This window comes from Aethalodelphis obliquidens, unplaced genomic scaffold (assembly GCF_003676395.1).
Source record: "Aethalodelphis obliquidens isolate GAN/ISIS:26980383/991018 unplaced genomic scaffold, ASM367639v1 scaffold125, whole genome shotgun sequence".
In the NCBI taxonomy this organism is placed as follows: Eukaryota; Metazoa; Chordata; class Mammalia; order Artiodactyla; family Delphinidae; genus Aethalodelphis; species Aethalodelphis obliquidens.
This window is the reverse complement of record NW_020838069.1, coordinates 886,836-1,029,086: the sequence shown is the minus strand read 5'-3', so window position 1 is coordinate 1,029,086 and position 142,251 is coordinate 886,836. Positions and strand designations below refer to the sequence as shown.

Sequence of the window (142,251 nt, the reverse complement as noted above, 5' to 3'; positions counted from 1 at the left end):
TTCACAAGGATGTGGAAAAAAAAGGAACCATCATTAACTGCTGTTTGGAATGTAAAATGGTACAGTCACTTTAGAAAAAAGTCCAATAGTTCTCCAAATGTTAAATGTAGAGTTACCAAATGACGCAGCAATTTTACTCCTAGGAATACATCCAAAAGAATTTAAAACATATGTCTACAGAAAAACTTGTACTCAAATGTTCATAACAGAATTACTCATAATAGTCAAAGCCAAAAAGTGGAAACAACCCAAATGTTCATGAGCCTATGAGGGAATAAAATTTGGTATATCCATACAATGGAATATTATTGGGCAATAAAAAGGATGAAGTACTGACACATGCTACATCATGGATGAGCCTTGAACACATGCTAAGTGAAAGAAGTCAGACACAAAAAACCACATACTGCATGATTCTATTTAATCATGAAATGTCCAGAATAGGCAAATCTAAGAGACAGATAGATTAGTGGCTGCCTAAGCCTGGGGGTGGGGAAGAATAAGAAGTGACTGTTAATGGATATAAGGTTTCTTTTGGGGGTGATAAAAATGTTTTAAATTTAGATTGTAGTTTTTGTTGTACAATTCTGTTCTAAAAAACATTGAATGGTACACTTAAAATTGGGTGAATTTTATGTTATGTGAATTATATCTCAAAAAAGAATTTCAAAATACTACCTGAGGGACTTCCCTGGTGGTCCAGTGGGTAAGACTCCACGCTTCTAATGCAGGCAGCCCGCATTCGATCCCTGGTCAGGGAGCCCTCCCACATGCATGCTGCAATTAAGAGCTCGCATGCCGCAAATAAGACCAGGCACAGCCAAAATAAATAATTTTTTAAAAAAATGCTACCTGAGCCTATACCCCCAAATATGCAATATTCATTTCTAAACTGTAAGCATGTGCTATGGTGCTAATGTATTAAGCATTCACAAAGTTATAAAATAAAAAGTGATATTTAAAAAAAAATCTTGACTGATGAAATACATAATGGTTTCAATGTCTTTCGTTCGTGGGAGTCAGACCACTAACACCATCACCCCTAGCACCATCAGGCTCTCAGCTCACTCCATGTGCCAGACTCACTCTTTACATAATCAACCTCCTAACAACCACGCAGGGTGTGTACTCTTATCATTTCCATTTTTTTCCAATGAGAAGACTAAAGATTAAAGAAACTAAGCAGCGTAAGGGCAGCAGAAAAACAGGCAGTGTGAGGCTGGGACCTGGCCTGGGAACTTAGGTCCCCCCGACCCTACTCTAACACTCCCAACTCCTTAAAACTAAGTGCCTCATCAGAAACACACCAAGGCCAGTTTCAGGGAAACACACCTCCTGTTCCTTCGGCATTTCATAGGAGAATAAAATGCTCCTGGTAGGATAGAATTTGAGTAAAAACTCAGGGAAAAATTCTTGTGATTTATTTGGTTGGAAATTTGAAATTCATGTTCCTGAGGCAAAAGCTTCCCACAAGCAGCGAGGAAACCAGCAAAACAAAGAAATCTGGGAGGAGGACATGATTAATAGGCAACAGTAAGGACTGCCTAGAACAGTGCTTAGCATGTAGTATGTGCTCAATAAATATTTATTAAATGAATAAATGATCCCAAGCACTATTCTGCCCTGGAGTAGAGGTCTGGTCCAACATGGAGCTGGGCTGCACTAAAAAAAATCTTCAGGGCTTCCCTGGTGGCGCAGTGGTTGAGAGTCCGCCTGCCGATGCGGGGGACGAGGGTTCGTGCCCCGGTCCGGGAGGGTCCCACATGCCGCGCCATGGCCGCTGAGCCTGCGCGTCCGGGGCCTGTGCTCCGCAGCGGGAGAGGCCGCAGCAGTGAGAGGCCCGCGTACCGCAAAAAAAAAAAAAAAAAAAAAAAATCTTCAAATTTCAAACACCAGAACCTTTAGCGGGAAGAGGTTAGAAAGTTGGGGTCCACCCTCCTTCAGATTCAGGGTTGGGTCTCTGAAGGGGCATAGACAGTGTGTACTAATACAGGTCACCATGGGGACCAAAAAGAAAGGCAAGATGCCAGCACAGATGATTCCTTATGCTGTAAGTGGCCCTGCCCTGCGAGCAGTCTTCTACTCAGATGATTGTGAATCTGAGCAATGCAACCTGCAGAAGGTATGAATAGAGAAAGGGAATTCACACCACATGTCAGGGAAGAAAAAGGAATTTTGCAGGGAACCCTGCATCCAGGAGACAACCCTAGCTGGAAAAACAGATTAGAACCTGGAAACCCTCTGAAGTTCACAGGCAGAACTCAGGAACAAGTCCTCAGGAACAAGGGCACTGTCTTACCCCTGCACAGAGCTGCTCAAGCTCATGTTACCCTCAAAGCCTGAGCAAGTAGGTGTCCAGCTACACAAAGGTCTGGTAGCTTGCTTGGAGATATGCCTGGGACACAGGACTGGCCAAGAGACTCCAAAAGGCACAAGGATTGCTCCAATTCAGGAAGGGACAAGGTGACAAAAAGTTATCTAGGGCCCAAACTGCTGATTCTTTGAGAAGTGAGGGGGATAGGGAGAAATGTCTCCCCATACTTTTCTGTGAAAAAAAGCTGGCTGCAAAGCAACATATTCAGTGTGATCCCATTTCTTTAAGAAAGTATGTGTTGATCTTTTAGCGGCCAGTGGAGAGGGTGGGCGGATTCAAGATGTCAGATGGTGAAGGAGCCACAAGCACAGTGGAGGAAGGTGCAGAAGCCATGGCCAGTGCAGTGGGTGCAGCAGGTAGCACTGACAGCCAAGGCAGGCCAGGTAGTCCTGGAAGTCCTGGTGGCTCAGGTGGCCGTGGGGAGCCGAGGCAATCCTAAGGCCCTGGCATCACAGGAGAGGAAGATGCCATAGCCGGTGGCATTCCCCATACACAGTGGGCACCCCATACACCAGGGCCTGGTGGCTAGAGGTCCAGGTAACCCACTGCTCCAGTTCACCTTCCCTTGCCTTTGCTGTTACCTATGGAGGTGGAGATCGCGCACCAATTCCTGATCCCAAATGCTGAACTCTCAGGGACAGTTCAGAAGTAGCTCAATGTGAATGGCTGAAGACCCTGGCCAACTCCAAATTTCCATCCCCTCCTGTCTCGACCAGCTTTCTCTGGTGGTGCAGACCTTGCAGAGCTTTGTGCCCCATTTTTTGTTAACCCTTAGCAGGGAAAAGGGGGCTAAGTCTAACTCTGTGCCCCTCCTAGGCAGTGCATCCTTCCCTAGGGCATTGATTTCTGGATTAGGTGCTACTTTATTATTGCAGCCTAACATTTTGCCTGTGATGGCCCTTGGGTGCTCAAGGTCCACAAGTTTTGTTTGGTGATTAAATGTTTGCTACTACAGAAAACGAAACTGATCTATTTTTAAAAAGTGTGTGTATATGTACACAAAAGAGTCATGAATATAAATGCTTGGAGAAAGATCTTAGAAATATACACAGAAAAGTAATAATGCTAGAAAAGGAAAGGAAAATAGAAGTTTTACTCAATATATGATTGAATTGTTTGAATATTTACATCAAGAATATATTCATGTCTTACTTATATAATTTTTATTAATTCCAGAACAGTCTCATCAGCAAAGTTAAAACTCAAAATTACCTGGATATATCAGGAGTCGGGAGAGTAACATAAAAAAAAAAGGAAGCCAAGAAAAGAGCATGGGAACAAATACAAAGAACAAGCCTCACTGGCAACAAGACTGCTGCTCAGGCAAGATCTCTGAGAAGCATGGGGGTAGCAGGACCCAAAGAGGGCTGAGAGCTACCTCTCAGCAAGATCCCTTCCTGAAATCCCTACTGAGTGTCCATCCTATTCTTGGAGCCCCCACTATGCCCCACCCTACTGAGTACTCACAAGCCCAGGGCCCACCTGTGCACTAGTCAGGGATGAAAATATAGTAAACTTGCTCCCCCTGTCCCAGTCATGCTAAGCAACCACACAGTTAGCACCTTGATCAGTGGTATCACGGTCACCGGAGGGAAGCCACCCCATGCAGGCTTTCCTGCCCCCGCCCACTCCTCTCCATGTCTCTCCTCCCTTAGGGAACATAGCCAGATCAGCGGGACAATGGGGTCAGTCCTGGGGAGGGGTGGGGGGCAAGGGGGAAGCAGAGTCTCTGTTACATCTGTCTGGAGGCCTGACCTTGGCTTCCAAAGGTGTGGCTTGTGCTGCTAGGGTTTTAAGAGGCTCACCTTGAAGCCAAAGTTGCAAGGAAGAACTCCCTACGAGCCCTGTCACAAGCTGATACGCTGATGAGAGCTAATGGTCTTGCTCCAGGGTGCCCTTGCTGTATACCTGCTTAGAAAAGGGAAATTGGCTGCATCCTTACAGGAGATCCCAATAGGATAGACCAAACTTCCAACTCCAGGAGAAACACCTGGGCCCACCGACCTGGGCCCACCCAGAAGCAAGGCTTCTCCACAGGGAGGCCGCAATTCACCATGGCTGACCCTGAGCCCCATCCGTCCCTAATGTTTCTCATAGGGTTACACAGAGTTCCTGCCCTTGGGAAGCCTGGTGGGTGAGCCCCAGTAGCTGTTCACAGCTGCTCAGCACTGTTATACCATGAGAAAAGGAGGGAGCAAGCCACTTTCTGCTCCTACCCCCAGTACCAAGCCTTTAGACTAAGGCAACAGTCACAGGAAAGGCTCCAATGCCACGGTGATGGTACGCTCATGGAAGAGAGAATGGGACTAGAGGCCAGGACCTGGCTGGAGAGCAGAAGCAGTTGGGTAGAAAAGAAGAAAAGCACTTATGGTCCCAAAGCAAAAAATGGGACCCCAGAAGCAGGCTTCTGGGAGGAAAGCCTGCTGCTGTGAAAGGCAGCTGCCCATTGGAGTCTGAGGGGATGGGGTGGAGTCAGCCCAAGGTTGCTGGAATATGTTCTCCTCTTCCTGGACAAGCAAAGAATCAGGTCCAGGAGCCAACCACCACTCTCTGGGGAACATGCCCTGGCAATCACTCTGGTCCACCTGGCCTTCTGTCTCACCTGGATACCAGGTTCTCCAGGGTGTAAGATAGAGTCAAAAGGGCTGCACATGGAAGAGGTTTTAAATGGGCACTCTGACACGCTGGCCAGCAGCAGGGATCCTACAGATTATCCTTGTGGGTGGACCATAAGCTTTCCACTTAGTGGGGGAATCTGGTGGAATGACCCTACAGAAGAGGGCGACCCTACAGAAGAGTGACCCTACAGAAGAGTCCTGTGCAGACTGTACAATGTGGCTGCACCTGCAACTGTACAATGTGATCCACCTGCACTGTGGATCAGAGCTGATGCTGGCCCCTGGCCCACACTGAGCCTCTCAGAGTCTCTCCCCGGAGAACTGAAATGGGGGAGGGAAAGGAAAACAGGGAGAGGGATGGGTGAGCTGTGAGTTGCCAAGATTCCCACCAGCCCGTCTGGTGAGAAGCCAGACTCACCAGGCTGCAGAAAGAAGCAGCAGGGAGGAGAAGAAGAGAAGCAGATTTGGGAGGAGAAGATGATCTCCCAGGTCCTCATCCCTATCTGAGAGCTGACTATAAACTACTTTTGAGTTCTGAAAGACATAACTCTGATCTTATAATATGGCCCCCTCATTTTGACTTAAGGCTGTCCAAGTTGGATTATGATATTTCCCACCAGAAGTGTTCTTTGACCATCCGCACTCTGCTCACCTGCTCCTACTGACCTGGGGAGCCCAGGCCTGGGCCTGAGAAGAGGTTCCATTCCCAAACAAAAGACTGTTTAAGGGATTTCCCTGGTGGTCCAGTGGCTAAGACTCCACGCTCACAATGCAGGGGGCCCGGGTTTGATCCCTGGTCAGGGAACTAGATCTCACAAGCCACAACTAAGAGTTCGCATGCTGCAACTAAAAAAAGATCCCACATGCCACAACTAAAGTTCCCGCATGCCACATCTAAGACCGGTGCAGCCAAATAAATAAATATTAAAAAAAAAAGACTGTTTAAGATCTCTTATGGATACCAAACAAAATCATCAACATTCCTGTCCTCAAAAAAGTCTTATGTCAGATTAAGTTCATTGTGGTACAGACTCAAGTTTTCCAAGAAAAGGGGTCCTGCTAACCCAACATTAAACACTATTTCAGCCAAAGGGGAGAGGTGAGAGGGCAAGTGATGGCATAGTGATGGTCCATATGGAGCTGTCCACTGGGAGTGGGAGGACCAGAGCTGGAGAGTTTGGGGAGCCGTCAGCATGCAGCACCTTTTGCGTAGAAGCCTTGGGCAGGCCTAGTGAGAAGAAGAGATTTGGCTGAGGGCTGAGTCCTGGGAACCTCATCAGACAGGGCAAGCAGTGCCACAAAGGAGACCAACAAGTAAACAAGGACATGCTACAAAACCAAGAAGGAAGCATGGTCAGGAGGGTCTGAGCCCACAGGGAGGTCTAAGCAGATAAGGACAGGAACCTGGCCATTAGGCTGTCCCTGGAGCACCGGGAGGTAACAGGGTCAGGGTGTGTGTGTGTGTGTGTGTGTGTGTGTGTGTGTGTGTGTGTGTGTGTGTGTGTGTGTGTGTGAAGAAGTTTTGCTGCTCCTTTCTCTGAACTGTGTGGCTTTGGCTGAGTCCCTCATGCTGACCCAGACTGTGGGATCCAAGTAGGCTGACTATTGCATTTCCTCTGTGAACTCAGAGCCTGCACAGACCCAGATACACAGCAGGATTAATAAATGCTTGTTGAATGAACAAACACTGAACACAAATAAATAATGAACAAAAATGTTGGACAAAGAAACAGCATTCTCAGAATGAGAACCGTTTGGGAGCAAAGCCTTTCCTGGGGATAAAGCAGGGCCTCTGGAGAAATTAATTTTTCGGGGGAGGGTGTCAGTGGTGCTGTATAGATCCTAGGTATCTAAACCCACCCCCCAAGGCAGGTCATGGAATAACAACCAGCACCCTTTATCAGAATCGCTTATACCGATTCTGATAAAGTGGCCATGGGTCTTATTCCTGAAGGCTGTACACTCCACAAGGTCCTGGAGCTTGCGTGCTTGTTCAGAAGGTACTCCCTGCATCCATGCCAGCACATAAAAAAAGACTGAATGATTTCTGTCCTCATTCCCAACTGAACCCTGAGGCCTCTGGGGCCTGACACAGAGTGAGTGCTCTACAAGAGTGAGTTGTTTGGAAGAGACTGCAGCAGAGGCCTTGCTCCTAAACTCCATCTAGTGGGGACTGGGCTCTTCTCTTCTGGCCCTGGAGCCTTATATCCCCAAGGCCACCCTGAGATTGTCACCTGCTCCCCACCCCTAGCCCACTCTACCCAGGGGCAGAGAGTATACCAAGCAGGCCAGTCCTGCACACCGATGTCTGATCCCTTTACTGGACACATGGAAGTTTCCTCATCCCAAAGTAGCGAGGGAGATTCACTGAACAGAGGCCAGGGTGGGCAGTCCAGGCTCCTCCTCCTGGTCCTGCCCCACCTTGCTATGGGTTCTTCGAAACGCCCATTACCTCTCTGGCTTCAGTCTTTCCATCCTTCAACAGTGATTCTGACCCTCTATTGGCCAGAGCTACACAGAGGAAAAAATACTGTATAAGCAAAATCACTCAATTATTACTAAGTATTGTTACTATCTTTTCAAAAGCTATGTACATCTTTATCTGAATGTCTTGTTTCTCCTGAGCCACCAGCAGGGACTAAGGAAAAGGAAGCTGAGGGAGCCTGACCAAGGCCCATGTTCCCTGAAAACCTTGCCAGGAGACTCAGCCTTTACTCCTGGGGTCACTGCCCCTGCATCACACCAGCCTGAGAATCCCAGAATAAGGGCTCATATGGGAGTACAGGGAACACAGGATGGTTTCCAAAAAGGCAAAGCTTCTCGTTTCCTCTTTTTTCATGCCACTTAAAACAGGTTTTCAGTACCGCCAGGAGTGGTACTCCTCGAGCAGGAGTCAAGGTCTTGGCAACTGAAAGGGGCAGTGTTGCCCCCAGGGGTCCCCACCAGGCTCTATGAATTGAGGACAGGGAGGACATTTTTCTTTCTCACACCACACTCAGGGGTGTGGAGGTTCTTACCATTTAGAAAAGGACCTGGTCAAGGGGGAGGGAGGGTAAGGGAGGGAAGGATTGGGAGTTTGGGATTAGCAGAGGCAAATTATTATATATAGGATGGATAAACAACAAGGTCCTACTGTATAGCCCAGGGAACTATATTCAATATTCTGTGACAAACCATAATGGAAAAGAATATGAAAAAGAATATATTTTAAAAATATTTTTTAAAAATAAAAGGAGCTGGTAGTGTGACAACTGTCTCTGGAGCCCTGGATGTGTTCCCCAGGGTTCCTCATACCTGACTGGATACCTGGGTAGGGACAGCACAGAGGCCATGTACCTGCTGCCCCTCAGTCTGTGTTTCAGCTCAGGCAATCTAAGGGGTACACCATGCTGGCCAGGGAGGTGCCAAGTACCAGTGAGAGCAGGGATCCTTGGAGGGGCTCCACCATACACCCTGACAAAGCTGGGGAGTAAAGGGTAGGGTGGGGGCAGACCTGGTCTGTTGGGAGAATCTAGAGCAAGCTTCCCTGTTCTGTCTCTTCCCTTCCTTCCTTTCTTCCACAGGTTCAGCCTCCATCACAGCTCCCTGAAAGCACCCTGGCAGGAAGCCTCTCTCACCCTGGCAGTTAGCACTAAGCACTATCATTTGCAAAAGTGCTTCAGTACAGGAGGGGAGCAGAGAAGAATGCTTGGCCACTGGGAAAGACCTACTCCAGTCCACCGGCTTTGGAGCCAGCTCCATGTGCCACAGCCTGCACCCAGGCCCCAGGGCCCAGAGAAATGTACATCACAGAGTCAAATTATGTTATCTCTACCCCAGATGCCCATGAGCAGATCACTACCCCAGAGCAGCAACCACAGACTTGGAGCTCCCTCCCTCCTGCCCTCTTCCTAATCCCCAAAATCTGCCAAGGGAACCCTCTCCCACACCACAGTCCAGCCTTCCTGGAGTTTCATGAATATAAGTGAGGGTTAAGAAGAAACAGTGATACTCTTCCTACAGTGAGAGGGTGTTCTCTGTGGCTCTGGTGGTCTGGGCTTCAGATCCAACCAGCAATGAATTCTGAGAGCCTGTGGGATGGGCCGGAACTTTCAAGTAAACTCTCTGGTCTGAGGCTCAAATTCTGTATCTATTTTAGCAGCTGTGTGTGAAGATGAGAAGGATGGACCACAGTGGGCTTTCTGAGCATCTCCCAATGAGTGAGTCAGAGTTCCCAGAGGGCAGAGTCCATACCTTCAATCAAGTTTAACTCAAAGTTTCTCTGTAGTAGGAAACAGGGATGCTAATCTACCTGTTCACCTTTATATCCTCAGCCCTGGGCAGGAACCAGGCACCAGTTGGCATTTAATGCCAGGCCTCTTGTGAATGCTTTCATTTCTAGCACTTCATTTGATAAAATAAATGCTTGTTGAGTTGAGCATACTTGACTTGCCCTCTTGGAACTCCAGTATGGCCTCAATTTATTCCTCTTCCTTATTTCTTTCTCAGAGTGCTTGTAGGAACCAGGTGGCATCAATATTAAAGCATTTGCAGGTGAAGTGCTACTTTATGTTTTTAGCCGGGACTAGAATACCCAGCCGCCTACCTAACATCTCACTTGGATGCCTCTAAAACACAAGTTGTCCAGGAAAAAACTCCTGATCTTAGACCCCATCCTTGTTGCCCTCGGTGTGCACCAGATGTTCAGGTCAAAACTCAGGAGTCCTAGGGCTTCCCTGGTGGCGCAGTGGTTGAGAGTCCGCCTGCCGATGCAGGGGACGCGGGTTCGTGCCCCCGTCCGGGAGGATCCCACATGCCGCGGAGCGGCTGGGCCCGTGAGCCATGGCCGCTGAGCCTGCGCGTCCGGAGCCTGTGCTCCGCAACAGGAGAGGCCACAACAGTGAGAGGCCCGCGTACCGCAAAAAAAAAAAAAAAAAAAAAAAAAAAAACTCAGGAGTCCTCCTGACTCCTTTCTTTTTCTAACCCTTCACAGCCAACCCTTTAGCCATCCTGCTGACTCTACATCCACAATATATTCAGAAGTTGAGCACTTTTCAGCACTCTCACCCTCTCCCCACTCCCCATCACCCCCTCCTCATTCTCGTCCAGTGACCATCCTCTCACACCTGAATACCTTTCAAGCCCCTCACTAGCTCCCAGCTTCTGCCCTTGCCCCTCAGGCTTGGCAACACATAGCAAAATGTGCATTCACCATTTTGTTTCCGCATCCAACAGGAAACTATCCTACAGATACAGTGGAAAAAACACAAAATATCCCATAGATACACTGGTAAAAATACAAAATGACACAGATACCAGGTTCCTCACTGTGGTGCTATTTGTAAGAGCAAAAGACTGGACACAGGTTGATGCCAAGGGAAAACCATAGCATGTGCATATGATAGAGCAGTGCCCAGACGCAAAAAGAAATCAGGAGAATTTCTATATTCTGCTATGAGGAGATCTTCAGGATATATTAAGTGAAAAAAAGGCAAAGTATAGAATAGTGTTTAGAATCTGTTACCTTTTATATACAAAAGAAAGGTAAATAAATGTATATTTTTCCTCATATTTTCAAAAAGAAACAATGGAAAAATCTGATAAAAATGGTTTCTTATCAGGGAAGGCAGAGAACAAAGTGGAAGGCAACAAGATGGAACTAGACTTCTCTCAATACACCTTGTTTTATTTGGAATCACATGAAAGTTTTAAATAATTTTAAGAAAATTAAATGGTAAAGAAAAAATATGGTAGATGGCATTGTTCTCCATTCTTTACCTTCTGTGGATTTCTGCCCTTTACCATGTGACTTTGCAATTCCTCCCACTAGAGGTGCAGTATATTTTCCCAGCTGCAGCAGACTCTATTTTTGAAAATAACCTCAGCGAAATTTCCAATCTCATATGCTCTTTTTTTTTTTTTGGCCAAGCTACACGGAATGCAGGATCTTAGTTCCCCAACCAGGGATTGAATCCGCGCCTCCTGCAGTTCTAACCACTGGACCACCAGCAAATTCCCTCGTATGAACTTTTTTTAAAAATTTATTTACTTTTATTTTTTGGCTGTGTTGGGTTTTCATTGCTGTGCACGGGTTTCCTCTAGTTGCAGCAAGGGGGAGCTACTCTTCGTTGCAGTGCACAGACTTCTCATTGCAGTGGTTTCTCTTGTTGTGGAGCACGGGCTCTAGGCACGTGGGCTTCAGTAGTTGCGGCATGTGGGCTCAGTAGTTGTGGCTTGTGGGCTATAGAGTGCAGGCTCAGTAGTTGTGGCACACAGGTTTAGTTGCTCCGCAGCATGTGGAATCTTCCCAGACCAGGGCTCAAACCCACGTCCCCTGCATTGGCAGGCGGATTCTTAACTACTGCGCCACCAGGGAAGCCCTCATATGCTCTTATAGAACCTGGACACTCGCAATCAAGAGATGGAGTCTGCCTCCTCCTCTCAAACCTGGGCAGGACTTTGTGACTGCCCCAATGAATGGAGTGTGGCAGAAGTAACAATGCACATCTTTTGAGATTAGGTAATAAAGGCAGCACAGTCTCCACCTGACTTCCTTTCTCAGGACACCCTTGGAACCCAGTAGCCATGTTGTGAGGAAGCTCAATCTAGTCCACATGGAGAAGCACTGAGGCCCTCCCAGCTAACAGCCAGCATCAGCTCTAAGACATGTAAATGATGAAGACATGTCAAATGATTCCAGTCCCCAGCTTTCAACTCTTCCAGCTGAAGCTCCAGACATTGTGAAGCAGAAATAAGCCATCCCACTGTGCCCTGCCTGAATTCCTGACCTACAGAATCTAATAAGCAAAGTAATGGATGTTTTATACCACTGAGTTTTGGGGTAATTTGTTAGGTAGCCATAATAACTACAGTACCACACCTTGATTTTGGGCTTAACTAAAAATTGCTTTGACTAAAGAAATGTTAGCAGATGTGTCATTTCAAGCAGAGGCTTGAAATTGTGTGTGGTTAGGTATGCCCTCTTGTGCATCTGTCATCACCATCGGAAGAACATGCCCTGGCTAGCCTGCTGTCTGAGGAGGATGAGAGACACGTGGAGCAGACCTGGACTCACCTACAGCCTGGAGCCCAGCCTAGATCAATGAATTCTAGCCAGCATGCAGATGCATGAGTGAGAATTAAAAATTGCTATTTGAAGCCACTGAGTTTTGGTTGACTTACTGTGCAGTATGACAGTGGCAACAGGTAAGAGATCAAAAGGCAATCCTTACAAACTGAACACAAACTGGAAAAAAAAAAACCAAACCTTAATTGTATAGCCTCTTAGTAGCATAACCACACAGAGAAGAATCATTTCTAATAGCTCTAAAACACAGAACTTTGGGACTTCCCTGGTGGTCCAGTGATTGAGACTCCACGCTCCCAATGCAGGGAGTCCGGGTTCAATCCCTGGTCAGGGAACTAGATCCCGCATGCTGCAACTAAAAGATCCCGCACTCAGAAACAAAGATCCTGCGTGCTGCAACTAAGACCTGGTGCAGCCAAATAAATAAATAAATAAATATTTTAAAATAAATAAATAAAACACAGAACTTTGACTACATATTCCTGAAAATATATAAACTAAGGACAAAAGAAACTACAAGCGAATTTTAAACTACATTCAGTAGTATTGTTAGTAAAAATATCTATCATTATTTTGAAATAAGCACACATATATACATTACATATATATAATAGTCTATATATATGCAAGGTTTGTTTGGATTCTGATTTGAACAAACTCTCAAAAGTCATTTTTGGAAATCACATTTTTCTCTGAACTCCCCCATACATACATAAATAAAAATCTCAAAATCTTTTAAATAAAAAGTCATTTTTGAGATAATCAAGGAAAATTGAACATGGACTAGGTATTAGGTTATATTAAGAAATTAGAGGGAAGATCCCACATGCTGTGGAGCAACTAAGCCCGTGCACCACAGCTACTGAGCCTGCGCTCTAGAGCCCGCGAGTCACAACTACTGAAGCCCGCACACCCAGAGCCTGTGCTCCACAACAAGAGAAGCCACTGCAATGAGAAGCCCACGCACCGCAACAAGTAGCCCCCAATCGCCGCAACTAGAGAAAGCCCGCGCGCAGCAACAAAGACCCAACGCAGCCATAAATAAATACGTAAATAAATAAAGTTGAAAAAAAATTACAGTTAACTTTTGTTGGCTGTGATAATGTCATTGGATTAAAATTAAAATATCTTTTAACTATGAGAGGTACATCCTAAAGTATTTATGAGTGAAATGATATGTTAGGATTTTGACTGAAAATAATCCAGCCAAAAAAAAAAAAAATTGGAGGAATATAGATGAAACAAGTTGGCAAAACACTGATCGTTGTTGAAGCTGGGTAATGGGGTCACAGGAGGGAGTTCACCATACCATCTTCTCTCCTTTTATGTGTGTTTGAAACTTTCATCTGCAGAGTACGTGCTGCCCCTGGGGACATCTAACCTACAGAGCCAAAGGCCAACGCACCCCAAAGAGAGGCCAGCATGACCTGGCCAACCCGGGAAGGACAAGCCTGTACCGGGGCTGCCATAGCTAAGATGCAAGCAGTGGCTGCCTCTCCAATCCAGCCCTGTCTCTGCCACTGTCCTCAGCTGGCACCACTCCAAACCCAAGCTAGCAAGGCTGTGGCCTCTACAACCCAACACTGGCCACTCAAGATCAGATAAAGGGGTTTGGAAAGTGGGCTCACAAGGCCATAGGAAAGGGAGAAGTTCACATAGCATGATTACTGAAACAATCACACTGCCTTAGTTATTACCCCAGTTCAGAGGACAGAGTCAGGATCCAAAAGGGTCTCACTAGGTTGGAAGGGATCTCTAAGTACAACCAGAGATGTCATGGCAGGGACCCATGTAGAACCCCCAAAGATTCACACTCAGGTCGCACGAGCCCAGGATGGAGGGAATCCAGCCTTCATGCTGAGATGCCCAGCATGAGGCTGGACAACTGTGTGGTGCAGTGACAGAGAGTGCTCAGAAAGGTGTAGGATGGTGTTCTCAGGCTACATAAGCCAAGGCCCCTCATCCTTCAGACTGTCACTCACAGTCCATGTGACATGCTGAGCCCTGAGCCCTGTTCTTTGAGCCTTCCTGTCCTCAGGATCTGACAGTCTTGGGCAGGACAGCCCAGATCAGCAAGGGTCCCAGAGTCACATTCCAGCCACAGGAGTTGGAGAAGCCTAGAGAGAAGACCAGGGTTGAGGAGGTGAGAGCACAGTGAGCTCCTGCCAAACCTGTGAGCGGATAAGTCAGCTGGCCCAGAGGGCAGAGCCAGCACCCAGAGACAGGAGGTATAAGGAGACACACAAAGGGAAAGAAGAACTTTCCAACAGTGGAATCATCTGCCTGGGAGGGACCAGAGGCCACGGACCACTGGGGTATTCGCACCAAGGCAGAGCTCCTGCCTTCAGGGAATATGGAAGCAGCCATTCCGGTATCCATTAGGTGTTGGATTAGATGCTCAAAATAAAAGGAGGACAGAGCAAACATATCACGTGCTGAAGCTAAACCATGCTCCTGAAGGATGTGGCCTCACATGCCAGACCTTGACATTGGAGGAGACCTGGCCTGAGCCCACAAAACCCACGGAGCTACAGGAGAAACTGCAGTGAGTACCACATCCATCTCCTCACTCTACAAGGGAAGGAAGCTGTACAACTGCCAACTGGAGGGGGCAGAACTAAAGTCTCTTTCAGGCCAGCCCTATCCATGCCCCACCTCCCCCACCACAAAGTGTTTGCTAACTCTGGCTCCCCTGGAAAACGTGAGCACACTGGCTGCTGCCAGAGCACCTGTGGGATATGGATGGGACAACACTCAGGAGATAAGCAGTCGAGCACGGCTGGGAAAAGGGATCCTGCAGCAGGCTCTGCAGGTCCAGGTGGGAGCCTTGCTGGCTGGCCAGCCAAGCCAGTAGAAGGATGCCAAGAGCTTTTCAAAAGCCCGTGTTTACCAGGAGCAACCAATTGGCAAGGCAGCAGCCAGTCCCTCTCCTGGCTCCAGGCTTGATTGTGAGGTCATTTTGTCCACTCCGGAAGATCTCTGGGGCACAATGGAAGAGCAATCCTCTTCATTTAAAGCTCTTCTAATTAACCTAAAGGCTGCACATTGTACTTGTTTTCTCTCCTCTGTGAAGCTGAACAGTGGGAAGCATCCCCCTTCCTTTTCAATCATCTCACAGAAATAAGCTGTCAGAGGTGGAGGAGACTTTGGGGATTATTTAGTTAAATTTCTCATTTTACAGATGGAAAAAAACTGAGGACCTACCCAACACGTACAGCCAGTTTCAGGCAACATCAGGACTGATTAAAACCTGAGTTTCTGACCCCCACCCAGGATGCTTCCACCATTCTTCATCCCCCACCCCACCCTACCCCATCCTTTGCTCAAATGTCCTACTTCCAGATCCTTTTCCTGTCCTCAAGGCCCTCCCATCCTCTTGCTAAATTTTCCATCTTCTGAGAACACGAGGCAGGGAAGTGACGTGGTTCTCCAGCTGTGCTCAGTGTATGGCATTTGGGTTTGCTAAAGTCAGCTAGCTGGCTGTTCTTCTGAATCTCTCATGTTAGACCTTTGGAGCTCCCAACAGAGTAAGTTAGTGCTGTGAATGTGTTTTGTAAGCTGTTGAACACCATACAAATATGTGCTCTACTATTTTAGAAGATGAAATAATACAAACCCTTTTAATCGTGTGCTCATTTCTCTTACCTCTGTGAGACAAAGAGAAGGCAGGAGCAAACTCTAATTTAAGGAAGTTGAGGGTAAAGATTTGAACTTGTCTCTCTTTCTCTCCCATCACGCTGTGAGCCCTTTTGAGGGCAGAGCCCATATCCTGCGCCTTCCTTTGTTCCTCACATTTCACCCAGGGATAGGCATCCAGTAGGTGCTCAGCAAAGGGTTTCCTGAATACGTGGCTGAACATCACTTTAAAGTCCTCCTACTTCTAAGCAGAATTTAACTGTAGAAATCCCTCATAACTGCTCCCGTATACAAAAAGTGCAGACGATCCTTATTACCTACCAGCACACGTGAACGTATCCAATGTATGGATGTGACTACCAGGAAATTTCCTTACCTCTCCTTTCCTCCTAAGCACCCAAGTGTCTTACTGGTTCTTCCAGCATCCCTGGCGGGGGGGCAGGCACATCCCCCTCCCTGAGCCTGGGGCACTGGAGAGCTTGGGCTCCTCTGGGTATAGGGGCAGTCCCAGATAGGACCAGGTTGGGTGATCCTTGTGTGAGCTCCTAGACAAGCTGCTGAGGCTCTTTGATCTCCTCAGTGGTTGGGACCAAGTCCTTCCACTACTCCTTAGGGAAAATCTCTTCCTCACCTTTGGCCCTGACAGCAGTCCCACCACTTCAGAAGCAGCCAGGCCTCTCCAAAGAAATCTGGATTTGATCTCAAGGGTGACCTAAAGTTCTCTGGATCCTCCCAATATGCCTCCGTGTGACCCTCCTGTTAGAAAGAAGTGGAGATACCACGTAAGAGGGCTCTGCTAGAGCAAGGCTCTCTTAACCCTAGATGCCCCTAAGAGCAAAGTACGGGAAGGAGAGATCAAAGCAGCCCTGAGACCAGCCTGGGCACCCAAGGTTTAGCACAGATCAATCAGGGAGCATGCTCCTCTTCTCCATCCTACAGGCACAGCTGGCCAGAACCTAAAGTATAAGACACATGCACTGAGAGAATCCCAGAAAGGGACAGGTCCCCACCAGAGGCCCAATCCACGGTGGGGGTGGGACACCAGAATTCATCTCCCTTACCATAGGCCAGGGTCCTAATTCATTCCCCAGCTACAATCAGCTTCCACCACTACAATGGTGAAAGGAGATGGCAGAAGGCCCTACAGGAAAGGAACCTGCGCAAGTCCTACGAATGCAGTACCAACACCAGCATGACATGCCCCTGGCACCAACTGAGATAGGAGTCCCCAGAGCTGGATTGTCCACCAAGTCCCAGCTTAGTAGGAGGGCCTCAAGTTCTAAAGTGACACTTGGCCCTTGCTGCTGGCAGGTAGGTCTCAGCCACCATTTCACCATTTTAAAAAGTGAGTCCCTGGGAAGGAAGGACGAATAAGGCCAGGACAGATGGAGCCTGCAGGAGCTGTATGGCCAGGCAGGTGGAGTGAGGAATAAGTGTGTGTAAAACACCTAGAGGAATGACTATGGTGGAACAGGCACCCAGCAATGGTAGTTATAACTATTACGACAGCTTTGCCAACCTGTCTCCACAGTCAGCACCTACTGATTGCGTATGGGCCACAGGCTCCAGGTACAGATTCTCCCCAAGTAGCCCACACATAGCAAGGTCTGCCCCTCCCCACATCCATCACAGATTAGGGGAAAGGGCCCCATTCAAATGTGCAGGACCTATGAAAACGGGGAGGATTTACTGAAGCCCCAAATCCTCTCTCCTAGCAGCCTGCTACTTACATATACAGGGAAGGCTCCCCCTGTTATGCTGGAGTGAAAAGGTGTGATCCAGGGGCTCTGAAAGCTTTGACTTCTTAAACTCAGAACCAAACCTACTCAGTGGAAGGAGAAATTTAGAAAAAGAACAGAAAAGTGGCCCACTGTATTGTTCTTTGGTTCCCAAACTAGTCCAAAGTCTAGATCTACTTTCAACAAACTCTCAGTCCCTTCACATCTGAAGCCCTCAACGAACTCTTTCTTAAAAAGCTAGAATTTATTGGCCAAAAAGAGAAATGTGATTCTGAGTGGCTTCTAGATGTAATTCCCAGTTTTCAGGAAAAATACGGGACAGAAGAACATCTTAAATAACACCACAAGGATACAATCAGCATAATCCAGAATATGAGAAACCACAGGACAAATAACACAGCCAATCATAAATCGCAACGGGGAAAAAAGGAGAAGGAACATACAGATTTAAAGAAACTGAAGAGATGTATCAGACAAATGCAATGTGTAGATCCTGTTTAGTTCACAGTTCCAACAAACCAATTGTAAAAATAAATTAATAAGATAATCAAAAAAACTGAACCCTGACAGGATATTTGCTGAGATTAAGAAGAGAATGTTAGCTGTTTAGATGTGATCATGGTGCTATGGTAATGTTTTTACAAATCCCTTATTTCTTAGAAATAGACACTAAAATATTGATGATGAAATGTTGGGATATCTTGAAGATGGGGGTGGAAGTGAGGGAGATCGATAAACTTAATCAGCCATGAGCTGATGATGGTGGTGGCTGGGCAATGGGAACATGGGAGCTTATTAACTTATTCTCTCTACTTTTATGTATGTATGTTTGAAATTTTCCATAATAAAAAGTTTTTTAAAAATAAAATAGACTTCCTCCCCTTAATGCATCCATAACTTTTTTTTTTTGTATCTGCAGCATCTTATCAGTCTTACTAATGCTAGGAACAGCTATATTATCAAAACTGTCCCTCTCTCCCTGGCAAGAAATGCAAAAATGGTTGCCCCCTTTGGGTGAGCTTTTGACATCATCACCATTCAGATGTTAGGTCACTTAAGCGCAAACTCCATGACATGCCCTCCATGAGAATCCAATGGCCTCACAGGATCTCTAAATAATAAAGGATCATTATTTCCAAACCTAACAATTGTATCCTTTCATTTTAGCCTTACAAATTAATCCCAGATTTTTCTAGAGCCTGACTGATAGCTGACATAGTATAACAAGTCTGGCTAATCCCAAACCAGAGATACTATGCCTGACAAATCCATTCATTCATTCATTCATTCATTCATTTTTGAGATATAATTATGGCAAACCCATCTTGAGAAAGGAACTCTGGGTATGGTTCTCAGAGCAGCTTCAACCACCTTCCAGCAAATGCCCAGGCTCTCTGTGCCCAGCTGCCTTTGGCTCAAGATGTCTCCCTGGACTGGAAGTGAGTGAGAGCTCAGCACTGATCACCAATTTCAATGGGGTAACGAGCGGGAGGCGCCTTACCTGGTTTGCCCCAGCTTTCCACACCCCTGCACTCAGCCCCAATCTCTGCTCACTGTCCCTGCCTGTGTAAACCACGCTCCTCATGTCATTTCTATCTCTCTCCACCTCTTAGATCCCCATCACTCTCCCAAGAGTCTTGGGATTCTCCTTCTTTTGAAGCCTGGCTCTGCCTCTCCACTCTTCTCACTTGACAACCCTTCTATAAGCACTACCTATTTGACACTTCTCAGACACTGAGCTGCCTACAGCGTCACTCCTAGGAACCTTCCATGACTTTGTTCTCTGAGAGCTCTTCAAGAGCTATCTGACCAACCAGACTGTGAGGTGCTATAGGACAGGGGAGCATCATATATTCTTCCAGACCCTCCACAAAGCCCAGCACAGTGCTTGCTCTTGATACCAGTAAATATACCTTGGTTGATTGACTAAAGATCAATTTGCAAATGTCAAAGTTCTGCAAGTCCGCAGAGCTGGTGTAGATTAAACAGGCCACCACTGGTCTACGTGGCTTCTTTGTGCAATTTTTTTAAAAGGTGCTTTCTGGAGTACTCATAAAATTTCTCTTGAACTGGTGATGTGTGTACAAGTAAAATCCCATCAACTTGGGACCTTCACTGTACATCAGGCATTCCACCATAAAAATAAGTGAATGAATGAATAAGTGAAAGGTGCCCCTTCCTGTAGGAAGATGCAGCCCATACCAAGGCATATAGCTTGGAGCCTGAGATAGAGTTCAGCCTTCCCTGACCTGGCAGTCCTTGGGAAAGGCACAACGTATATAACTGCACATGTGACCCTGAGACCAGAAGCAGAGAGCCCTGCCTTGAGAGACTCTCTGATGCCCAAAGTGCCATATCATCCAAACAGGTTAAGAGGCGGCACTATGGGTGTGGTGGCACTGCTACTCACAGGATTCTAGTCAAGCTCTTCAGCCACAGATGCTGGAGCTGCCCCCTCACAGAACCCAAGTCAGCTCAGTATGAGGATGAAAAGACTAATTCAACCTGGGGTGACAAGGGGTAATACAGCAACAGGAAAGAGACAGGAATCAACTCCCCCAGGACTTCAGTTCCATTCCCCTTTGGGGTCAGTAAAATTACCTCCCCCTTACCTGGCCCTCCACCTACCTCTATTCACAATATAATTCCCCCAAATTCACAAGCTGGCTTGAAACTATGCCAATGCCTTTCCCGAATGCCCAGAAGCACATGCCACAGGGCTTTTTCTCCATCAATGGGCCAATCTGTTCAGCAGCATCTCGGAACAGAACATGCTAAATTTGGCATCAGGTACCTGAGACGCTCTGGTGAGAGGAAGTAGAAGCCATTCTGATGCTGAAGGAGAGACGTATCATGGAGATGCAGCTCAGCTGAGATGCTCTGACAAGCAAATATCAGCTGGAAGAGTAAATCCCATCTCCTAAGGGCCCCCAATTCAGAGCTTTGGTGACAAATAGCCAGCTCACCCCCTGAGCCTGACAGCTGTAGGACCTTAGCTCCACAGGTCCACTCCTGCCCACAGCCAGGAGTGAGATTATGTGACTGCTAAATCCAGCAGGAGCCCATGGTTCCCTAACCCACAGTAGTTCATGGGTCTGCCCTGTAGCAGAACGCATAGACACGGTAGAAATGAAATACTGAAAAGGAATATGAATAGACACTAGCCTCTTCCTGTGTCTTTGGGCTGCCCTAGTCTTTCCAAATTTTCATATGCTTGGCTCTGCAACATTAGATAAACTACAAGCAGACTAGCCTGTTTGGTTATCAGAAGAGAAATGACAAATTTCCCATATAGAGAACTCCTAACAACAATGTGTTTTTCCACTCAGCCGTAGATGCTTTCCTTTGGAAGGAGAGCTCTAAAGCCTGAGTGAGCCTCCCGCAAGCTAAAACTCAAACAGCAGCTCAACACGCAGCAAAATGGACAGTATTTGCAGTGCTAAGAACTGTGTGCTATCCAACTGCATTACCATAATAGCTAATGTAAAACGGGCAAATCCCTACTCTAAAAGGGATGGTCACAGGCTGGCCTGTCTGTGGCAGGTTTCAGGCTACTAAGAGCCTTTCATTACTGTTAATTGTCTAAGAAACAACTTCTGAGAAAATAACCACATGAGAGGCACAGTTGGGCAGCTAAAGAATCAAAAATTATGCTCCCTCACAGTTTATGCGCTCCCACACAGAGAAGCCAAGGCAACATTATCAGCAGACTCACATGGATCCAGAAGCACTCCCCAGTTTTGCTACTCCCCAGGTCTGTTTGGTGTAAAGATAATGCCTTCCATTTTATCTTGTTGTCTCTTGGTAGCTTTCCTGAGTTTTCAGTCTACTGGTTTATTATATATTGGCATTTCCTTCCACTGCATTTACTGCCACTTGATTGTTTATAGGACCTCGGGATGCATTTTAAACAAGCTGGTTTCACAGTATTTGATCAGATATGTTCTGTTTAAAACATTCCACTGATCTGAGGTGGTAATCTAAATCATAAGAGAACATATTTGGTTCTAGATGATTCAACTGCATTTTTGCTTCACCCCAAAGTGTTTTTCACTAAACCATTGTGAAAGCACATGACCCTGTTAGTATTTATGAGCCTAAATAAGTACCTTTTGGTGTCCAGTGGCATTTTCCCTTCCTCCAAAGATGATTTTAGCCACTAAATGCCTGAGGAAAGCACATGACCAAGTTCATGGTTCAACTATTTCCACATCTTTCTGTTCCTCGCAGTGACACTTATCTTCCCTGACAGCCACTCCCATTGTGCTCTTTCCTTGGCCCAACACAATGGACACATGCAGACTCCAGCAGACAGGGAGGACGCTTTCCGTCCCATTGCTCCCCAGTGCAGAGGGACCCAGCAGAGGTTACATAAGCCCCTCCTTAGCCCGGCATTGGGGAGGAAGCGAATTTGGGGTTCGTGACGGAGTCACGGTCTGCAGGCCCGGACTGACCCTGCGCTCACCATTCTGCTTTACTAAGGCAGGGCGGCTGTAAAGGGAGGGCCGCTTCCCGCGACCACCCGCTCATGCCAAACCAGCTGGGTTCTAAGTGTGGCCGGACGTCCGACCTCGCTGTCCAGACTAGACCGCAGGGTCGTGGGCCCCGGCCCCGGCCTCGGCCTCAAGCTACAGATCCCCGCCCCCCGGGCGCCGCCGTGTCCCGCACTTACGTGCCCGGGCCGGCACCGGGCCCGGGGCCTGGACCCGGTGGTCCGGCGGTTGCCCGCGCCCCGCCTGACGCCGGGAGCTGTCCTCCACCAGCCGGTGCTGAAGGCGGCTTCCCTGCGCCGGGGCCGGGGCCGGAGCCGCCGGGCGGCAGCGGCCCGTCGCCAGCGCCGCCCTCCAGGCTGGCCTCGTTGCCCATGGCGGGCGGGCGGGCGGGGTCGGGGTCGCACTGGGCCCGGGCCGGCGGTTCCCGGGCTGCTGCTCACACACTCCGTGCCGCCGCCGCCGCCGCCGCCGCCGCCGCCGCCGCCGCCATCATCTCCCAGCTCTGCTCGCGCCGCCGCCTGCCGCTGCGCATGCGCGGCTCGGGTGCCCCTTCCCTGCTCACGACGGCCCCCACGCGTGCGCGCGCTCCCGCCAGCCCGTGAGGACTCTAGTACACGAGCCAGAAGCGGGGTCGCAGGGAAACAGCCACCGGCGGCAGCGCATGCGCCGTCTGAGGCCGACGCGAACGGCGAGTGCTACCAGGAGCCCAGCGGCGGTTGGTGGGAGCTTCCCACCCAACCAGGATTGGAGGGACACGGATCACGAGAAGGGGCCGTGGGGGCGTCGCGCCGTGCCCTGCCCTGGAGTCAGTGGCGCTTTCTGACTCGGAGAACTTGGGAGTGGGAGCTCTCATTTGGGTAACTTCAGTGTCCCACCTGGCAGACTTTGTGGGAACAGGCCTCAGAGAGGGGACACCGAGTGTGGCATTAAAGGATGTTTAGGAGTTGGAAACGCAAATAAACAAGAGTGTTAAGAGGCACGATGTCATGGGAGGACGGAGATAAAGGATGCTGGGTGATGGGGCTGGTTATGAGGGTCTCAAAGGCTAGCTGGGGGGTGAAGATTTTATTCAGATGGTGCAATGGGAACGAACCATCTGGGATTCACTCTGAGGCCTGGTCCCGCAGGACAGGAGTCTCAGGAAGTGTCCCTGGGAAAGGTAAAGGGTGTGTCAGGGCTGGCCTGAAGCCAGATGGAAGGATGCCTCAGCAGGCCCTGGGACAGTGACCTTGGAGATTGGGAAGAGGAATTGATATTTCTTAGAGGCTTTGAGCTGCGGTTCCCAGGGACTGTTCCCAGATGAGGGGCTGCAGGCTGCCTCTGCATTAACCATTACCTCACTTTTACAGACTTCAGTGTTTGCATACTACTCTGCCTCCTGGCTTCTCACACAAACCTGTGCTTTCCTGAGGGAGAATATTTCTTAGAAGATCCAGACTATATTCCAAACTATTCCTGGCTTCATAAATCATGGCTGTGTAGAAGAACTTGAGTAAATTTGGACCCATTTTACAAACCCATTTAATTCTCCTGATGATGAATATATCAAAAGGGATGTCAGCAGTTCTAACCTGACCTGGACAATTCCAGGGATCCCAATGAACACTGATAACCAGGCTGATGGACAGACCTTGGCTGGGCCTTCCCATACACTCTGATCTGCTGCCCCCCAACCTCTGGGATGGAGTTTCCATGAAGCCTGGATCGCTGACTTGACTACCTGACTCTGACTGCCCGGGATGATGAGAGCCTCTCTGCCTATGTTATGATGGTCTTCACTGTGTTTCCTCCTGTGTTTCAATCATCTTTGTGTCTGGTGACTAGGTGTGCACATATAGGCTCCACAAGGATCCACACCTCAGTCTTGCCACTTTCCAAATGGGGCCTTGGCAACTGACTTAGGCTCACCAAGCCTCCATTTCCTAGCCTGCAAAGTTATAATAATACTAGCCCTTCTAACATGGGGGATTATGAGAGTGGAGTGGCTGATACAAATAAAACAACAAGTGCCCAGCATACACATAACTAACTTTATTATTAGTTGTCCCTCTGGTGGGTGGTCTGGGATTTGGGGGTTTTGTGCCACACCTTTTCTCCTGCGGAAGAACGTGTACAAAGGCACTATGGGCAGGCCAATGACCTGACCTTGGCCCGACCCAGGCCCTTCTGGCTTCACAGACACCAGTCAGTGTGGGCTGGGCCACTTGATAGTGGGGGAGAGAAGGATGTTTGTTTTCTGTTTTTGTAGAAGTCATAGGAGCTGTGGCTTTCCACAGATTTAAATCAACATGTCCCTGGTACCAATGGGGGTAATTAGCCCTACCCAGGCAGCAGGCCTGGGGAGTTGCCTGCCTCAGAGTGGATTGCTGGCTGTTAGCAGAACTCCAAGGTCTTTGCTGCCTTGGTGACAAAGGACACAGTACAGTAGAGACCTGGAAGTGTGGGTTAGCGGTTCCCCTACCTTCCTTTCAAACTCTCAGTCCCACTTCCTCTGAGAAACATTGCCAGGAACATGCCTGCCCTGTCCACATCCACCCCTGGCATTCAGCCTAGGGACTCCTGCCAACCATGGGATGGTGCTGGCCTCTGGTTGTCTGGGGCTCTGATTCAGTTTTTATTCATTGTTCCAGGGGTTGTTTCCTTCCTCTTGACCTACAGTGGGCATTCCTCAAGAGCAGGACATTGTCTGGCTTGTCCTATCCCCTGGGCTGCTTTCAGCAGGACCTCAGGGGCTAATGATTGGGCTGAGTTCTCTTTGCAGCTCTGAGCATTTCCCTTACTTGCACTTCCAAGGGCTTCACCAACCACCAGGCTAAAAGCACACCAGAGGGACCTTTGGCTGTAGCTCCTGCAACACTGCATTTGGGTTGTTGACTTAATGAGTAAAAGGAGGGTGCTGAGGTTGTGTCCAGAGTGTCTCCTGGTGGAGGGGTCATAGACAAGCTGCCTATACTGACCTAGGAGAATTCACTAGGCTTGACTTCATGACAAGTGAATGCACAAATCTCTCGGTTTGTGCAAACCAGCTGTGTGGTATGTCTGGTACCACTCCCTCCTTCGTCCAGCTGCTGCCTGGCCAGGGACGGGATGGACCTGGAGACCCTACAGAAGCTCCCCAGCCCCCTAAACTTCACTTGCCAAATGCATTTTCTTCCCACTTCAGTGTGACATATGACACATAGCAGTCATTTTGGAGAAAGACCAGATGGGAGGAGAATCAGTCCACATGCCAAAATAGAACTGATGGATGGACACATGTCCACTTACTTCTCCAGTCTGTGCTCTCAAACACTTATAGAAGACCAGAGGGAAAATGAAATCGGGGGAAAAAAATCTATCCAGGTAGGAAAAGGCCTAGTCAGAGCCAGCTTGCTGCTGGGATTTGTAGAAATTATTAGTCATTGGAAGGCAAATCTCGGAAGAATGAAGAGATGCAGGGCCTCAGGAGCGGCACTTGGATGCCAGCTGGGCCATGGGCAAGGCAACAGGCATGCAAGCCCATGCACAGGGGTCAGGGTGCAGACTCTGAGGCTGTCCTGCTTCCCCACACAATCCAGTTTACCCTGGGCTGCTACTTTCAGCATGGTGACCTCCACAGGGAGGCTCAGGAGCCAAAGATGAAGATGCCGACGGTGGTGAAGAGGAATGACAAATTTTGCAGGCAAGAAGAGGAGGTAGAGAGTGTGGAGATGGGAGAGAATGACGAAGGATGACTGAGGACAGTTCTGGATGACGTGTTGCTACGGGCTTTGGACTATTCCAGAGAGGCTGGGAGAGCTGGCTCCCATCTACAGGGCCCCCTGACTTCTGCACTCTTCTTTTTTTTGTAGTGATGCTGAGGCTTATCTCACCTCCCAGTGAGAAGCAACTCGGGAAATTGGATCCCTGTGTGCATTCCTCCTCTGGGATGGAAAAACAGGACTGAAGAGGAAGGAAGGAAGCCCAAAGAAACAGAAGGTTTCCCTCCTGGCTGAGGTTTGTCAGCACTACCCACTAACATGGGGAATAAGGCAGCTCTCAAGCAAGCCTAAGGCTGGTATGAGGCTACAAACAAGAAACCTGATTGATCTTTGTCCTGCTCAGCAGCTCATCTGGGCTGGCTAAGACAATTTTGCTTGTGTACTAGGATCTTCAGATGACCCATGCCCTTTGTAGAGTAGGAAAAGGGAGCAAAACTGAAAAGTATAGAATTTGCTTGATGCCTTGTCTGCATAGTTCCTTTACTGTTGCAATGTGCAAATCTTTACTTGAATTATGTGAAAAAAGCCAGTAAAAAAATTATCGGAAATGTTTATCACTAGCCTAGCCCCACCGCCCATGCATTGCTCCCAAGAAAGCTAATTAAGCCCCATTGCTATTAGAGTTATGTGCTTCCAAAGGCTTGTTGTGACATAATGAAGACATGGCTTCTCCAAGTTGTAATTGTCCAAGTCAAAACATGCTGCTTTCCTTGCCCCTCTGCCTTCCCCCAAACAGGCCTCCAGGCTGGCTTTGCAGATCTCATTCGTGCATGCACGCACACTCATCCTCCTTCAGCCAGTGCATACCTAACTCTTACTCGGCGCCAGGCCCAGTGAAGACTGTGGGAACTTCACTCAAGAAGTTCAGTTTGCAGAAGGGGAGAGACAAGCACACAAATGGTTTCCTGTAAACTATAGAAAATGCTACCTCGGGACTTCCCTGGTGGTCCAGTGGTAAAGAATCTGCCTTCCAGTGCAGGGGAAGCAGGTTGGATCCCTGGTCAGGGAACTAAGATCCCATATGCCGCGGGGCAACTAAGCCCGCACGCCACAACTACTAGGCACGCACGCCACAAATAGAGAGAGAAAACCTGCCTGCCGCAATGAAAAGCCTGCACACCAAAACAAAAATCCCACGTGTTGCAACGAAGACCCAACACAGCCAAAAATAAAATAAATAAATAATGAGAAAAAAAAAAAAAGAAAATGCTACCTCAGTTACTATTGCAGTCCTTCCCACTAGGATCCCAGTTTCCATGGAGTTGCTTCCACCTACCTCTGTTCCATGGATGGGGAGCGGGGGGAACAGGTCAGGTGGCAAGTCATGCCCCTATGCCCTCTCTTAACCAGCCCATGTATCCTACTCCAGGCAACAGAGGATCATACATGACTTGGACAGTTCACGGGAAGGGAAAGCTAGTTCAACCCCTTCATCAGACTCAGTTCCACATGTCTTCAGGGAAGTCTATTAAAGGGAACCCTACCTCCTGACCCTCTGTGGCTCCACTACTGCAAACCCAAGCCCATTATTGGGAATTAACCTTTACCACCAGGTATTTCAGGCCATGGGACATAGCTACTCTCTGCACTGAGCTTTATCTTTGTCCTGATCAGAGTGGATTATGATAAGGTTTTTTTTTGTCCAGGGAGCTTCCAGGAGCCACTGGAAGAATTCCTGCCTTCCAGGAAAGATGGACAGAATAGGGCAGGTCGGTGAAACAAAACCCTTATGGCAAGTAGAAAGGTCCACAGTCCCTTAGGCCTCTTCTAGGATGGATGATTTCAATTCAGTTAAATTCAATTTAGTTAAATAATTTCAGTTCAATTTGGCACTTTTGAGCCCTAGAATAAAGACAGCATCATGCTAGGGCCCAAGGATGCAGCAGAAATCAAGGCTGTTGAGCTTACTCCACCCTCACTGAACTTGCAATCTCCAAGTCTGGCCTTTGTCTGCCTGCTGCGCAAACCAGGCCCTGAATCTGTAGGGCTTGACTGCTGGCCCTCCATGCAGGACCACTACCATCCCCTGCATCCGTGGGTGTGGCCAAAGCACCACCAGGCCAGGCCAGGCTGTAAGGGCTGAAGTCACACTCAGGTTTCCCTGGGGTTCTGGGGTGGGTAGCAGCAGGTATCAGTTGCACAGCAGCAGCTGGGTTAGCACTGCTAGTTATGTATTAATAACTCCCCCAGCTGGCAGGCCTGGCATGGGCATCAGCTTTCTGAGAAGGTGGCCTTTCTGACCATAAGCTAACAGTACAGACTGAGGAATTCCTAGTAAGGCTGAACAAAGTACATCTTCCTCTTGCCTTCAGAGAACAGAAAGGTCATGTGTTCCCCTGAGCCCTCCCTCCCCCAGTCTGCTCATTTCAACCAAGCCCTCCCTCATCCCCGGATCTGCTCCAGGGATCTTCCTGGGGCTCAGAGGGTGGCTGTGTCCCTCTTCTTGCCCTGCCTGGCCTAGGGTGTCTCTGAGGAGAGGAGTAAGCTGATTGTACTGCCTGGGACACAGGGTGAGCCTTGGGAGGCACAGTGGCTGCTGAGTCAGAGCCATTGGGGTCACACTGGATGCCTCCTTAGCCTCTCATTTGCCCTCTAATCACGGTACTGGACACAGAAACGCTGGCCTCCCCCCTACACACATATGCACCATGTGCTCCTCAAACAAGAGGAGGACTCCATCCCCTTCAGCGGATCCCCCAGGCCCTGCTTCTTGTCCAGCCCAACTAGGCACATGTTCCCTGAGGGTGAGTTCACCCAGGACAAAGCTGGTCCTCTCCCACAGGCACACCCAGAGGAAAGCTGCTGCCACCTCCCATCAGGACCTCCCCATCCCCTACCATCGTGGGCTGGAGCCAGCCCCATTCTTCACCTTTCTCTCCCAAGACCTTTTGCAACAGAGATGCTGAGGGAAATGGGGCATGATCCCTGGAAAAGGAGCTGGCCTAACCTGAACTCCCAGCCATTTTAGCAAGTCCCAAACCTGGGCTTTGCCCTCTACAGCCTGAGGCTGCAACACCATGAGGACACAAGGCAAGAATACACTCAGCCCTGCCTTTGGGAGCTCTAGCCAGCTGCCAAATGGATGTTCCCTGCTGTCCTAGTGAGTGCCCAGGGCTGTGGAGAGAGCTTTGGGCAGGGTGTTCCCTGGGGCTTCAGGGTGCCCCCACTCCAGGGTCGACTCAGAGAAAGTGTCATCTGCTACCCCATCCCTGTCTGTTTCTACTGCCAAGTGTCTTCTCCTAGGGGCACAGCAACTGGAGCCGCCTGGCTTCCATCCAGGACCCTCCCAGATCCGCAGCACTTTAGGCCGTGTTCTCAGCTCTCAGGCTGGAGGAAGAGGAGACTCAGGGAGCATCTAACAAGCGCTGAGCCCTACTGTGTGCAGGCCCCATGCTGGCCTCCACCGCAGGAATCCTGGAGGTTTACAAAAGCTAAGGTGCAAAGGAAAGGTCCTTATTCCTTCCTGCCTAAGTACGTCCGAATTCAACGTTTGCCAGCAGGGCCCCAGTAACAGAAGGCATCTGGAAGCCTGGGCCCCAGACTCGCCCCTCCCATTTATTTTCTGCTAGCTTCCCTTTCTGAAGGAGAACGGCCGCGGCGAAAGGCAGGCTCCAAACCCCTGCAACTCGCACCCTAACGCCCTCAGGGTCTCTGCCTAGATGTCTGAGCGAGAAAAGACCCGCCCAGTTAAAGCGCCAGTCCGCGGCCTAACTCGGAGCGGCTCTCGGCAGCAGGCCCTACCGCCTTAGCCCTGCCTACAGCCCCGCTCGGCCCCGCCCCCCTCCAGGGTTGGTCCAGTGCCCGGCCATCTCTGCTCTGCTCTAGGCCGGGTTCCACCCTCCTACAGCCAGCCTCCGCTGTTACTTAACCCCGCCCACAGCCTGACTTGCCCATTGCTGTCAGGCTTACTCCAGCCTGAGGCGCCACCTCCTGGGAGTCCATGGACACTGTCCCCCCTCTGTGGCCCAGAGCCCCTGGCAATTGGCTCTCCGCCGGGCTGACATGGGGCGCCCCTGAACCACTACCAAGGCTGAGAGCTGCCCCTGCTACCGCCCGGAAACCACCCAGGGGCACCTCCTGGACACAAGGAGCCTTCACAGGGACACAAACAGACCAACTTAGCCCCACCCCAGCTGAGACTCTAGGGTCACCTCCATCAGTGGCTTCAGGTTAAACATTAAGCAGAACTTCCTGAGGCCAAGAGAGCAAAGGCAGGGTCATTTCCTGGGCTCCTGCTGCTAGGTCTTGGGGTGAGGTATGTGTCCCTGAACTCTGCACTGGGGACAGCTTTTCCTGGTATTTATCAGTGTGGTATCCTACAAGTAATTCACCCCCAACTCCCCACTCTGGGACTCCGTTCTATCTGCAATACAGGACCAGTCTCAGCTCTGGGTCTTGAAAGCTGTGAGCAGAGCAGCAGCCTGGGTGCTGTAGGTGGAGATGCTGAGGACCCTGTGGTGGTGGGAGTGAGCCCAAAAGAGGCACCAGTTGTTCTGTGACCAATGGCCCTGATCCTGCCTCTGAAGACACAGCTGCTGCATGCCCTGCCTCCCACGCCCTGGCAGTGTCCCAGGACAACCTGCCCCTTCCTGGGCACTAAGTCATGCTAAGGCTACCCAGCTGGCCTGTCCATCCCAGGCAGGGCACTTAGGGGCAGGCCCCCAGAAACTACAGGCCCAATGAAGGCAGAACATCCTGGCCAGAAACCATTCTCCCCTTCTCCCCACCCCAAGGCCAAGGCCAAGGCCAAACCTGCCTGAGACTACCTGGGAGACTGGCCAGCCTCAACCCCACAAGGTAGTAGGCAGGGGGCCCAGCCTGAGGGACCCCTGTCTGGAACCTGCAGAAGCTGACCCACTCTGGGGCAGACAGCTTTTAGCAAGACCTCTCCCACCATCCTCCTCTCCCGCCCAGTCTCACTGGGTTTTCTGCCCGTTCCTCTCCCCACCCCGCACTACAGATGAGGAAATTGAGGCTCAAGGAGATTTATCTCAGCTGGCTCAGGCAGAAGAGGTGCTAAGGAGGGCTCATTGGTTGACAGAGTTTCTGGTGCACACACCCACCCCTCCCAGAGGAACAGAAACGGTAAGGATGTGAAGGCTATTTGGTCAGCTGCTCAAAGGCCACCTCCGAGTGGGCCTAGCTGGGTCCCCTCTTCCCTCTGTTACATGGACTCTAGTTCCACCCTACACTCATGTTGTGTAGGGGCTAGGGAAAAAGATGCTTGGAGGCAATGGTATTGTAATAAAGACACTTTTATTTAGTTCGATATGTTTCTATACAGAATGCAGAAAACACATCTTAAAATCATATAGAAGGAAATAAAAACACGTCAGTGGTTGGTGAACACTTGAATGTGAGATTGGCTCTCTGTCTCACAGAGTCCAAAGACCACTGCCAGCCGGGCACTCAGGGGAGGAGGCGGCCCGCAAGGGCATTGTTGCTGTTGTTATTCTGTTCACTGCCCCATCGCCTCCTGTTGCTATGGTAACAGGCCATTCTGGGCCAGCCACGTCTCTGCGTGGCAATGCCCGATGGTGGGGTTGCTAGGGGCAACGGAGCTATTTGGAAGGCCTTTCAAAGCCCTCACCTGGAACACTGGAAATTGTTTATCTTTTGGCAAGGTCATCAAAAATAATCTCACCAGGTCAGACTCAGCTTGCGCTCCTGACTCCGGGGCACTGGGGAAACTCCGGCTTGGATCAGGGCTTGGAGGCACAAGGCCCAGTCATCACAGGTCCACTGAGCCCTCATCTACAGGCTTCCCCCACAGTGGCACTGCTCACCCCACCAGGGGACCAGGCAGGAGAGAGAGGCTAGGCCCTGGGGGAGAAGGCGCAAGCGGGAATACCCTCCAGAGAAGGGCAGGGTGGAGACCCCTCCACTCTGACCGTTCCTCCCCTCCTGAGGCAGCACACATGAATCCTCTGCAAAATGGTCAGTATGGCTTAGAAGTGGCTGCTTGGTGTGCAAAGGGAGCCTGGGTCCACCCACCCACCCGCCCTCGATCACGGAAGGGATACGTTATTGCAAAAGGCATTCCTCCCTAAAAGGTACCCAAAATAACTCTCAGACATCAAGAAGTCATGCTCAAAATGGTTTCTTCCAAAGGAGGAGAATCAAAGCTGAGTGGGTGCCCCTGAGTCACGGGACAGAGATGCAGATGGATGGACGGATGTTCTGCTAAAAAAGGCAAAAGAAGCCCCAGTGTAATTCCAGAATTTAAACCATTAGGAAAAGAAGGGGGGAAAAAAATCAAAATGAGCAAAGCCGTCAGTCCCATGGAATCAACACTAGGAGCTTGTACAAACTGCTGTAAGCATCACCATTTTTAATCGTTTTTTTTAATAAAACAATTTGAGGCTGTATAAAAACTTTAGTAAAAAATTAGCTTTGAGAGCCCCCCTATTTTTACTATGAACTATTGCTGGCACTCCTCCCCAGCCACCAGACCTTTCCCAGCTGTTCAAGCCCAAGGCCTGGGACTGGAGCGCCAGAGAAAAGGGGTGGGGTGGGTCAGGGTTGGGCTGTGGACTGTTGGGACAAAGTGGCCAAGGTCAAGTGAGGAAAGAGCATCACATGACATAAAAATATTGCATCTTCACCAAAATGTCCCCCACTGAGTGTTTCAAAACTCCGTGATATTCCTTTTAGGAGGGGGAAAAAAAAAACACACAGAAAAAGGGTAAAAGAAAACAGGCTGATGTGGTCGAGTCTCTCGACCTCCCCAGGCATCCCCACGAGCAGCTGGCCCACCTGGAGCACCTAGGTTGGGGGCCACGGCCACCACTGCCTCTTGGAGTCCCTTTTCTATGGAAATGAAGACCCCTTGGTTGTGGGCCGCTAGCGTGCATGGGGTGGGGGTGTGGATGTCCATGGCCTAAGAGGCCCCTCCAGCTTCCAGCCCCTGGCAACAGTGGGACAGCAAACCCAGCACCAGGGCCCTGGCCCCTGAGCCAGGGCCAGGAGGCCCCCAGTCAGGCTCTCTGGGGTATCAGAGCAACAAAGTTTACGTAGTGTGAAAAAATAGGATTCCTTTGATAAAAAATACTGTCCCTTGGTCTTCTCTAAGTTTGAAACACCCTGGGAGCTTATTTTTAGCAAAGCAATTTCCCATACCCACCCAAAAATTACACATACAAGTTTAGGTAAACAGCAGATTAAATGTAAAAACTTAACCTTAACTTCTGAAAGTCCTTTGAATTTAATCTTTAGCTACTGTTTTCCATGTTACATCCTGCAGCTAGACACACGTGAATAGAAAAAACAGTACAGTTAGTGTTAAAGGCAAAACGCAGAGAGCCGGGAGGCCGCCCAGCACTGCCTGCGAGTTCATTCACGGTTCCTCGCTCCCTCCATCTACCTCTACTCCAAACGGTGCTTTCAGAGCCAGCCTTCAAAAACGCAGCGAAGAATTTTCTATGAACAAACAAAAAGCTGTTAGGCAAAAATTAAAAGTAAAAATGTCCCCAAAGTCTCTCCAGCTGCTTTGGGGTTTAGGAGGACCAAGTGGGCGGGCTTGTCCAGGCCCCGTGTGTGTCAGCGTGTGCTAGGTCAGGTGTCGGCTCCCAGTGGGCGATGGTCTGCAGGCCACTGGTCTCCACAGACAACACCGTGTTGTCTCCAGGGCCCTGCCCTACCCCTGCCTCCACCCAGGCGCTTGTGGGTTAAGGGGGGACATAGGGAGGGGGCGACCGGTATGGGGTCATGTTCTTGGGACGGGAGCCCTTGCCCTCCATGGGGGCTGTGAAGGGCGGCGGGGGCTGGTAGGGAGGCGCATTGGGATCCTCATCCCGCAGGGGTGTGTACTCTCCCACGGTGTCCTGGTTCAGAGGAGTGGTCTCGGGCACATTCTGGTTGGGGTACTCAGGAGGGGGGAGGGGGGCTTTTTCCTCCTGCAGGATAAGCGGCATGCTGGAGGAGGGTGGGGGCTTGGAGTCGTCCAGTTCGTCTGCAAAGATGATAGGCACCCCCTTCTTGATGAAGGTGGCCTGGTCCTCGAGGGTGAGTTTGCCCTTCCTCTTCTTGCGATAGCAGATCATGGCAATGATGCCAGCGATAAGCAGGATGGCTGCAACCACCACGGCCGGAATGACTGTGTGCAGGTAGACATCATCCTCGCTGCTCTTCTCAGGGTCCCGATCTGGCACCTCCGTAGGTGGTGCCTCTGAGGGCACCCTCCTGGGTGGTGCCACTGGGACAAACTGTAGATGCCGACAGCTGCCAGAGCCTGTCACAGAAATGCTCATGGCCTTGAAGTCGGGCTCCAAGGCGTTGGTGAAGGCAGCTCGAGGTCTGCCATCATCCTCAGCGATCCTCCGGCTCAGCCCCGTGATCTGCTCCTTGGGGCAGGGCTCCAGGGGCAGTGTATTGTTGGTCCATTCCACCACAATGGAGCCCCGGGTGATATTCTGCAGAGTGATGGTGCTGCAGTTGCGGTCCCCAAAGGCGAAGGCCAGCTTCTTCACCAGGGCAATCTTCTTGTGAATGTCATTCACCACAGTTGCTGGGTCACCCACAAACTTGGCCTTGAACCTAGCAGGAGCCCTATCCCCTTGAGGGCGCCTGTGGACATGGATCTCGAAGGCATCCACAGCTGATAGGCCCCCTTTGTCTGTGGCGTGCATGAAATATTCGTGCTTGCCCACGTGGCTGCTGTCAGGCAGGCCATACATGAGCTGGCTGTTGCTGTTGAACTGCACCCAAGACTTCTCGCCTACCAACTGCTGCTCCCGAAGCTTCAGGGTCAGCTTCAGCTTATCAGTGGTGGTGTCCTCGTTGTCATAGAAGGTGTCTGACGGGATCTTCACCTCAAAATAGGTGCCAACCCAGGCATCCACCCTGTCGATATGGTTCTTGAGCTCTGGGCGCTGGTTGGGTTCTCCTCCGCGGGGCATCCCACTGGTGGTGATGCGGATGCGAGTAGGCGGGGAGGCGGTTTCCAATCTGGTGACGGGAGCTTTGGTGGTGACCCGGGGCACTGGTCGGGGTGTCCGTGGCTTCTTGGTCGGCCTTCTAGTTGTGGTGGTTGAGGAATCAGTAGAAGGTGTGGCTGGTTTTGGCGTGGATACTCGTGGCTTCTTGGTGGTAATTGTGGGAGGGGTAGCAACTGCCGTGGGCTCCACATAGCCAGGAATGGTCATTGTTGGGCGGATCTGGCCAGGAACTGTGGTGCCAGCTTCTGACACCCGAGTGGGCTGGATGGGGCCGAGGGTTGGGGTCTGAATAATGGCACCTCGAGTCCGAATGGTGACTGTGGGCTTCCCAGGAACAGGATCCCTGACTGGAGGAGTCATGGTCTCGGTTGGAGGAGCAATGGCTGGAGATGTGGGGGTGGGCACAATTCTGGATGGTGGCTCCTGGATGGCTGTGGTTGGGGGCCCAATGGCAGTGACAGGTGTGGGTGTGGCATGGATCTGCCTCCGGATACGTTTGGGGAGAGGGGGTTTCTTGTTGGCGATGTGCCAACCCACCACAGGGTAGCCAAGCTGGGCAGACATAGCACCTTCCCTGGCAGGGACCTCCACACCACGAATGTCAGGCACACTGTTCTGGTTCAGGGAGCAGCCCAGCTTCCAGGAGAGCAGGGCCCCATTCTCTACCACCTTTTTTGCATTTCCTGGGCCAGCCATGAAAGCCGACATGTCAAACAGTCTGTTATTCACCACTGGCACCAACTTCATGTTGTGAAGCTCCACTTCTGAGAAGCTCCGCATCCTGTGCAGAAGGTCAATCCTTTGCTTTGGGGTCATCTTGGTGAGGTCAGCATCCAGAATTACCGTCAGGACAGTCACAGGCTCATCGGCAGCACAGACAGATGATACCACCTCACCAGGGTCTGGTGACGCCGCCCGCACAGACTGTGGCTCACTGTGGTCTTCAGGGTAGACCTCAACAGAGAACACACTGGAAGTCTGCGGGACGTGGCTTCCATTGGCCCCCAGCCGTGCAGTGCTCACTGAAATGTAATGCACGCCCTTATCAGTGTCAAGGGGGAGACCCTCCAGGGTGTGGCTCTGTGGGTCCCACTGCAGCCAGGATGGTAAGGTCTCCTTCCCTGCTGCTGATACCTAGAAGAGATGTCAGCATGAGTTAATTGCCACCATCACTGCATAACCCGAAAATGATCACAACAGTGAACCAATGGCCTAGCCTGTGTGACAGGCCTGAGGTACAATTCAGAATTCCTGGTGGAGGAACCAACGCCTCTCTCCTGGAGCTCATTTACCTATCACGAAAGACTGGGGCTGCCAGATGGGCTAGCATGGAAGGCAAATGGTTCGCCCAAGGCCACACGGTGGGGAGACAGCAGTTCTGGCACTCAAAACACATGTCTCATCCCAGAGAACTGATGCCATGGAGCTCAAGAATGTTGCAGGTTTTTATACCAACGAAGTGCCCTGCCACCTACTCGTCCACTCTGCCTGCAGAATCAAGCCTGGGTGTCTCACGCCTCAGCACTACTTTCCAACCTTGCCTCAGACTTCTACCCTACCCTCCACAGACACCACAACTTTGCTCAAGGTATATGCCTGGCCTAGAGTGCCTCTCCTGCCCAGAAGTGGAAATGCACACAGGTCTGGGTGCAGGGACAACTCAATACCCCCAAATGCCTCATTTTACAACCACCATGTTACATTCAAGTGTAGTGGGGCACATTTGGTTAGCTGTATCTAATGTCTTAACAGTGCTTTTCAAATCTCAAGAAAAACTGCAATGTCCAGGGTAGGGGAATGTAAACAATTATCCTAAGAAGAGCGTTTATGAAAGGCATTCCAAGGACCTCCAGTCTCTCTAAAAGAGAATTCTATAGTCAACTAAGTTTGGGAAATGGACAGAGCTCACCTCTGTCCTTGGAAAGCCGAAGCACAGAGCAGGCCTCAGGAGCTCATCCCCTTTTCCACCCAACAGACCTCCCAGACTTACTTCAGGGTGGAAGTCCTTCTCCACAGCAACATGACTGGTAATACGTAAAGCCCCCAAGGGAATGCCACCATAAAAACTTCCACCATCAGCTGACAAGAGGGAAACAAGACTCGCCTCTTGCCCAGGCCCCATCTATGACTTCTCTCACCTTCGGGAAACACCTACTCCTGCCCCCAATGCAAGAAAGGTGGGACCCACTCTCTGGTCTGCCTAAAGGCACTCTCAGTCAGCTCCACTGCCCTGTCCGTCAAGTCCAGAAACACAATGGCCAACAGATGGCATGTCTTACTGCCAGCCTCAGCCCAGGGATTGCCCTTCATGGTCACTGCTTGTCAGGAGAGGGAAACTAAAACGCTTCCCTCCCTGTGGCAGGAAGGCCACAGCTATAGCTTCTGGGTTCCCCAGGGGCTCTGGTTCGTCAGGCTTCCTCCTTCCAAGAGCCGGGTGCCTGAGTGATTGGGGAAGAGACCCTGAACTCATACCTGCTCTTCCCAGCTAGGACCCGGGTGTCAATGAGCATGCCATTCCATCAACCTTATCAGAGACCAGATATTTACCCTGCCTGTAAAGAGATTTCTTACCTCCAGCAAAAAGCCATGAGAAGACATATGACATTATTAGGAGTTGTCCTTTATTGACTGCTCTCTGAACTACTGAGTTCACAGAGTTTCTTTTGTGACCACATTCCATCAACACTAGGGTGCACAGTCATCTAATTAATGAACCACTAAGAATCTCCCATCCCATCACTCACCATCCACTGCAAACAGAACCAACATCAGAAACGGTAAAATAACTGTAAACATGGGTGTCTTCAAATCCATGAAAAACACTAAATATATTCTTCCTTTACAATCTTTTTTAGCTACAAAAATACTTATCACAACTGCTTTGACTGAAAAACCTATGCTTTAAATTTTTTCAGTTCAATTATGTTAAATACAAAAACTGCCACATCCACATACAAACATATAAAGCAAAGGTTGAATGATCTAGTTTTGCAAAAAATGTGAAGCAAAGATGTTAAGGCCAAATGGAGTAGTCAAGGGAACCATGAGATCTTTTACAGGGGTGGGGTAAGAACTTCCTGAGAGGAAGAGAGTAGGTGAGCCAGGGCGCGGACCCAGGTTTCCGGCCACCCAAGGGTATTTCTCCTAAGCCCACTCCATCCCAATGACTACCACTGGAATGAGAGCACATCTGCAAGAGATCAGGCAGAGAAAGGAGAAAGGGAGGGCCAAGAATGGAGCTCTGGATGAAGTCAGCCAAGGAGAAGCCACTTGTAGAGAAGATTGAACAGGGCCAAGAGAGACCAGGAGAGGCTCCAGATGGGTGCCAAGTGGCTGGCCAGGCCCATGGGATATGCCTCAGTGGCCAGGCAGTTAGGCCTGTGCCCAGCGCCGTGTGTTCCATCAGCACAGATGAGTAAGCAGCGCCAGTGCTTTTTCAAGTCTGTCTCAATTACGTAAGGGCACTTTATAACAGAGAGAATAGAGAAGGGCCCTCATCTCCTCAAGCTCCCCTGGCTGGCTCAGCTTCCCATTCTGCTGACCCCCAACAGCCACAGTTCTGTTGTCAGACATGCCCTAAGGCATAAACCCAGGTTGGTCAAGGCTCCCACACAGCCAGACTTAGAAAATATACACTTATTTGAACTATGCCAAGTAACATTTTAACATGTTAATAACGTGTAATATAAATAACAAACATTAAAGAAAACCCCAGGTTTCACCAAAGTAAGTTATAATGCTCAATATCAAACTAGGCGATGGAAGAGCAGAACTGTGTACCTTCATTTTGGTTACAGAAACAAATTCTTTCACTATGGTCTACCCACAGCTTTAGAGACAACATTTGGGATAAGCCATGTCAGAAAAACAGAGCCAAGCCACTCCACCCTGCACCTGCCCTCCCTTCTGCAAATTCTGGCTCCTCAAGGTACTAGAGCCCTGGCCACAGGATAGGTGTTCAACCTGGATCTACACCCGGAAGCAAACAGTCCCCGGTGTCTTGGGTACTCCTCAGACAAGGAGAGATTCTAACCTGAACGTTCTAAAATCCATGCATCTCTGAACATCTTGGTACTGCAAACATCAGAAATAGGCAGCACTTTGGTTGGCAATGATTCATTTTAATATAAAGGCCACAGGAAGCAAAACAAATCTGAGTTCCACAAGGAACCTACCCAAGTCACAGGGAAGCTGACATCTCTGCATTTTCAAGGCCATTTAGGGAAAGCCCCTGAACTGGGAAGTTTGAACATGCCTGAAGGTCTGGCAGTGTCCACAGTCCCCAAAGGATTCCACTAGCAGCCCCCCTCCCTCTCAAGGGCACTCAGTTGAGGGAATGCTCTGGGATGCAACACCTGCTCTACTGTGACAAAGCAGGAGCCCCTCAGTCCATGGGAACTCTGGACATCCTCCCCAGCTTGCAAAACTTCCAGGATCTAGACCACTTTTCCTCTCAGGGCCTAAGCGTGAAGTGGGATATGAAAGTTCCTTCTCAGAGACACAGCCCCCATGACAAATCAGGACTCATCTCTATAAAAACACCGTATCCGAAGGGAAGCCCCATCTCCAGGCAGTCTGAGGCTTCATCTAACCTCAGCCTGTTTTCTCACATGTAAGAAGGGGGAAAAGATGCCAGCCTTGTATGATCACAGGGCCAGGCACACGCTTGACTCTGTCAGTGCTGGTTCCTCACCCGCCCCTATGGGCTGAGAGAGGACACAGTACACATTGTGAGGCTGCTGCAGGAATGGATCCAGGGCGTGTCCAGGCTCCACTCCCTCATCCTCTTTCCCAAATGGCCTTGGACCCAGCACACACTGAGGCTTTGTCTCCCTGTTCATACCCCAAAGCAGAAACTCAAAGCATCAAAGGGAAGTGGAGAGGCCACAGGAAGAGGAAGCCAGGACCCTAGAGGGGAACACGGCCAAGGCTGGGGACCCTCAGGGACTTGCTTACCTGTTAAGACCTGTTTGCTAAGAGTGGATGAAAACGTTGAGGGGCAGAGAGGGCAGGGAGGACTTGCTGCAGGTGACAGCCCAAAGCCAGCACTCACATCCTCTTAGTCTAAAAGAGATGTGCTTGATCCTGGCATATTTGCACATGAGATTCCGACTATCCTTGGAATCCTTAGTTTACTCATATAGAAATTTCTGTCCTAGCTGTACTGTAACCACCCACAACTGACCCTCTAAGGGCTGCCAGGCTAGGAATGGCATGCAAGAAGCAGGAATCAGAACTCTGTGTGAAGTGCTCATAACACCAGCACATGTATTTGGGGTGACAGGCTGTCCCCGGCCATGGAACTCCCCCAGGGTTTCAAGTCACCCCCAGGTTTTCAAGTCACCCTCCATCATTAAATACCAATACTCCCTTGCTGACCTTATAAAGCAGCCATCTTGGAAAGAAGACTTCAGGCAATGGGAACACCTGCAGGAGGCAGAAACTGCAGGAGGAAGCCTGATTTGAGATCATGGGCTCTAGATCACAGGCCACTCACAAAGAGCCAGAAATCTTTCCAGTTTCAGCAACCCTCAGAGAGAACATGCTTCTGAGATAGAAGGCAAGCCCAGCACTGAGGAAAATAAGATCTTGAACAGCCACATACCCAATTTTAGAAATCCTGATCCATAAAGTACATCCAAAAACATTAAGAATCAAAACCACAAAACCTGGGAAGACACATAAGGAGTTCTGAAGACTACCTGCCCAGCATTGCCCACAAAATATCACCATGACCAATGATTGGGGAACTGCCAAACGTGAAGGTTTTGGTCACTCCTCAGTCTATACTAGCAGATGACTAGTAACTGGCTATTCAGTTCTCAGACATTCTCTTCAACTTCTCCGCTGGAGCCTTCTCTGGCACAGTAGACTGTCAAACACTTGGTCTGATAAAGATACAGCACCTGTGCTAAACACCATGCAACGTAAGTAGAGTCTCTCACCCCAAATCAGCATAATATACCTGGAGAAAGAACAAATCGGCAGAGGAGCTTGTATTACTTAGTCCCTCATCAAAGAGCAGATTTCTGCCCATCAAAACTGAGGAGCTGGACTCTCACTAGGGCTTAATTAACTATATGACCACTGGTTTCTAAAACCAAGAAAACCTAAGCTTTATCATTCAGAACCCACAAGGTGGTATCTTACCCATGCAGGAGTTATGGGACTTAGAAATGGCAAGCAAAAGTTCCAGAAAGATGGATGAGCACTTTCATATCCTTGTCACTTGGGTGAGCTGATGCTGGCCAGCAAAGAGGGATCTTAGGAATAAAGTATAATCAAGAAACTGCATTTGGGGCTTCCCTGGTGGTGCAGTGGTTGGGAGTTCGCCTGCCGATGCAGGGGACATGGGTTCGTGCCCCGGTACAGGGGGATCCCACGTGCCGTGGAGCGGCTGGGCCCATGAGCCATGGCCGCTGAGCCTGCGCGTCCGGAGCCTGTGCTCCGCGGTGGGAGAGGCCACAGTGGTGAGAGGCCCGCGTACCACAAAGAAAAAAAAAAAAGAAACTGTATTTGGTGAGAATTCCCCCACACTACAAACCTTTTGGAGGGTCCTTTGAGCCTCAGTGGTGGCACCTTCCAACCAACACCTCAAGACAGGACAGCCCCAGGGGTTCAGGCTGGGCCCTTCCCTGAATCCCTAACAGATGTGTCAGAGGGTCTTCTCACTGGTCCATTTCACAGTGGCACAAACTGCTGCCCTGTGACACCCCACTGCTTAGGCCTCTTAGCAGCCTGCCCTGGCAAAGTCCCTGCCTTCCCTCAGACCTGGTCACTGGCTCCTGGACCCTTCAGCCCCTCACCCCTCACCCAAGCTGCAGAGCTGAGACAACCCACAGCCGTCTATGGCTGGATACCATAGGCAACACCCTGGAGGCACTCACACATGAGGTGATCAAAGCCTCCTTGGGGCAGGCCAACTGTGTGGTGGGCTCCTTTGCTCAGGGGGGCAGGAAATAGTCCCTCTGATGGAGTCAGCTTCCAGTCACGTTTCAGAGGCCCCCACGGTGCTGACTCACATTCAGGGTGATCCTGTGTCTGTGCCATGGACTATGACAATGAGACTAATCTGTGGCCAAGCTCAACTTCCACAAATGATGCACATGGGCAGTCACATGGCTGGGCTGTGGGGAGATGGCACATGTCAACACAAAGAGCCTCTGGCTTGAGGTCAAAGGCCAAGCCTTTGCCCCCACAGAAGGTGAGGAACCAGGGTAGAACCAGGGTAGACATACTTTGCTTTACCGAGTAGAGGAGAGCCACACCCATGAGAGACAATAATTGGTTCTGCTGCTTGACATTCAAACCTCAAGCCAGAATATGGCTGTTGCCACAAAGGCCAAGGCCACAGGATCACATGTTGTTGAATACAACTTGTCCAGCCCAATCAGTGCCCCTCTGGTCTGAATTATGAAGCATTTTATCTGCTGTTAACTGTTCTCATCTGAAAACAAAAATTAATCATTTTCCCCCCAAAGCAAGGGACAGCTTAGGATGGTTATAGCCACTAATAAAATTCTCAGAATCAGTCCCTCAATCCCAAGCCCTGACATCAACTATTTTTACTTCATCATGTTTTCAGTCCTTGTCAGTAATTTTTTTTCTAAAACATAGAAGCCTATATATTCAATAATAAGTATTTGAGCTAATATGTCTGGGCAAATGCCATTCTGACAACCCACCCCCAAGGATGCCTTCCTTCGCCAACCCACATTTCCCAGTGTGCTCTGTTCACAAGGGATCAATTCAGAGCCAGGGAACACCCACTTGAGGCAGGAAGAAACTGCAGTTCATCTCACGCAGGCGGGGTTGCCACAAAGCTCGCAAGCATCCAAAGAAATACTCCTTTCATGAGCTCCCCTTCCTGGCCAAAAAGAGTACCCATTGTTCTCATGGGAACAATTGGGGGCCTATGCCAGCAGATGAGAGCACAGTCCCAGGAAGGGCTGCTCCCAGTCTGCCAACATCTTGGGCTGAGAGAAATTCCACATTGTCTCCAGACAAGGAGGCTAAAGGGAAGCAGGGATGAAAAGCCATCCTCATGGGCACTACCAAAATGAGACATCTGAGGGGGATCTAGAGGGGTAGCCCAATCATTTCATGAGATGCAAAGACTTCTCTCCTGACCAACCCAGAGAGGAGGAGTTAGAACATCTCCAGCCATATCATCACCTTCCTCAGCCAGTCCTACACTCAACTGAAGTCAGAGGAGAGGCACCCTTAGGGAGCCAGCGCCAATCCTGAGGGAAGTCAGGGGGGTAACTTATACTATGGCCAACTTGGGACAGCTTAGGATCTGCCCAGCAAAGGCAAAGCTGGCTTCTGTGGGACCTATACCTACAGACCCTGATGAAGAGAGAGGGTGTTCTAAGACCTAAGACTGCTGTGAGAGCAAAGAACAGTCGAGACCTGGGATGAGCTTTGCATACAGGCATCTAGTCTGGTCCAAGGGAGCACACACCAGGACCATCTCCTTTAGGGTGCCCTGAGGCCACAGGAGAAAAGAAGAGAGACCCAAGGCACAGGTCTTTCAGGAAGGTCATGCTGGCCACAAAGGTCTGGAGGTAGCCCATAGACCTTACATCAGATCAATGGAGTCCATTTGGGAGTTAAAATGGGGTCAGTAATAGCAAACTGATTCTTGAGGTAGAGCTAGAGAACAGCAGGGAAGTAATAGGTGCTGGCTGGGATGAGACTGGATAAGGGCTGTTTGGACATGAAAGAGTCTCAGATGTGGGGCAGAGCAAAGGACCCAGGACCTCAGGGTTAATCCTCCAGGCAGGCATGTCCCCTTCTTCTTTCTCCTGACCTGTTTCCTTGAAGTCTGGTGTATAAAATATAGGGAAGTGCTTGTTTTAGGAGTTGATATTACCCGATGGGCATACCTGGCTGATGCCAAGCAGCACTTCCTCTGTCACTGTGATTCCCAAAGTTGCCACAATCTCCTGAAATACCACAACCATCAGCCCACACAGGTCCAACAAGGCTTGGCAGGTAGCCAGTGCAGCTCACTTAGCATAAGACTTGATTTTCTACCCCTTCTATAGATTGTTACATGGTCTGTTACAAACACTGAATTATTCTATCACCAACCCCCATGCACATCTCCTGACCAGTCAGCAAGTATGACAACCACACCATCTAATCTCATCAGGTCTCAGGACAGACCATGTTCTGCCTATGAGTCCTCATTAGGCAATTCGGCTAATTGACTGGAAGGCCAACCCTTACCTGGGAACCCCACATGAGGCTTAGGCAAGCTTAGTCTCTTACTGCCCTGACATAGGCTGGCATTTCTTCCTACAAACAGGCAGGTAGGCTTTTTTTCTTTTTTTAATAAGTTTATTTTATTTATCTATTTTTGGCTGTGTTGGGTCTTCGTTGCTGTGTGCGGGCTTTCTGTAGTGGTGGGGAGTGGGGGCTACTCTTCGTTGTGGTGCGCGGGCTTCTCATTGAGGTGGCTTCTCTTGTTGCAGAGCACAGGCTCTAGGCGCACAGGCTTCAGTAGTTGTGGCATGAGGGCTCAGTAGTTGTGGCTCGTGGGCTCTAGAGCACAGGCTCAGTAGTTGCAGCACATGGGCTTAGTTGCTCCACGGCATGTGGGACCTTCCCAGACCAGGGATCGAACCCGTGTCCCTGCATTGGCAGGTGGATTCTTAACCACTGCACCACCAGGGAAGTCCCTGGCAGGTAGGCTTTGACAATCCAAAGCAGGTTTGCAGGTACTGAGGGGGTTCTCCTTCCCTCTGCCAGCCCAAAAACATTTGAAGGCCTACTATGGGACTGGAATCAAACATGCAGACTAAAAAGAATTTCAAGTACAAAAATTTGCTAAGAAGATAACACAGGGTTTTGTGAGAAATCTGCCTTCATCAGGGTGGAGGGAAAGGGCTCCAATGCTGAAACTAAGCCTGAAAGAGGTGGCTGTACCCATGCTGACAGAAGAAAAAAAGAGCCAGCAGCCTGGGGTGGGCCCTAAGCTTGGCATATCTGTGGGGCAGAAAGAGGCTGGTGTGGCTGGGACAAGGTATGCAAAGGGAAAGGGGAGAGAGAAGAGGCCAGAGGCCAGATCAAACAGGGCTTAATCTTAAGGGCAGGGTGGTAGGGGAGGCCTGTTTTTAGCAGATGTAAGCTTTACAAAGATAAAGATGTCTCTTGACTCAGTATGGAGAACAGACTAAGGGGTTAAGAACAGAGGCAGGGCGCCTGGGAAGAGGTGAGCGAGTGGTAGTTTGGATGACAGTAATAGTGATAGATATGATTTGGAGGTCACCCCAACAAGGCTCCTTGGGACCAAGATCTGAAATATTCCTCACATACACAAGAATATTGGGCAGCCTTTAAAAGTTACATTCCCAAAGAATACTTAATAACCAAGGAAAAAAAACTCAAACTACAGTGAATGAAAAAAAGGTTAAAATATAGATTCAGCATGATTTCAGGTCTGTCTAAAATGTCTGTGTGTGTATGTGACACAGACACCTCTTGATGAACGCAGAAAATGATAGAGGAGTATGCTAGTGGTAGGAACCACAGGAGATTTTCTTTCTCCCTTTTTCTACAATGTACATTTATACATCATTATTATAATAGGGGGGAAAAAAAACAACTCCTTTAGTGTAAAGACTTTTCAATCCTGTTTTACACACAGGGAAAACAAAGCTCCAGGAAGGAAGTCAGGCTTTCTGATCTGATTCCCACCCCACACAACCCTGATGTCAAGACGGTTCAGGATGAAGAGTCACACATTTTCACCTGTTTTTCTACAGGCTAATCATCTACTAAATGGTGTGCTTTCCACAGATAGATATGCTCAGATAAAATCCTGTTTTCCTAGTAAAATCTCTTTGCTCCCCCAGTGAATAAGCCTGTTAAATGTCCCTCTGCCAGATACAGCAAATACTCAGCTCACAGTATCGACTCAAGGCACCTTTGGTCAAGACTAATCCATGTACAACATTCCAGTGGCCACTGGAACAAGGGTCATCGCTACAGGGTTTGGATATTCAGAAGATGAAATTTGATGCTGGGTAAGAAATGTACCTCCAAAAACGCCATTTTTCATCTAATAAACTAGAAACTGGCTTACTGGGGTGTTTTGAAGATTACATGGAAATCTTTCTCAAAGACTCTACAAACTAGAAAGAGCTCCATGGAACTGAGACAGGATCTTCGGAAGTATGACCACCTCTGAGAACACAAGGCCACCCTAAGAACAAGCCAAGAGCTAAAGAGAGGGGGTCAAAAAGGAAAAGGAAGAGAACACAAGGAGGGTCAGGTGAGGAGTGGGTCTGCCCAGATTCAAGGGAAAGGGGCATAGACACACCTCTCAATGAGAAGAGTGGCATGGAATGGAAGTGGCATGGAAGAGTGACCATTTCTAATCTAGATGCCTGGGGCTTGTGGGTCAGAGAGAGGCAAGTTGGTAAAGACTCACTGGAGCCTGGGTGTGCTTTGACCAATGGAGTACAAAGGAAGTGTCACTGTGCAAGTTTCCAAGCCCAGGCCTTAAGAGACTGGCAGCTTCCACTTCCTGTATCTTGGAATACTCAATCTTGGAACCCAGCTACTGTACTGTGAGGAAATCCAGGTATCTGTGGAAAGGTCTACATGGAGAGAAACCAAGGACCTTGATCAGCAGTCCCAGGTAAGCTCCCTGCCAACAGGCAGAACCAACTTGCCAGCCATGAATGAGCCACCTTGGAAGTAGATCCTCCAGGCCCAGGTGAGCCACTCTAACTAGTACCATGTGCAGCAGAGATGAGATTCCCAGATGAGCTCTAAATCCCTGAATTCTTGGCCACAAAATTGTGAGCAAAACCAACTGGCCGTTTCAAACCACTATGTTCTTATGCTTTAAACATACCAATAAACAGCCAGAACACTATGTGTATGTAGAAATCTAAGTGCAAAACAGATATTAAAAACTACCATAACAGGGCTTCCCTGGTGGCGCAGTGGTTGAGAGTCCGCCTGCCGATGCAGGGGACACAGGTTTGTGCCCCGGTCCGGGAAGATCCCACATGTCACAGAGCGGCTAGGCCCGTGAGCCATGGCCGTTGAGCCTGTGCTCAACGTTGAGCCTGTGCTCCGCAACGGGAGAGGCCACAGCAGTGAGAGGCCCACATACCACACACACACACACAAAAAATCTAGAAACAATAAATGCTGGAGAGGGTGTGGAGAAAAGGGAACCCTCTTGCACTGTTGGTGGGAATGTAAATTGATACAGCCACTGTGGAGAACAGTATGGAGGTTCCTTAAAAAACTACAAACAGAACTACCATATGACACAGCAATCCCACTACTGGGCATATACCCTGAGAAAACCATAATTCAAAAAGAGTCATGTACCAAAACGTTCATTGCAGCTCTATTTACAATAGCCCGGAGATGGAAACAACCTAAGTGTCCATCATCGGATGAATGGATAAAGAAGATGTGGCACATATATACAATGGAATATTACTTAGCCATAAAAAGAAACGAAATTGAGCTATTTGTAATGAGGTGGATGGACCTAGAGTCTGTCATACAGAGTGAAGTAAGTCAGAAAGAGAGAGACAAATACCGTATGCCATCACATATATATGGAATTTAAGAAAAAAAAAATGTCATGAAGAACCTAGGGGTAAGACAGGAATAAAGACACAGAGCTACTAGAGAATGGACTTGAGGATATGGGGAGGGGGAAGGGTAAGCTGTGACAAAGCGAGAGAGAGGCATGGACATATATACACTACCAAACGTAAGGTAGATAGCTAGTGGGAAGCAGCCGCATAGCACAGGGAGATCAGCTCAGTGCTTTGTGATCGCTGGGAGGGGTGGGATAGGGAGGGTGGGAGGGAGGGAGACGCAAGAGGGAAGAGATATGGGAACATATGTATATATATAACTGATTCATTTTGTTGTAAAGCAGAAACTAACACACCATTGTAAAGCAATTATACTCCAATAAAGATGTCAAAAAAAAGAAAAAAACTACCATAACAAAGTATAGACCTTGGAATATTTTTAATTCATATTCAAGCCACATCTCTGGGGAAAGAATGCTGTAGGCCAAGGGTTAGAAAACTATGGCCATGAGGACTTCCCTGGTGGCACAGTGGTTGAGAATCCGCCTGCCAATGCAGGGGACACGGGTTCGAGCCCTGGTCCGGGAAGATCCCACATGCTGTAGAGCAACTAAGCCTGTGCACCACAACTACTGAGCCTGTGCTCTACAGCCCACGCACCACAACTACTGAAGCCCGAGCGCCTAGAGCCCGTGCTCCGCAACAAGAAGCCCACGCACCACAACGACGAGTAGCCCCCGCTCACCGCAACTAGAGAAAGCCTGCGCTCAGCAACGAAGACCCAGCGCAGCCAAAAATAAATAAATAAAATAAAATAAATAAATTTACTAAAAAAAAAAAAAAAAGAAAACTGTGGCCATGGGACTTCCCCAGTGGTCCAGTGGTAAAGAATCTGTCTTCCAATGCAGGGGACGCGGGTTCGATCCGGGCTGCCACCTGTCTTTGTACAGCCCATGAGCTAAACATGTTTTTTGAGATTTTTAAATGAGGGGAAAAAAAATCAAAAGATATAGTATTTCTTGACACGTGAAAATCACATGAAATTAAAATTTCAGTTTCAGTAAAGTTTTTAAAAGTAAAGTTTTATTGGGGGCTTCCCTGGCGGCACAGTAGTTAAGAATCCGCCTGCCAATGCAGGAGACACAGGTTCCAGCCCTGGCCCGGGAAGATACCACATGCTATGGAACAACTAAGCCCGTGCTACTGCGCTCTAGAGCCCATAAGCCACAACTACTGAGCCCACGTGCCACAACTACTGAAGCCCATGCACCTAAACAAGAGAAGCCACAGCAATAAGCCCACGCACCACAATGACGAGTAGCCCTGCTCGCCGCAAATAGAGAAAAGCCCGTGTGCAGCAACAAAGACCCAATGCAGCCAAAAATAAATTAAATAAATAAATAAATTTATTAAAAGAAAAGTTTTATTGGAACAGAGCCATGTCCATTCGCTTGCATATTGTCTATGGCTTCTTTCATACTACACTGGCAAAGTTGAGGAGTTGCAACAGAAACCATATGGCCAGCAAAGCCAATATCTGGCTTTTTTAAGAAAAAGTGTGCTGACATCTGCTCTAGGAGATGTTCATAGCTTGAGGAGTACACCCCACCCACCCACATGTCTCCCATGCAAACTCAATCAGGAAGTAGGGGAAATTCCAAGGTCCCACAACCCCAGACAAATGGATGGTACTTCTTCACACAAAAGCTTCCTGTTTCAACTAATTTCCACCCTGGGTTGGACAAGACACTCTTCAGTTACAAAAATCTCAGATCTCCTTGTTTTCTGGGTTGCCTCCCCAAAAGGAGATGAGGCGAGGCTGAAATTTAAGTACTAATTTTGGTTCTTAAGTGACCAAATACATTAGTAAACATAGAACACCAAAGCAAAGCAAAACTCCAATATTTACTTATACCTTATTTTTTAAAAATAGGTTCAAAGCATTTAAAAGTTCCATATTTCTTGGGTTTAATCCCATGGTTAATGAAAGCAGACCATTTCCTATACACAGGCCCTTCCATCAAATCCCTAACTTGATGACCAAAAGATCTTCCAGAGTACATATGTAAAAGCTTTTTAATGGTGACACCCTCAAAATGGGATCAAGAATAAAGGTTTAGGATGCTATTCTGAGATATATGGGGACCCTCTAGTGAACGTCAGTGGCTGTCCCTCTCTTAAGGAACATTTAGCAGGTCCTGGAAGAACTGAGCTCAGAATTCCTGGAAAACTGACAAACTAAACCTAAACTAAAAAACTAAAAAAACCTAAAATTAACACTAAAATCAAAACTAAAATGGAAGATGAGAATTATTCCTCATTTACAGTTTATATCCAGTCTCACCTTGATGACTTCTCCATTGGAGGCAATTAAATCTGTTGGAATGGTCACTCGAAATGAGCGTCCGACGACAGCGGTGCCATCAGGAATGCCAACCACCGTGGGAACAGCCTCATGGAGGTCTGAGAGTACTGAGTGCATGGACGCCTCGAGCTGGTTCTCCCAGTCCCTGATGGCCTCCGAAGGCTCACTGGGCCAGCGGGACTGAGTCACAGCCACAGATAGCAGAAGGAGAAAGGTCCTCCCCCAGAGGGGGAGCAGCAGCGAGAGGGCCACAGACATCCTCATCCCGGGCTCAAGTCTGCTCAAGCAGATAGTCTAAGAAAGGAAGCAAGTGACGTGGTCCCAGAACTGGGTCCTCAGCCTCTCCACACCTGCTCCATCCCAGAGCACCCAAAGCCTGAAAAAGAAGAAGAGTAGACTCAGACTTCAGCAACTTCCATGGTTTCAAAGTTGAGCACAGGCAGTTACTACCCCCTAAGTGTTTCTGCCAAAAATATCTACTCTGAGTTGGATCAAGTCTCACGCTGCACTGTCCAGTACAGAGCCACCAGCTACATGTGGCTACTGAACACTGGAAATGTGGCTGGTCCATTAAGTATAAAGCACACCGTGGATTCTGAAAACTAAGTATAAAAAAGGAATGTTGGGGACTTCCCTAGTGGTCCAGTGGGTAAGACTCTGTGCTCCCAATGCAGGGGGCCAGGGTTCGATCCCTGGCCGGCGAACTAGATCCTGCATGCATGCCATAACTAAGAGTCCGCATGCCGCAACTAAGAAGTCTGTAGGCTGCAACTAAGACCTGGCACAGCCTAAATAAATAAATTTTTAAAAAAAGAATGTAAAATAGCTCATTAATACTTTAAAAATATTGATTACATATTGAAATAATATTTTGGATATGAAAATATTAAGTATAGTTAAGTAAATATTAATAGTACATAATAAAAATATTAAATATATTATTAAAATTAATTCCACCTGCTTATTTTTATTTCATGTGACTACTGGAAAATATTAAATGACATATGTGGATCACATTATATTTCTGTTGGGTAGTGCTGCTCTAGAACTAACTTCCAGTTCATAGGAAACACAGGGCCATGAAGACACGATCAGACAAATCTAGAATGTGGGACCTTCTACAAGATAACTGGTCTGGTCTTTCCAAATCTGACGCCTCTAAATACAAGGGGACTATTCTAGATTTAAAGACTGCAACCAGATGCAGTGTGTACATCTTGATTGGACCCTGGATTTACTTTTTTTTTTAATTTATTTTTTATTGAAGTATAGTTGAATTACAATGTTGTGCTAATTACTGTTGTACAGCAAAGTAACTCAGTTATACATATATGTACATTCTTTTTCATATTCTTTTCCATTATGGTTTATCACAGGATACTGAATATAGTTACCTGTGCTATACAGTAGGGCCTTGTTTATCCATTCAATATGTACCAGTTTGCATCTGCTAATTCCAAACTCCTAATCCAACCCTCTCTTACCCCCCACCCCCTTGGTAACCAGTCTATTCTCTATGTCCCTGATTCTATTTCTGTTTCATATATAGGTTCATTTGTGTCGGATTTACTTAAAAAAAAAAAAAACCAAAAAACACACAAGACCAGCTCTCAAAGGGATAGCTGAGGAATTGTGCATGTGGGCTGGAGATTATATTTATTGTTAATTTTCTTAGGTGAGATGATGGTGGTGTGGCTCGATAACAGATTGTCCTCAATTTTGAAGTATTTAGGGATGAAGTATCAAAAATCTCTGCAACTCACTTTGAAATGGTCCAAGGGGGGAAAAAAACCCATGTGCATGCATATATAGAGATAAAACAATGTGCCAAATATTACAATTAGTAAGTCTTAAAAAAATACTTTTGAAAAAAATTGAAAAGCCAAGTATTTGCACAGAGAAGTGTGGCAACCACCCACTTCTCACACCCCACATATTGCATATATTTGCAAACTCAGTGCTAGTGAACAAAACTTATTTGAACTCTCTTGCCCCCCAACCCCCAACAGTGACTAAAACCCTGCACATTGTCCCCTCTCCCCCACACCAGCTTCAAGCAGCTCATGACCCTGCTCTAAGGCTGGCAGCCACACAGATGCACTGTGGGACTTTCTGGGTGCCCACAAGTGGCCACAGCCATCACAAGCAATTTCCCATTCTGGAAAATGATGAAGCCCTGCCCTGAGCCAAGCTGTTGAGGAGCCACGTGATATTTTTTGACCTGGGTAATACAAAGTAAATAAAATTGCTGAAGAAAACAAGGCCACCGAAACAGACAGCGTACTCTGAAGTCAATGCAAATCCAAGCCAATGCCAAAAGGTTTTTTTTTGCTATTGACTTCGTTATTGCTGTTCTTATTTTGTTTTTGAACTAAAAGTCATGAGACAGAGACAAAACCCAAGAAAGTAACACAATTTTGAGGGCTGGAAGTCCTATCCTACCAAACCAAGACTTATCACAAAGCTACTGTATTTAAGGCAGTGTCACATGGGGCAGAGTAGACACTGGACTGTGGAACAAGAGGGAGAGCCCAAAACCTGCTTGCAAAGAAGCTGTTCAAAGATACCAGGACAAGTGGCTATCTATGTAGAAAAAAACAATTAGGTTCTTCTGTCACTTCTCCATCAAAAACAAGATAAGGGGCTTCCCTGGTGGCACAGTGGTTGAGAGTCCGCCTGCCGATGCAGGGGACACGGGTTCGTGCCCCGGTCCGGGAGGATCCCATGTGCCGCGGAGCAGCTGGGCCCGTGAGCCATGGCCGCTGAGCCTGCGCGTCCGGAGCCTGTGCTCCGCAACGGGAGAGGGCACAACAGTGAGAGGCCCGCGTACCGCAAAAAAACAAAAAACAAAAAACAAGATAAATCCCAAGTGGATTAGATACATAAATGTAAAAAGCAGAACTTTAAAATGTTTAGAATATAGCAGAATGTCAGAATAAGGAAGGATTTCATTTTTAAAAGATATCAAAAAACACAAAACATAAAAGAAAAAGACCATTGGACTTTCACTTCTAGGAAGATGAAACAGATGTACTTCTCCTTAGTTTCCCACTAAATACAAGGGAAAATCCTAGATATTATATATATATATAATAAACATGAGACTCTTAAACAGTCAAGAGAAGAAGGCAGAGCAGCTAGGGACCCCAGGAGTCAAGGAATGACACAGCAGTGAGTTCCCTGGGTTTTCTTTTGCCTCATGTATACCAGAAGTGGGAGCTGAAGAAGCTGGCAACCCAGTAATGCCAACAAATGAAACAAAAAACGTCCTAACAAAAGTCTGCTCTCTTTATCCAAAGGAGCAAGAAGGGGGTAACCTAGCAAGACATAAAACATTTAGACAGTAACAGCTCTATTCTAGCAAAACACCACAGAAAAAACTGTGGCCCCACTCCCACTCATGCCGACAAAGGCCAAGTGGGGAGCCAAGACTTCCACCCTCATGAGGCTGTAACAAGGCACCCTAATATCGCCACTGGGGAGGGAGCTGGGACTTTCATCCTCACTGGCCAGTAACAATGCACCACCCTCTACCTCCAGCCCCTTGGTGTCAGTGGAAACCACATGGGGAACCTGGATTTCTATATTCCCACCCAAGCAATAAGAAGGAGTCTCTCCCCATCCCTGCTGGGATGGTGTCAGAGGAAGACTGGTGGAGAGTCAGAACTTTAACCATTGCTCAGCAGTCGCGAGGCCTAGGGAACTAGAATTCCCACCCTCAACCAGCAGTAACAAGGACTTCACCTGCCTTCAGGTGTCAACAAAGGCTGAGTGGGGAACCTGGGCTTCTACCTAGACTTCCCAGTAATCAGGCAGTGCCTCCTCTACCCTTCCTCTGCCAGACAAGTGTCAAACAAAAGCCAGCTAAAACAGAATCTAGAGTTTCAGAACAAAATACAAAATTGTTCAAGTTTCAATCAAAAATCACTCATCATGGGAATTCCCTGGCAGTCCAGTGGTTAGGACTTGGTGCTTTCACTGCCATAGGCCCGGGTTCAATCCCTGGGTCAGGGAATTAAGATCCTGCAAGCCATGTGGTACAGCTCCCCCCGCCCCGAAAAAATGCTGAAAAATCACTCATCATGCCAAGAACCAAGAAGATCCCAAACTGAATGAAAAAAAGACAATCAACAGATGACAACTCCAAGATGAAAAAGACAGGTAGAAAGGAAAAGGATGGGAAAAGATATATCATGCAAACAATAATTAAAAGAAAGCAAGAGGAGCTGTATTTATATCAGATAAAGTAGACTGAAGAACAAAGAAAATTATCAAAGAGCGGTACATTATATAATGATAAAAGGGTCAATCCATCAAGAAGAATACTAATCCTAAATGTATATGCGCCAAACAACAGAGTTGCAGAACCATGAGAAGCAAAAACTGATAGAACTGAAAGGAAAAATAAACAAATCAACAATTCTAGTTGGAAATGTCAACATCACTCTCTCAACAAATGATAGAACAACTAGAAAGAAAATCACCAAGGGTACAAAAGAACTAAAACATGCTATCAATCAATATGATTTAATCAACATTTATGGAGCACTCCACCTAACAACAGAACATACATTCCTTTCAAATGTCCACAGAACATATACCCTGAGAGATCACATCTAGGGCCATGAAAAAAATCTCAACAAATTTAAAGGAACTGAAATAATACTGAAATGTTCTCCAACCCCAATGGAATCAAATTAGAAATCAGTAACACAAGCATAGTAAGAAAATCTCCAAAGGCTTGAAAACTATACAATGTACTTCTAAATAATTCCTGTGTCAGAGAGGAAGCCTCAAGGGAAATAAAATGTTACACTGAACTAAATATACATTTGTGGGGTTATAGTAAAATTTGTGGAACACAGCGAAGCAGCTCTTAGGAGTGAATTTACAGCACTGAAACCACTAGAAAAAGAAGGAAAAGTCTCAAACCAATAATCTATGCTTCCACATCAAGAATCTCAAAAAAAAAAAGAGCAAAATAAACCAAAAGCAAGCAGAAGGAAGGAAATAGTAAAGCACAGAAATCAATAAAACTGAAAACAACAGAAAAAACTCAATAAAACAAAAAACTGGTTCTTTGAAAAGATTAATAAAATTGACAAATCTCTATAAACAAATTACCAATATCAGGACTGAGACGGGATATCACTACAGATCCTGCAGACGTCAAAAAGGATAGTAAGGAAATACTACCAAATAACTCACAGATTTTGATAATTCAAATGAAACAGACCAATTCCTCAAAATTTGTAATTTAAAAAATTTATAATTTAAAAACTCCCACAAAAAGAAATCTCTAGGCCCAGACAGCTTCACTAATAAATTCTACCAAATATTTAAAGAATTAACACCAATTCTACACAGTCTTTTCCAGAAAGTAGAAGAAACACTTGCCTATTCATTTTATGAAGCTAACATTACCCTGACACCAACATCAAAGACAATACCAAAAAAAAAACAGAAAAGAAAATGCAGATGAACAGACACAAAAATTTTAACAAAACATTAAGAAACAGAATTTAGCAATATATAAAAAGAATTATATACCATAACTACGTAGCACTTATTTCAGGGTGCAAGGCCAGTTCAATATTTTAAAATCAATCAACGTAATCCACCATATTAACAGACTAAAGAACAAAAATCACATGATCATATTAATTAATGCAGAAAAAGTACCTAACAAAATTCAACACCCAGTCACGATAAACACTCTCAGAAACACAGGAACAGAGGACAACTTTCTCAATTTGATAAAGAGCATCTAATGGTGATAGACTGAATGCTTTCTCCTTAAGATCAGAAACAAGGCAAGGATGTCTGCTCTCACCACTGGTTGTTTCTGGTTTTTTTTTTTTTTGGCTGCGTTGGGTCTTTGTGGCTGTCCATGGGCTTTCTCTAGTTGCGGTGGCGGGGGGGGGGGGCTGCTCTTTGTTGCAGTGCACAGGCTTCTCATTGCGGTGGCTTCTCTTGCTGTGGAGCGCTGGCTATAGGCTTCAGTAATTGCAGCATGCAAGCTCAGTAACTGCAGCACAGTCGTGGCTTGCGGGCTCTAGAGAGCGGGCTCAGTAGTTGTGACACACAGGCTTAGCTGCTCTGCAGCATGTGGGATCTTCCTGGACCAGGGACCTAACCCGTGTCCCCTGCATTGGCTGGTGGATTCTCAACCAGTGCACCACCAGGGAAGTCCCCTACCACTCTTATTTGACATAGTGCTGGAAGTTCTAGCCAGTGTAATAAGGCAAGAAAAGGAAACAAAAGGCATGTAGATAGTAAAGGAAAAAATAAAACTGTAGGGACTTAAAAATAAAACCGTGTGTCACAACTACTAAGCCTACGCTCCAGAGCCCGCGAGCCGCAACTACTGGGCCCACATGCTGCAACTACTGAAGCCCATGTGCTCTGGGGCCCTCATGACACAACTATTGAGCCGGTGTGCTGCAACTACTAAAGCCCACGCACCTAAAGCCCATGCTCCGCGACAAGAGAAGCCACCGCAATAAGAAGCCCGTGTACCGCAACAAAGAGTAGCCCCTGCTCTCCACAACTAGAAAAAGCCCGCACACAGCAACAAAGACCCAACACAGCCAAAAATAAATAAAGTTAAAAAAATAAAACTCTCCCTACTTGCAGATAACATAATTGTCTATGTAGAAAATCCCAAGGAATCCACAAAACAAACTCCTAGGACTAATAAGTTTGGCAAGGCCACAGGATATAAAACAAACATACAAAAATCAGTTGTAGGGCTTCCCTGGTGGTGCAGTGGTTAAGAATCCGCCTGCCAGTGCAGGGGACACGGGTTCAAGCCCTGGTCCAGGAAGATGCCACATGCCGCGGAACAACTAAGCCCGTGCGCCACAACTACTGAGCCTGCGCTCTAGAGCCCACAAGCCACAACTGCTAAAGCCCGCACGCCTAGAGCCCGTGCTCAGCAACAAGAGAAGCCACCACAATGAGAAGCCCACGCACCGCAACAAAGAGTAGCCCCCACTCGCCACAACTAGAGAAAGCCCACGTGCAGCAAGAAGGACCAAACTCAGCCAATAAATAAATAATAAATAAATTTATTATTTTTTTTAAATCAACTGTCTTTCTTTTTTTTTTTTTTGCGGTACGCGGGCCTCTCACTGCTGTGGCCTCTCCCGTTGCAGAGCACAGGCTCCAGACGCGCAGGCTCAGCGGCCATGGCTCACAGGCCTAGCCGCTCCGCGGCATGTGGGATCTTCCCAGACTGGGACACGAACCCGTGTCCCCTGCATCAGCAGGCAGACTCTCAACCACTGCGCCACCAGGGAAGCCCCTCAACTGTATTTCTGTATGCTAGAAATGAACATGCAGACACCAAATTTAAAAGATAATACCATTTAAATTGCTTTAAAAATGGAATATCTAGGTGTAGATCTAACAAAACATGTACAGAATTTGTATGCTGAAAACCATACAACACTGGTGAAAGAAATCAAAGATCTAAACAAATGGAAAGACATACTGTGTTAATGGACTGGAAAGCTCAACACAGTAAAGATGTCAATTCTCCCCAAATTGATATACAGGTTTGTAATAGGCTAAATAATGGCCACCCAAAGATATCAGGTCATAATCCCTAAAATGTGCAAATGTACTTTACAAGGAAAGTCTTTGCAGGTGTGATTAAATTAAGAATCTTGACCTGGGGAGATGATTATAAATCCAATCACAATTCTCATTATAAGAGAGATGCAGAGAGAGATTATACACACACACAGATGGAGAAGGGGATGTGAAGCCTGAGGCACAGATTGGAGTGATGTGGCCATAAGCCAAGGAATGCCAAAGAATAGTGGCAGCCACCAGAGCTAGAGCAGACAAGGAATAGATTCTTCTCCAGAGTCCACAAAAGGAGCACAGCTCTTGCCAACACCTTAATTTTAGACTTCTGATCTCCAGAACTATGAGAGAATAATTGTGTGTGTTATTCTAAGCCACTAAAGTTGTAGTAATTTTTTACAGCAGCCCTAGAAAACTAATTCAAGGTTTAACGTAATTCCTATCAAAATCCCAGTAAGAATTTTTGTATATATAGACAAGATTATTCTAAAATTTATATTAGGACTTCCCTGGTGGCACAGTGGTTAAGAATCTGCCTGCCAGTGCAGGGGACACAGGTTTGATCCCTGTCCAGGAAGACCCCACATGCCGCGGAGCAGCTAAGCCTGTGAGCCACAACTACTGAGCCCGCATGCCACAACTACTGAAGCCCGCGCACCTAGAGCCCGTGCTCTGCAACAAGAGAAGCCACCACAATGAGAAGCCGGCACACCACAACGAAGAGTAGCCCCCACTTGCTGCAACTAAAGAAAGTCCACGTGTAGCAATGAAGACCCAATGTAACCAAAATAATTAACTAATTAATTTAGAAAAATTTATATGGAAAGGCAAAGGAACTAAAATAGTTGTAATGACTACCAAATGTAAAATAGCTAGTGGGAAGCAGCTGCATAGCACAGGGAGATCAGCTCAGTACTTTGTGACCACCTAGAGGGGTGGGATAGGGAGGGTGGGAGGGGATATGGGGATGTGTGTATGCATGTAGCTGATTCACTTTGTTGTGCTGCAGAGGCTAATGCAGCATTGTGAAGCAATTATGCTCCAATAAAGATGTTAAAAATAAAATAAAATAAAATAGCTGTGATGAGAAAACAACTATTTTAATTTGCTGCCTAGGCATTTCCCAGAGTCTGGACATTGCAATAAGGATCTGAGCTTAAGATTCCCACCATAAATTCCCACTTTGCTTTTCCTGGGGCATCTTTTAAAATATCCACTTAGAGTTGAGCCCCTGAAAAATAAGGGACCTCTGCCCCGACCACCATGTAAGTAATAGGTGCTCTCTATCTCCTGCTCGCTTGTGACCTGAGACAGATGACTGCCCTTCCCCTGGCTCACTGCCCACCCCCCTATTTCTGGGATCTGTAAGTAATAGACCTTGTGAATTTAGTTCCTTTGTGTGGGTGGATTGGAACTGCACCTTCAATCAAAAGGACCCTATGGTCTTCACTTCCCCAAACTGGGAACTCAGATGCTGAGGGAGCTACCTGCTGATCTCATGTGGATGGCTTGTGCCCCCTCATTCAGCAGGTCATAATCTGCATATTCTTAAATTTAATACACCAGCTCCAGCTTCTCAACACAATAACAATTTTGAACAAGAAGAATAAAGAGGAATTAGGGACTTCCCTGGTGGCACGGTGGTTAAGACTCCATGCTCCCAGTGCAGGGGGCCTGGGTTCAAGCCCTGGTCAGGGAACTAGATCCCACGCATGCCGCAACTAAGAGTTTGCATGCCACAACTAAGGAGCTGGCAAGCCGCAACTAAGGAGCCCATAAGCTGCAACTAAGGAGCCCGCCTGCCACAACTAAGACCTGGCACAACCAAATAAATAAATTTTAAAAAATAAAAGAAGAATAAAGAGGAATTATTCTACCTAATATCGACTTAGAGAGCTAAGTAATCAAGACTGTATTGGTGGGGACTTCCCTGGTGGTCCAGTGCTAAAGAATCCACCTTCCAATGTGGGGGATATTCGTTCAATCCCTGGTTTGGGAACTAAGATCCCACATGCCGTGGGGCAACTAAGCCCACGTGCCACAACTATTGAGCTCTTACACCTCAACGGGAGAGCCCACATGCCGCAAACTACAGATCCCACGCGCTCTGCAGCCCATGTGCCCTGGAGCCCCCATGCCACAACTAGAGAGAAGGCCAAGTGCCACAACTAGAGAAACCTGAGACCACGTGCTGTAACAAAAAGATCCTGCATGCCTCAACAAAGATCCTGTGTGCTGCAACTAAGACCCAACGCAGCCAAAAAAAAAAATAAGGAAAATAAATATTTTAAAAAAAGAGACTGTATTGGTGGAGGGACAAACACATAAATCAATGGCACAGAATACAGAATCCAGAAATAGACCTAAACAAGAATGCTCAACTGTTTTTGATAAAGGTACAAAGCAATTAAATGGGGGAGAAACAAATGGTACAACAAATGGTACAACCATTTTCAACAAATGGTACAAACCAGATGTCCCTTCAACAGATGAATGGTTAAACTATGGTACATCCATACCATGGAATACTAGTGAGCAATAAAAAGGAATGAACTTTTGAATTGACACACTCAACAATTTGGACGAACCTCAAGGGAATTATGTGGTGTAAAAAAGGTTAATCCCAAATGGTTACACAGTATATGATTTCATTTATATAACATTAATTTTTAAATTAATTAATTATTTTAAAATTTTCGCCACAGGGCTTCCCTGCTGGCACAGTGGTTAAGAATCCGCCTGCCGGGCTTCCCTGGTGGCACAGTGGTTGAGAGTCCGCCTGCCGATGCAGGGGACATGGGTTCGTGCCCCGGTCCGGGAAGATCCCACATACCGTGGAGCGGCTGGGCCCGTGAACCATGGCCGCTGAGGCTGCGTGTCCGGAGCCTGTGCTCCACAATGGGAGAGGCCACAACAGTGAGAGGCCCACGTACCGCAAAAAAAAAAAAAAAAAAGAATCCGCCTGCCTATGCAGGGGTCTCGGGTTCAAGCCCTGGTCCAGGAAGATCCCACATGCCGCAGAGCAACTAAGCCTGTGTGCCACAACTACTGAGCCTGCGCTCTAGAGCCTGCAAGCCAAAACTGCTGAGCCCATGCACTACAACTACTGAAGCCCACATGCCTAGAGCCCGCGCTCCGCAACGAGAAGCCCGCGCACCACAACGAAGAGTAGCCCCTGCTTGCCTCAACTAGAGAAAGCCCGCGCACAGCAACAAAGACCCAACGCGGCCAAAAATAAATAAATTTATTTAAAAAAATTTTTTTTGGCCACACTGCGCAGCAGGCAGGATCTTACTTCCCTGACCAGGGATTGAACTCGTGTCCCCTGCAGTGGAAGCTCGGATCCTTAACCACTGTAACACCAGGGAAGTCCCCATTTATATAACACTCTTGAAGTGACAAAATTATAGAAACAGAGAACAGATTAGTGGTTGCCAGGAATTAAAGAGGAAGTTAGGACATGAGGGGAAGATGTGGCTATGAAAGGGCAACGTGACAGATCCTTGTGGTGATGAAAATGTTCTGTATTTTGATAGTATCAATGTCAATATCCTGGTTGTGATATTGTACTATTATTTAAGATGTTATCACGGGGGGAAACTGGGTAAAGGGCATACAGGATCTCTCACTATTATTTTTAACAACTGCATGTGAATCCATAATTATTTCCAAAAAAATGTTTTAACCTAAAAAGAAAGATAAATTTGAATTAGAATTTTAAATTTCTGTACAATAAAGGATACCATAAAGAAAATAAAAAGGACCAACCACAGCCTGGGAGAGAGCTTTTTCAGTGCATATGATAGCTAAAGGATCCCTATCAAAATATATCAAGTGCCCTAAAACAGTAAAAATGGGTTGAAGAGATAACAAACAAGTAATTCACAGAAAAGAAAACCTGAAAGCAATAAACATACAAAAAGATGCTCAACCTCACTAGTAATCAAGGAAAGAAAATTAAAGCAACATGAAAAACACTTTTTCCCACCAGACTTGCCAGCAGTGTTAAGTGCCACACTTCTCAAGCGGGACACCAAATGATCACGGACTTAGAAGCTGAGGTCCTGCAGGCAACAGTTCCACTTAACTCCCAGTGACCTTTGTGAGGTCCTCTACCAGGAAAGGCAAGGAAGGAAACACCCAGCTCTTCAACACCTGGTGTTCTCTGTATCCTGGGTGGAGGTCTTCTCCTCAGATCCTTATAAACTGCCCCCAAATTTAAGTTTTTTCTTCAAGCCCTTTTCTGTTTTGTTTTTTTTTAATATCTCCCATTTTTTTAATTGTCTGTGCTTTTGTACCCCTTTTATAGTTTATCGCTTAATTTTTTAAATATTCTAGGTCTTTTGTTTTATACTATCTTAAATTATAACTTTATTGTTTTCTTTACTGTTGCAATAGTAATAGTACTTTCTATAACTTTTCCTTTCTTATACATATTGACTATTATTTAGTGAATGGCTCAGCTCAACCAACACTCCACAAGACTGTAAGTTGTAGAAGGGAAGGGCAGGAAAGCACCTGTTGCAATCACTGATGTATGCCAAGCACACACGTAATAAATGAATGGAGAGGATACAGGATTTTTTTTTTTTTTTTTTTTTTTTTTGCAGTATGCAGGCCTCTCATTGCTGTGGCCTCTCCCGCTGCAGAGCACAGGCTCCGGACACGCAGGCCCAGCGGCCATGGCTCACAGGCCCAGCCGCTCCGCGGCACGCAGGATCCTCCCGGACCGGGGCACGAACCCGTGTACCCTGCATCGGCAGGCGGACTCTCAACCACTGCGCCACCAGGGAAGCCCCATTTTTTTTTTTTTTTAATCTTCTTCTGATACCCTTACTCTTCTGTGTACTTACTTTTCTACTTATTAGATCCAGTTGATCTTTTGCTTTTCTAATCTGATTCTCCATTTAAAAATTCTCAGCTTATTTGAAAACAGCAACAGTATGAGACACACCCTGTCCTACCAGGAACATAAGCTCAGTGTGCTATCTGTGGACATATGACGACACGGGGTATCTGTTTCATGGGCATGACTAAGTGCTCTGCATTTAGCAAGCAGGCATTGTCCAGGGCACAACTCCAACTGCTGCTATGTGTTGGTTTTCCATGTTCTGGGAAGAAAAGATCTTTTTGCAAACTGGCAAAAAGCAGCCTTGTGTCTTTCTAATACTGGCTTCCTATAAACAATGGTCACATCTCCCTATGCTAGGAACTTGTCAGGCTGCATCCAAACACCACTATTAGGACGTCCCTTTGGAAGGCTTTCCACATAGTCTCATACTCACACACTTGGTCATCCAGAGATGGAGGCACTACAGAGATCCTCCTCCTCAGTTTTCAGAATCAAGGCCTAAAGAGAGGTAACACTCAACCATGGTCACACAGAGCCTGTGGCCAGAAGATGGTGGGAGGAGAAGGTGCTGAGGAACCAGAGAAAAGACTATGTCAAAAGTCTTCCTGACACAGCCATTCATTTCAACACTGCACATGCACACTCACATTATACCCTCTGGAATACCAGCAAGTGCTAAGGGTAGCCCAAGAATATGTCTCAGCTGAACTCACCACTGTTTGGCTGATTGACACTGCTGAAGCTCTCCTGCTGAGAAATGGGTAGTGGGAATGGGTAACTCATTCCTCTGTGCCAGTCCCCAGGGCAATGTCCGCCACTAAGTCTGAGCTCGGCACTGCTCCAGACCCCAGCAAAAGCCAACTCTGTGAAGAGGGACCTTCCCAGAGCCTTGGTGAAGCCCCTGGTGTTCTGAACACCTGCTCAACAAGCCATGGCATACAATGTGAAAAATGGGCATACTTCCTTTCTCCAACTGTGATACTGGGGACTCTTCAGTGATGGGCAGAAATAAAAAGCCAAGTTTTCAGCAGTGCCTAAAAGGTGGTGCTCTTTGTAAAACAAAATACATAAAATCTGCCCTGGAGGCAGGTGTATTTAAAGTTTACCAGATCAGGGCTTCCCTGGTGGCGCAGTGGTTGAGAAGCCGCCTGCCAATGCAAGGGACTTGGGTTTGAGCCCTGGTCCGGGAAGATCCCACATGCCGCAAAGCACCTAAGCCCATGCGCCACAACTACTGAGCCTGCGTTCCAGAGCCCCGAGCCACAACTACTGAAGCCCAAGCGCCTGCAGTCCACGCTCTGCAACAAAAGAAGCCACCACAATGAGAAGCCCGCACACTGCAACAAAGAGTAGCCCCCGCTTGAACGAAGACCCAACGCAGCCAAAAATAAACAAATAAATAAGTTTATAAAAAATAAATAAATAAAGTTTACCAGATCAATCGGCAGGGACACATCCAGAGACTCAAAAGCATTATACAGTGGTAGGTGAGGACCCCAGACATCTGAGGAAAGAATCCTTCCGGGCTCCTTCCTGTCACTAATCCCTATCTATATGCAAATGAAGCACGTTTGGGGTTGGGGCGGGGAGAGGAGAGGCATGCGAGCGCCTTGTGACTCTACCCTGTCCAGACAGACTTGGATCCCTGGGAACTAGAAGATTCCCTCTGGAATTCCAGCCCCAGGAGAGAAGTAGCTCTGTTCCAGCACTGGCTACCTCCCAGAGCTAATGAGTGCCGCATGCATGGAGGAGGCTCAGTCAATAAAACTTTCCACTCAAAAAACACGTGGAACAAATGCATACACGACACTAACTCAATTTATAGTAAACTTAACACTTCCTCAGGTGCAGAAAAACCTACAGAGACTGAAACTTTAAAGTATCTTAACTAAAAACTCTGAAAGAATGGCTCCCTACTAGTTTTTATTCTCTAAGAATGAAGGAAAAGTTGTGGGATTCAACCCATTATTAACCATACAAAACGAAGGAGAGGCAGCCCAGCCCACCACTCACAGGAACCCCTAAATCTCTAATAGCTATATTACCTAAAAATAGTATTTAAACTGTCAAACTGCTACAATTCACGATGTAATTAAAACACTTAAGGAAAATGGGATTTTCTTCTTAAAACAAAACTAATAAAATTCCATGACCTTGTTTTAAATGGTCAAAAGGAATAATCTTAACTGAAACAATCACTTTAGGTTCCATCTAGCAAAAAGGCTTTTATCCAGACACTCAGAAGTTAAAAGTAAATGTTAAATGTCAGTCTAATATTAATCTAAAAATTCTAGAGGGTTAACCGGTTTAAAACTGCTCAATCTGATGGCCAACAGGATGTACTCAACACAATGGAAAACAATAGTGTGAAGTCATTGTTTACTTGGGCTTCAAACACCAAAAAGACAGGCAGATTGCTCTGCTTTGAGTTTAAAACAGGACTTTTTCACACCTTGGGGTCAGATGAGGAAGGTGTTGAGCCAAGTCACTGGTGAAGATGCAAGGTGTCACCCTAAAATCGTTCACTGCTCAGGAGGCAGATGAGGTTTCCCTGACACAAAGCAAGTTCCTCTCTGGCCTGTGTTCTGTGGGAGTATCATCAGAGGTGTGGGGGCAGCCTGGCGAAGACACCATCAGGGAGCTTGGGAACCCACCAAGAGACCAGGGCCACATACACAGCAAGATATTTAAAAGTAAAAATATGTGGAAGAAAAAAATTACCACCTGTGAGAAACAAGTACTACTCAACAGTCTATCAAACACAAAAGCTATTTGAATGCTTTTCTCACTTGGAAAACTCTTGGAAACTCTCAGTTATCACAGATACGAAAAGCAGAGGTCCCAGAAGAGCAATGATTTCTGCTGACGGTGGTTTGGTTTTCTCAACAAAGGCAGGAAGGAAGTTAAGGCTTTACCTGGGTACAAACTCACTCAGGTGCAAACACATCCTAGAGGAAGGGAAGAAAGACAAGGTTCAGAAGCCAGGGCTGAAAGGCCATTTCTCCACTGGACCGTAGTTTTTAGCCTGAGTAGATTTTTAGCATCTTATGTGATAAAGCTCACTGAAAAACAGTTCCTTCTACACTCCACTGAACTCCATATGCTGCTGTTAAACATTACTCAGTACTCAACTGCACACTTAAAACAGTTAAGACGGTTATGTTTTATGTTGTTTTGTTTACCACAATTTTTTAAAAATGTAATGGTTAAGGAGGCATATTTTACGTTATGTATATTTTACTACAATTATAAATATTTTTTTAAAACCCACATTACTCAAGTGTCACACCAATTAGACTTCAGAAAAAACTTATAAGGCTTAAGTCCAGTCTTCTAATCATCGATGCCCAGGTAGGGCACTGAGGCTGGAAAAGGATAAACTGAGCCCAAAGACAAGGACCAGGCCTAACTGTCCATTTGGCTGCAGCAGCTGGACTTGGAGGTGGGGTGGAAGTAGGGGAGTAAGTGTGAGAGGTGGGTGGCCAGACTCAGCAGAATACAAGTGGGAATGAGTTACTACATTTGCATACCCTTGTGGCATCCAAGAACCCAATTAAAGTAAATCACAATTATCTCAAGAGAGCCCAACAACAGTTAACACTTCAGTGTATATTTACCGACTACCTACCCTGTACTAGGTGTGAAGCTTCATTTGCTATGCATGTAGTCTTCCCAAATTTCATGCAAAAATAGTCAATTAAGATTTACATACGTTACTAAATCATAAAACACAAGAGGTAATAAACTAAATACTTATATAAGTGTTTTCCAAGTACGTGCTTACTAGAAAATAAAAGTTGCGTTCTGACTCCCCAAACTTCCTCTGGCTATCCAACCTCTTCTTCATCTCAGTACGAAGGTAGAGTTGGGACTACACTGTGAGGGCAGAATGGTCAATTATCTGTCGGGTCAAGGCTGGACGCCAAGGGTTGCCCAGAGAGGAAAGGAGAGAGAAAAGGTCCACTGCAGGGGTCTGACGCCACATATGCTCTGCTGCCCTCTTCCCCAACTGATGCCTAGCACCAAGCAGGCACTCAGATATCAGGGAATAGCAACAGGGTTTCCCCTAAATCCCCAAAATGATTCACCAAGCACAAAGCAAATAATCATCTGATTTCACACTTTGAAGTTAAAAGCTGAGCTTTCTGATATTTTTTCCATTATACTACAAAAGACTAAAAATAAGTACCACAGCTCAAAACTAATATGCTAATCTGACTTGAATGAATTGAGGTTAGAAAAAGATTGTTGACTGCTGGCCTTCCTGACCTAACTGGCTAATCAGACTCCAGAAAAGAGGAATGAGATGAAATACTGGGGTGGCCACAGCCACTCCCAGCTCCCTACTCAGGCCCCCCATTACTGCAGCCCTTGATCCTGCCAGCAACCTCACAATACAGGCCTCAGGAGCCAGACAGGGGTATCCTGTCTCACGGTGACTGGGAGCTCTTGCACTTTCACTGTAAGGTGCCATTGTTCTGAGTGTTTATCTAGGCAAATACTAGCCTTAGGTGTTTAAAGCTGTGACCTGCTTTTGGCCACATTCTTTTTGGGGCCACATTCTTAAGGCCCGACCATCAAGAACATTTCAACCATGCCAGAAATTGCCAGATCAACAAACCTTGTTTATAGAAGGACAAGACACAACTAGCACCCACTCCCTTTGCTCAGACTTTCTTGCTAGCAGAATTCCTTCCCTCCCACATATGGCTCTGATTCGCCCTTCTACCTACCTCAGCCTTGCTACAGCTGCAAAATCTAAATAATCGTAAACTTCTCTGGTAGGTTTTAGGGCTGTGTTTCCAAAGGCTGGAGCAAAAGGGCCAAAAGATGGCCTTGCAGACTCTTGGAACCCCTGCTCTGCAAAGCCACAGCCACTCTATGACCAGGCAGTGAAGCAGTGAACAAGGCCAATGCTGAGCAGAAGAAGGTCATGCCATGCGTGACCTCGGAATCAGGCCTAGAGTGGCACCTGAAAGTACCAGCTCCCAGTGAACTGGTGAAGGCAAAGCTCCTGGGCCAATCCCAGCAACTTCTGCATTGCTGGCCTTCCCCAGTAGAGGATATGGGGCTGCTCTTCAAGGATCACAGCACTGATTCAGAGAAATACAATATATCCAGTTCAGGTACCTCTACACCAAGTAAGATGGAGGAAATGTATTACTCCCAAGTGCTTTCCCCCTCCTCAAAGCTCCAGGAGATCCAGTCACTGTCTGCCACAACAGATTTAAACCCAGGTATAACACAACTGAAGAAATCCTTGAAGATGCCCTTGTCCTCACCTCCCACTGCTTCTACCTTCTCTTCCTGCAGGCTTTGATCACTCCCTTAGCACAAAGGAAAAAGTGTGTTTCCACTCAGTAGTAATTATTTGGAAATTAGTTCCTGACTTTTAGAACCCAAGGATTAAAAATTAAAAGCAAATACAGATAAGGGAAGGACAAATGCAGAGGATCGTCTGTCTTATCAAATGGGTACAGCTACAATTTACATACTCCCAAGTACTGGGGAGAAAGTAGCAGCTACCAAGTACTTTTCAGTAGTGGCCAGCATCTCCTGATGCTCGAAGGTGTTGTTTTCTTCTTCCTAACAGAGCCAAGATCGTCTGAATTTCCAAGCTGGGCCCGTCAGGCACAAATAGACTCCCATAGCCCAAATGAACAAAGATTCCCACCAGCCCACAGCTTAATTCTTCAGATACTCTATCTTCTTTTCACAGGAATCTTCAACTGGCTTCTAATGAGAGCACAGAGGCACCCTGCCCTCCCCAGGCTCTACGTAAATCATTTGTGCTTGGAGCTAACTACTTAAAAGACCTCTTTTGCAAATGACAAGTTTATGTTATGTCTTCTCATTGTATACCAATCCAATGAATCTTGTTAAGTTCTGTAGTCTTAATAACAGATCTAATCAAGAGTCAGGAACCTCTGCATTTATCTCACACGGGGATAAAGATGACACTGTGAGGGATTCATGGCAACAGTCCTCCTAACAGGCTGGCCCCTCACAGAACCATAGGGATAGCCGCTGCTTACCCCTCAGCGCTTCCTTGGTCAGTAAAGGGACAGGAAGGCAGAAAGGTCAGACCAAGCTGCCCTGTAAAGCCTGACTGATAAAACAGGATTTGGTCTTTGTCCCTACATAGATTTCTGTATGGGGGAGTGGGAGATGCAGAGACAAGACAGGGCAACAACCAACAGGACTGGAGAGAGTGCCCTCCACACTCTTGTCAAGCTGTTCATCCTAAGGCAGCAAGACATGCTAGGCTGGAGATATTTCTTACTGGATTAAGGAAATGGCCACAAAAACAGCAGTCAGATCCTTTTTGGGATTTCGCTGACTATTACCACCCAAGTAGATGTCTCACCCATCAACCTGACTCAGAACTGGAGGGGGAGCAAATGGAGCCATGAGCTCCTCAGAGATGCTTCTCATCCCAAGGGAGAGAGCAGCCCTCCAGTCCTTTGCCAGCCTTAGATCATTACCTGCTATATTCAGCAAATGATTAGAAGAAAATCCAGAATTCTCTGTGACAAAGAACTAAAAATAAGTAAATTATCAGTAGCATTTATCTAGAGAGCTGGAGTTTTTTGTTTTGTTTTCAAGTCAAGCTCTCTTTATAAACTCATAATCTACAGACGCCTCAGAAAGTTACTCCAGCTCTCTACTTGCAGAAAGGCTAAGAAGCAGGAAGTCACCCAGCAGGCTCTTGACACCAGAGTTTCCACCTCTCGTACCCCAAGCATTAGTGCAGCTGCAAACTTGAGCAGCAGTTTCTGAAAGAGTCCACCCTGTAAACAACTGCAGTTAGTTCAAAGAAGACTAACTTAAAGCTTGCATATGTTTTTTGGATTACTTGCAATGCATCCAGGGATCTCAGCTATCTTTTGCTTTTACAGACTAACTATTAAGTACTTGAATTTGACACTGACCACAGAGCAAGAAAGTGACAAGGCCTCAACCTCAACAGGAATCTAAGCTTCAGTGAGCACCTCAAACAGGACTGGTGTGCACCTGTCTGGTACTGGTTACTTCTTTGTAGCTCATATCCTGCTGGATGACCCACAGCAACGAGTGTAGCACCTGGGCACCAAGGCCTGTACATGGTTAGTGCACAGCACTTATTATGGGCCGTGACACAAAAGGCTTTAAAGGAATCATGTCCAAAACATTCTCTCTCTTTTTTAAAAAATATTTATTTACTTATTTATTTGGCTGCGCCGGGTCTTAGTTGTGGCACACGGGATCTTCATTGCGGCATGCAGGACCTTTAGTTGTGGCACATGGGTTCTTTTAGTTGAGGCATGCAGGCTCTTAGTTGCACCATGCAGGAACTAGTTCCCTGACCAGGGATCGAACCGCAGGCCCCCCGCATTGGGAAAGCAGATTCTTAACCATTGGACCACCAGGAAAGTCCCACGTCCAAATCATTCTCAAGGAGAATGAACATATTCTAACTTCATCTACACCTCAACAGGAAAGCAGTGGTCCTGCCCAACAGAACTTCAGGTGTGGCTGTCCTCTGGGGATGGAACAGGAAAGAGGTCAGTGACTATCAGAGGTCGCAGCACTCGACAGAGCAGAGCAACACCAGGTGCAATGGACCAAAAGCAATTTTTTGGCCGACAGAATTTTTAAAAAATAATTTTATAAATCTATGTTCTTAGAAGCCTTGTTTTCTAGGCAAATACGGAATGAAATAACACCAGCTATAATTATAATCAACAGCATGAACAGAGATAATTTAGGCAAATGGCAAATTAAATAATACTTCTGCAATTATTCCTTTTCTTTTTCCATAAGCACCTTGCTCTAACAAAGAAACACACAATAGGAATTATATTTCCTTGATGATTTGTATTCAAAAAATTTTGACCATCCAGGGCTTCCCTGGTGGCGCAGTGATTAAAAATCTGCCTGCCATTGCAGGGGATGCGGGTTCGAGCCCTGGGCTGGGAAGATCCCATATGCAATGGAGCAACTAAGCCCATGCACCACAACTACTGAGCCTGCGCTCTACAGCCCAAGAGCCACAACTACTGAAGCCCATGTGCCTAGAGCCCGTGCTCCACAACAAGTGAAGCCACTGCAATGAGAAGCTTGCACACCACAACAAAGAGTAGCCCCCGCTCGCCGCAACTAGAGAAAGCCCGCGCGCGACAACGAAGACCCAATGCAGCCAAAAATAAATAAATAAAAATTAAAAAACAAATTTTTGGCCATCTACTCAATATCACATATCATCCTACCTTCCACCATCTGCTCTTTAACTCCAACTCCATTCCATTTGTGTTTCAATCTCTTCACAAATGAAGAACACCATAAAAATGAAAATGCTTCCTCTTATTTAGAGCACTAGTCTCAAGAAAAATGATATGTGGGAATTCCCTGGTAGTCCAGTGGTTAGGAATTAGGCACTTTCACTGCTGTGGCCCAGGTTCAATCCCTGGTCGGGGAACTAAGATCCCACATGCCTCGCAGCATAGCCAAAAATAATAATAATAGGAGCTTCTCTTGTTTCTCAGTAAAAACTTTCCCCACTAGACTGGGTGTCTCCTGAGAGCTGGAATAGGGTCTAATTCACCTAGGTCCTGAGCTCAGGCTGATGCAGTGGGGACTAGACAGCAGGGCCTGGCCAGGGTGGAGAAGCGTGAAACATCATCAGGGAAAGCTGAGTCCTCAGAGTGTGACCTCTACTTTCCAGACCGGTCTGTTCATCCAAGACCACTGGGATAGGAAGGGATAGGAGGGCTCTACTCCTCCATAAGTTAGGACATTGCATCACTGCCCAGAGCAGAGATGTCTACTGAACCCTCAGGTTCTCTGCTTATCTTCAGAACTAGGCTCCAAGTCCTCCCCTCCTCCTCTCCTGAGAGACTGCCCTTCCTTTACCACTCCAAGAGTGCTTTCCCTTCTATCCAAGCATGCCCAATCCCTGCCACTCATTTAACGGGTTATGCGCACAGCACGTTCTCCTCCACACAGAGCCACAGAGCCGCAGGTGTTGCTACAGCGCGATCATGCTCCAATTAACTTGGAATGCTTACTCCCACATCCGGCCCAGCCCCTCAATGGAACAGGTGCTCAACAAACATTTAGTTGGAGAGTTAAACACAAATCACTGTTTTTCCGCAATATGGCACTATACCAAAGTCCATTCCTTTCCACTTCAAAAACAGCTAGACATTTACAGCATCAGGCATGAGAATTCCCAGGAAGAGGGAAACAGAAGGCACCCCCTTTCTGATGCACTGGCCATCAAGGCCACCTAAAGCTTGTTTCCTGGTTGACCATCTTCCTCAGATAAGCTTTGATCTAATGGGCAGGTTCATCAGCACCTTTTGTTGTTTTTTTTTAACATCTTTATTGGAGTATAATAGCTTTACAATGGTGTGTTAGTTTCTGCTTTATAACAAAGTAAATCAGCTATACATATACATATATCCCCATATCTCTTCCCTCTTGCGTCTCCCTCCCACCCTCCCTACCCCAACCCTCTAGGTAGTCACAAAGCACCTAGCTGATTTCCCTGTGCTATGTGGCTACTTCCCACTAGCTGTCTATTTTACATTTGGTAGTGTATATATGTCCATGCCACTCTCTCACTTCGTCCCAGCTTACCCTTCCCTCTCCCCGTGTCCTCAAGTCCATTCTCTAGAAGGTCTGTGTCTTTATTCCTGTCCTGCCCCTAGGTTCTTCAGAACCATTTTTTTTTTAGATTCCATATATATGTGTTAGTATATGGTATTCTTCTCTTTCTGACTTACTTCACTCTGTATGACAGTCTCTAGGTCCATCCACCTCACTATAAATAACTCAATTTCGTTCCTTTTTATGGCTGAGTAATATTCCATTGTATATATGTGCCATTCATCTGTTGATGGACACTTAGGTTGCTTCTGAGTCCTGGCTATTGTAAATAGAGCTGCAATGAACATTGTGGTACATGACTCTTTTTGACATCAGCACCTTTTGAATACCCAGTTCTGCCTTCGTGAGCAGGCTAAGTTTCTTACTTCAACCAAGGATACAAGCTCTCCTAAGCTCTGGAGCGGTGGCTCTAGACCCTGGCTGCACATTAGAATCACCTGGGCAGGGAACGGAGCTGATGCCTGAGTCCCACCCCCAAAATTCTGATGTCACTGACTGGGGTGCAGATTTCAACCAATAGTAAACCCTGCTCTAAAGATACAACAGCTCTGAAACAGAACAGGAGGTAGACAGTATAGTTTGGGGCCCAGACCACACGGACAGCAGGTACTGAAGGAATTAAAAACTGGTGCACAGCTGAGAAAAAGGGCTTGGAAATGCAGAAACTTACCCTCAACCCAGTATATCTGATCAATCCTCACCAGGACAAGGACTCCTGTGTTGAAATTCTCATCAGAGCCCCAGACCCACAATTCTGGATCCTCTAGAAAGTTTCTCCCATATGTCCTGGCCCCCTCACAAAACACATCAATGCTACTCAGCAGCACTGGCACCACATGGAATACCCAGGAGTGTTACTGGAGTTGTTCTCCCTCCTGCCTTCCAAGCCCCAGTCCTTCTCAGAGTCGTAGTGGCTGTGGCAGTCGCTGGCTCCACTCTGATTCAGTGACATGAGCTCAAGTTGGCCTCCAGGTGCTGCCTAAGCTTGTTTTCTCATCAATGAAATGGGGACCATGTGTCACTGACCTCAAACAGACATTTCTCCAAAGAAGATATACAGAGTGCCAACAAACACATGAGAGAATGCTCAACATCACTAATCATGAGAGAAATGCAAATCAAAACTACAATGAGATATCATCTCACACCAGTCAGAATGGCCATCACCAAAAAATCTAGAAACAATAAATGCTGGAGAGGGTGTGGAGAAAAGGGAACCCTCTTACACTGTTGGTGGGAATGTAAATTGATACAGCCACTGTGGAGAACAGTATGGAGGTTCCTTAAAAAGCTACAAATAGAACTACCATATGACCCAGCAATCCCACTACTGGGCATATACCCTGAGAAAACCATAATTCAAAAAGAGTCATGTACCAAAATGTTCATTGCAGCTCTATTTACAATAGCCCAGAGATGGAAACAACCTAAGTGTCCATCATCGGATGAATGGATAAAGAAGATGTGGCACATATATACAATGGAATATTACTCAGCCATAAAAAGAGACGAAATTGAGCTATTTGTAACGAGGTGGATAGACCTAGAGTCTGTCATACAGAGTGAAGTAAGTCAGAAAGAGAGAGACAAATACCGTATGCTAACACATATATATGGAATTAAAAAAAAAAATGTCATGAAAAACCTAGGGGTGAAACAGGAATAAAGACACAGACTTACTAGAGAATGGACTTGAGGCTATGGGGAGGGGGAAGTGTAAACGGTGACAAAGCGATAAAGAGGCATGGACATATATACACTACCAAACGTAAGGTAGATAGCTAGTGGGAAGCAGCCGCATAGCACAGGGAGATCAGCTCGGTGCTTTGTGACCGCCTGGAGAGGTGGGATAGGGAGGGTGGGAGGGAGGGAGACGCAAGCGGGAAGAGATATGGGAATATATGTATATATATAACTGATTCATTTTGTTGTGAAGCTGAAACTAACATACCATTGTAAAGCAATTATACTCCAATAAAGATGTTAAAAAAAAAAAAAAAAAAAAGGGCTACTGTCAGGATGAACTGAAAGTGATGCATCAGCCACTCAGCCCAATGTATGCACAGACTAAGCATTCCACAAAGACTCCTTCAATTATTATGGTTTACCCTACACTAAACTGCCATAACAAGGAGTAATCAGGTTCTGGATGCTGCAACACGTTAAGGATGGTAAGTGACCCTACGTCACAGCAACCCTGCTGAATAGCTAATGTCCCCTTTACGACATGCAAAAACTTAAGTCCATACCAAGTAAGGGGCAGAGCCAGGACTTGAAGCCTGGTTCACTAGATTAACTTGCCTGAGCCACAACTGCCATCACATGGCTCTTGTGTTCTAGGCAGCTCATGACAGCTGCCCATGAATCAGGTCCACCCTCTCTGCCTGGCACACACAAAAAAATTACTCATGAGCATTTGTTAAGTAGAGTTTTTTCCAACTCCCTCTCGCCCTTCAGTTCCCAGCCCGCTAAATGCTGCTTCCTTGGGAAACCCACCCAACTCAGTCCTCCATTATCCAGTTAACCTCCCACTATACCTTTCCTTCTTCATTCAATTCTCAGAATAGTGACAGCAGGGGCCATATCTGATTTGCTCACATAGTATAACGATGGCACAGAGAGAACACAGGTCAGACCCAGGTCTTCCCATGACACTGGAACCCACCTAGGGAAGAACTATGTCAAAGACCACCTGAAACACCAGGGCAGCTCTGCTTCATTGCCTCGAAAGACACTGCCATTATTCCAAAGCTCTGACAACAGAGTCAAGGGCACTGCCTCATGGAGCTGGACTTCAGGCAGTCCACAGCCTGGAATAAGGGTCCCTGGCATCAATATTCAGGCATATCCTTCCTCTTCAGAACTTAGCTCAGTGGTTTTGGTAATTTCTGTAACAGTTAAGCAGAAATAAATTCTTTTTGAGCAGGCAAGACCTTCTTTTATTTTGTTGCTAAAGTCCATCTTAGTCTGCTTATATCGTGTTTACTTGTTCAACTTATAACAAAAGTCAAGAACTGGATCTCCTTTATTTAAGTCATGAAACTCTTTTATTCAACTGCAACATGATTAAGTAACTGAATACAAAATTAGATTTATTTTAAAAGACTTTAGTAAATAAAAATGTGTACCATGCATCCATATCCTGGTTACTAAATGCCACTTCAACTAAAAGAAATCAAGGCTCCTTGTGGAAAGGGCTGATGGCAGGCTGGGGAAAGGAACCTGGAACATCTTCTTGCACTAGAAAGTCAGGAAGTGCTCAAACAATGATGGAGACATGTCAAAAGAACAGGAGCCAGCCTAAAGGGGCTCCCACTGGCCAAACCTGGGACAATCTGGGCATCAAAATGAATAATGACAAGAATGGGCTATATCACATTGAATAAGTTATCAATGTGAACTAATATAAACAAAACTGAATAAACAAGTGAAGGAGGTGAGAAAGCTCTTCTTTGAGTAAGATGACAACTAATTCAGAAGGAATGATGGTCTTAGAAGCACCACTGCATGCTGAAAGTAGAGGGTCAAAGTTTGATAAGGAACAGGATATTTACATAGTGTCCTACCATAAATTAATTAATTGCAAAGGGAAAAATAGCAACTTTAAGGAGGAAAAAACTGTCAGGTACCTCCTCAACCAGAACTGATCATCAAGACAAACCAGCAACTTGTGCCTACTCACATGGGGCTATCAAAGGTGTTATTAGGACAACTGAGGAATCTGAGTATGGAATGTAGATTAGATATTAAACCAATATTAAATTTCCCTCATATTGACAGATGTATTGTCATTATGTAAGAGAATATTCTTATTCTTAGGAAATACACAATTAGGTATTTAGGAGTAAAGGGGCATGATGTTTGCCAATCACTCATAGATGGTTCAGGGAAAAAATGTACAGAGTGAAAAGAAACAGAATGACAAAGCGAAAACGAGGCAAAATGTAAACAAATGGTAACTCAAGGTAAAGCGTATTTAGGAGTTTCTTGTACTACTTTTGCAATTTTTCTGCAGTTTGAAGTTATAACAAAATTTTAAGTTACAAAAATATAAACTGTGTGAAATGAAAAGAAAATAAGTGTTAAGAAAAAGGAACGTGGGGCATGGTCGGCCTCTCGTCTCAGAACGTCAGTTCTTCCCTGACGAAGCAGCAATATTCATCAACAGCTGTGAGGCAAAGTCAGCAGATGAGTTCTGTAAACGGTGATGGCCTAAGTAACCCTAATCCTACCACTTACCTCACACCCTCACACTTTGTCCACTAGCGTTCCAGATTCCAGGCACCAAGGCCCCTGACTTCATGATTCAAAACATAGCCCACCAGGACCCCAAGCCCTCCTTTATAAGGAGGGGGTATCTTAAAAGCTTTTCCCTCTAGAAACACTACAAGCACAAAATGTACAAAAAAGGACTTTGCTTTAAAAGTGACTCGGATTATAATGGAAGAAAATGTCACACTGGGGCCTGAAATTACTACATTGGGCTATGTTTGCTCAAGATTAAAAATAGTTTCATCTTTCCTTCCCAGGAGCCTTCCCTCCTGGAGGAAAAAACCCCCAACCAGACCATCACCAAGTTCAGAGGTCCCAGAGCTAAACACAAAATATGGGCAGGCTGAAATCAGTGTTTCCCAGTATCAGATTCCCCATTAACAATCCCCGGGCATGATTCAGAAGATACACAGTAAGCCTCACAATGATGCCATCAGCTGTCTGGTCCTTTGAACTTAATGCAATAAAAATAATTCACATGGAGGTAAAACAAATTTCAATAATACACTAAGCCATAAGTGAAAAGGTGGTTTCCCTCCCAGGCCTTCAGGTAAGCAGGCTGGGTTTCTTCAGTCGTTCTCCACAAATGACACATTTAATGTATCTCTAAACACATAAACTAGTACATCTCTTTTTATTTCACTCAAAGTTCAAATGGTATCACATACTTCATAACTGTTACTTTTTAAAGTTTACTAGAACTGGAAGACCTCAGCCCCAGTGGGTGGATCCACTTCCTCACTACCCCCTGCTGCTTGTGGCACATACCTGTCTAAGTATCCTGCATATTTTGCTCTGAAGGGTGCTCTCTCCCTCTCAGACTTGCATTCTTCTGGTAAGAAATCTGAGGATAAAATCCTAGATGTGGAATTGCTGGGCCAAAGGTTATGTATATTAGAATTGCTAGATATTGGCAAAATACCCTTCAATTTACATTCCGACCTAAAGATATGAGTGACTTTTCTCTTACTTTCACTAAAATTGAGTTACTGTTATTGTTAAACTCCTTCATTAATAACATGAGGTGGAAGAGAAAGGAGTGTGGGACAGGTTGAAAGAGCATGAGACAGTTTGTCCCTCTCATATTGTTGGATTAATGGGCATAGTGGGCAGCAGATATCATAAATTCAAGCTGGGAGTAATGGTACTTCATAGTTAGCCAGCATGAAAATATGGGAGGGTGAGCATCCAGATGACTAATGAATCAAAACATGGCACTATATTTTTCTAGTCAAACTTGACTGCCTCAGAGGAAAATTGCTATGGAAAATTTATGGGTTAATTACTCCAAATAATAAGTTATCTGTGGTGCTCTTTGCTCCTATTGTGGACCAGCCCTGTGGACCAGGGTACCTTCCGGGCCCACCCTAAACAACTCTGGGCTCAGGGCAGTGGGAACACAAATACAAGTGCTGAGCCCAAGGAGAACAGGAGAGGGAAGCTAGAGAGTATTTTGGAGCTCCCAAGTCTAATTTTCATACTGTAGCTTCACTGTTCTGAAAAACATTAACCTTTTCTAAATCATATTGCCAAACCTAAGTTTGAGGCCTATTGTTTTTCAACTGAGGGGCAGAGTCTGAGAGGAACGCTGGAGCCCGGCTATCCTGGAGGTCACACCCTCCAGACTCTTGGGGCAGTGGGGGAAGAACCATCTGTCCCTGGCCAGTGCAGCCACCTGGGACAAGCAGTTGTGTGTCTGAGCACAAAAGTACTCACCAATCCACTCTCATCTTTCACTCAGATCAGCCTAACTTGTACACATGAATGATTAATCCAACAGAAAGTGGTGCCCACAACAGTGACTGACATTCCAAAGTCCTAAGATGACCCTCCAACTCTATACCATGCTGGTTCCTGGTTCAAAAACTTCCTGGAAAAACCAGGGACATAGGCAACTCCAGCAAGATGAGGAGTAACAGGAACTGGGAACCACATCCTACCATGAGGACCATGATACAAACCCCTAGTGAAGAACACCAGGACCAGATAGGAGCATGAAGCCCTTCAGCAGCTGCTGTGGTTACATTACCTTCTACAGATACACACTAAACGACTGATGGATGAAATGACAGGATGTCTGAGATTTGCTTCAAAATAACAGAGGGGTGGGGTAGGGACAATAGTTGGGAGTGTGAATGGGCAAGACTTGCCAGTAGGTGATGGATGTTGGGGCTGGTGATAAGTACATGGGATTCGTTGTATTATTCTGTCTTTGAGTGTACTTGAAATTCTCCACAACAAGAAGATCAAAAATAAAATACAACAGAGACATACAGACAAAATTCCCAGTAATTAAAACATCAAGTATATCCAGCAATTCACTCTTAGATATATACTCAGAAGCCATGGACAAGAATGATTCATATCAATATTATTCATGATAGTCAAAAATTAAAAACAACTCAAATGTCCACCAAGAGGAAAAGCAGTAAATTGTGGTATATTCATATGTGAAATACTATACAACAAAAGAGAACAAACTGCTGTACAGAACCACAAAGATGTCACAAACCTAACATTCAGCAAGAAAAGACAGGCACATGAAAGTACATATCATACTCTCTATCATTCCACTTACATAAAGGTCAAGAGTAGCAAAACTAAGCTCAAGAACAGAGGTCAGAAAAGTGGTTACCTTTAGGGAGATGCTGATTGGGTAAAGGCACAATAGAACCTACTGGAAATGTTCTGTATCTTCATCTGAGTGATATATACAATATCTAAAACTGTCAAGCTGTACATTTATGATTTATGCATTTTGCTACAAGTAAATCTTGCTTCAATTGTTTTTAATAGTGACCAAAAAAAATCAAATACTGCTAGTTATCAGGAGATTCAGTGAAACAACTTCATCTATAACAGAATAGATTTTCAAAGCCTAAAGAATGAGATAATTCAGCTCTGGCCTCGGACAATTTTGATTGGAGCCTGCTACTTGCCTGCCACCTGCCCACACCTGAGGTGAAAGCAAGGACTCCCTCTAAGGACCTTCACTCTTAGCTGATCACAAACACCATAGAATACCAGAGTAGCCAACATCAGAAAACATAGCTTTAACTCCTGCTTCACCACCTAAGCAACTAGCTCTGGTTGTGGTCTTGACCTCACCAAATTCCAAGTAATGCAATTTTTAAAGGTAGTGATACAGATCTCTCACACAGGAGATTCAGCGCTTTCCTCACCGCCATGCCCGCTGCTGACACCCACTCCTTCAGGCAACTCCTGAGCAGTGCCCAGCAGCCTCTCCAGCCCTTCCACTAGCACAATCCACACCTCGCTAACTCTGGAATTCCTTACATTCTCCTCCCTAAAGGACAACCCTCAGAAAACTTGGATTCAAAACAAGAAAACAAAACCTGGTCTACTTCCTTAGGCCTAAGCAACCTTGATGGACATACAGGATGCAAAAATCTGAATTTACATGGCTTCAAAATTATTTAAGTATAAAAATAAATGGAATTTTAAATGTGTGAAATAATAGCACAACAAAAACTCCACAGGCACATGGTAAGTGTCACAGCACTGGGAAAAGCCCAGAAAAATCCTGGTACATCACAGGACATCTCTTCTCAGGGGCAGCTCCCATCTGAAGGGCAACGAGCTTACTATATACAAAGGTATAGGCCAGCCATGAGCAGAGCCCTTTTCCTCCAGATCTTCACGGCAATAGTTGACCAGACAGCAGCTCTCTGATGTGAGCACATAGTTGCCCTCACACCAGATACCGGCTTACGCTGCCCAACAAATTCTGGGGTAAGCTGGGGTGGGGCCTCCAGACAAGAAAGCCAGAACTAGCTGATGAGTTCCTGGGCCTGGAGCCTGAGCCTACTCTCAACACTCACTCTTGGACCTCCGCATGCTCACATCTTCAGCTACCAGCCAGCAAGGCGACAACACTGGTAGCTGACATACCTCTCCATTCTGTAAGGCAAGTCTCTGTACCCAGAGACTGCTTGAGACCAGCAGGTGAGGCCATGACCACAGCCCACAAAGCTTTCTACTATCCACCCAACCTACCTGGTCTGATGGTGCAGATATGGGGAAAGACTAGATTCTGGCTGCTCTCTAAGCTCTATCCATTTCTCCATTTCCTTACCACTGGAGCTGTGTGGCCTACATGGAGAAGCAGGAAAATCCTCTAAAATAGCTTTCAAACACAAAGAAAATTTGTAAAACACAATGCTCATAAGACAGAGTTTGAGGAGACCATTTAAGTCATCAGGAGCTACACCTTCATTTTACAGATGGGTAAACCAAGGCTTCTACAGTCTCCCAGATGGTGAGCAATCACGCAGGATGAGCATTCCTCCCCTAAGTCTCAAACAACCTTTTCCCCATCACAATACCCTATCAACAAAAGAGGAAAGGAAGAGAGGAAAGCTGAAGAGGGGACAAGATGAGGGACAGACAATGAAAGGCAGAGGAGCTGAGAATGTGGGGAGAAGAGCAATGTGAAGGAAGAAGGGAGGGCCTGAGAGGGGGACAGCACTGTGAACCCATCTCAGTGAATTAGGCCAGAGAACACATCCAGGCTTTTCCTCTTCCAACACCTGTCACACTGTGCTGGGGAAACTGGTTTGACAAGGACCACAGAGCCACTTAGAGGCTGAGCTGGGCCTAGCCTCTCCTCAGGCCCCACTGTCCTGCCACAGAAGTGGTGCTCTGGGTACCTGCTATGAGCAAAATACGGAACAAAAGGAAAGCAGCACTCCGGAGGAAAGACCCAAACCACCTCAGCCTTGCCAAAGGGACCAAACCTGAGGCTGATCAAGCCTTTGGATCCAGCTGCTGATTCACAGGAAATACAGAGAAGAGCATGCTCAACTGCACCCTGGGACACAATCTGCTAAATCTGGACTGTGAGAGATTCCACAGGTCTAAGGGCCCAGGTTCTTCAGCAGATAATTGCAAGGAAAAGGGACAGAGGGGAGAAAATGCAGATAAAGAAACTTACAAGATATGACAACTTTAAAAAAAATGGACAAAATTAAACTGCAGTGCCTAAGGATACACATTTGGGAGATAAAACCATTAAAAAAAAAAGTAAGAAAATGGCTACAAAAAGACAGGATGGGGTCACCTTGGGAAGGAAAGGGAGAGGGGGCTGTGGCAGGGTTGGGGCTCACAGAGAAGCCTCTGGTGGAACCAATAAAGTTCTATTTCATGACCTTATAATTCACTAAGCTCTACTTTTTTTGGGGGGAGGGTGGTCTTGTTTTCTCCATTTTTGTTTAATTTTACACTAGTAAAGTTTTTTAAAAGTTAAAAAATAGGGCTTCCCTGGTGGCGCAGTGGTTGAGAGTCCGCCTGCCGATGCAGGGGACACGGGTTCGTGCCCCGGTCCGGGAAGATCCCACATGCCGCGGAGCGGCTGGGCCCGTGAGCCATGGCCGCTGAGCCTGCGTGTCCGGAGCCTGTTGCTCCGCAATGGGAGAGGCCACAACAGTGAGAGGCCCGCATACCGCAAAAAAAAAAAAAAAAAAAAATTAAAAAAATAGATTTAAAAAGACAAGATTAAGTTGGGACTTCCCTAGCAGTCTAGTGGTTAAAACTCCACGCTTCCACTGCAGGGGCATGGGTTCAATCGCTGGTTGGGGCACTAAAATCCTGCATGCTGTGCCATGCGGCATGCATGCATGCACACATGAATGAATATATAAATAAATAAATGGATGAAGTAAACAGAAAACCAGTCCTGGAAGAGCTTGAGGACTTTGCAAAGCAGCATATGCAGAAAGAGAACCCCACCAGGAAGCATGGAACAGAGAGGGTGGCCTCATAGGCAACTGGGTGGAGACCTCTCTCTAATTCAGAGGTTTGGCCTTAGGAACCACCACTGGCTGCTCACCCAGGTCCCACACTCTCCAATAGCTCTGCTGGTTATTAAGCTGATATTGTAGCTACCTGCATGACTCCTTTATCCTTCTCAACTGGTTCCCATGGCATCAGGGTTAGGAAATGGCTCAACAGGTCAGAGACATATCACTGTATACCCAAATGTCAGCTTGGCTTTGAAAATAATCTATTACTGCCCGCCAGCTCTCTAAGGTCCTCTCCCTGATCCCTCACATCACTCTCTAAGATGGGCCTGGCCCCCCAACTCCCCTTTATGATGAATCAGAGGCACAATGACTGCAGTCACTTGCCAGGGGCGTGACCCTCAGCCTCTCCAAATCACTTTTCCTGAAAAAAGGAAAAAAAGTTTTTCCTTCAACTGAAGGGAAATAACTTCATCACTTCTCCCTTTTTTTTCTGGTCAGGGCAACGATAGGGCCCATACCTCTCTCATCCATTGCCAGATCCATTCCCAGGGCCTAGCATGGTGCCCAGGACATGACAGTGACTCAAAAACCACCTGCCAGGGCTTCCCTGGTGGCGCAGTGGTTGAGAGTCCGCCTGCCGATGCAGGGCACACGGGTTCGTGCCCCGGTCCGGGAAGATCCCACATGCCATGGAGCGGCTGGGCCCGTGAGCCATGGCCGCTGAGCCTGTGTGTCCGGAGCCTGTGCTCCGCAATGGGAGAGGCCCACGTACCGAAAAAAAAAAAAAAGAAAAGAAAAAAGAAAAACCACCTACTGAATGAATGAACAAATAACTGAAACCCAGCGACAACAGGGCCTGCTGGGTGCCAAAAGACAGTCCCCTCCATAGTTCATGGGCTAGCCTGTCTTGCAAGGCTGCTTAACAGCCAATATTTCATCTTAAACACTTCCTAGATCAAATTCCTTTTTTCTTTAACTTTTTCCAATTATAAACATATATTCATTAGGTAAGCTAATGCATGTAAAGGACCTGACACAAAATACACTACTTAAAATATATATACAAAATACAAACAATCTTAACCCAGCCACCCATAATCTCTGACGGGTGTAATATTTCCGTGCTTCAGACAACCTACAAGAGCAGACTAGCTAAGGAACATGGACATCACTATGTATACCACTGGGCATCCTGCTTTCTCCACCCCAGATCCAAATTTGAAATAAAACTGCCAAGGTCAATAATCCCCCCACAATGACAAGGAGTCTGCAGTGACTGCAGTAGAAATGGAGTTACTTTCACAGCAGGGTTTCTTCTCTTGTACTGAGAATCAGCTCTGGCACAGTGGCCTCCTCTGCACTGCCCTGCACTGCCCCAGGACTACTCCCAGGCTGGGAGAAGGCCTGTGGGCTCTGCTTCCCCTCTATCCTATCAGAGGATTTAGAGTGAGCATTTAGAGATTTTCAGCTCCCCGCTGGTGGTATCATGTCATTTTCTTATCTGATAACAGCCAATAGCTTTACCCTCACCTGCCTCTAAAACAAAGATCAGAGACCAAATGCCTTCACTATCTGGAAATCACCTGGAGCCCTCTCCAGTGGGAACCCACAGGCAGCTCCCCCTGAACACAGATTCATAAAACCCGGCGTCTTCATCATCTGGAGGCTGAAACCCCATTTTTGTCTTTAGGATAATCATCCTCTGCTCAGAAGTTGGGCACCGGTGCCTGTACCCTCATCTTCCTCCCACCCCGGAGCTCTATGCTCAATTTGTCCCTCAAGGAGTCAAGGAAACCCAAAATACTTTAGCTTTCCAGGGAGGATGCTGACTTTACAGAGTAAGGTTCTAACATTCCAGACTGAGCTCATCCTCCTATACAACAAACAAAAAAGTCTTAAAATTTCTGTTCTAAAGAGTTCCAACACTACAGCTCAGCTGAATTACATGCTCCAGGTACAGAATCTGCTGCTGCCCAACGTTCAACCAGGAGCACTCACTTGCTCCAAGTCTCTTAAAATGCATCTGTTGACTGAAAAGTCAAAGTTACCTATTATAAACTACCTAGGCAAGAAGTCATATGGTCACATGGGGAAAAAATAAGTAGAGGTATAGCTCTTTGAAAACCAAGGGCTTTTCACACCAGACATGCACTGCTGTTGATAACTCAAACAGAAATAAACATTATACTAAAAAAGGAAACAAAGCACTTCCAGGCACTCAACTCATGCAGCAACCTTGCCAGTCCATGCTCCTTCTACTGCACTAGTGAGGTTCAAGAAAACAAACCTGGGCACACAAAGAATTTCCAAAGAAACTCCTTAAAAATATAAACAGTACTGTAAAGTTAACAGAATCCTTGGTCCTCAAACTATTTTTGTCCTTTATTCGTCTCGATGGGGCCAGTGCCTCCAGGACGATGCACCCCAATAAGACACCACAGCACTCAAAGCTCCACAGGTGGGCAGCTTCCCTGGTGGCGCAGTGGTTAAGAATCCGCCTGTCAATGCAGGGGACAGGGGTTCGAGCCCTGGTCCGGGAAGATCACACATGCCACAGAGCAACTGAGCCCATGCACAACTACTGAGCCTGCGTGCGCGCCTAGAGCCGGTGCTCCGCAACAAGAGAAATCACCAAAATGAGAAGGAGCCCGCGCACCACAGCGAAGAGTAGCCCCTGCTCGCTGCAACTAGAGAAAAACCATGCAGCAACGAAGACCCAATGCAGCCAAAAATAAATAAATTTTATTAAAAAAAAAAGCTCCACAGGTGAGCAAGCAGTCAAGCTAGAGCTGCTTTCTGAGAGGTATCAATGGGCTCACGTCTAAGGCTTTTTTTTTTTAATAAGATTCTACTTGGTACATATAAAATATGATCTATTATGTATGTAATTATAAACCACAATAAAAAAACACCCCTGAACCAATCACTTAACCTAAGAAATATGTCCAGCCTTTATTAAATATCGGACTCTCAGTTTACACTAGAAAAAGGATAAGTGTAATAACAGTAGCAATTATGGAGAGGTGTAGGGCATATTACTAGGAAGCTTTTATTTCCTCCTCAGCAGCCTATGGGGAGGATATTCTATCCCAATTTTGCTGAGGCAGAGAGGTCAAGGGCCTTACTTAAGGCCACATCAGGATGGGAGGGTTCCAAGGGACTCAGTACCTCTGGTAGGTTCCTTCCTCCGGCTCGAGTTTCTACTGCTGAGGGTAGTCAGTGTTTTCATTGTCCAACCTCGTCACACTTGTACCAAAAATCTTGCCTGTCGTGCCAAAAAGCAAGGGTTCAGTGGGTAGACCTCACCTCTTGGGAAGTCATGACCCAAAAGACCATAGCATGACCAGGCACTATCTGAAAGAACAGTTCTTCTTTAGAAAACTCAATACCATTTTATAACAAGTGCTGGCATTTGCAGTGTGATCTCAGCATGGCAAATATGTTTTATTCCTTTATTTGATAAAAACAAGTGCCACTCCCATCTTAAAACAGAGAAGGAAACGTATCACTCTGATCAGATAGCAGGTTAAAATAGGCTAGAATTTTTTTTTCCTGTAATAAAAGAAAGAAAAAAGGTAGGAGGAAGGCAAACATCCAGGGCAGTGCCAGTGCCAGCTGCTCCTTTCACAAGACACTTCCACAGAAGACAAAGAAATTGTACATATTGAAGCATCATGGAAAGAATGGAATTTTTTTTACTATGATCAGGAACAATTTCCAGGACCATTCCGAAGTCAACCTACCTGAGTTTTAGAGGAGCAAATTTCTCAGCAGCCTTCCATGCAATCAATATAGACCTCAAGTAGAAAAGCCCTTCGCCAATTCCAGAAAGGTCTGACTAGGCCTCCTCCATCCCCGCTACCACCACCACCAACTCACTCACCTACCCTTCATGGAACCTGCTAAACAACAGCTGATCACAACTCTGGCTCCTTATCTGAAGTCAACACCCCCGAAAGACAAACAGCCAGTGACCTCTATCTGTTCACTCATCAAAACCAAAAATATCTCATACATTTTTTTTCCAGGGACACACTTGCCTGGGGTCAGGAGAAGAACTGTCTGATGGGTAAGGCAGTCTGATATCAGGAGTGAGCTCCCATATCCGGAACAAACCTGTTTTTTAAAAAGTTGAGTCTCTCTGGCTTCCCCTACGCCATATTCTGGCATTTCACATCTTCAACAAGTTCTACAGTTGATTAAGGCCAAAATAAGTTTTTCCTTGGCTTTACTGAGATATAATTGAAGGCCAAAATAAATTTGAAAAACAAGAGTTTGAAGTCCAATTTCATTCACAAATAGATTAATCCTATGCCTCCCAGTGGATTCAGAATACTGGGCCTCCCCAGTGGCCTGGAGGAACTGCCCAGCCTCCTGTGACCTGGCACTCAGTCACCCTTGGGAGCAGCAGGCCTGCCTCTCCAAATATGGCCTGAGATCTGCAGTAAGAGTGAGCTCAGGCCTGCAAAAGGGTCCACAAGAATGTTTACCAAGACTGACAAACTTAGAGGGCAGCCCCAGGAGCAAAGAAAGCACAAGCACCATCCCTCAGAACACTCCTGAACAGCAGGGCAGCATGTGAGGAAATGACTGCTTGCTGGGCTTCTGGCCCCTCAGCACCCTGTAACCAGAGCAGACCAACAGAGAGGCCATGGCAGGCCTGACACTTAAGCGGAGGGCTGTGCACAGCCCACAATGGGCCCCATTCTCCCTGGAAGCTCATGGCAGGAGGGCAGAGGGGAGGCCAGGACATTCCTTCACCCCCTCACATGGAGGGAAAGGGCACAGGCAGCCCAGGGTATCAGAGGCCTGCATAAGAAGAAAGCCTGAGCAGCCATTTTTCTATCCAGCTGCACAAATCAAAAAGGGCCCCTCCTAAAAAAGCAGAAGGGAGTCCTGAGGTGCCAACTGATTAAGTCATGCGGATTAGATGACCTACACAGGAGTCCTCTCTCTGGGCAGCAGTGCCCAACCAGAAGGAAAAAAAAAACACCACCACCACTCAGGGCGTTGAGGGGACAAGGGACCCCACATCCCCCGTCAGCCCAGGGCTGGTACTACAAGCAGAACAATCAACTTTTCCTACTAAAGATTTCTTCCCAGTGCCAAGGAATCCAGTCACTTTTTAAACTACTTTTAAAACTGGAAAAAGCACATGTTCAGACTGGCAAACACAGTATGTTAAGTCTATACTATTGGGACTTCCCTGGTGGACCGGTGGTTAAGAATCCGCCTTCTGGGCTTCCCTGGTGGCGCAGTGGTTGAGAGTCTGCCTGCCGATGCAGGGGACGCAGGTTCGTGCCCCGGTCCAGGAGGATCCCACATGCCGCGGAGCGGCTGGGCCCGTGAGCCATGGCTGCTGAGCCTGCACATCCGGAGCCTGTGCTCCGCAACAGGAGAGGCCACAACAGTGAGAGACCCGCGTACCGCAAAAAAAAAGAAAGAAAGAAAAAAGAATCTGCTTTCTAATGTAGGGGACCCGGTTCGAACCCTGGTCGGGGAACTAAGATCCCACGTGCTGTGGGACAACTAAGCCTGTGCACTCTGGTGCCCGAGTGCCACAACTAGAGAGAAGCCCGCTCACCATAACAAAAGACCCCCACATGCCACAATGAAGACCCAATGCAGCCAAATAAACAAAAAATATATATATATATTTTTTTTAAGTCTATACTATTGACCCTTCTGACAAAATATTGTGATCTCTTCCAGGTAAGCAGAAGCAACAGCTGGTAGCACAATCCAGAGAAGGAAAGGAGACAGGAATCCTACTGTTATCTATTTGTGACTTTAGTGAATTCTATTTTTAGATCTTTATTAAAGAGCTTCTCTTCTAGTCTCCTCTTACCAAATTTCTCTCCTCAGGCAATTCAATCTTCACAATATTGCTCAAAAGTCTAAAAATATAAGACGCTTATTCAGGTATGCTTAACATAACAGATAAAGCAAAGTTCACTACACTTCCTCGTTTTCCACAAGACTCAGAATCCACCCCTGTTCAAGGGCTACTCATCAGGCTGGTCTCCACCATTAAAAAATCCAGTAAGCAAGAGACTTCTCTGGCAGTCCAGTGGTTAAGACACCATGCTTCCAATACAGGGGGCAGGGGTTCGATCCCTGGTCAGGGAACTAAGATCCCACATGCCGCACGGCAAAGCCAAAAAAATCCAGTAAGCAAAGCTCCCTGAGGTCAGGGCAGATCCGATGCAAAGACAATCTACCAGCCCAAGCAGGAGTATACACAAGACATTTACAGTGACGAGAGATGCATGTTTTATAAAAGCATTTCATAGTATAATAAGGGCCCAGAAAATGGATGGTATACCGGGTACTGATTAACAGCCAAATAAAAAGGAACCAGTATTTGCAATTCCATTATTAACTTTATCATTTTTCTTGGCAAAAACTGGTTAGAGAATCAACCCAGCCCTGGAGAACAACTAAGCTAATTAAAAGAGGCATTTATGAAAACCAAGGCAGAGCTGGTTCACTTCTGTCATAGACAGCCTTGGGAATCTTCTTAAGTAATCCCATATCAACCCCTGGAATTCCTAGAGTAAATGTTCCCAGTACAGTGAGAGGTAAAACAGAGACAACCATAACATTTGCCAAAACAAGCATCTACCAATTCCACGAATCTGTTTCAATACATATTAGAAAGAACTTTGTAAGCAGTGCTTCTTGTTTGTCGATTCCCATACTGCATACATAAAAACTTAACATTCATAGAAATGAAGAGCAAATGCCAAAACAGACCAAGCTGGGCACCGGCCTCTCTTTCCCTGAGTATGACACATCCTTCCAAATGTTTCACTCATCCTTAAGCTCCCCTCAACTGGCACACTCCCCTATACTTAGGGTGTCCAAGGGCTGTGACTGCCTCAGGAAGAATGAATCTGTGGCTACACATACCCCCAATGGCAGAGAATATCGAGTCTAGGCCTCTACGTGACTATAAAAATTGCATACCCATGCAAGTCATAGAAAAGGAACTGGGCAAAATGTACACAGTGCTTAAAAATGAAAATCAATAAAAACCTGCCTTACTTGATGTTATAGATGTGCTCCTCCAAAACTGTAAGTCACACTGCACTTTTTTCAAAAGTTTTATATTTAATATTGCAGTAATAAAAAGATTCTAAAAAAACTTTATGCACAAAGATGTTAACTGCAACATTATCTATTATAACCAAAGTAAGATTAACAACCATGTAAGAACTGGGGACAGGTTAACCATCAAAAATGTTATATTGGGCTTCCCTTGTGGCACAGTGGTTGAGAGTCTGCCTGCCGATGCAGGCGACACGGGTTCGTGCCCGGTCGGGGAAGATCCCACGTGCCGTGGAGCGGCTAGGCCTGTGAGCCATGGCCGCTGAGCCTGCGCGTCCGGAGCCTGTGCTCTGCAACGGGAGAGGCCAAAGCAGTGAGAGGCCCGCGTACCACCAAAAAAAAAAAAAAAAAAAAAGTTATATTTATAGAACAATGATCATGCTATAATGCTGGGAGGGCAAAAACAAGATTAAAAATTAAATTTATACTCTAACCTAAACTCAGTAAAAGCGTTGCCCAAGGGCCATCTCTGGAGGACACCCAGGAATCAGGGGATATCGGCTGCTCCTAGGGAGGGGAAGCAGGGACTTAGGGGGTGGGTGGAAGAAAGATTTCTTTCCCCTGTCCAATCCTTTTGAACTTTTTGAGTTTGAACCATGTGTTAGCATTTCCTATTTAAAGAAAGAATACAGTTGGGGGACAAGGGATTTTTCCCTTCCTTTCTACTTTTTTCTTCCACATTTATTTTAAATATATCTATTATTTAATACAGCTTTTCCCCCACTATAGTGTCTTAAAATTCCGTGATCATTTTGCCAAGTACGTGATTATCCACCATCTTTCTTTCACAGAAATCTCCCTTTTCGAGTAACTTACCTCATCTTCTAGTGCTATAAAAGCCTTATCTTGGGGGGACTTCCCTGGCGGTCCAGTGGTTTAGACTCTGTGCTTCCACTGCAGGGCACACAGGTTTGATCCCTGGTTGGGGAACCTAAGATCCTGCATGCTGTGCAGCACAGCCAAAAAAAAAAAAAAAAAAAAAAAAGCCTTATCTTCCTGGAGAACAGAGGCCCTACAGGAAAAGAAGGAACCAATATTGGTGAAAGCCCACAACCAAAATAGAATTACATACACCACAATGACCACCTCCAAAGGAAGTGGGGAATGCCACTCAGTCTCCCGCCCACGCCACCAATCAGTCACCCTTTATTGTCAAAGGGTAATAATGAAAATGAAATGTATTCTGTAGAGTCAATTCAGGACCAAAAATTATAAACAGCTTCAAAAATATAAAATTAATTCCAATGTCTAAAATTTAGACAGTGGTATTTTCAAAATCAATTAGCTCAAGAAGGTATAACTGAGAAGCAAAACCTCAACACTAGTAAATGCACCCCATGATGTATAGGATAAAGGCATTGTCATAAAAGTGATTTTTTTAGGCACTTCTCTGGTGGTCCAGTGGGTAAGACTCTGTGCTCCCAATGCAGGGGGCCCGGGTGCAATCCCTGGTCAGGGAACTAGATCCCGCATGCGTGCCGCAACCAAGAGTCCACATTCCGCAACTAGGAAGCCCGCATGCCGCAAGTAAGAAGTCCGCATGCTGCAACTAAGACCTGGCACCGCCAAAATTTCTTTTTTTTTTTTTTTTTTGCAGTACGCGGGCCTCTCACTGTTGTGGCCTCTCCCGTTGTGGAGCACAGGCTACGGACGCGCAGGCTCAGCAGCCGTGGCTCACGGGCCCAGCCTTTCCGTGGCATGTGGGATCTTCCCGGACTGGGGCACGAACCCGTGTCCCCTCCATCGGCAGGAGGACTCTCAACCACTGCGCCACCAGGGAAGCCCCAAAATTTTTTTTAAAAACTGATTTTTTATATTCAGTTGATATTCCCACTAGAATCCTATTTTTAAAATATAAATTAAGTCAACATACTGCAAAAGTTTCATTCAGATTTACTTCACTCCAACAGAGAACACACAACAGTTTCACCAATTTAGACACGCTCTGTTCATGATATTGTACCAGAGCATCCCATCCATCCTTCCACCCTGGACCCAGAGCAAGGCTAAGAAAATGCTTAGCTATCAAACCTAAGAAACAGGAAAATAGGAAACCCTATTCATTAAGGCTAAATTAAGCACTCTAGCTGGTGTAATTTTGTAAACTACTCTAAAATCCTATTTATAGAAATTGCTATCTGAGCAGTATTACTGACTAATGATCAGAGTGAAGAGGGACTGTCAAAAGGCAAAGCAGGTTATGCAACTCACAGGAAGACTGCTTTAAATCAATACCCAGAGGCATGCGCACACAAAGACCTACTAGGAAATGACCAGATCAATCAGTGGTATATTCAAAACCACCATCACCTTACTCCAGAACTGAAGTGTCAACACAGGAAAAGCAGAGAAAGATGGGGGCTTAAGAAGCAACAGCACAGGGGCTTCCCTGGTGGCGCAGTGGTTAAGAATCCGCCCGCCAATGTAGGGGACACGGGTTCAAGCCCTCATTCAGGAAGATCCCACATGCCACGGAGCAACTAAGCCCGTGTGCCACAACTACTGAGCCTATGCTCTACAGCCCATGAGCCACAACTACTGAGCCCGCAAGCCACAACTACTGAGCCCACGTGCTACAACTACTGAAACCTTTAGGTCTAGTCCGCAACAAGAGAAGCCACCGCAACGAGAAGCGTGCGCACCGCAATGAAGAGTAGCCCCTGCTCGCCACAACTAGAGAAAGCCCATGTGCAGCAACGAAGACCCAACGCAGCCAAAAATAAAATAAATTTATCAAAAAAAAAAAAAACTTAAAAAAAAAAAAGAAGCAACAGCACAATAACACTGGCAAAGGCACAGAAACACTCTTTAACATGGAGGAGGGAGAACACTTATTCCAGAAAAGGAGGGAGAAATCCTTGACCAATATACAGGACACACTGAAGACCATACTACCTGTATTCTCATTTTGAGTTCCCTTAAGGTTCAATACTCTACACCCCATCTGAGTCCCCTTCGACGTTCACACCACCATTTCTTTCTCCTTTGATACTCTGGAAGACTCCAGCCTCCAAGCAGTCATGCTCTGTAGTGACTCAAATCTAAACAATGTGCCCCAGAACCTGGAATATTGAATCAAACTTCTCATTGCTGACTTCCTATACTGGCTAGAAAAAAACTCATGAGACTTCACTCTTATTCTTGCCCATCCACAAAATGTATCTGTCAACACTTGCAATTCCACTAGGCTAGTTATGTGCCTCTTATCAAGAAGGCTATGACCAAAAAATCCCCCAAAAAACCCAACTTAAAAAAGCAAGCACAGGTATAGGGGCTCTAACTTAACACCATCACGGGCCACCTTCAGTTTGCCTTGCACAGGTCAAATCTGTGAGCTAGTGGCCATTCTTTAACTGAATCCAGTCTAAAGCTACATTACGGGGGACTTCCCTGGTGGCCCAGTGGTTAAGAATCTGCCTACCAATGCAAGGGATGCAGGTTCGATTCCAGGGCGGACAACTAAGCCCACGCTCTAGAGCCCATGTGCCACAACTAGAGAGAAGCCCAAGCACTGCAATGAAGAGCCCGTGCACCGCAACGAAAAGATCCCACATGCCGCAACAAAGATACCCCGTGCCGCAACTAAGACTCAATGCAGCCAAATAAATAAATAAATATTAAAAAATAAAGCTACATTACACCCACCATGATTCTGAGTATCCAAAACTATAGACATTTTAATTCAAACTATTCCTCTACCTACCAAGTGGGTCAACAAATCATGCTTTCTCTTTCATAAGTTCACTTCTTCCTTGCCATCTTACCTGCCTGCCACAAAGACTCAAGCCTTCCCCCATTCCCATTCCTGCAGTCTAGGGGGCCCCTCTTTTTTTTTTTTTGGCTTCACCACTCAACTTGTGGGATCTTAGTTCCCCGACCAGGGATTAAACCCAGCCCTCCGCAATGAAAGTGCAGTCTAACCACTGGACCACTGGGGAATTCTCTAGGGGCCCCTCTTTATTTGGAGTTTCTCAAGTCCTCACCAGTGCTTGGCTGATGCAGCCTTACATCCTCATCTTTTCACTGTCAACCTCCTGCCTCTTCCACTCAGTGGTAGACCCCTGCTGGTACCAGAACCATTCAGGTCCCTAACATCTGCTGAACTGGCTCATCTTGAACCTTCTTTATCTCTCTCCACTCCTCTGCTGACCACTGTTCTTGTTCAGATCCAGTGTCTCCCCCACTGGACCACAGCAGTAACCAACCTGCCTCTGGGCCAGCCCAGCCTCAACATTCACAGTGAGGGCTCACTTCTTAAAACACAGAGCTGATCCCATCACAGCTGTGCTCCGAGATCTTCAAGGTTTCCTATTCTTACATAACACCAAACTCCTCCACGTGGCATTCTGACTGCAACCCAACCTTCCAGAACATACAAAAAAAAAAGTGCCCAGTCTTCTCCCTCCCACCCCTTTCCTCTGCTCATTTCTTCTTCCACAAAATTGTGACCTTGTTGTCACCACTCCTTCACCAATCAAACCACTAACCGTTCTTGAAGGTCTAGCCCAATGCAGTTCTTCCCTAAAGTCTGCCCTCTCCAGCCTAGGACCCAAGTTCCTTGGCTTACTTCAGCATGGTACCCAGAGCAACCAGCACAGGCCTCAAGAAGGCTCTGACAAACCCTAGGTTTCTGAAAAATGGTCCCTCACAACATGTTCCTGGAGTTCCACATGGGATCACTGATCACCTTCCCATATCGTCCTGGCATTCTGCCCACCACCAGACACCTGGGCTTGGTCTTTGCCAGAGAAGGACCCAACTGAGGCCACCATTATTAGTCTGATATAACAGAAACACAGATGGGTACAGCCAAATGTTCAGCCTGGGTTCAAATCCTAATTCTGCCACATGACAGTTGTGTGACCTTGGGAACATTCCTTCATCTATGACTCAGTTTGCTAAGCCACTATAAAGGATTCTCATAAGCATTAGCAATGGTGCATGTAGAGCAGAAACACAGAAGGCCCTCGACTGTGGCTGATGTAGATCCATCGTGTCACTGGCCCAGAGCACAGGGAAGGGTGGAACAACTGTGAGGTAAAGGACTAAACATGCTCCCATCTGCCTCAACAAGGATGAACACATATCTACTCTCAGGGGTTAATATACCAGCCCTGCCCAAGAGGAAATGCAATGCCCCCAGTTCAAGTGAGAAATAAGGTTGTTAAAGGTTTTTAACAAACAAATGCCATGCTTCTCCTTTTCTAAATAATCCCAGTTTAAGTGGCCCCAGGGTCCCTCCAAATCCCACCATATTCAATGTTTAAGAGGCACTAGCAAACCTGCAGAAGACGTGGTTTAAAGCTTTGGTCATGCTAAATATTCTGGCCCACACATTCCTGAATGCAGTCTCCTCCCCCATCACAGCCTGGTATTCCCTTTGCTCAAACTTTTCAGCCAGTCTTTTGAGCTGGCTCCTTCTCCCTCCTCTCTCCTCTAAGGGCCAACCTCAGAGCCAGAGGTCCTTTTCCCATCCCCTCCCTGCCACGACCTATGTGGCCACCAACAAGATCTTTCTAAACATGGGTCTGGACTATACCACTCAACTGAGGAAAAGCATTCCCAGACTCCTGCACCTTGAGTATGAAGTCTGAACTACTAAGCACAACAAGAAAGGCCTGGGGCTCCCACCTGTCATGCTGGAGGACTTACACGTGCTACTTTAGGCACTCATATACATGTGGTTCCCTGTGTCCAGAACTTGCTGTCCCCCAGCTAATTTCTGCTGGCCCTGCAAGCCTCAGCTCAGGAATTCCCTTTCTCCTCAGGCTCCCAAGCACCATCTGAGCACACTTAGTGGGCAGACACTATCAATCATAGGTTCCCCATCCCCCACTGTCCACGAACCTGAGTTCCTTAAGGGCAGAACCAGTCTCTTGGGTCCCCTGGACCTACCACAGAATTTGGTAAGCAGTGAAGCCAAATATTTGTTAAATAAATGAAATGTATTTTGCTAAATCAATTTTTCAGAGCAGTAAAGACTGGCTCTCTGCCTCTTTCAACAGAGGCACGTAACAACACAAGCCTTCATGTTCCAACCAGATGTTTGTTGCCTATATAGTAATGCTTACTCCTTTCTTACAGTAACCCACAGGCCTTAAACAGGCTCATACCATGCATCCAACTCCCTCCTCAAATCTCACTCCTCCAAGAAATGCCTCCTCAGCCTCCTTTAAGCATGTAGGCCAGGAGCTCTTATTACTTGACTCCAAGGCAAACAAAGTTCAATTCAACTTCTCCATATTCAAACTATGCCTCCAATGTTCAATTCTTTTTCTAAAAAAGGACATCCCAAAATTATGTCTCTGAACGCTGAGCATAGAACCACCTGATAAAGTTACAACATCCGATCTACACCAAACTCCAAAACACCTGGTAGCACATCCAACTCTTTATCTGGACTTAGGTCCTATAAACACCACCCTCCCTGCAGAGTTTAGCTTCCATGCCAGGAATCACGTCTACTCGCTTATTTAGGGAAACAGCAGGCCGGACTCTTAAGTTAGAACTCTAGGCTATAACCGTGCTGTCCCAGGCTGTAGCTCTCACCAAGGCAAAACTTCATGATCACCATTAAAACTAATTCTGAAGTAACTTTACAAATCTAAGAGCTTCTCAAGTCACAGAATTAAAATATGCATTTTAAATTAGTAGTTGACTTCGTATGAAATTAACTCGGAATTTACGGCAGAAGGATTCTAAACCGAAAGAGCATTTTCTCTGGAGACATTTTCCAGATATACCCGCGGGCGAATATGGTTTTCCAAACACCAAAGAAGCCCAAGTGTGTATGTGTATGAAGGGGTGACCCCAAGGCTCTGAGCGGCTCAGGATATAGCGGCTGCGGCGCCTCCTGAGGGGCTCAATGCCCCATCCTCGAGCTCTGGCCAAATTGGGCCGCGCGACCCTCTGAGGAAGCCCGGGAGACAGTCCGCAGGCCGCACACGCCCGCGACCGCCGCGCGTTCCCTGGAGCGCGGCCCGGGCTGAGGCCTGGCCCACCGCCGCGACGCGCAGCCCGGGGCCGGACGCCCCCAGCCTTCGCCCGAGGAGCCGAGAGCAAGGGGCCGTTCTACGCGGGCCGCGTCGCCCCCTCACCCGCAAGGGCGTCCGCGACCGTGTCCCCGCCCCGGGCCAAAGAGCGAGAGCAGCAGCAGGTGTTCCTCGGAAGGCTGGGCCAGCGACGGAAATGGGGGCCTGGGCTGCCAGGCTCGGCGGCAGTGGACGCGCGGCGCACTCACCGAGCGCCGACGGGCGGGCCGCGGCAGGTGCTCGCTCTTCCCGCCCGCGAGACGCCGCCCCGCTCCCCGGGGACTCGGCGCGAATCTCCTGCCGCCGCCGTCGCCGCCGAGCCCGAGGACCTCTAGCGCCGCACCGCAGCCTCGGCGCGAGCACGTACCGGGCGGTGAGGGAGCGCGAGGGCGGGGTGCGCGACCGAAGCCTAGCAACCCCCTGACACGCGAGTGCCGCAGCCAATCCCGCTGCCAGCTCCGCGCGGCGCCGACCGGCAGTCCCCGCGACGCCCGCTTCTGCCTGCGTCGGCCGCCCCGCAGCGCGCCGCACCCGCGCACAGGCCCCGCCCCCCTCGCCCCTCTGCTTATTGGCCCGCCGCGCCCCCGTCTGAAAAGACACGCCCCATCCTGGAAATCCCGCCCGCGGCGGGCCAGGTCCGTACCCGCGACACGCCCCGGCCCGTCCGGGTTACCCGGAGAGCTCAGGACGGGGAGTGGGGGAGGGGCGCCCCGCCCAACCTCAGGCATGTGGGCCCCTGAGAGGCATCCAACCTACCCGGGTGGTCAGGCCCGATAACTGGCCCGTCCACAACTGGCCACCCATAGACTGCCTTCCGCCCTCCTGATTTCTGTCGAACGCAAATCAGGTAATTTTAAGACAAGAAAACAATCAGGAAGCGTCCTCCAAATTGCGAAGGACCATGGCCCCGTTGCCGGACTCTTATACTGATGAGGAAACTGAGGCGAGGGCCGAGGGCTGGAAGGGCAGGAAGCCTGCCCCTCTCCGGGGGCTTAGCCCCCAGCAGGCGGGGGTGTCCGGGAAGCGCCTCAGGCCTGACCCTCGTCCCCTCCTCCTGCCCTGAACACCCGGAATCCGGTGCCTCCTCAGCCGCCAGAAATAGCTCTGACCTGCTGGCGCTGGTCACTCACTGGAGGCCCGCATTCTTTCAGGGAGTTGGGGGAGTAAAGGGCAGGGAGTTACAGCTGAGGTCTGTCTCCCTACAAGGGGAGGGTCCTAAAAATGCTCTCACTCCCCAGGGCTTACCTACGCCCACTATCTCAAAGACCCCCGACAGTTACTGGACAGGTATGGGCATGGGACTCGTGGTGGGCTCTGTTCCCCAAACCCTATGCAGGATGTGTCCATTCCCTCCTGGGCCTGTGGCCAGGCTGGAATTCCAGGCCCGCACTCTTGTCAACGAGTACATTCTGAACACAGAACGGGCTGCTGCCTGCCAGGGGTTCCTCCTGGAATCTGGACAGCCCTGGGTCTCCCCTGCTTTCTCCCCCTCCTTAGGAAGGACTAGAAGAAGCAAATTTCAAAGAGAGCAAAAAGGAATGCCTCATCTCTCAAACACACATACTTGTTTGTGATGCGTTATACTTAAATGCTTAGGCTCCAAACTTCATTCACACAGACCAGAAAAAGAAGTAAAAACCAGGAAAAAAGCCCCAAATTATCCCTTGGATGTTAAAACTAAAAAATTTATGGCCTTTCAAATCCAGTTCTAAAATTCTCCTGCTTCAAATAGGCTAAAAATGCAGCACAGGGAGATCAGCTCGGTGCTTTGTGACCACCTAGAGGGGTGGGATAGGGAGGGTGGGAGGGAGACGCAAGAGGGAGGAGATATGGGGATATATGTATATGTATAGATGATTCACTTTGTTATAAAGCAGAAACTAACACACTATTGTAAAGCAATTATACTCCAATAAAGATGTTAAAACAAAAAAAAAAGGCTAAAAATGTAGAAAATTATTTGGGTTTCTAAACAAAATACATTCTTTCCATTCACTCCTTCAGCTTGCAGAGTTTCCCTGCCACCACAAACGCACACCAGACACTGCTTTGCAGCCCTAGGTTCTGCTGGGTATTTTAGTGTCAACTAAACATATATATATGTTTTCCCAAAACAAAGACAGCAGTGAGTACAGGCCTCATCCCTCCTACCGTCTACACAGAAACTGCTAGCTGCTCTTTAGTCCTCAATGACCATCCATGGATACTAGAGTAACTCCCCTTCTTCATTTTTGGCACTTCAGTGAGGCCACTCACTCTGGCCTCCAGGGTCCCATCACCCCATACCCAAGCTCCCCCAGAGCTCTGGCCATGGGAAGGTCTCTACCTCAACCAGCTGGTGCCAAAAGGTGGGATAGGCCCTTCCTAGTCCTAGGAGGAGGGGAGCAACAACCAGAGTTTGCCTGAAGCCCTTACAGCCAAATCCTTCCAGTCCCTGCCTCTCCAGGTTTGGAACTCACTTGGAGATGCTCTGGTCCCAGGCTGGCCCCAATGTTCTCCCCCTTCCCCAGCCCTCCAGCCTTGGCAGCTCTCCCCACAAGGCCAGAACAGATGTGAGCTCTGGCTCTTATTGCTAGCTTCTTCTTTTTTGTCTGGAGTTGGGGTTCCCCCAACCCCCTGTTCCTTCAGGCCCTAGAAGGCAAGAGGCCTGGATGGCCAGCCTCTTGGGGCCTAACCAGCCGCCATGGAGCCCATAGAGAGAGATGGACAGTCTTCATGGGCCCCTAGGTTGGGTGGGGGCTGTAAAGTCAAGGCCATTACTCCCTATAGTCTTGAGAATTGAAACCTTTCCTCTCCCGGGGCTCCCACATTTCACCCTAGGGCTCAGCACAAGGTCCTCAGTGACTCACCCTTGGGAGCTATTCTGGAACCCCAGCAGTGCCTAGTCCATCCTAGATCAGGCTTGGTGTTCACTGCCAGTTGGAGAGCACAGCCAAGAGTGAGGCCCAGGGCACACCCAAGAACAGCTGCCCAAAGGGCCCATGTGGTATGGGCTCAGGGAAAACTGATCAAGAGGCCAAGAATGAGGCTATTTAGGCATGAAAGTCAACCCTCAACTCTCCTGGCCATATAGCCTCCAGTGCTTCCTCCACCCTCCAATTAGACCCCCAGCCAGAGGCTTCAGGAAGATTATCAGATTGCGGTTTGTCTTCCCCACTAGAGTATGAGCCCTTGAGGCCAGATATGTGCACCTGCTTGATCCCACATTGCAACGATCACCTAACAGCATGCACATAATAGAGGCTCAATTTCTGTTTGGAAAAGAAGGAATCAGGGGATGCAGCCTGCCTCCCTTCTTGGTTGGCAGTTATCCCCAAGGGTCTAAGCCTTGTACAAGGCCCAAAGCAAATGTCCCAGTGCTTACTTGGCGCTGATGTGGTTTAAGGTAGGGCCTTGGTTCTAGCTCAGGTGAAATCCAGCAGACACCTACATGGACCAAACTTTCTTCTGGTCCTAGGCTTCCAGGCCTTTTTCATTCTGGCATATTCCCAAGGAACCAAGGGCCAAGGGCCAGTGCCCAGCCTCAGACTTCAAGGGGGAGGGAGGCTCCTGCTACTGATCCTCCCCAGGGCCCAGTGGAGAGGGGCAGGGGTCAGTGCTGGCTGAGGGTGGAGGCTCCTGGTCCAAATGCTAGGCCTGCAGGTCTGCCTGAGGCAGTGGGCTGGCCTTGATTGAGGGGTCCCTTTTGTCTGGATTTAACAGAAGGCAGATTGTCCAGCAGCTCTGGCAGAAAGAAAGGGCTGATACGTTCATCTGGGAGAAACTGCTAGTAGGCATGTTTGCGGGTCAACACCAGTCTTCCCAGAAATCAGCTCCTTCCCTTGCAGGGACCTCAACTGCAGCACTTCCACCAGACCCCTTCATACATGTCTAGCATAGGGCCTTCCTTTCTAGTCAGCCAGGCAGCTGCTTCTGCACCTGGACCTCCAGGAACATACAGTCCTGTGGGGACAGGAACTCCACAGCAAGGGTGAGGGTTGGTCGAATGAATAAAAGTCGCCTCTCGCCTTGGTGGATACATGTCCACTGCCCTCTCCCTCAGTCACATTCCACTCCCTTTTGGCTCTGGGATAAGACAGTCCCCCAAGGCCAACTTTGGGTGATTATACTCAAATCACTGGGCCTGTGGCCTTGAGCACTGGACTAAACACCAGATTAGGTCTGGTCTGGCCGAGGAGCCAGTGGAGGCAAGCAAAGCTGAGGGGCCTCTTTGTTAACTTTTTTAGTCACTGACCAGCTAGTCCCTAAACGCAGAGTCTTGGCAGAAGCCACCCACAGTCTTTTTTTTTTAGTTTAGTTTAGTTTATTTATTTATTTATTTTTTGGCCGCGCCACACAGCTTATGGGATTTTTAGCTCCCTGACCAGGATTGAACCCAGGACCTCAGACCGACACTCTTCTTGTTCAGCCAGATTAAGGGTCCCTTCTCCGCGCTCAGTCACATGTCCATGTCTGGCCCAGAGCTTGGCCAGGGCTCCTCCATGGCAGAAAGACCTCTTCCTCTCAGAGCTGGCCTGAGATCTGGGAGTGTGCATCTCATCAGCCTCGCCTCCTCTCAGCGGCCCCTTAGTCGAGACATTAACAGGTTACCTGACAACCACTGATTCTGACTCTGCTCTCATGGCTAATGGGTATGCCATCAGAACACTGGAAAGTGTTGAACCTGAGTGGACAGACAGCCTTTGCTCTAGGCTGAGTGCTGACAGATACAGGCAGTGTCCCTAGGAGCCTCACCTGCAGTCTGGGAAATCCCCAGCATTTGGTGGAGGAGTAAGAGGGATCCATCCAGGCATCTTGAGGGGAGCTAATAAAGGATAAAGAGTGAATGTTAGCAGATCAGCCAAACCTCCAGGTTTGTCCATATGAGGAATAAGCCCCTGCTGCGACCCAGAGCTAAGTTCACTGTGTGACCTGAAATAAGCTACTTGCCTTCTCTGAGCCTATCCCTCATCATCAAGTGATGTCATATGTGGGCTTCGGATTTGCCTGCTCACTGAGAGTGACAGAATATCACTTTATATGACTGAATCAGGACCAGTGTGAAACATGTCAGTGTATTATTAATCCAGAGATATTTACTAAGTCTACCGTATGCTGGAAACACAGCAAGGGATAAAAGGAACAAGCTGCTCTTGTGGAGCCCAAATTCTAGTGTAACAAGCTATACAGTAAATAAAAAAGTAAATAAAAATGTAATAATCAGGGGATGAGAGGGCCAGGAGGGGCCAGGATCTGCTGTGTGGTATCAGGGAAGTCCTCTCTTTGAAGGCAGAGCCTGCAGGAGGTAAACCAGGAAGTCCTGGGGTTTTCTAGGGAACAGACAACAGTGAAGTCAGAGGAGAAAGTGGCCAGATGGGTCTGAGGAAACCGGGAGGTCACCATGGCCTGAGCAGTGAATGGAACACTAAACAAGGGAGAAAGAGTAACTGGTGGGAGGGCAGGCACTGGAGCTGGATTTAATCAGGCTTGGGTCTGCGAGAAGTATAGGATCCCAGAAGCAAGGGGCAGGGAAGCTGAAGGGTGGGAGCGAGGAGGAGAAGGAGGAGGAGGAGGGGGAGGAGGAGGGGAGGAGGGGGGGAGGAGGAGGGGAGGAGAAGGAAGAGGGGAGGAGAAGGAGGAGGGGAGGAGAAGGAGGAGGGGAGGAGGAGGGGGAGGAGGAGGGGGAGGAGGAGGGGAGGAGGAAGGGAGGAGGAGGGGGAGGAGGAGGGGAGTGGGACAGGGCCCTCAGGCCTCCTGGAAGGAATGCAGTGGGGTGAGGAATGAGGGGGCAGCAGCTTGGCCTCAGCCCTGGAGCTCCTCCTTCCCCTTGGAGGCGGGGAAAGGGGTGGGAGAGCAGGCAGGGGAAGGGGCACAGATGGGGATCCCCAGGGGGAGGGACAGCAGGCACCATGGAAGTCAAGTCAGAACAAGCATTTAGAGAGAAAATTTCTCACTTTCCCTGCCTCCATCTTCCACGGAAATACAGAGAGGCCAGAGAGCCAGCACCCCTCCTTTCAGGGCCAGAGGAAGAAGGACCAGGGGGGAGGGAACATGCCTGTGGGGAGAGGAATGGCTTGGACAGCTCCTGGTATGCCCTGTAGGTAAGGGCTTTAGGACAGACCATGCAGAGCCCAACAGAGAGGGTCTAGCACCAGCCCTCTGAGGAAAGGAAGCACTTGGTCTGGGCCAAGGTGAAGGCAGGGAGAGAGCAGAGGAGTGTGTGTGTTGCGGGGTGGGAATGTCCTGCCCCAAGACAGGCTCTGGGCGATCCCCCCACCCAACTCCCCTGGGGCTGCTGCCAGACACAGGCTTGCAGGAAGCCCTCAGGACACGCGGGGTGTCACCTGGCAGGCACATGAGGCCTCAGCCAGCTGTCCCATCCATCTCCCTTCTGCTCACCGATCAGGACCGTAACCTTCAAAGCTCCCTCCCTGCAGCTGCCACTTAGCCGAATGGAATGGACTGAGGTCCTGGCAGGAGAGGGTCTATATTCATCAGATGGGTTCAGTCGGCTGAACTTGACAAGGGACCCCAGGGACAAGGAAGGCCTGGAACGGGTGACTTCCCTGGTGGTCCAATGGTTAAGACTGCACTCCCAATGCAGGGGGCCCAGGTTTGGTCCCTGGTCAGGGAACTAGATCCCACATGACGCAACTAAAAAGATCCTGCACACCACAACTAAGACACAGCACACCCAAATAAATAAATATTTTTTTAAAAAAAAAAAAGAAGGCCTGGAACAGGACAGACTGGATACTGGGCTCTTGAGGTAAGAGAGACCCCAACTTGAAGCCAGGGCTCTGGACCTCTGGGTGTGGGCACGACTAGCTACAAGCATGGTCGTGGCTCTTTGCAGAGGCACTAACATGTCCTAAGAGCCATACAAAGACCCATTCATGATCCCTGGAGAATTTTTACAGCAAAGGTAAAAAGAAACATTTCATCTCTTCATTCCCATCCCATCTCTGTGCCCCTAAGCACATGTGGGGATGTGGCAGCTGGAACAATACAAAGGTGGGGACATCACGGTGGAGGGAAGGCTGCTCCTGAAGGGGATAGTCCGGGCCTCAAAGCAGGGCTGAGCAGCTGCTCGTCTCATGTTGCGGCCCCCAAGAAGGAAGACTGGCCTCAGCTGACCCCATGCCCTCCCTCTGCCTGAAACTTTGTTGTACTCGCCCTGCTGCCTGCGACCCTCAGCAATTGGGTCAATGGTGATGGTGCTGAGGCCCTGGTGTTGAGGTGAACAGAGAAGTGGGAGCCCACAGGCATCTTTACTGCACCTACAACCACTGGGACTAAGTAAGTCCCATCAATTCCCAGTTCTCAGGAGGCAGTTCCTGGGGGTGTACCAGGCCTAGTTGCTCTTATAGTGGGTACCTAGGGTTGAGGCCCCAAGGGCTAGCTGCACATAGGCAGGGACCCCTGTGCCTTCCTCTGACTGACTGGGACCTTGGGCAAACCCCTTTCCCTCTATGACCCAATGGGCCAGAGCTTTCCAAAAGGCTCTACTTTCCTTCCTAGAAGGGCCAGGACACAGGTGCAGATAAGGAGAGCTGAAGAGTCGGTGAGAGGGGAAAAAAAAAACAACTACCCCACTAGAGTGGAGGAGGGCTCTAGAGGGGTCCTGAGGAGGCAGTGCAGCCCAGGAGAATGGTCTTTGGGGGAAACCACTGGAACACAGAGAAAAGTACTTGGCTCCCTCCCTAGTCTCCCCACCCCCATCCTCACCCCAGCCTTTCCTTCCCAGAGGAATTCCAGTTGCCTCTGAAAGCACTGGAGCCTGGGATTTCCCTGGCGGTCCAGTGGTTAGGACCCTGTGCTCTCACTGCCGAGGGTGCAAGTTCAATCCCTGGTGGGGGAACTAAGATCCCACAAGCTGCGGGGCACAGCCAAAAAAAAAAAAAAAAAATACACTGGAGCCAGGCTGGTCCATTGGCAGCAGATGCTGCCTCTCCCCCAATGCCCTCCCACCCCTCACTGGCTCTCAACCTCTGTTCCCACAGCCCAGCAGACAGGGAGCTTCCTCACCTGCTGCTGCCTGGGTTCCCTCCCTCTTCCGGGCCAGCAGCTGTTCCCAGACAGCTGGATCAGAGTAGGACACTGCATCCCACTGAACTGCCACGACTTCCCCTTCCCTGGCCGATGCCCTGCTGGCCCACCACAGCCCTGCCTTTCAAAGGTCTTTGACCTCAAATCCTGGAGACCCACCACAGCTGTGGACTGCCTGAACCCTCATGAGGAGCAACAGCTGCTGCTGCTCCCAGGCTCCTCCAGAGCCAAGGTCCCCTTGCCTCCTGTCAGTCTGAGGGGGAGGTGCCAGCCCCTACCCTGCACATCCCCCTAGTCTTTTGGGGCCTTGTCTTCTGAGAACCTTCTCCCATAACACCACTGTGGCCTGCAGGGAGTGGGGGCCATGGGGCCCTGTCCTCTGCTGACCCAGTCTTTGTGAGGCACCAGCCAAAGTTAACATCCAAACTGAAATCTACCTGTGATCCCGCCCTGCTCAGTGCTCTGCCCACGACTTCCCAGTGCTGCTGGGAGGGGGGCAGGTGTGTGAGGACCTCTCATTCACCCTGACCTGTCCAGCTTGGCCCCCACCCTCCACTTCTCTCAACACCTACCGTCACATCTTTACTCCAGTTTCTCTTTGCACATGACCCCAGCCACAGGGAACCTCTTTAAGTTCCTACCAACATGCCGGGCATCTGCCAGCTCCCCTCAAGCCTTTCAAGCCTTCCCATGTGTGACACTTCTGCTCACAGCATTCTTTGGCCACTTGGCTGACCTCATTCCTGCTCATCCCCTGTCTTAGTTTCTGGCCTGGGCAGGGTGTCTCTGCTGTGGACCCTTGTTTACCCCACCATATTATTATGTCTCACTTAAAGTTTATCCCTAGGACAGACTAGAGGATCTATGTCTGGCTATTTCCTCCATCCTAGGAACCTCTAGCACCTGAGACAGGGCCTGGCACTTAGAAGGTACCCAGTAAAATTGGAATGAGTGAACAAACATTTGATTGAAAATGAGGCCTCTTAGAGCCTTAAGTCTGTGCTGGAGACCTGTAGCCTTCTGGAGAGGCTTCCCAGAGAGTCCAATTGGCATTTTGGAGGCCAAACCTTACAAACCAACATATCTTCAGAGACTTCCAGCCTCCTGCAGAATAAATTTGAGCCCCACCCTATAACACCCTGGGCAATAGGGGCCTGCCCCAGACTGGTCAAGACTCACCAGTCTTATCCCCTCCCCCCAACTCCCTGCAGAATGCCACCTGTGTGGGCCCCTCTTCTTCTGCCTACCCAAGTCCCGCCTATTCCACTCAAGAACAACACCCAAAAGCCATCTCAGCATCTCAGACTCCCTATTGTTTCTAGGAGACCTCAAGCTCCTGGAGAACAAAGATTTCCCTTGATAATAACAGCTGCCGTCACTGAACTCTGTCCTGCACCCTGGACACACAAAATTTCACTTTGCCTCCCAACAACCCTCTGCAACGGTAGTTATTATTGGGCCCATGTTACAAATGAGGAAACTGAGGCCCAAGGGTAAAGTCACCAGAGGTCACACAGCCAGTAAATAGCCAAGCTGCGAATCTTTATTCATCTTCCTAGCCTTCACTGTCCCTGGCCCAGAGTAAGGAACTCCACTGATGCTTGCTGAGTGAAGGAACAGATGGATACAGCTGCATCAAAACTTCAGCTACCGGGACTTCCCTGGTGGCGCAGTGGTTAAGAATCAGCCTGCCAATGCAGGGGACACGGGTTCGAGCCCTGGTGCAGGAGGATCCCATATGCCGCAGAGCAACTAAGCCTGTGCAACACAACTACTGAGCCTGTGCTCTAGGGCCCATGCGCCACAACTACTGAGCCCATGTGCTGCAACTATTGAAGCCCACGTGCCTAGAGCCTGTGCTCTGCAATAAGAGAAGCCACCGCGATGAGAAACCTGCTCGCAGCAACGAAGACCCAACGCAGCCAGAAAAAAAAAACCCAAAATCTTCAACTACCAGGACCTATCCACCTCTAGAGCCCAGGACACGGAGGCCTTGAATTCATGAGAGGGGCTTCCAGACTTGGGAGAAACAGGGCAGGTCTCTGTCTCCTTCTCCCTTTGTTCACATGGCCTCACCTTGGTGGGGGTCTTGACACTGTTGAGTTGTATGAGTAGTCAGGGACCAGTGAGGGAGAGAAGAAGCTTCAGGGCAACCTCAGTGAGGAAAAGGCAGAGGGCTCCAGGTCAGCCAGCCCCATTCAAAGAGGAAAAAGACCTGGGTTGGGGGTTGGGGAAAGTGGAGGCGGGACGATGGGGGCGGCAGGGGGGGGGGAGGGGCAGTGGTTGAACACAGGTGTTCTCAGGGTAGCCTGATTATAGGGTCTTCTAGAAGTTCTGGCATTTAATCTAAGCCCACTTCAGTCCTTAATTGTAAAAGGGTAAGGAAGTGGGTAGAGGACAGGGAAGTATGCAAATCAAATCGCAAAGCCCTTGGACTTCCCTGGTGGTCCAGTGGTTAAGACTCTGTGCTTCCACTGCAGGGGGAGCAGGTTCCATCCCTGGTTGGGGAACTAAGATCCCACATGCCACGCAGCGTGGCCAAAAAACTAAATAAGTAAAATAACAAAGCCCTTTACTGAGCACCTACTCTGTGCCCAGGCATGCAAGAAGGCCAAAGGCAGAGAACTAGAAGTCACGACCAGGACAACAGAGAAGCGCGCGTTCCAGCTCCTCAGGGAAAGCTGCACACAGGAAACAAGGCGGTATATGGAGCAGGGTCAGGCAGCCTGGCCTGGTCTGAGGAAGTATATGGAGTAGGGGTCACCGAAGCTGGGTCTTATGGGAGGGGCGCAGCTTAGTTTCCTGCTGGCTTGGGGAATTCCCAGGAAGGGTTCAGCAGTAGCAGAGCCTGTCCAGGCCTGGACAGATGGACAAGAACAAGGAAGAGGTGACTGCCTGAGCAGGCCCTGACCAGGCATCCTAGACTTTGCTGGAACTTGCCTGACTGAGCAGAATGGTCTGGAGTTGGGGCCAAGCATGGGGAGCTCAGGGAAGGAGGTAGGGGAACTGACAAGATAAGCCAGCCGGGCAGCCTCCTGCTGGTCCTGCATTGCCCAACACTAGAGCCAACTTGTTCCAGATTCCTTTCATAATGGGATAAAATGTACCAACAGTGAGGCCCGGAGTGGGGCCTTGTGAGGCCCAGTGACTTCAGCGGCAGGACAGCAGGTCCCAGGAAAGCCAGGGAAACACAGGCAAGCATTCCCTGGCTCCCTGTCCCCAGCAGCTGCAGGAAGCTGCTCCAAGCTCCCAGCTGTACCCAGTAGCCCCCAAGGACCGGAGAAGGTCTTATTTCCTGCCACCCCCTGATCAGGCACACACGTTCTGGAATGGAAGTGGCTGAGTACTCCATGGCAGGCCCCAAGGGAGATGGTGGGGCTGCCAGCCAATGTTTGGGAAGACAGCATAGAGCCTGTCTGGAGATCAACTCTAGGAAGGGGGTACCATGGATTTCATTCCCTGTGGCAGGGTCCCCAGCATTCCTTACCTCCATCATTTGAAAAAGCTATTGACACTTTCCCAGACAAACACTCCCTACACACACAGTCTTGCCTATAATTTAGAAGAGTCCCTAAACATCCTGCAGGGATTCCAGGCTAGAAGCCCCTGCAGTGCACTTAAGGTCAGAGAAATTCTAGTCTGGTTCTGCCCCAACTGGCTGAACCTTGGGCCAGCTCCTGGTCATCTTGACTTGCACTGCCCTCTCGAGCCCTCTCGAGCCTTGAGGGAGCCTCAAGGGGTCCATCTGCCCTGCCACCTCCTGGGAGCTACTTCAAATCATCTTATTGGAGATAGTATAAAAGAAAGGGTGGCTTCAGACCCAGCTGAGAAGCTAGACCTGCACTCACCAGGGCTGGGCTGTTCTACGCACACTCCAGCAGTATCTTCTGCCCCCCTGCCTTCTGCTCATCCAGATGGGTCTGGGTGCCAACTTGCGGACCTCTGGGAGCTTTTGAATTTCCGAGCTCTCATTCACAAACACACTCATCAATACAAGGGTGTGTGTTTTGTTTTTGTTTTGTTTTTTTCATTTATCAACTCTATCAGTCATTCACCACATTTACTAAGCACCTATTATATACCAGGGCTTGAGCTAAGTAAGCATAGCTCAAGTCCAAATCATGCCCATACTTCTGGGTCCTGCCTGAATCTCATGCCCTCCCAACCTTCACTACCTACCCAGCACAGCCCTCCCAACTGGTTCACCTTGAAACTGAATCCCTCTTCTACTCATTTAGGGCTTTTGGTAAGCTGCCTAGTATGGTCATCTCTAGGCAGAGCCTGGACTTGTTAGTCACTTTCTTGCCACCTCCTGCTGCCAACCAGCAACTTTGAACCCAGGGTAGGAGATGAGGAAAGAACTGTTGTTGTCTGCCCTAGGATCCAGGAGACTTTTTTATTTTTATTTTTTGGCCTCGCTGCATGGCTTGTGGGATCTCAGTTCCCTGACCAGGGATTGAACCCCGGCCATGGCAGTGAAAGTGTCGAATCCTAACACTAGACCATCGGGAACTCCCCAGGAGGCTTTTAACAAAGGGCCTGGCTGAATCCTGGCAAGAGTATTTTGGATGTATTACTTGCTGTTTCGTTCAGAGTGCGTATCCCTAGGAGACATATGTAAACTGATTTATTTGTCTTATCTCCTCCACTAGAATGAATCCTCTATGAGAGGGACTTCCCTGGTGGTCCAGTGGTTAAGACTCTGTGCTCCCAATGCAGGGGGCCTGGGTTCTAACCCTGGTCAGGGAACTAGATCCCACATGCCACAGCGAAGACCTGGCACAGCCAAATAAATATTTTTTTAAAAAATGAGAGCAGAGACTTTTGTTCGCTGCTGTATGCCCATGTGAAAAAAAGTGCTCAGTTAATATTTATTAAATTAAAAAAATCATGGAGTTCAGACCAGATTCTATATACAACATGGTGTCCTGCCAGAATTGAACCCCAGTATGGCTGCTCATCAGCTATATGGCCTTGGGCAAGTCACTCAAACTTTCCACTCATTTTCTTACCTGTAATATTAGAATAATTGTGATTTCTACCTTGAAGGGGAGTGGAATAAGGAAAGAACACAAGCATAAAGAGAACAGTGTCTGGCATATAGTAAATGCTAAATAAGTGTTAGTGGTTATTATTATTGTTACTATTAATATTCTGCTCTGTTCATTCAACGTTGCTAGGAGCTTTCTCCACCTGGATCAGAAACTTGATTGTTATTGAAGACACACTATGCCGTTAGACAAAGGTGCCATTCATTTAGTACAACTTTTTAAAAATATTTATTTATTTATTTTTGCTGTGCCAGATCTTCGTTGCGGCATGCAGGCTCTTAGTTGCTGCATGCAGACTTCTCAGTTGCGGCATGCATGCAGGATCTAGTTCCCCCACCAGGGATCAAACTGTGGCCCACTGCACTGGGAGCGAAGAGTCTCACTCACTGGGCTACCAGGGAAGTCCCCATTTAGTACAATTTTATACATACTGACTCTTTCTGGATTCCCAAACATTACAAACGCGCAAATTGTGTGTGTGTGTGTGTGTGTGTGTGTGTGTGTGTGTATGTGTGTGTGTGCGCGAACGTCCAAGTGTAGTCTTGGAGAAGGTTGACTTTCATCAGGTTCTCAAAAGGTCTAAACCCAACAGAAGTTAAGAAGGACAGGGCAGGGCTTCCCTGATGGCTCAGTGGTTAAGAATCCACCTGCCAATGCAGGGGACACTGGGTTCAAGCCCTGGTCCAGGAAGATCCCACAGGCCGCGGAGCAACTAAGCCCAGGTGCCACAACTACTGAGCCCGTGCACTCTAGGGCCTGTGCTCCACAGCAAGAGAAGCCACCGCACTGAGAAGCCCGCACACTGCAACCAAAAGTAGCCCCCGCTCGCCGCAACTAGAGAAAGCCCACACACAGCAACGAAGACCCAATGCAGCCAAAAATAAATAAATTAATTAATTAATTAATTTTAAAAAAAGAAAAGGACTGGGCAGAGGGCTGGCCTGTAGACTTTCAGGCAGCCATTTCCAGAGTTCCAGTGTAGACCATGCAAAAGGGAGCCTGTCACGGTCCAGTAGTTGTGGCGTATGGTCTTAGTTGCTCTGTGGCATGTGGGATCTTCCCGGATCAGGGCCCGAACCCAGTGTTCCCTGCATTAGCAGGTAGATTCTTAACCACTGTGCCACCAGGTAAGTCTTATTATTGATGGAATTCTTAATATGATAGTTACCTTGGTAATACTAGGAGATAAGGTCTGGGAAAGATTTTTGGAAAAAAGAGGGTCCAAGACTCAGGTAAGGAATAACATTCCAGGCATCCAGAGCCCACCTCCTGTCTTTGTCCCCTCCACCAGCCTCGAGTCCTGGTGCCTGATTCTCATGGGTGCGTGACTCCCCATTCCCCAGCAGGTGGCGCTGCTGTCCTGACTATGACTGATGGTTGCCAGCCAGATGATGTGTTCTCAGAGGGCTGGGACCTGTCCTACGGAAGGGTGCCAAGGAGTGCAAAGCCATTCTATTCATTCACGAATTCAACAAACACTAATTGAATATAAAATATGTGCCGGGCACTGTTCTAGGTGCTGGGGATTTAGCCAGGAACAAGACAGACCAAGCTCTGCTTGTACAGGGCTTACATTTTAGAGCAGTGCTGTCAAATATGGTAGCCCGTAGCCACACGCTACTATTGAGCTCTTGAAATGTGTAGTCTGAATTGAGAAGTGTTGTAAGTGTAAAATACATGCCTGATGTCAAAGATCTAGTAAAAAAACAATGTTAACTATCTAACATTTTAAATATTGATTTTATATTGAAATGATCATATTTAGAGTATTTTGGGTTAAATAAAATATCTTATTAAAATAATTTAACCTGTTTTTGACTTTTTTTAACATTACCAAGAATTTTTAAATTACATATGGTGCCCACATTTGTGGCTTGCATTATATTTCTGTTGGACAGTGCTGTTCTGGAGGGCGACCAGACATATAAACAAATGTGCAATATGATGTCAGGTGAGGAGATGTCAGGACTGAGAAGTGACAGAAATAAGACAGTGAGCAAACAGGTGGAAATAAACCTGTGAGCCTGGGACAGTGTGGAGGCCAATGTGGCCAGAGCAGGGGAGAGAGGAGTGTAAGAGAAGAGTTATAAAAGGAGGGCCAGAGATGCAGTGTTTTTTTTTTTTGCGGTACACGGGCCTCTCACTGTTGTGGCCTCTCCCGTTGAGGAGCACAGGCTATGGACGCGCAGGCTCAGCGGCCATGGCTCACGGGCCCAGCTGCTCCACGGCATGTGGGATGTTCCCGGACCGGGGCACGAACCTGTGTCTCCTGCATCGGCAGGCGGACTCTCAACCACTGCGCCACCAGGGAAGCCCAGAGGCCATAATTTAAAATAAAGAATACTAGCAAAAGTAACTTCATAGGTAAATATAAAAGCCAAGATCATGATACTTTTGGCTTGGTTTGTAATTTCTCTCTTTTTTCTACATGATTTAAAAGGCAAATGCATAAAACAATTATAAATCCATGTTAGTAGTCATAAAATGTATAAAGATATAATTTGTAACAATAACAATATAAAGGGGGAGGAACAGAGAGGTACAGGAGCAGAGTGCTTGTAAACTCTTGAAACTAAGTTGGTTTATTCAAACTAGCTTGTCATAAATTTAAGATATCAATTGTAATCCCTAAGTAAGCCACTAAGAAAATAGTTTAAAAATATACAAAAAAGGAAAGAAAGGAATCAAAGTGATACACTACAAAAGATCAACTAAATTTTTTTTAAAAGACAGAAATGGAATAAATAAGCGTTCCCTGAACCCAATTCCAACATGTGTGTGGAGGCTTCCCCACAGGGTGTCTGAGAATTTAACTCAATTCTGATACTATCTATCCAGAGATAGAATCAGATTCCATGGGTAAAGGGCTCAGTCCCACAAGACTGCCTTCTACTTCAGACACAGGTGAAGTTGTTACCTGTGCTTCTAACCAACTGGCCACAAATTGAGTTTACCATGACCCCCTCCAACTAACAATGCTAATCTCAACTCCAGGTTGTCACCTGTACTTCTGACCCACTGGCTGTATATCAGAGGTTCCCAAGACCTGCTCTTCAATTTCGATTAATTTGCTAGAACAGTTCACAGAACTCAGGAACATTTTACTTACTAGATTACTGGTTTATTATAAAACAATTATTAAAGGATACTAATCAACAGCCAGAAGAAGAGATTCAAAGAGCAAGGCATGGGGAAGGGGTGTGGAGCTTCCATGCCCTCTCCAGGTACATCACTCTCCCCATATCTCCACATGTTCACCAATGCAGAAGCTCTCTGAACCCTGTCCTTTTGGGGTTTTATGAAGGCTTCATTACATGGGCATGATTGATTAAATCATTGGCCTTTGGTGATTGATTTAACCTCCAGCCCCTCTCCCCTCCATGGAGATCTGGGGAGTGGGACTAAAAGTTCTACTGGGAATCAGCCCCCACCCTTGGGTGGGATCCAAAAGTCACTTTCCCTGAAGAGTTTTCAGGAATTGAGGACAGGACAAGAGACCATATATTAAACCATTGCTCTTCTCTCTCAGAAAATTCCAAGGGTTTTAAGAGCTATGAACCAGAAACTGTAGATGAAGACCAAATATATATGAGAAATATATATTTTGGTCATTCAGATGGCACATATATGTGTATATATATATATATATATATATATATATATATATAGTGGGTTTTTATTTTAAATATTTATTTATTTATTTATTTATTTATTGGTTGAGCTGTGTGGCTTGTGGAATCTTAGTTCCCTGGCCAGGGATTGAACCTGGGCCCTCAGCAGTGAAAGTGTGGAGTCTTAACCACTGGACTGCCAGGGAATTCCCCAAACTGGATTTTTTTTAAAAAAAGGTCAATCTATGTATATCTATAAGAGACTCACGTTAGGTATAAGGGCACAAAGAGGTTGAAAGTAAGGGGTGGAAAAATATATTCAATTAAAATAGTAACCAAAAGAGAGTTGGGTGGCTATACTATTGTAAGACAAATTAGACCTAAATCAAAACAGTTTACAAGAGACAGAGAAGGAAAATATTGATAAAAGGTATAATATAAATAAAAAGGTACAATATAGCAAAAAGATATAACAGTTATGAACATACATACATTTTACAACAGAGCCCCAAAATATATGAAGCAAAAATTGACAGAATGGAAAGAAGAAATACACAGTTCTACAATAATAGTTGGAGACTTCAATACTCCATGTTCAATGATGGATAGAACAACCAGACAAGAGCAGTAAGGAAATGGACGACTTGAGCAACACTGTAAACCAACTAAACCTAACAGAGATATACAGAACATTCCACCCAACAATAGCAGAATACACATTCTTCTCAAGTGAACATGGAACATTCTCCAGAGTAGGCCATATGTTAGGCCACAAGCAAGTCTCAATAAATTTAAAAAGATTAAGATCACACTGAGTATCTTTTCCTTTCTGGTCACAATGGAATGAAACTACACATGAATAAGACAAGGAAAACTGAAAACAAAAATCACAAATATGTGGAAATTTAACAACACACTATGTGATGGTTAATTTTATGTGTCAACTTGAAATGACCATGGAGTATCTAGACATTTAGCCAAACATTATTCTGAGTGTGTGTCTGAGGGTGTTTCTGTGTCAGATTAACATTTGTTTATTTTTTCTTTTTCTTTCTTTTAGGTTTTGAGATTAATACTTGAATAGACTGAGTAAAGCAGATTACCCTCCCTAATATGGGTAGGCCTCATGCAATCAGTTGAAGTTCTGAATAGAACAAAAAAGCTGAGTAAAAGGAAACCCCTCCTGTCAGATTGCTTGAGCTGGAATATTGTTCTTTTTCCAGGCTTTGGGGTATGACCAAAACATCAGGTCTTTTAGGGTCTCTGAGACTGCCAGATTTTGGACTGGAATTTATACCATCACCTCTCTTGGTTTTTATGCCTTCAGACTTGAACTAGAACTACACATTGGCTCTCCTGGGTTTCAAGTTTGCCAATGGCAGATCTTGGGAGTTCTCAGCCTCTATAATCACATGAGCAAACAGTTTATAAGTTTATAATCTCAATCTCTTAATTGATCTCTCTCTCTCCCCATATATAGATGGAGTGGAGGTGGCTGTCCACCAGAGAGATATTGAAACCGTGCACCTCAGATTGGAACTCGGAACCCAAGTGCTGGGACTCGAACTCAGCCAAAACCCTGATTGGGACTCGAACCCATGCAGCTGGCCAAAACTCACAGTCTTCCAACTGAGATCACACACCTGGTTTCAGGATTTAATGAAGCTCAGGCTCTTGATGTCTCATTGCAGAAAGAATCCAGTGAGAGACAAAGTGATAGGTAAGAAGTGGATTTATTTAGAGAGAAACACACTCCACAGACAGACAGTGGGCCATCTCAGAAGGCGAGAGGAGCACCAGGCTATGGGTTATCAATTTTTACAGGGGTGGGTAATTTCATAGGCTAATGAGTGGGAGGAGTATTCCAGCTATTTTGAGAAAGGGTGGGGATTTCCAGCAATTGGGCCACCACCCACTTTTTAAAAAAAATTTTTTTAATTTAATCTATCTATCTATTTATTTATTTATGGCTGCATTGGGTCTTCGTTGCTGCGCATGGGCTTTCTCTAGTTGCGAGGAGCGTGGGTTACTTTTAGTTGCGGTGCACGGGTTTCCCATTGTGGTGGCTTCTCTTGTTGAGGAGCACGGGCTCTAGGCACACGAGCTTCAGTAGCTGTGGCACGCAGGCTTCAGTAGTTGTAGCTCACGGGCTCTAGAGTGCAGGCTCAGTAGTTGTGGCGCTCAGGCTTAGTTGCTCTGCAGCATGTGGGATCTTCCCGGACCAGGGCTCGAACCCAGGTACCCTGCATTGGCAGGCGGATTCTTAACCACTGCGCCACCAGGGAAGCCCCACCACCCACTTTTTGATACTTATGATCAGCCTTGGAACTGTCATGGCTCTGTGGGTGTGTCAGTTAGCTTACTGATGTGTTACAATGAGTTGTATACTGACGCTCAAGGTCTAGTGGAAGTTAACTTGTCTGCCATCTTGGACCCATTTGGTTCTAATCAGTTTATGTTATGTCCTTGGGCTATGTCATTCTTTCAAAGGTTGTGCCCTGCACCCTTCCCTCCTGTTTCAATATTGAGACTCATCTGCAATGAGGGGCCACATGGGTCTGTGTCTGCTCTCAGAGCTGAGGCCTGAAGACCAAAACCTGTCTGTATCCACCTGATTCTCAGGAGGGCTATAGTCCTCTGGGATTTAGGGAAACCTCTGCTCCAGTATGGGGGGGTGGGTGGCTCCCTAAAAGGGAAACTCTCAGGAATCTGGAGGGACCCAGGCAATGAATCATTAGTCTGAGTCAAAATGGAGATAGCAGGCTTCCTGGTGGCACAGTGGTTAAGAATCCTCCTGCCCTTGAGAACACAGTGAGGGGGAAGTAAACTGGGACGAAGTGAGATAGTGGCATTGACATATATACACTACCAAATGTAAAATAGATAGCTAATGGGAAGCAGCCACATAGCACAGGGAAATCAGCTCGGTGCTTTGTGACCACCTAGAGGGGTGGGATAGGGAGGGTGGGAGGGAGATGCAAGAGGGAGGGGATATGGAGATATATGTATATGTATAGCTGATTCACTTTGCTGTACATCAGAAACTAACACAACGTTGTAAAGCAATTATACTCCAATAAAGATGTCAGAAAAAAAAAAGAATCTGTCTGCCAGTGCAGGAGACACATGTTCGAGCCCTGGTCCAGGACGATCTCACATGCCGCGGAGCAACTAAGCCTGTGTGCCACAACTACTGAGCCTGCGCTCTAGAACCCATGAGCCACAACTACTGAGCCCGTGTGCCACAACTACTGAAGCCCATGCGCCCAGAGCCTGTGCTCTGCAACAAGAGAAGCCACCGCAATGAGAAGCCCATGCACTGCAACGAAGAGTAGCACCTGCTTGCTGCAACTAGAGAAAAGCCCGCACGCAGTAATGAAGACCCAATGCAGCCAAAAATAAATAAATTTATTAAAAAACAAAAAGCAAAAAACAAAATGGAGATAACAATGACCAGTCCAGAAGCCACAGGTTACAAATTATGATGAGACAGGGAAAGTTTTCTGTCACTGGAGGTCTCCAGGTCTGGGCTGGGAAGGCTTAGCTCCTCCAGGCTGTTCCTTGGGCTTTGGAATCCTGGTTTTGTGTCTGTTTGATGTCACATTATGAGAATCCTATGAGCTACACTGGGCCTGTGTCTCTGGAGCCCCTCACACAGAGAAGGCACAGGTCACCAAAGATGACTGTTGCCTGGAGGGTTCTGACCTATGAGGTAGGAGTCCAAAAGAGGCTCTGTTTCCAGCTCTACTTCATATTGCTTTCTTGGCTTGGGAAATCACTGGCCCACATCTGGCCTCAGCTTTGTTATCCATAAAACAGGCTTAACTGACAATTTCTGAGGCATTGTTTCCACAAGTACCTGGAAGGATGATGATGATAATAAATATGATGTTTAATTTTTTTCTTTAAAAATCATGTTTATTGAGGAATAATTTATTTTGTTTTATTATTTTTTAATTTCTTTATTGAGGTGTGTGTGTGTGTATATATATATATATATATATATATATATATTTTTTTTTTTTTTACCAATTTTTATTTACTTATTTATTTTGTCCACTCTGTGCGGCCTCTGAGATCCTAATTCCCTGACCAGGGATTGAACCCATGCCCTCAGCAATGAAAGCACAGAGTCCTAACCACTGGACTGCCAGGGAATTCCCAATTGAGGTATAATTTAGATACAATAAAATGCACATATCTTAAGCATTGTTTAATGAATTTTGACAAATGACTAGACAAATATAACTACCAGCCTATCACATCATAGAACCTTTCTGTCACCCCAAAATATTCCCCTGTACTTCTTCACAGTCACCCTTGGCACCAGGGAAAACTGTTCTGATTTATATTACTCTATATTACTCTATATTAGTTTTGACTTTTCTAGAATTTCATGTAACTGGAACCACACCATATGAACTCACTTGGGTCTGACTTCTTTTGCTTAACATAGTGCATTTGAAATCCAGTGTTGGTATTGTGTATGTCAGTTGTTCATTTGTTTGTTTGTTTTTTATTGTGGTAAAACATACATGACATAAAATTTACCATTTACTCATTTTAAGTGTATATATCATTCATTGGCCTTAAGTACATTCATAGTGCTTTGTAATCATCACCACTATTTCCAGATTTTTTTTTCATCCATCCTGAACTGAAACTCTGTACTTGTCAAACAATAACTCTCTACTTCCCCCTCCCCAGACCCTGGCAACCTCTATTAAACTTTCTGTCTCAATGAATTTGCCTCTTCTAGGTACCTCACATTAGTGGAATCATATAATATTTGTTCTTCTATGTCTGGCTTTTTTCACTAAGTGTAATATTTTCAATGTTTATCCTTGTTGAAGCATGTGCCAGAATTTCATTCCTTTTTAAGGCTGAATAATTTCATTTTGTGTAATTACACTTTGTTTACCCATTCATCTATTGATAGCCTGTGGATTCATTCATTTCTTTTTACTGTTGAGTAGTATTTCATTGTGTGGATACACCACAACTAGCTAATCTGTTCATTTGTTCATCTGTTGGACACCTAGATTATTTCCAAATTTTGGCTATTACGAATAAAGTCCTTGGATGGACATATGCTTTCATTTCTCTTGGGTAAATACTTAGGAGTGCAATGGCTGGATCATGTTTTAAGTATAAATTTAGTTCTTAAAGAATGGCCAAACTGCTTTTCAAAGTGGCAGGAAATTATCAACGCATGAGCGTTCCACAGTTTTGTCAGTTTTTAATTTTAGTCTGTTTAGTGGGTGTGTGGGGTTCTAATTTGTATTTCCTTGATGAATAATAATGTTAAGCATCTTTTCATGGGCATAATGGCTATTTATCTTTTCTTGTGAGTTATCTCTTCAAATCCTTCGCGTACGTAAAAAAAGGCTTAATATCTATTTTTGCAACCAGTGTCGTCCAGACACTATGCTCATTCATGGTCATGGCTTTACGCGCTTTAACTGACGCCCGCCCTGCACAGAGGAAGTAACCGACTGAGACTTCAGGGAACCTATAAGGCTCAGCACTAACTGGATCCAGAACGGCTAGGCCGTTTCTGGGCATGGTCCCTGGTGGCTCTCTAAGGCACGCTCGGTGATTGGCTGAAGGAGCACTTCCGCAGGCACTTCCGAATCCGGGCCCGCCCCGAGCATCGGTGATTGGCTGGGATGGCCGAGCGCGAGTCCTCTCGGGAGTTGTAGTTCTTGGGGCCCGGCTGGGGACGCCGGGAAAGACCATTGGTCTTACTTGGTCGCGGCCGCTGCCACCATGTCCCGCGTGTCGGTCCCTTGTCATGTGAAAGGTACCGTGGCCCTGCAGGTGGGCGACGTGCGGACCTCCCAAGGCCGGCCTGGCGTGCTGGTCATCGATGTCACCTTCCCCAGCGTCGCGCCCTTCGAGGTGAGCAAGCAAGTGGGCGCGACCGGGGCTCCTGGGCGGGGCTTATCTGGGAACTCGGGCGTGTCCCAGCCATTTAATCGTTTACTGAAAGCCTCTGCAGTACCTCGCCCAAATGAATCAGTTAAACATTTATTTATTCCTTCAGTTAACACACAGTTACTAGAATGCAGCTTCCTCTTCTGTTCTCTTCAACGTCTCTCCCCAATGCCCAGAATGGCGCTGACACGGAAGTGCCGAGATAGTAGGCTAGGTGCTGGAAATACAGTTTTGAACCTAATAGAGGTGAGAGGTCGTTTTGTCCCTGACCACTGACTGGGTATCATTAGACAATGAGTTACCCCCAAACCTGCCTCCTGCCCATTCCTACAGTCCCTGCTGGAGGTCAGGTTCAAATCATCCCTCATCAGGGTCTTCCCAGTGGCTCCAGTTTCCAGTCTCCAGTTGCCCTTCCACATCTGCTGGCAGGGTGACTGGACACTGCAAGACCTCAACACAGAGGACAGAGTCCACTTTCTAATGGCCTGGCATTCAGAGCCACTCTGTGTCTTTGCCCTACTTGCCTCTCGGCCCCAGGCATTTTGTCCTGTAGTGTGTGGTTCTACCCCAAGCTGTTGCTTACTCTAAGCTGGGAGACTTCATTACAGGGCCCAACCCTGGAAATCTGATTCAGTAGGTCTGGGGTGGAGCCTGTACACTTATATTTAAAAAAAAATTTTTTCCTTGAGTAATTCTGTTTTGTTGCTGTTGTTTTGGGTTTTTTTGGCCTCACCACGGTGGGATCTTAGTTCCCCGACCAGGGATCGAACCCTGGGTCCTGGCAGTGAAAGCCTAACCACTGGACCACCAGGGAATTCCCTCCTTGAGTAATTCTGATGAGTATCCAGTGATGAGAACTGCTTTAGCTAGGCTGAACCACTCTCTGTTCCAGGGGTATGCCAGGTCCTGTCACCCCTTGGTGTTCCTTTGTTTATGCTACTTTACAGTTTCTACCTTTCATGGTCCACTTGATGAACTCATCTGTACATTTTTTGATTCATCTAGAGTTAGGGCTCTGACCACTCCCAGCATCTTGGACGTGCAGCAAGATCCGAGGTCATGGTTTGCATGACATGCTCATTTAGACTGTGAGTTCTAGGAAGGCAAAATCTCTTTGGGCCCCAGTGGATTCTTGTTGATATTGTTAGATTGGTAGAAGAGTACATTCCTAAGTGGAGGAAGAGATGGTGCTTTTGAACCCATCAGGCCCGGGGCCTAGGTGTGATTTGTTGTGGTGGGTTGTGTGTGCCCTAGTTGCAGGAGATCATGTTTAAGAATTACTACACAGCCTTTCTGACCATCCGTGTTCGCCAGCACACCTCAACACACACTCCAGCCAAGTGGGTGACCTGCCTTCGGGACTACTGCCTGATGCCTGACCCACACAGTGAGGAGGGAGCTCAGGAGTATGTATCGCTGTTCAAGCACCAGGTCAGCTGGGACTCAGCATGGCCAGGGCAGCCCAGATGAGGGCTCACAAGAGGCCTGGGGATTGGGCCAGGATACCATGAGGGAAGAGGGGCAGGCAAGGTTGGCCTGAATTGTGGTTCTTGGGCAAGTGCCTTGGAGGAACTACTGTTTCCTTCTCAAAGGCCTGGGGAGGAAGCACCTTGGCTCATTGCTGGTTGGCTCCTGGGCAGTGAGCTGGGGCCTCGGTGGGTCCTTGTGTGTATGTGTCAGATGCTGTGTGACATGGGCAAAGTACTGGAACTACGCCTGATTCTGCGACAGCCATCACCACTGTGGTTGTCTTTCACGGTGGAGGAGCTGCAGATCTACAAACAGGGACCAAAGGTAAGTGACTAGCTCAGAGCTGTTTGCTGGCCCTCTCTCCAGGAGGCTCCTAGCTATGGCTGGGAGGCCTGGGGGTACAGGTGGGAGTAGATGGGTAAGGATGGGGAGACTCAGAAGGAGTCCTTCATGGAAGTTAGCCAGGTGGGAATGCTGGAAGTTCATGATAAGAGGTGAGGCCACGTCCCCATATCCCCTGACCTTTGGGGCTACCTGCCTTTTTCAGATCTGGAACATTCAGGTACCCAGATATACTTCTGCTCCTTGTCTTCGTGGGGCTTCCTTCTGCATAGCAGAAGAGCTTAGGTAGTCTTCTGCCCCTGGGACCTAAATGGGATTTTCCCAGTTTCTGGGGCTCAGGGGCCCTTCTCTCTGCCTTCAGGACCTTGGGATCTGGTTCCAGGTCTCTCCTACTCTGCCCGCCTCAGGGCAGTATGCCTTTGCTTTGCAGAGCCCTTCCATGACCTTCCCCAAGTGGCTCTCGCACCCAGTGCCTTGTGAGCAGCCTGCTCCCCTTCTTGAGGTAAGCCCTTACCCTGGCTAAGAACCATGTGCGAACAGCTCTGGTGTCCAGCACAGGCCCAAGGGGACCCCTTTCTGCAAGAATCTGGGGCTGGACCCAGGGACCTTCGTTCACTCTGTGCACCTTCCTCCTGGGATTTGAGGCATCTCTGTGTGGGGCCGGGCCACCTACTCCACATCAGGCCCCATCCTCATGTTTCACAAGTCATCTGGGAATGTCAGCTGGAGGGCCCCATAGCCCAACTTGGCCTATCTGGAGTTATAAGGGCACTGCTGGGGAGAGACCCATGGCCACTGACCCCTCCTTCTGGAGCAGGGTCTCCCAGACCCCAGCAGGGTATCATCCGAGGTACAGCAGATGTGGGCGCTGACAGAGATGATCCGGGCCAGTCATACCTCCACAAGGATCGGCCGCTTTGATGTGAGTGATCGCTTCCCTCTGCTTGGCTCCCATTGGCCTGAATGGGTCAGATCTGATGGTCTTTTGTGTTGCAGGTGGATGGCTGTTATGACCTGAACTTGCTCTCCTACACTTGAGCTGTGGCCCTTAGTCAAGACGTTGGCCTTCCGTGCCCATCCAGGCCCAGCTTGGGCCATCAGAGGCTGAAGTGCTGTCCCTGTGCATTCCGAGTGTTGCCTGCATGCGCATTCTGTCAGGACCACGTTCACAGAGTCAAGATTCTTGGGGGCTCACTGTGTTGCTTTAGCATGAACTCCTGGAGGGGATACACTCTGTCCTCACCTGACTGCAACCCAAACCTCCTCCTTCGCCCTCCCTAAAAACACTCCAGTTCTATTCCTAAGAATCCCCCTGTGCCCTCTGTCTCCCCTGCCAACATGAACATTCCTGTCTTCTGCCTGCTCCCTCACCCTGAGTGTAGTAGGCTGGGTAACCTACTAGAACCTGCTCTGTCTAGCCTTGGAAGACTGCTGTAACTTGGCAGTCGTAGTTTGGAAGCTTGAAGGAGAAACAGGAGCCGCGTTTTTCCTTCTGCGCCCCCTAATGGTCTTCTTTCCCTTTGTATTATGCCCACAAAAAGAAAATTCCTATCTAAACTCTTCTGCTGCTTGCCTGGGGAGCCACACAAAGCTGGGAATTTGGGCAGCCTGAGTCCCTCGGTGCCTGAGTTGGCTCCTGGATGTGTGTTCAAATGGGTCTGCCCCCATCCATCGGGTCTGGGCGGGTGCCCTGGGCAAGGCTGGGGCCTGAAAATGAGTCCTGGGACCTGTCTGCCATCTGACAGAGCCCAAAGCGCATCCTTGTCCCTCTTCCAGTTGCCCCCATCTAAGAGCCACGCTCAGTGTGATGAGAGATCAACCTCGGTGGTGGTGGTGGGGGCCAGGTGAGGGTTCTCATTGGTGTCTTTTAAGAGGCTGAGGTTTTCTACAACCCCAGGCCAGCAGCTGAATAAGACAGGCTGCTGCTCCTTATGAGAAAATCCTGCTTCTCTCTGTTTTTTCCTGGCTTGCTTCTGGGGGCTGTTATGAGGCAGTACTGCAACATGTGTTGGACCTGGAAAATTGGATGTTTGTGTGGCTCAACAGCTTTCTAGGGGAAGGGCAGCCACTTTTTGGTGGCCACCTTCTGATGTCACCTATCAGAGTTCTTGTAGGTGGTATCTGCCTGCAGGGTCATTTACTAAGCCCCATTCAGCTTTTGCTAAGAGGGTAATGATCAGCCTTGTGCTCAGGGAGTAGCAGCTCTCAGTGTGTATGTGAGTGAGGGGGGAGGTCCCTGGGATGGCAGGGACCCTGCTTTGCACAGCTCTGTCCCCAGCACAGGGCCTAGTGTGCAGCAAGATCAATAAATACTTGTGGAATGCATCACTGTGCCCGCTGCCTACGTTTGCCCGGCGAGAGAGCTGGAGACCCTCACATGAGGCCAGGTTACTGTGGCACTCTGCCTGCCGGGCTGACTCCACCTTCCTGTGCCCTCTCCACCCCTTACCCTCCCCCCATGCGACCGTACACTCCTATTGTCCTAAACTGGTGATTCAGGCCTTTCAGCCCTTTGCAGAACTTTGGCCCTTTGGAGGCAGGGCAGTCAGCAGGGGGAGGTCTAGCCCCCAGCTCTATTTCTGAGTGGCTTAACTGGCTCCAACCGCCCAATCTGCCCTGATCAGATGGAAGCGCCCGGGGCTATTTCCCTGCAGCTGGGAGTCAATGCACTGTGTGCTCTAAAGCTGCGTCTGCCCTTGGGGCTGCCCACTCCCTTTTCTGATCCCCTGGGCGGGGGAGAGACCTATCTAAGCAGGGCTTGGACTACATCTCCCAGCGTGCCTGTCAGAGTGGTGGCCTCTGTGCGTCGGCTGCACCCGTTGCGGGCAACAATGCAGCGGGCTGGGAGCATGATGTCCCGTCTGGGCTCGTGTCTCCAGGCGCTCCCCTCGGCCCTGCGCCGTTCTCTCAGTAGTGCACAGGTGGGATAGAGGGTGCTGGGTTGTGGTGCCAGTCTTGGAGGGTGGGGGAGGAAGAGGGCTGGGGCCTGGGGCCTTGGTGGCACTGAGCCCGGCCGCCCGCAGGACGTGCTCCGCAGGACACCACTCTATGACTTCCACCTGGCTCATGGCGGGAAGATGGTGGCATTCGCAGGCTGGAATCTGCCTGTGCAGTACCGGGACAGCCACGTTGACTCACACCTGCATACACGCCGGCACTGCTCGCTCTTTGACGTATCCCACATGCTGCAGGTGAGCCAGGGGAGTGCACTGATTGCCAGGCCAGGGCTTCCTCTCTGTCCACAATGGTGCAACCCTCAGCTTTCTTTGCTGGGAGCTGGATTCCAAGGGCAGCCCTCTCAGAAGAGTTGGAGGTCTCAAGGGTGTAATGTACTATGGCCCTCAGTAAACTGACTCAGAGGGTCTCTTGATCATCTCCTGTCTTATCTCTCTAGCCTGCTCCCACTTAGTGGAGTGCCTCAACGTCCTGGGTTTTCCAGGGCTGCCACTCATTGTCATCCACTGTCCTAGGTATTGGTTTGGAAAAGGGGGTATTTCAGGAAAGTGCTGGGCCCTTTCAAGTTCCCTAACCTCCCTGAGTGCATCTCTTCTGTATTGGCGGGTGTGGGGGAGTCAGAAAGTAGGGCTTCTGCCACTTGCAGAACCAAAAGACTAGTCAGGCACTTTGGCTGGATTGGAAAGTGCTGTGGGTGGCAGGGAGGATGCCTCCTAGCCCCGTGGCTTTCCAGAGGCTTTTTGATCTCTTTCCCAGACCAAGATATTTGGCCATGACCGGGTGAAGCTGATGGAAAGTCTAGTGGTTGGAGATATTGCAGAGCTAAAGCCAAACCAGGTGGGCCTCTCTTTTATTTCTGCTCAATGAGTGTTCTTAGTCATAAGCCAGCAAACCAGTCTGAGTCCCTGCTTCGGGCCTGGGGGCACAGAGATGGATCAGACACAGTTTCTCAGGGCTTTCGTTCTTGGGGGACAGAGTCCCTGAGTCATGTCCAGACACCCAGCCATCTGCAGGGAGGGTCCTATCCCATCCCCACCACGTCAAGCTGGAAGGCCAGAAACCCAGGTTCACGTCCTGTTCTGTGACTTCCATGCTGCTTAACCCCTTGCAATTTAAATTGTAGTCCTGGGAATTCCCTGGCGGTCCAGTGATTAGGATTAGGACTCTGTGCACTCACTGCCAAGGGCCTGGGTTCAATCCCTGGTTGGGGAACTAAGATCCCACAAGCTGTGCAGCCAAAGAAAAACAAAAGTGTAGTCTGTAAACCAGCAGCCTCATCGTCACATAGGAGCTTGTTAGGATACACTCTCAGGCCAGTTCTTCAGACCTGCTGAATCAGAACCTGCATTTTAACAAGATCCCCAGGTGATTCATGTGACCTCTTAACCTCAGGCTCTTCTTATACTGTCCATCTAGTGGAGAGGCTGAGGCCAGCCAACCTCAGTGTTATAGAGGGTTGTTGTGGAGCACATGGGGTCATCAAGATAGACTTTGAAGCTGCTGCTGCTTCTTTTTTTTTTGGCCATGCTGGATTTTAGTTCCCCAACCAGGGATTGAACCCTCACCCTCAGCAGTGAAAGTGCCGAGTCCTAACCACTGGACCACCAGGGAATTCCCATAGACTTTGAAGCTTCTGTCCTGGGGTTTGGAGCACAGACTGAGTTGTCCTAGGTCTGGGTGGGACGAAGCATCAAGTCCTAGGTATGGTGGGTTAAGTGTGAGAGGGGCTCTCTGTACTAAATGGGGAGGGGTGCAGAGGCCCCACCAGATCAGGGAGGTGTCCCCCAAGGTGGGGAAGAGGTGAAACCTTTCTCAGTGTATGAGGATCAAAAACCCTGGGCTTGTGCAGGGGCCTGGGCTGACCCAGCCTTGCTTCTTGCGCTGCCACCACCCCTCAGCTCTATTCACGAGGGTTCATGAGTTTGTGGTGGCTGAGTGGGCCCAGGGGCGTGTTTGACTCACACTTGACCTTGGCCTCTTGGACCTGGAGGCAATGATGCTCCACTTTGATGCTAGGGAACACTGTCGCTGTTTACCAATGAGGCTGGCGGCATCTTAGATGACTTGATTGTGACCAACACCTCTGAGGGACACCTGTATGTGGTGTCCAATGCTGGCTGCTGGGAAAAGGACCTGACCCTCATGCAGGTATAGCCCCTCTGTGTCCCAGGTACCCTGTCCTCCTTGTTCACAAAGCAGCATCCTTGTTTTCCAGGACAGACCTGGAATGGATAAGGAGCTCAGACAATGGCTCTTTGAAAGAACAGTGGGCCAGAGCGGGCCCTCCCTGGAGCATGCTAAGTTTCAGTGGTGGGGAAGTGGGGGAGGTGGGGAGGTGAAGCTGATCCTGGCCCCTAAGTGAGGATCCTCTGGTGCGGATGGAAGGCTGGAGCCTGGTGTTAGAGCTGGCAGACCTGGGCATGAGTCATCCCTACCACTTAGTAGTTATATGACCTTGTTAAGACGGGAACCAGCCTACTCTGCTGAGCTCTGCAGCACCAGGTGCTCAGTAAGGGGTCCCAGAGCAAATGTGGTATTTCTTTCCTTTCAGGACAAGGTTAGGGAGCTTCAGAACATGGGCAACGATGTGGGCCTGGAGGTGATGGATAATGCCTTGCTAGCCCTGCAAGGTAAGTGGGCCAGGCTGGGTTTGGAGCTGAACTTTGCCTTCCAGGTTTCCTCTACTGCTTGGCAGAGAGGCCGTGCTGGGGGAAGGTGAGGATGGTGCACCATAATTCTAAGTTTGGTATCATGCCCTCCTTCTACCTGCCACAAGGCTCCATGCGCTGTGGGCAAGAGCATCTTCTCCCACCTGCAGAGTGGGGCTTGCTCAGGGCTTGTTCTGGTCCCTAAGGGCTGTGATCCAGCTTTCTGGGGCACCAGGACCTGGACACTTGGTTATTGGCTCCCTGGGCCCAGGCCCCACTGCGGCCCAGGTGCTACAGGCTGGCGTGGCAGATGATCTGAGGAAACTGCCCTTCATGACCAGTGCTGTGATGGAGGTGTTTGGCGTGTCTGGCTGCCGTGTGACCCGCTGTGGCTACACAGGAGAGGATGGTGTGGAGGTTTGTCAAGAAGTGGGCACAGGGTAGTGCAGGGCATAGGACTCTGGGGCCAGCAGCCCATCTGCTCCCTGGTGTCCCTTGCAGATCTCGGTGCTCGCCGCGGAGGCAGTCCGCCTGGCAACAGCTCTGTTGGAAAACCCAGAGGTGAAGCTGGCAGGTCTGGCGGCCCGGGACAGCCTGCGCCTGGAGGCAGGCCTCTGCCTGTATGGGAACGACATTGATGAACACACCACACCTGTGGAAGGCAGCCTCAGTTGGACATTGGGTAAGCTGGGCTAGCACTCAGGGAGGGGATCCTGAAGGCTGGAGTGACCCTTGATGAGACCAGCCAACCCAGGACTGCTTCCAAGGTTGTGTAGCCTGGAGCAAGTGGCACAGCCTCCCTGAGCCTTCATTTCCTGAAGATACCACAGTGGCTTTGCCCAATAGATACTGAGGACCCTCAGCAAGCTGAGGTGGGGAGCATGGCCTCCAAGACCAGGGGTCAGTAGGTGGATGGCTGACTGCACTGCAGGGGAGGAATGAGGTCTAGGGGCAGCCTGAGCGAAGGGGCCTTGATGCTGGATAGATGTCACTTGGGTTCCTTGTCACTAGGACCTCCTGTAGTCAGGGGTCCTACGGACTCTGGCTTAAATCTGATGTGTCATGTTCCAGGGAAGCGCCGCCGAGCTGCTATGGACTTCCCAGGAGCCTCAGTCATTGTTCCCCAGCTGAAGGGCAAGGTGCAGCGGAGGCGTGTGGGGTTAATGTGTGAGGGGGCTCCTGTGCGGGCGCACAACCCCATCCTGAGTACGGAGGGTACCGTGCTTGGTAGGTTGACCAGGGAAGTTGGAGAGCCCTTGTCTCTTCCCTAGGAGGGTGGGGACCCTGGGCTGGCAGGGTGGTGTTGACACATGGCGTCTGCCTGGACAGGTGCTGTGACCAGTGGCTGCCCCTCACCCTGCCTAAAGAAGAATGTGGCGATGGGTTATGTGCCCTGTGAGTACAGTCGGCCAGGTACCCTGCTGCTGGTAGAGGTGCGGCGAAAGCAGCAGATGGCCATGGTCAGCAAGATGCCCTTTGTGCCCACAAACTATTATACCCTTAAGTGAGGATGACTTGGAGCAGGGCCCTCTCCTCCAGGAGCCTTACCCTGGAGGGCATTGTACAAGGGGCTAGGGGTTTGTACAAGGGGTTTGTCAGGAAGCTGAGGCAGAACACACTTGGGGTGGCTAGGTGGAGGCTGGTACTGGTTGTCTGGGTAACGGGGTCACACCACCTATTCCCACTTCATCCTGTGCCACTTGCAACTTCAAGACCCCATTTCTGAGTGATGGACCAGCCCACGGTCCCATTTACCCCACTCTTGCCTGCTGGAGAAGCATCAGTTCTGGCACCTCGCCCTTCCACTCTGCCAGGTGCTGCCTGTGGAGCAAAGGCTCACCTTTAGGGGGAGGAGAAAGCCTGCCCAACCTACCTCACCACGGTTTCTCACACTGCAAAGGGTCACTACCTTGGGCGGTGCCGGCTACCTCCTCTGGTTCACTTTCCATGAATTCAAACTGTTGCCTCTTCCTGGGCAGGGATGATTCCTGACTCACAGAGGGTTGGCCTAGTAGGGCTGTGGTGCCCGTGTGTAAACTTGGGGATGGCTGAGGGGGGCATGGACTCATTCTTCCACATTCTCCAGTTGGCCCAGCCTGCTGCCCAGCAGCCAGCCATGCCAGGCTCACCACCTGTTCTGAGCCCCAGGGCTGTTGTAGGGCAGGCTGGGCCTCCTCCCAGACTTGCCTTATCCTGGGCTGACCTCCGTCCCTGGGACTTATTACTGGACTCCACTGACCCCTAAAGAAAATAAAACATTAAATGAGCTTCCTTCCTTCTTGCTTGCTACAGTTCTAGCTTCATTGTTCTCTGTCCACAGGGTTCCTAGGGTGCCAGTCCAATGCCTGCCTTCCTGGCCCAGACTCAGAGTGGGTTCCCCTTGAGAGGGGCAGGTCTATAAAAACTAAAGGGGAGAGTGCCCCTACTGGGCACCACCACTGCTCCTCCAGGGAGATGGCATCACCTCTCCACCTCTGCAAGTTGTATTCTGGGTGCTCAGGGGCAACAGCCCCCAGGGTGTTCCCTCTCCAGTTTCCCCTGTGCGTGCACACTGTCCTGTCAATAACCACACAGCTGATGCACTTCCATGTTTAATAAGCCACATCCTCAGTTGAGCCTGGGGTGAAATATGGGACCAATTCTGAGTGTGGTGTTTGTTGTCAGTGGGTAGGCCTGGGGCTGCAGAACCATCATCCCACCAGCCAGAAGATACTCCGGAGTACTCGTGCATGAGCTCAGCATAGTCCTACTCCAGTGCACTCTGCAAAGACAGCCTAGGCAAAGGCTGCCAGATGGAAATGTGACATTTAACAGAGAGGAAGGAAGCAGTGGGACATTGAGGTAGCTGCTGGCCCAGCAGAAGCAGGCAGAAGTATGTCCATCAGGGAAGCAGGCAGGTCTAGGGCCACACTGCTTTCAGGAACTGGTGTTTGCCACTTATACCTTTATAAGTTCCCTTGGCTCACTGTGGAAGTGGCAGGCCTGCCTAGCCTGTGGGCTCTTAGAACGAAGCTCCTCTGGTTCCAGGTCAAGATGGGAAGTGGTGAGGCTGCAGGGCACGATGGGGCCGCTTTGCACTAAACAGCTCAGTATGTCCCTTTGAGGGGCAGGGTACAGATCCACAACCCCACAGGCACTTAAGCAGTGGAGATGGGAGTTCACCCCTGGGACTCAGCCACTTCTAGGTACCCAGCTTCCTTCTGGGAGGGGTTAAGAGGAATATGAGTACAATGAAAAGACAACTTATATAGCCTGACTCACACCTGGAGAGCTCAGGATGAGCCAAAGGAGGTGGGTGTTTGGTGTCCACTGTCTTATACTTGAATGGCCAGCTAAGTAACCATAAAATATAAGGCTGTGTCCAGGCCAGGATTCCCTGGGTCCCTGCCAACAAAGCAAAACCAAATAAAGGAAACCCCAGGCTTAGGGGAAAACAGACCTGCCTTACAAATCTCAGAGCTGGTCAACCTCAGGCTTCCTCCCAGGGACAAATCTCTACAGGGTCACATCCCAGGGGGATGGGAAGAGGAACAGGAAAAAGCCAAGACAGAAAATGGACTGTTGCCCTCCCCAACCCAGAGGTTTCTGAGCTGACCCCTGAAAGGAGAAGCATGCCTTCTCTCCTTAAGCCACCCAGATCAGGGTACAGGCAAACTCTTTACTGGCCCAATGCCTGGGGCTGCTGGAGGCAAGACCAAGGGCAGTGGAGGCCCAGCCCTGCAAGCACTGGCATACTCCCTGCCCCCAACCTCTACCCCCGCTGCAGTCGTCCCTGGGGTCTGGGCAGCAGCAGAACCCAGTATGGGAGCCAGCAGACCTGGTGATGTTCCTGGAGACCCCTCTGCTGCCTTCCCTTATTCTCTGTGGGTTTTAAGAGGTTCATTTGCTGCTGTTTCCCTGAAAGTGATAGAAGAGAAGAGGGGTTATTCCGCGGACAGCATAACAGTCCCCTTGTGGGGGCTGAGCTGGGCTCAGTAAGGCCACACTATAACCTAGACCTCTCTGCTGAGCTTCCACAGCCCTCACTGGGTCCATCACTTTCCCCTGCAGACTTATTCTTCCTCCTGCTTCTCCACTTTGTGAATGGTGCTCCCATCCTTCGCCAGTTGCCAAGGACAGAAACCTGTGCAGTGGCAGGCCTCCTAATTGGCCTCTTGCCCTCTCTATTGGACACCTTTACCTATTTGCCATAAAGCAGGCAGTTATAAAAGCAAATTCGGTCAGGCCATGGCTTTGCTGAGTCCAATAGCTCCTTGAGACTTGGGATAGGGTATTCCAGGTCCCTTCATGCCTTTATGTTTGAGCTCCAGCGTCACAGCCTTGTCTATCCTTCCAATATGTCACCCTTGTTCTTGCCTCTAGGCCTTGTTCTGTCCATTCTCTTTGCTTGGTACACCCCTAGCCTTTGCCCTCAGCTTAGGTGTCTGACTTGGAAGATACCAGCTCTGATGACCCTTGCCTCTGCACTGCTGCCCTCTCCTTTTATTTATTAAAAAATTTTTTAAAATATCTTTATTGGAGTATAATTGCTTTACAATGTTGTGTTAGTTTCTGCTGTACAGCAAAGTGAATCAGCTATATATATACTTATATCCCCATATCCCCTCCCTCTTGAGCCTCCCTCCCACCCTCCCTGTCCCACCCCTCTAGGTCATCACAAAGCATTGAGCTGATCTCCCTGTGCTATGCAGCAGCTTCCCGCTAGCCATCCATTTTACATTTGGTAGTGTATATATGTCAATGCTACTCTCTCACTTCGTCCCTGCTTCCCCTTCCCCGCCGTGTCCTCAAGTCCGTTCTCTACATCTGCGCCTTTATTCCTGCCCTGCCACTAGGTTCTGCTCTCCCCTTTTAAATCTCTGGTTCCACCTGTGAGCAGGGCCTGGGTTGTTCTTGTTCTCTGGACCTAGTGTGGCCCCTGCCATGTGGTAGGAGCTCAGAGATCAACTGAATGAATGCTCTGATTAGTGAGTTCATGTTTTACAGATTAGAAGGCTGATCTGATGAGTTCAGTCAGTGCACTAAGGACAGAGGCTCCTGCCTTTCCAACTGAGGGGCTTACAGTGCAGTGGAATCTCTACATCTCTTACAGTGCAGTTGCCACTACATCTCTGAAATTGTGACAATAATGCCACCCGCCGCACAGGTTACTGAACAGCATACAGATGGGCTGTTCAGACATCGATGTCACTTGAAGCCTGAGCTCTAGTGCAGACCCTGGGGTTTGCTGCAAAGCTGGTGGCCTCCTACCCTGAGAACTCCCTTCCCCTGTCCTCAGCTCAGGGGTGGCCTCTGCCTGCTAAGCATGGGGTAGACATAGGAGTAGATTTACTCACCAGGAAGGGAAATGCGTGGAGCCATCAGGTGTGGATCCGTTCTGGCCGCCCAGACCTGGGGGCAGGAACACATCCAGAGCTGCAGCAAGCTGGGGGTGGGTATCTGAGCAGGCATCAGCCCAGGTCAGGTTAGAGGCCAGTGGTATTGTTTGATGGAGAGTGTAGTGGAGGCCCTAAGGGACTAGTGGTATTGTCTGACGGGGGTTGAAAGGAATTTATATGTGACGGGTGGACTGGTGGGGTTTCTGGCGTGAAATGGTATGTTGACATGGGTCAGGGTACAGCGTTAAGTTGTGATGAGGTTCTCAGGGGACCCACTGGTAGTCTGGGGGGGGTTCTGGGGAGCCCAAAGGTACAGTCGGTGGGGGAGGGGGTGGCCGGCCCACGGAAGTTGGTGGATCGTCTCACCTGGCCGGTGATACAGCCCGGTCACCGTACTCCCGTAGAACCCCCACGCCAGCTGGATGCTCAGGAGACTTAACACCAACCAAAGCAGCAGCAGCTTGAAGAGGGTCACGCGCATGTCCTGCGCCTCCCACTCCAGCAGGAACTCGCTGCCGAGGGCGCCCAGAGCGCCCAGCACCGTGGCCGGCAGAGCCTGCAAGGACTGCCCAGACCAAGGCTCCGCCATGACTGGCCGGCGTCCCAGCCAGGGGACTGTCACCGTAGTCCCCACTGCGCAGGCGTCTGGTCTTCCGGAGCCAGGTCCGCTAGTGCGCACGCGTAAACCCACGGAAGGCGCGTCTACCTCGCTTGCGCGAAGAGTTGGCAGTTTGGGGAGGAGTGTTAAAACCGCGCACGCGCACCTAGCCCCACCCTGCTTAAAGGATGAGTGACTCGAGGAGTATAAAATAGCAACCAGGTCTTTTATAGCCCAGGAGTTCCCATGATGCCCCACGCGGCTGCAATGATTGGTTAAGAGTCTTGCTTTTAGGGTGTGGACACGCTCCTAAGCAATCGTGGCTGAGCAGGGAGTGCGCGCGCGTGCGCGGGGCCGCGACTGGGGCCGGCTCGAGCCCGCTGGGCACACGGGGGCGCGCACGTCTCTCCCCGCCCTCCCGCCGCCGTCGCCGCCCGCTCTTGCTTTCTCGCGCTCCCCGCCCGTTGCTCTCCGTCGGTTCTCTCGTTAGTCCGCCGCAGCCTCTTCAGCCACCCGCCGTAGTCTTCGAGCTTGCGAGTCGCGGACGGGAGTCCTCGGCGCGGAGAGGCCGGACTCGGAGTCGTCGCCTGAGGTGAGCGAGAGGGTTCCCTCCTGGCGCCGCGGTGCCCCGGGCCCGCCCGCCCGGCACTCTTCCGGCCGCCCGCCAGCCGCCGCCCCGCCGTGGCCGCGCCCCACCTGCTGCTCTCGGCCGGCAGCACCAGGACCCTGGCCCCTGACCCTGACCCCAGGCCGGGGACCCAGGCCCCGCTTCCAGAAGCGACGGCCCCGCCCGCGCAGTCCCCGGAAGCGCGCCCCGCGGCCTCCCGCGCCCCTTCCCCCGCCCGGCCAGGCCTGCTGGAGCCCAAGCCGCCCGCCAGCTCTCGGTCCCTGTCGCTTCCTCTCCTAGGGCCGCGCCGGGCAGGGCGGGGGCTCTAAGCTGGGCCCCACGAGCTGCTGGGCAGCCGGCCCCTGTGAAGCGCGCGTGGCTGTTGGAGTTGAAATAGGAAAGAAACTCTTTACAACTCCATTTTGGCTTTTACGTTTAACATGAAACATGAATCACCGTTTTATACTGCGTGAAGTCCAGTTATGTTTTGGGTATTTTCGTTTTTAATGCAGTATGCTTTGAGATTGTGTAAGTAAAATATAGTGTTGAAATCTTAAGGGTTAGAATTCTTCGGTATTTAAAAGAAGGGAATTTTCCAGTTGAAAGGAACATTTTTTCATGATTTAAACTGTGTGTCATCAAAATAAAGTATTAATTTGCAATTTTGCTTAGTCTAAATTACTGCCTTGATTAGGAATCACCTGGACATCTGTCCTTAGTTACCTGTTGGATCCAGTTACACGTTCACTAAATAGTACTATTTGCACTCAAATTGATTTGGTCAAAACCATGTTTAGTAGTTTATGATAGAAAGTTGGCATTCTTTTAACCAGAGTTGGTTTCACTTGTGTTTCTTAATGATCCTTATTTTAAATTTTTACTTCTGTTGGTAACTCGTTTGATTCTTTTTGTGTTTAAGACAGTTTATTGAAGTAAATGTTTCTTGCAGATGTGTGATCAGATTATACTCCTGCCAGATCTGAAGGGGGAAAAATACTTTAAAAATTCTTTTAAATGTTGTATGTGGTGAGAATTTTTCCGCCACTTGGTGTCACACACCCAGATGTGTAATGCTCATGTACCATTGCCTGATTGTCACTTTAGACATGGCTAAATTGGGAGAGATGCTGCTTTGAGCATTTGGCACAAGTGACATTGTTTGGACTGAAATAGAAGATTAATTCTTAATTGTAAAGGATAACTTGAGGGATCTCTTTTGAGAAATTGTCTTGAGTAATTCTATTTACTTTTTTAGAGCACTAGTGGCTCTTGGGGACATAAAATATATAAGATGAAGAAAACAAACAAAAAATATATGTAAGATGGAACTTGGTTTTAGTCAAAGTTTAGTCCTAGACTTATAGCCTCTGTTCTCATAAATATCTGTACTAGAGGGAAGAAGAGAGTAGGAATCCACTGACTTTTTCACTGATCAAGAATTTTAGACCTGAAAGGAATCTTTAGGACTTGTAGTCCAACCCCATTTGCAGATGAGAAACTGAGTCCCAGAGACTTAAGTGAATTTCCCAAGGTCATATGTCTAGTCAGGTGCCAGCCAGAACTATTTTCACTGTAAGATCTTCTCCATGTACTCCCAAACAGCTTGCTTAGAGTCAGCTAAAATTCAGGACTTTCAACTTATTCCAACTGTTTCTTCATTTATGTATTGCTGATTTTTCATGTATTGGGAGAATCTGAAAATTTCTCCAAGCAAATTTCAGTTCTTAAGCTTTTACTCTCCTTTCTGTAATTTGGATGGTCCTACAACAGTTGATTGAAATAGGTAAATGAATATACAGGGTCTCTGCTTGGGCTAGTTCTTGCTGTGAGGTGTTTTGGTCTTCTTGAGGGACCCAGCTTCTTCCACAGGCAGGCCTAGACTCCCCTGCTCCAAATCCAACATAGTTAGGCCCTGATAAGATGTTATCGGGCAACTGTGGGCTCTTTTGACTATTGATTTGAGGTGGGATGGAGAGAAACAGTATATATTGAGAATATAGTTTCCTGTGTATATGTATGTGGTGGTGGTTTTGCTGGAGTATTTTCAGTCCTGATTCCTTGTTTGTCAGTTAACTCCTTTTAAAACTTTAACCTGGTCATGTGGGGGTGTAAGTTATTAGAGTAAAAACAGGTAGATCTTCAGGTGTTTCTTGTCTATAGGGTGGAGTCCACGCTGTGACTGGAGAAGGTGGGTTGCTACTTTGGGCCTTCTTTATTGTCCTGGAGCTGAGAGAGTCACGTTAACTTTGCCAGAAGAAAGACTGATATTTCAACTTGTAAGAGCACAAATTTGGGCTTGCTGGGCTTCTATAGACAGCACCTCGGGTTTAATTGCATTGTGGCTACTAGTGATAATGATAAATGGTACATAATCACTGGATTTTAATCACATATATTTGCAGTTTTAAAAGGTCCCTAAAGGTATTTCGTCTTCCCTTACGACTTAAGTTTATTCCTTTATGCACCTGGCCTGTAGAACTATTTGCTTGTACCTTCACATTAAGATAACCAAATTTTAAACTTGTGTTAATGTGTCTCACTATAGTCTGCTCTTTGGGGACATGCTCATTGTTAAGTACTTGTGAGATTAATAAATTAAAATTCTCAGTACAAAGTTAGTAATTACTGTAAAATTCCTATTTCAAGTGTTTATTTCAAGTGATTCATTTTTAATCTGTGGTGCTGAAGTATTAAGTCCTTGTATACTCATAATTATGGTAGTCATGTGACTGAAAATCAGATAGACATTGAAGCTACTCATTCTGGGTGTTGGTCTGAGTTTATTGGTACTTCCTCCAGATGATTATGAATACATGTTTATAGCTAATAATCATCAAAATATGAGATACTCTGTTAAATTGGAGCCAGTTTGCAGTTGATACCAGATTGAGCTTGATTTTTTTTTTTTAAGTGGGTGGGTAAAGTAAATGTGCTTAAGCATATTTATGATAGCATCTTATTTAATATTCAAGTAAAGGGAAAGAGGAGAACATAAGCAGCCAATGAAATAAGTTTGGAGTGGAGTGAAGGGAAAAGTGGGAGGTAAAATGAAATTAGAGAGGTGGGCAGGGACCACATCATGTAGGACCTTTTAGGACATGGGAAGTTCTTTGGATTTTTTTTTAATCATCAGATTTAAAAAAAAAATCAGGATAATGATCCGATCTGATATTAAACAATTAGAATCATTAACCAAGAGTAGGGGGTAGATCTGAGTCCATTTTGACTTTAAACAGTAAACTAATACTGACCATTTCTGACAAAGGTATCAGAAGGATTTCCTAATATTATTCATGTCCTTAATCTAATGATTTCAACCTGTTTTTTGAATCCATTGATTTTCTGACTGTTGTCTTTAATTTCTGTGTAATGCCTGTATTAAAAAGGAAATGTAATTTGATAAAGCAGGTCATTCAGATGTTCATGGTAGGCTGGGTGGTAGGCATACAGGTGTTCACTATAAAATTCTTTTAACTTTGCTGTGTGTTTGTAATGCTGTGTGTTAAATGTTTATAATGTTGGGAAATTAATTTGCGTAGGATTCATCTGCTTTTGATTTTTGCTTTTAAAAGGGCAACATTAATTTGTAATACTCAGAAAATAAAGTTGATAGTGTGCATTTTGTTAAGTGAAGGAGGCCAAAACGTTTAAAAGTGGTAAATTTTATGCTGTGTCAGTAAAAATTAAATTCTGTGCCTTTCCCCCTTCTGGATTCTGAATTACTTAACAGAACTTTGGGCAAGCCCATTTTACATCCTGTGCTTTTGTTTTTTTCTTTGTGAAATGAATAGACATAATTCCTGATTTTTTTTTTTAATGTGTTTATAGTACCTTTCATCTGAGAAGTTCAAGGCACTTTGTAGAACTTCTGCCACACAGGCTGTGGGTCTTGCAGCACATTTGTAAGGTATGTAAATAGCTTTCATTCCTCTTCCTCCATGGAAGAGAAATAATTATTATATATTATATATTAATGTAAGTTCTAAGGAAATGTGGGTGCAATACTATTAATGATTTTCTTTTCCACCAATCTTGAGATCGTTATCTTACTCCATAACTTTTCTCTCTGGTCTTATTTTCCAACCTCTCTCTATAAGATACTCCTCTAACTTCCTATTTCTAATCTAAGCAATATTTTTCTTCTTAGATGAAGATATATTTCCTAACCTCTTAATCTTTAAGGAGATGTATTTACCATATTATACACATACTTCTCTCGCTTCTGGATCACTCCCATCTTAATTCTTCTGTTTTTAAATTTCTTTAAGTTTTTGTTTTTTCTGTAGAGTAGTTTGGTCATCTTATAGTTTGTGTACAGCCTGTGCTTTGGTTATGTCTAATTATCAGTAGAAAATAATTCAACCAGAGAATGAGGATTGGAGGACAATCCTTCTTACCAGAGGAGTCAGCATTGAGAGGAATGTTAAGAGCAGGTGTAATAGCCCATCCAGGGGCTATTCAGATATTTTAAACCGATTACAAATAAAGGAAATAGAATCATCTTAATTTTATTGATACCATGTAAGTATCCTGGTTTGGTACCATTTTGACTACTACTTCTTGTTCTCCTTGGGTCTGAGGGACCTCTGTATATAAAGAAGTGAGCTGTTAAGAGTATGAATATTCTCATTTGATGAGATAGGCTACCTGGCAGGGAAGTCATATAACGGTAGTGGTTTTGGTTGGCTTTGAACTTATGGTTGGCTTTGAACTTAACGGTTGGCATCGTAAAAGGAATGGCCAAGCTAGCTTGTCATTATTCATTCATTGAACAAGTAGTTACTATATGCAGGTGCTGTTCTGGGACACATTTGAAGAAAACAAAGAAGGTCCCTGCCCTGAGGTAGTTTTTTCTTTGTTTTACAATGTCTTTATTCCTAAAAACATGAACATTTTGAATCATTTCATGTGCTTTTCTCAATATCACTGATGAGAAAGTGGAAAGCACGTCAGGGGTTAATAATCACAAAAACATTAATAGCGCTGCTCATTTTTATTCTGGTAGGGAATACTGATGATCCATGGCAAGAGATTAGCCCAGTTCAACTGCTGGGCATAGGACAGCAACTGGTCTAGCACCACTGGGCGTGATACTCTGTTGCAGTTCCATGAGGCTTGAAATTCTTTCAGCAGATTCGAGTGATGCATTAGGGTGGTTTGATTGATGGCCTCTCTTAAAAGAGGGCAGACTGTATTTCAAAGTTGTTTTCTCAGTTGTTCATTTTTGACATTACTGAGTTAAAAACAAAAATAAGGTTATGCTTTTGCTCTGTAAGTTTGCTTACATCAGATTTCTTTCACCAGAAAGGCTGATGGCCCTGTAATTACAAAAGAATTCTGCCAGACAGTGTGCCTGCCTGCCTCCTGCCTGCCTGCCTGCCTGCCTCCTGCTTGCCTGCCTGCCTGCCTGCCTGTCTGTCTATCTATCTATGTATCTATCTGTCTGTCTGTCTTTAAGCAGGTTATTTTATTTCTTTGAGCCTCAGCACCTACATCTGTGAAATGAAGATTTCCATTTCATAGGAATTTTAGATGAAATAGTATGTGAAGAGTACAATGCTCAATGCATATTAGTTTTCTCCCTTGTTGGAAATACTTGTTCTAACTCTGGTAGATTCTTCAAGTATATTTTTCTTTCAGGATATCAGTGCATTGTATTTATATAGTGACCGTTTGCTTTCAGAGTGATGAAGATTTTAATAGGAAGCTTAAAGTTACATGAATTTCTTTACTGCCACCTGACTGAATAGGAGGAACACGTGTTTCTTGTTTTCATTTTCTTTTCTTGTCTTTTGTTTGTTTAACTATAGGAGTTAGTATGTTGGGCTTACATTTTACCATCATTTTTTTTTTTTTTTTGCGGTACGCGGCCCTCTCACTGTTGTGGCCTCTCCCGTTGCGGAGCACAGGCTCCGGACGCACAGGCTCAGCGGCCATGGCTCACGGGCCCAGCCGCTCCGCGGCATGTGGGATCTTCCTGGACCAGGGCACGAACCCGTGTCCCCTGCATCATCAGGCGGACTCTCAACCACTGTGCCACCAGAGAAGCCCCAGGCTTATTCTTTAGAAATTATATTTTACATTAATTAAGTTTTCCAGTTTTGCTAAGCTTGCATCCTTACCATAGTCCCTAAGACAGAAGGCCCTAAAACTTAACGGGAAAATGTTTTGAACCACTTCATCAGTTTAATAGTAGGCCCCAGAAGCAGTTCCCACATAAAAACTGATGTGTTTTTTGCAAGAAGAGGGATAAAAGAAGATAGGTTTTTATTTTCTGAAGTTCCTAGCTGCTGTAAAATACAGAGACCCAATTCCATTACTGTAAAAAATTGTTTGTGCTTTGATTTTAAGCATATGGTTGAAAGTTCTACTTTTGTTATATGTACACTGCTATTTTTACCTTATTCCCATGGCAGTTGTGTCTCAGTTGATATAGTGCAGATGAGTTGTCCCCTGGTGCCTCTTCCATGGGCCCAGAGAGCAAATGTTTGGCCACTCTTCCAGTGTACCTTTAGGTAACCCTATTATTTGTTATTTAGGTTTTGAGGCCTAAGGAAGGAAGTACGTTTAAGGTGGATATTTAATGTTGTAACAGTACAGTTTTTTGTCACGAGATAATTTTATTACATGATTTGGCAGTTTGGTTGGAAACACTGGCGTTTAGAGTTTTTTGTGGGAAAGTTATTTTCTGGATGAAGTCTTTTGTTTAACTTTTAAAGTTATTCAAAGGAGACTTTATCTTTTGAAGGTCTTAAGTTCAGAAAAGGAAGGCAGTAGAATATCTTAGGTAAGAGCATGGGCTCTCTGGAGAGAACTGACAGTTAAGTACTAGCTCTTATACTTGACAGCTTATGACTCTGGATAGTAATGTTACCCCTTTGTAACCCAGTTCCTTCTCTGTAAAATGGGGTAACAGAGTGCTGTGAGGGTTCAGTGAGAGAGAAGCACTTAGCCCCAGTGCCAGACATGCAGGTTCAGTTCTTTAACTTTCACTATTCAAGTTACAGTTTGTAGTACCTAGTAATCACACTTTAATCTAATCTGGAAGGTGATTTTTTTGGAGGGGGGATAGCACCCTAAGAATTAATTTGGGGGGAAATAAACAGGCCTCTCTACTGGATCCCTGTTGCTTAGGAACAGTGGTTCGCAAACCTGGCTATTCCTAAACATGGGATCCAGTTCCTAAAGTTGGAATTACTTCAGGAGGCTTTTTTAAAAATCACCTTTGTTGAGGTGTAATTTGCATAAATAAAATGTACTTATTTAAATAACAGTTTAGTACGTTTTGGTAAATATATACACCTGTGTAATTGCCACCCAGTCAAGATACAGAACATTTCCTTGGGAGGCTTTAAGGTTTTCTATTTTTAGGGGGGCGTTGGATGAATTGGGAGATTGGGATTGACTTATATACACTACTGATACTATGTATAAAATAGATAACTAATGAGAACCTACTGTATAGCACAGGGAACTCTACTCAGTGCTCTGTGATGTCCTAAATAGGAAGGAAATCCAAAAAAGAGGGGATATATGTATACGTATAGCTGATTCACTTTGCTGTACAGTAGAAACTAACACAACATTGTAAAGCAACTATACTCCAATAAAAATGAAAAAAAACCATTTTCTATTTTTAACTAGTTTTTTATTTAAAACAATATATGTACTTTATTCTTGTTGGGACTGTGAATTACAAGTCAGAACTACAGTGAGGTGCCACCTCACGCCCATTAGGATGGCTGCAAGTATCAAAAAAACAGAAAACACCAAGTGTTCTCAGGAATGTAAAATGGTACAGCCACTATGGAAAACAATATAGAGGCTCCTCAATAAATTAAAAATAGAATTACCATCTGATCCAGAAATTTCAGTTCTGGGTTTATATCCCAAATAATTAAAAGCAGGATCTTGAAGAGATATTTGTACACCTGTGTTCATAGCAGCATTATTCCCATTAGCTATAACAAGGAAGCAACCCAAGTGTCTACCATCCAATGAATGAATGGATACGCAAAATATGGTATATACATACAATGGAATGTTATTTAGCCTTAAAAAGGAAGGAAATTCTGCAATGTGCTACAACATGATGAATCTTGAGGACATTATGCTAACTGATGTAAGCGAGTCACAAAACGGCAAATACTATATGATTCCACTTACACGAGATACTTAGAGTAGTCAAAACCATAGAGACAAAGTGGAATGGTGGTTGCCAGGGTCTGGCGGGGGAAGAAGAATACTGGGGGGCGGGGTGTTAATGTACAGTGGGTATAGAGTTTCAGATTACAAGATGAAAAGAGTTACGGGGATAGATGGTGGTGATAGTTGCACAACCGTGTGACTGTATTTAATACCACTGCACTGTACGCTTAAAAGTGGTTAGGATAGTAAATTTTGTTATATATATTTTACCACAATAAAAGGGGGAAAATGCACTAGGTAAAAATAAAATCATACAGTAATGTTTATAATGAAAAGTGTATATTCTTCCTGTCCTAGAGTGCAGTCCGTCTCTCAGAGTATTGCTTCCTTTGGAGCTTTAAAGGTATTTTAGAGCAAGGGGTTGGTAAAGCATGTATATTCATTGCAAGGCAAAAGGGGTAGAGCATGAAAACAAGCCTTTCTCACATCTCTGCCTCCCAAGGTTCTTGCTTCAGAGAAAACCTTGTACCTGTTTCCTGTGTATAAACCAAGTAACTGTTTCATATGTATCCTTCTAGAGATACTGTGTCCCTTTTTTATATACAAACTAATGCACATCACACTGTTATACATCTATTCTTTCCCCTTAACAATAGGTCTTGTTGATTATTTGGCAAGATAGTTAAAAGTATACACTGTGGAAAATAGTTTGGCTGTTCCTCAAATAGCTAAATACAGAATTACCTTACGACTCCTAGGTGCATACCTAAAAGAATTGAAAGCGGGTACTCAAACAAATGCTTGCACGTAAATGTTCATAGCAGGGCTTCCCTGGTGGCGCAGTGGTTGAGAGTCCACCTGCTGATGCAGGGGACATGGGTTCGTGCCCCGGTCCGGGAAGATCCCACATGCCGCGGAGCGGCTGGGCCCGTGAGTTATGGCCTCTGAGCCTGCGCGTCTGGAACCTGTGCTCCGCAGTGGGAGAGGCCCACGTACCGCAAAAAAAAAAAAAAAAAGTTCATAGCAGTACTATTCAAATACCCAAAAAGTGGAAATAATCAAAATGTCCATCAACAGGTGAATGGATAAACAAATATGGTATATACATACAATGGAATATTATTCAGCTATTTTTTTAAATGAAGCACTGATACATGCTACTGTGTGGATGAACCTTGAAAGCATTATGCTAAGTAAAAGAAGCCAGACACAAAAGGCCACATATTGTATGATTTCACTTATATGAAGTATCTAGAATAGGTAAATCTGTAGAGACAAAGCAGATTGGTGGTTGCCAGGTGTTGGGGGCATGGGAAACTGAGGACTGACTGCTTAATGTGGGTGTGGGGTTTTCTTTGGTGGTGATGAACATGTTTTGGAACTTAGAATTGGGGGTCGCACAACATTGTGAATGTACTAAATATCACTGAATTATACACTTTAAAAAGGTTAACTTTATACTCTGTGAATTTCACCTCAATTAAAAAAAAAATGGTTTTTAAATGGATGTTCAGGCCCCACCCTAAAGAGTTTTCAGTCTGTTAGTTGTGGAACCTTGAGAGGAATAGCGATTTTTATTCCAAAATACAGTGCCTGTCTGTGAACTGTCATTGCTGAAACATCTCAACAGGACATTAGGCAGCTTGGGACTTTTGGTTCATT

At 47.5% G+C, this 142,251-nt stretch overlaps 5 protein-coding genes across 16 annotated transcripts in view; 3 read left to right on the top strand and 2 right to left on the bottom strand.

Moving 5' to 3' along the window:
- Positions 1 to 30,903: 30,903 nt before the first annotated feature.
- Positions 30,904 to 96,314, bottom strand: DAG1 (dystroglycan 1). 4 transcript variants are annotated; one of them, XM_027098810.1, is made up of 3 exons: positions 95,883 to 96,314; positions 49,525 to 49,921; positions 30,904 to 35,736 (listed from the first exon to the last, which is right to left on the bottom strand). In XM_027098810.1, exons 2-3 carry the CDS (start codon positions 49,807 to 49,809, stop codon positions 33,334 to 33,336), a joined length of 2,688 nt encoding a protein of 895 aa, XP_026954611.1. In that variant the 5' UTR covers positions 49,810 to 49,921; positions 95,883 to 96,314; the 3' UTR covers positions 30,904 to 33,333. The 4 variants fall into 4 exon arrangements, with proteins under 4 accessions (XP_026954611.1, XP_026954610.1, XP_026954612.1 ...); XM_027098809.1 differs by having other exon boundaries at positions 96,026 to 96,314; XM_027098811.1 differs by having other exon boundaries at positions 96,184 to 96,314.
- Positions 96,315 to 118,220: 21,906 nt separating this feature from the next.
- On the top strand, positions 118,221 to 122,580 carry NICN1 (nicolin 1, tubulin polyglutamylase complex subunit). Of its 3 annotated transcripts, none has more exons than XM_027098619.1 (6): positions 118,221 to 118,407; positions 119,698 to 119,874; positions 120,124 to 120,237; positions 120,686 to 120,757; positions 121,073 to 121,177; positions 121,252 to 122,580. In XM_027098619.1, the coding sequence occupies exons 1-6, from the start codon at positions 118,276 to 118,278 to the stop codon at positions 121,291 to 121,293; spliced, it is 642 nt and encodes a 213-aa protein (XP_026954420.1). In that variant the 5' UTR covers positions 118,221 to 118,275; the 3' UTR covers positions 121,294 to 122,580. The 3 variants fall into 3 exon arrangements, with proteins under 3 accessions (XP_026954420.1, XP_026954419.1, XP_026954418.1); XM_027098618.1 differs by having other exon boundaries at positions 118,227 to 118,407; positions 119,758 to 119,874; positions 120,617 to 120,757; XM_027098617.1 differs by having other exon boundaries at positions 118,230 to 118,407; positions 120,617 to 120,757.
- A 120-nt stretch (positions 122,581 to 122,700) lies between these two features.
- AMT (aminomethyltransferase) lies at positions 122,701 to 128,132 on the top strand. Of its 2 annotated transcripts, none has more exons than XM_027098614.1 (8): positions 122,701 to 123,446; positions 123,967 to 124,047; positions 125,227 to 125,358; positions 125,762 to 125,840; positions 126,130 to 126,275; positions 126,360 to 126,540; positions 126,930 to 127,085; positions 127,188 to 128,132. In XM_027098614.1, the coding sequence occupies exons 1-8, from the start codon at positions 123,333 to 123,335 to the stop codon at positions 127,364 to 127,366; spliced, it is 1,068 nt and encodes a 355-aa protein (XP_026954415.1). In that variant the 5' UTR covers positions 122,701 to 123,332; the 3' UTR covers positions 127,367 to 128,132. The 2 variants fall into 2 exon arrangements, with proteins under 2 accessions (XP_026954415.1, XP_026954417.1); XM_027098616.1 differs by having other exon boundaries at positions 123,340 to 123,446; positions 123,944 to 124,047; positions 127,188 to 128,126.
- A 304-nt stretch (positions 128,133 to 128,436) lies between these two features.
- On the bottom strand, positions 128,437 to 132,033 carry TCTA (T cell leukemia translocation altered). Of its 4 annotated transcripts, none has more exons than XM_027098626.1 (4): positions 131,603 to 132,033; positions 131,195 to 131,297; positions 129,676 to 129,755; positions 128,437 to 129,058 (listed from the first exon to the last, which is right to left on the bottom strand). In XM_027098626.1, exons 1-3 carry the CDS (start codon positions 131,823 to 131,825, stop codon positions 129,713 to 129,715), a joined length of 369 nt encoding a protein of 122 aa, XP_026954427.1. In that variant the 5' UTR covers positions 131,826 to 132,033; the 3' UTR covers positions 128,437 to 129,058; positions 129,676 to 129,712. The 4 variants fall into 4 exon arrangements, with proteins under 4 accessions (XP_026954427.1, XP_026954428.1, XP_026954426.1 ...); XM_027098627.1 differs by having other exon boundaries at positions 128,437 to 128,643; XM_027098625.1 differs by having other exon boundaries at positions 128,437 to 129,755.
- Positions 132,034 to 132,154: 121 nt separating this feature from the next.
- The window catches only part of RHOA (ras homolog family member A), a 51,877-nt gene continuing 41,780 nt past the window's right edge, over positions 132,155 to 142,251 (top strand). For 2 of the 3 annotated variants that reach the window (XM_027098621.1, XM_027098622.1), the window contains exons 1-2: positions 132,230 to 132,426; positions 136,270 to 136,348. The gene's annotated coding sequence lies outside the window, so the exon portion shown is untranslated. Of the gene's footprint in view, positions 132,427 to 136,269; positions 136,349 to 142,251 lie in introns of all 3 variants that reach the window. The other variant, XM_027098623.1, reaches the window with a different exon arrangement.

Coding starts and splice junctions, on each gene's coding strand:
- DAG1 (XM_027098810.1), bottom strand. CDS start 49,809: ATGAGGATGTCTGTGGCCCTCTCGCTGCTGCTCCCCCTCTGGGGGAGG. Junction 35,737..49,524: donor CCAATGGAGAAGTCATCAAG/GTGAGACTGGAT, acceptor CATCTCTTCTAG/GTATCAGCAGCAGGGAAGGA.
- NICN1 (XM_027098617.1), top strand. CDS start 118,276: ATGTCCCGCGTGTCGGTCCCTTGTCATGTGAAAGGTACCGTGGCCCTG. Junction 119,875..120,123: donor TATCGCTGTTCAAGCACCAG/GTCAGCTGGGAC, acceptor TGTATGTGTCAG/ATGCTGTGTGACATGGGCAA. Junction 120,238..120,616: donor TCTACAAACAGGGACCAAAG/GTAAGTGACTAG, acceptor CTCTGCCTTCAG/GACCTTGGGATCTGGTTCCA.
- AMT (XM_027098614.1), top strand. CDS start 123,333: ATGGTGGCATTCGCAGGCTGGAATCTGCCTGTGCAGTACCGGGACAGC. Junction 123,447..123,966: donor ACGTATCCCACATGCTGCAG/GTGAGCCAGGGG, acceptor TCTCTTTCCCAG/ACCAAGATATTTGGCCATGA. Junction 125,359..125,761: donor AGGACCTGACCCTCATGCAG/GTATAGCCCCTC, acceptor CTTTCCTTTCAG/GACAAGGTTAGGGAGCTTCA.
- TCTA (XM_027098625.1), bottom strand. CDS start 131,825: ATGGCGGAGCCTTGGTCTGGGCAGTCCTTGCAGGCTCTGCCGGCCACG. Junction 131,298..131,602: donor CGGGCTGTATCACCGGCCAG/GTGAGACGATCC, acceptor ATGCCTGCTCAG/ATACCCACCCCCAGCTTGCT. Junction 129,756..131,194: donor TCCACGCATTTCCCTTCCTG/GTGAGTAAATCT, acceptor TATCACTTTCAG/GGAAACAGCAGCAAATGAAC.